The sequence below is a fragment of the Pelophylax lessonae genome, assembly GCF_965119305.1.
Source record: "Pelophylax lessonae genome assembly, chromosome: 1".
Taxonomy (NCBI): domain Eukaryota; kingdom Metazoa; phylum Chordata; class Amphibia; order Anura; family Ranidae; genus Pelophylax; species Pelophylax lessonae.
Window position 1 is genome coordinate 417,707,584 of NC_138768.1, and position 144,179 is coordinate 417,851,762.

A 144,179-nucleotide genomic window follows, 5' to 3' on the forward strand; every position below is an offset into this window, starting at 1 on the left:
GGAGCCAGTTCCATCGGCTACCGATCATTAGCAGGGACCAAGACCTGTCTTTCATAGCCCAGTCTCTGTGCTGCAAGTTTGCACTCAGCACAGAAACATCAGCCACCCAGAAATGCATATGTACAGCATGTGGGTGTGAAAGCCCACCCTTTTGCCACCACTCATAGGGAATCATAAATGGGTTAATAGTGTACAATCCCAGGACCTACATTGTTACTTTTTTTTGGTTTTCTACTAACATAATTTTTACAGCCCATTCAGACTGGCGCGACACGACTTTGTGGGGCGACCTGGGAAGTCGCGGTGCACAGCGTGCACCGTGACTTCGGCGCGACTTGCACGGGCTTCATATAATTGAAGTCAATGCAAGTCGCCTCCAGGTAGCCCCAAAGTAGTACAGGACCCTTTTTCTAAGTCGGAGCGACTTGTGTCGCTCCTATTAGAACAGGTCCTGTACTACTCAATGGCGACCGACCGACCGCGACTTGTCAGGCGACCAAGTCGCCTGACAAGTCGCGCTAGTCTGAATGGACTCTTATGGCCCACCACAAATATTAAAATATGTTTTTAAGATTTCTGAGAATGTCAGAAGTAATGCACTTATCTGAGAATGGTTCCACAAATACAGGCAATGCACTTACCTGGAAATGATGTTAGAGTATATGTTGCTAACATCCCTTAGGTTGAAGGTTTCTGGTGGGTCTGAGGAAAATCTAGCTGAGTCTCATGGTCATGGAGAATATGTCCTGCAAATCTGGATAGCTCTTGAAGGAATTTTTACACTGAGAAGATGGGCAAAGCAGAACATAAGTGAAATTCTTCAAGCTCAGGGCAGTAAACATGTTGGTGCGATAGATACTGTCTGCAGGACCCAATGGCCAAAGGTGTTTAGGAATATATGCAATCAATTTGCCAATAGATCCAGGACAATTGGTCATCAGGTGAAGCGAGGCTTTGCAGTACCTAAACTTACACTAAACTCTGGTTTAGAAAAAAAAGTCCCTTCTATTGCTCTCGGCTTCCTCCATATCTCCAAATTCATTTTTGTTTTTTTGCTGCTGTGATGCGATTTCCTGTTAGAAGGTGGCTGTGTTATCTCAAAGATCAAACTCCCTTCGGGGGAAATGGCCCATGCTTTGCCTCAAATTACTTCGGCTTTCAGAGACTTTTACATCAACCTCTATACTTTTCAGGGAGACCCTTGTACCCTTACCTCCTACAGGAAAAATCAAGCGTATTCTTACCTATCTTAAGCAAGCTAAACTCCTTTAAAAATCCCTCAGACAATTAGAAGCTGACTTCTCTGTTGAGGAATTTAAGTGTGCCTTAAAGTTTATGCCACTAGGCAAAGCCCCGGATGGCTACACAGTCTTATATTATAAGACGGTTGGTGAGATATTACTCCCTCGTTTGACGGCATATGCTAACTCCATTACTAACAACATGGGCTTACGCCCTGAGTCCCTTTCATATTTCCGTTATACCCAAACCAGACAAGGACCCTACCTGCTGTAGTAGCTATCGCCCTATGTCATTATTAAAGGTGGATGTTAAATTATTCTCCAAAGTTGTAGCCAATTGACTTCTACCCCTCCTCCCGAAATGTATCTCAGCAGACCAAACTGGTTTTGTCCCTGGCAGGGAAGCCAGAGATAACTCATTGCACTCCCTTTCGTTGATCCACTATGTTCGAAGCTACTCCCAGACCACCCTACTGTTATCCACAGATGCTGAAAAAGCATTTGATAGGGTGGACTGGGACTACCTTATGACTACCCTTCATCGCTTCGTTCTAGGCACAAAGATGTTTAATCGCCTTTCATTTCTCTATTCCAATCCCTCAGCGCAAATCTGCATCAACGGATTGCTGAGCGACCCCTTTACATTGCATAATGACACTAGACAGGGTTGCCTTTGTCCCCTCTGTTATTTGGCATTTCTCTTAAACCCTTCCTTGCTTCTATCAGAAATAACAATAACATACAAGGTATCACTATAGGTCCCAGAACACACAAATATGCAACCCATGCAGATGATATTTTGTTCTTTATCCAACAACCATGCGTCTCGCTTCCAAATTTAATTCACAATTTCCAATCACTTTCGAATTTTAAAATAAATCTCACAAAATCTGAAATCTTAAATATCAATGTCCCTATCTCCGAAGCTAAGCTACTAAAACCTCTTTTCCCTTTTCAATGGCAATCCGAAACATTAAAGTATCTAGGCATTTCTCTTACTCCCCACCTGCACTCTCTTTTCAAACATAACTATGTCCCCCTACTAAACAACATTAAATCTGACCTCCAGAAATGGTCCTCCAGTCCTTACCTCATTCATGGCTGGGAAAAATAAACATCATAAAAATTAATATTCTCCCACATATTCTTTTTGTTTTTCAAATGCTACCAATGGGTGTGCCTATAGGGTTCTTCTCATTACTGCAGACCATGATCTCTCCCTTTGTCTGGCAGGGCAGGCACCCCAGAATATCCAGATCAACCCTATACCACTCCAAGCGTTCTGGGGGGCTCGCACTCCCAGACATCAAAACTTATTTTCATGATATTTTTTTTATCTTGATTATCTGACTGGAAAAATGCTGATAATGCTTAATTGTGGGTCCAACTTGAAACCAATTTATGTGGCACAGTTCTTTCCATTGTTCCATGGATACCTCATTCAACAAGAGCTCTATCCCCATCCACCTCAAATCTAACTATCTCCTCACTAGATATTTGGGACACTCTGCACAAAAAAATTCCCCTGGACTTCCCCAATAATGCCTCTTCTAAACCATAACTTTTTCCTACATGGATCCATGGACACCAGTTTCAAAGCTTGGTCCCCGAAAGGTCCTCTATTGCTACACCACGTAACTTATTCCAACTCTCCTAAACCTCTACGATCCATGATGGGCTCCAAACTAATTTCATTCATGGACAAATGGAGATACAAACAACTAACTCAATTTCTTCACTCCTTACCTCATTCCCTGGGAGAACTACAGGACTTGAACCCTATCGAGGCCATGTTCAATCACAAGGATCCTCCACTTCACAGTTCTATAAAGCCCCCATCACTCTTCAAGGACCTCCCTATCTGAACTTCCTTAATAAAGGGGATTTTGAGCTTCAATCCCATCTCCCGGATAAGCAAAAGGACAAAATCCTGCTTCTCTTACAAACCTACTCAATTTTATTCAAGATGGCAGAGACTAACTACAATCTTTTAGCCAGATGGCACTACACCCCATTCAAGTTACATAATATGTTCCCTTCCAACTCCCCATTGTTCTTAAGGAGTTGTGGGTACATCGCCTCCCACGTCCATATCTGGTGTAACTGCCCGTTAACACGTCCCTCCTGGTCTCATGTACTCAAACCTATAAACCAAATAACTAAGCTCTCTCTTCCCTCTGACCCATGGATTATACTTTTACATGGCACCTCTGAACCAGTCGGCCCAAATAAATGGTCTCTCGCCCCTCATCTCTTGAAGATAGCAAAGGCCAACCAACCGTACCCACTTTCAAACAATGGATGCAAAAAAAGAGGGGAAGTTTGTCTACTAGAAAAACTTACCCATATAACCAAAGGCACTATCAATTGTCACACCAAAATATGGGCCCACTGGTTCAAATTCAAAACCACCTCCTGCTAAAAAGAAGTTATGCTAGAACGATCAGCCGGCCGTTCTGGCAATGAATTCTGTGCTTTCAGTCTCTAATATGTAACATGTTAGAGATTAGATAAATGTTTAGACTCCTGTAATCCTTCTTTCTATGATGTATAATCCACTTGCCACCAGCAGATCTTCTCTCTCCCTTTCCTTTTTCTCCCCCTCTACTTTCCTTCTCATCCCCGCCTCACCTCCATCTCTACTCTGTCCCTCAACTTTCTTCTATTCCTCTTCTTAAAACACTGATTGCTCAATACAAACCCCCTAATGCTATCCCGGACCCAGGCCTTTGTACTGTTTTATACCTCTCTTCCTTGAAAATGACTTCCCTGTTGGTTTACGGGTGATTTTCTTTGTATTCATTTGTATTCATTTCTGCTACAGATATTCTGTAATGTCATTACACGTTGTATGTTTGTAATCATTTTTCTTTAGGCTCCGTTCACATGTAGGTGTTTTGGGGCGTTTTTGGGGAGTTTTTCTGCTCTAGGATCAGCTCTCAAAATGCCCAACAAGACAAATCCTATTCATTTCAATGGCCCCTGTTCACATCTGAGCGTTTTGACGCTGTGAGCAAAACGCCCAACGCTCAAAAAAGTACATGAGCTTCTTTTTGGGCAGATTACAGGCGTTTTCCATTGGTCTCTATACAATCTAAAAATGCCTGCACAAAAAACGCCTGTAAATCGCGGTAAAAATCGCGGTAAAAAACGCGCGAAAACGCTACACTCAGGTGTGAATGTAGCCTTAATAAACAGATATTAAACAAAAAAAAGAAGGTGGCTGTGTTTGTTCCTATTGGTCCCACTGTATGTAGGAAGGTAGCCATCCTCGTTTGCACGTTCTCAAGTTGGACTATTGGCTATCGAATTTGTAGCGTACTTAGAGCAGTGCACATGACCGCAACTAACATGCACTGCTCGTTCCAAACAAATGGAAGAGAAGGGAAAAAGCTGAGGGACATTACAAAGCGAAAGAAAAACACAGTGAAGCTGCCTATACATTGGTAAAATGTATATTTTTTTTCAAAGAAGATTCACTCAACTTCCTAATCATTAGTGGGGTCAAAACAACTTTAATTTTCAACTGCAGAAAGAGAAACAATTTGAAGGTGCAGAATGAAAATTTTTTCTCAAATGAACAAACTTCTAGCAGTATATGTGGTTTTGTTTGGGAAAGTCCATTCATTCTAAATTCGAATTAAATTTTGAGTACTTCAAACAACTTTCGTCCAGTCATCTAGTGCAGCCTTTTTCAACCAGTGTGCCCAGGCACCCTAGGGTGCCTTGAGGTTTCTTCAGGGGTGCCTTGGAAAAATTCCTGAAAATGCATCAAAAATTATATACAAGCCAGCAGGTGGATCAGGCCTGCATTTTAGTTACACAAAGCCTTTCTAGATACTGGCATCCTAACAACCAATGACAACAGTAAATAAAGGAGGATGTCTGTTGCCTCTACAGCATCCTTGATTGTCCCTCCTGTGCCCCTCTCCCTCAGCACTGGGTGACATTAGCTGACAGATGGAGAGAAATTGAGGGAGAAGAGAAACATTGGAATACAAAATACAGAATTTTCTTACAAAAGTTTGTTCAAAAATCTAATCTAATCTAATCTAATGTGCCTGCAAAAATTGGGCACTGTCAAATGCATGTTTGCGCGCACACACTAGCTATCACGCACTCTCATAAGCACCGTTGCTTGCGTGCACCTGTGACAGATTCTGGCGTCAAATGGGCTATTTAAACATGGCCAGTGCTCAGGATCAGTGCTGCTTTGTCTTCAGCCTCCTGTGCAACCTATGACCCTGTGAATTTGTATCCTGCTTCCAGTTGCTGACCCAGCTTATCTTGACTATTTTCTGAACTCCAATTGCATCGGCCTTGGCTTGGCCCCTGACCTCCGCATCTATCTGCCCCAATGTTTCCTGCTTTACTTATCAGTTCCAGACCCAGCTTGTTTGCTGACCATGCTCCTGCCTGTGTCCTGTACCCATTCCATCCTGTCTGTGTATGACCCGGCCTGCCTGACTCTGCTACTCTGCTTTCTGTTGCCAGTACCAGCTGCCCACTTGCTCGTCTGCTTGCTGGAGTCATCTGATGACTTCTCCTGCCCAGCATGGATACTGACCCTGCTGTTAGCAAGACTTACAGACTTACAGGCACTCGTGTCACTCCTTACTCCTGTGCCTCCTGTCTACACTATCAGGGGCCCAGAGCCAAAGGTGTTTTTTCAGTCTCTGCTACCAGGTACACGTGATAGGCATATAGCAAGCTTTAGAAACTATTTCATGAAAAATATATTTCAGGACCATTAGATAATGAATGTACTATATATGGGTTATCTTTTAAAATTCAGGATATCTTATAGTGTTACTGAAGCTTTCCAGTGCAGTATTAACTATTTGGGAATGGTAGTGGTTGGCATCAGGGAAAGGGAGTTTGACTATGGGGAACCAGTCGAGGATTGGGACGCACATGAATTCTGAAATGTTTCGGGCAATATTATCTACTCATATTCAGCCAAATGCTTCAGAACTCATTGGACGGCGCTTCACATTGCAGATGGACAATGAGCCGAAGCATACAGAAAAAGCAACCAAAGAGTTTTTTAAGGGAAATAAGTGGAATGTTATGCAATGGCCAAGTTAATCACCTGACCTGAATCCGATTGAGCATGCATTTCACTTGCTGAAGACAAAACTGAAGGGAAAATGCCCCAAGAACAAGCAGGAACTGAAGACAGTTGCAGTAGAGGCCTGGCAGAGCATCACCAGGGATGAAACCCAGCGTCTAATGATGTCCATGCGTTCCAGACTTCAGGCTGTAATTGACTGCAAAGGATTTGCAACCAAGTATTAAAAAGTGAAAGTTTGATTTATGATTGTTAATCTGTCCCATTACTTTTGGTCCCTTAAAAAGTGGGAGGCACATATACAAACTGTTGTAATTCCTACACCGTTCACCTGATTTGGATGTAAATACAGTACCCTCAAATTAAAGCTGAACATCTGCAGTTAAAGCACATCTTGTTTGTTTCATTTAAAATCAATTGTGGTGGTGTATAGAGCCAAAAAGAAGTGTTGATGTCCCAATATTTATGGACCTGACTGCAGATGTGCCTGGTAGAGGATCACTGTGTTATGTAACGCACCGATTTTGATGGTCTATCACCCTGTGGATTTGTTGTGTGAACTGCATACCGATTTGGGACACCCAAGGGGCCCCCCATTTTCCTTTTACTAAACTGGACATTTATAGAATTTGACTTTTTACCCTTTATGGACTATATAGGATTGGAGTTCCATTATTGATTAGTTACTAACCAGCGCTGCACTTATTTCTTTTCCAGTTCAAAAACACAGATTTGTGCAAATTAACCAAATATATCGCTGAAATGTACTTCAGTAAACTCACAACCACACTATATCCTTTGCACTATACCACAAACATGTACACAATATTGGCTGGAAGAGAACTTTATTTTCTTGCTGATATGTACATGTACATTTTTTTTTAATTCTTAAGAGACTCTTCAATTCATGGTGCCAAATTTGCCAACGGTTGCTCCTAGGTATGCATTTTGGGCTCTGACCTGCTTCCCCACTAGCACACAGCTGTGCATCTGTGATGAGATTGGGGATGCTCGTTTGAACCCATGTGGGAAGCTGTCAACCCTAATTGGCTTTCCCTGCCCAACAGCTGCACATATACACTCCCATTGTATACATGCTGAGGGGCAGGGAAAGCCCCTGCTGCAGATGATTGGCCCATTGCAGGTCACAACTTTTGGCAGGCTTGGCCATGTGGGTTCAGAAAAGCATCCAAACATGCCAAAGCTCATCCCTAATGCACAGTGGAGGGCATGTAAGAGCTCAATTTTAAGCTAGCCATACAATGTGCAAATTTCAACAGGTTCCTAATAAACAGGTCAAAATTAAATCACTGGATGACACTGCGGTCTCTCTCTCTCTCTCTCTTGACATCCTCCTAAAAATGTAAGGAGCCAGGCAGTAAATTGGTGGCTAAACAAGGAGTCCAATCCTGTGCAATCCTGTGCAAACACTGTTTGCGCATTTTGACAACATTGGGAGCAGCTGTCAAAATACAGTAACTGCAGCAGAACATTGCTTAGTGTGGATGGAGGAACCGGTTACATTTTCCTTGTTATCACTATGCAGTCAGACATTGCTGGGCCCCATTAGTTCTATGGCTAACTTTATGTCCTTGATTGATACTTAGCTTCCAATGTGCAGAAGCTCCAGACATCCTTCTAAAAATACCATCCTCGGTCCTTTTTCTTTGTGATCTATCTGTTCTTTTGGGGGTCTGGCGGCAGGAGAGGCGCTGTTAGCTCTGATCTCAGAGCTTTGGTTCGGGTTTCCTGTTCTGGGTCTGAGGTGTTCTATATTATTTGGCAATTGGGGGGAGCCCACTGGTTTCCTCTTTTGAGGGAGGGAGGCTGGGGGGGGGGGCTTCGCCCTTTCGTGGACACAGTTTGTGCCCATTAGGGGTGTCTGGGACAGGGTGGGGCCCCCTGCTAGCCGGTCTGTTGATGGGCTTAGTGAGTCCTCTGGGCTCTTGATGTACCTTCTGCCGATGGGAATCAGTCTGGGGACTTGTTGTATTTGCTATTTACCTTTTAGTAATCGACTTCTTAGTCGCCAAGGATGTGTTAAGTCATGTTTTGATATGCACTGTTCTGATGCGTGGTACTTTTCTGTATGCCAACCCCCCCCCCTTTTTTTTTGCTATGTTTTCTACATTTTCTGTACCTTTTCTTTTATGTTTTGTACTTGTACTGCATTGTTTAAAAACTCAATAAAAAACTATTGAATACTAAAAATACCGTCCTCTTTTTGCCATGGTCAGTGCTTTAAAACTTTAAGAGGTAAATATGTTCATACAGTGTAGTGCCGTGTCTATACCTTAGTTGTAGAATATATTTATTGACCAGGGCTGGGACAAGGGGTGGGCAGAGGGGAAGGCTGCCCTGGGAGCAGCGTGTATTGTAGGGAAGAGGGTGGTGCAAGTTCCGTCTGCTACTGTAAGGCTGACAGGAGTAATGACAGCGGCATCACTTCTTCTGTCAGCCTAGCGCTGAAGAAAGCAAGTAGAGGAGAAGAGAGCCAGGAGGAGGTATGGGCTGTGCTTTCTCTCCCCCTTCTCCTCATAAGCTCACACATAATGAAGCTGGGGGGGGGGGGGGCAATTTGCCATCTTTGCCCAGGGCACTAGATTATCTTGTCCTGGCACTGTTATTGACATCTGTGTTCCCAATTCTGTAATATATACATTATACTTCATCACATATAACAAATTTTACAAAGTTATGTTAAATACATATTTTGTTTTATGACAGGTCCTACTCAAGTATTTAATGTCTTTCCCTGATTTCCACATTATTTACATCAACTGGCTTTTCTTGAGTACTTCTTATTTCAGCCTCCAGTACAGAAGCCTGGATAAGTCTGGATTGTATCACAGTATTGTCCATGTCTGTATCATGCATTTCCTTTAGTTTCCTTTGTATTATAAGTCTGGGATTTTTCAAAAGAGTGTAAAAGAGGAGCCATCTTGTTCTGGCTTTAACTGATGTGCGAGGTCCTATTGAGAAAGAAATGTTATATAAAGTGAATAGACGGAACAAATTATTCTATAGAGCATCGCATTAAAATGCACAAAAAAAGGACCTGCCCAATATTTCAAACTGCAGCACAACGCATCACAGAGATCTGAGCAGCCTTACAAAGACATTGCCAATTTGAATGGGCAAAGTGATAGTGTATTCTTAAGCTGAAATGAAAAAGGCCAACAATCTTTCCCTGCAAAAGAATATGGTAAATACCTCTTCTGCTGCCCATGTGGCTTAATGCTGCTTTGACTTCCCTTGAAGTCGTTTGATCTCCTGGTCCCCACTGCACTCTGCTTTCTATTTGATGAACACTACAAGACATAACGATGATGTAGTGGGCAGAAGGTGGAAATTCAAGGATGATTTCACTGCATCAGAACTCCATTTGGCAGTACGGACAGTGGGAGAGGTATTTACTTTCTTCTGTTGCAGGGAGCTGATTTTTGGTGACAGAGTCACATTAGGCAGAAATATAAAAATTAAGTCTTTAATTATTACACCTGTTCAGACTTAAAGCATTTGTTACCCTAACACTTCATATTCCTGATATGTGCCTGCTGTACCATGTACTTGTATGAGAAAGTACTGTATACTGTTCTCTTTGTATTGCTTCCTTTATGAGGAATCCCTGGTGTTCCTGCTAGTCCCCTTGCTTTCCTATTAAAAACTGACCACACTAAGCAGAAGAGCACACTGTCGTCAGTCCTCTAGCTATGCTCGGAACTCCGCCTGCTCTCCTCCAATGATCAGACTTGTCCTGACACGCCCCCGCCGCAAAGCCATTCACTGGGAAGCTCAGTGCTGCTTCACCTCTCCCAGCTCTTATGCAGCTGAGAACAGAGGGAATGTATTCACTTATAAAAAAGGCAAAAAGATATTTACAATGCATTGGTGTCAGTGGGACAAGTAGTGCCCCATTGTTGGTGTCAGTGGGAAGAATAGTGCCCTATTGTTGGTGTCAGTGGGAGGAATAGTGTCCAATCGTTGGTGTCAGTGGGAAGAATAGTATCCCATCATTAGTGTCAGGGGGAGGAAGAGTGTCCTATCGTTGGTATCAGTAGAAGGAATAGTATCCCATCTTTAGTGTCAGTGGGAGGAATAATGTCCCATTGTTGGTGTCAGTGGGAGGAATAGTATCCCATCATTAGTGTCAGTGGGAGGAAGAGTGTCCTATCATTGGTGTCAGTGGGAGGAATAGTGCCTCGTTGTTGGTATCAGTGGGAAGAATTGTGCCCCATCAGTGGTTTCAGTGGGAGGGATAGGGCCGCAGTGTTGATGTCAGAGGAAGGCATAGTGTTCCATATTTGGTATCAATGGGAGGAATAATGCCCAATGGTTGATGTCAGTGGGAAGAATAGTGCCCCGCTGTTGGTGTCAGTGGGAGGAATAATGTCCCATTGTTAATGTCAGTGCAAGGAAAAGTGCCCCAAGAGCTGGATAAAGGCAAGCAAAGGGCTGCATCTGGCCCCCGGGCCACAGTTTGGAGACCACTGCCTTAGAGGATGGCAGACAGTCTGTTAAATCAAGTTGTGATACAATTTAAGCATTTGTGTAACAGTAACAGCTGAAGCACTGTGCTGACTGTTAAGATAATTCAAAAATACATGCACTTAATGCTAAAAATTGTAGTTTATAGTAGTAAAGTAGTGTGATCATTATGGTAATTATGACCGCATTAGGCAATAATTGAGGTGTGCTAAGGTAGCTCTGACCTTTGAGTTCTTCATAGGAAGACGTTATGAATTAATGAATCATGAGTTTCAATTCATAATTTTTCAGACAATTTAACAGTTGTATGCTATATGAATAGCACCAGTTAATTGAATTGGTCATTGAAACCTTGATGGTACATGTACTTGAAGACAACCACATCCATTAACAATTAATTTTGGGTAGACTTAGTTTTAAATAAAATATAGAAAAGCATATGTGACATCATAAGTGAACTTATATAGAAAAACCTGTATGAAAGCACATGTTCTAGACCGGTTCACAAATCGCTATTTTCTGGAATAAGCCCAGGTTCACACTGGAACGCAGTGCTGGAAACCCGTGATCCATGTGCTTTCCTCACACTGTGTTTAAAAGGCATTGCCTTTGCGATCTGTAGTGGGTGTCAGTGCAAGGTTACCGACACCCCAAACACAGGTCACAAACGCAGTGCAAAAATTAATTGTGATCTGGTTGCAGTGTGATTCCAAAAGTAGTGCATGCAAAATGAATAGGCTCAAATTACACCACACTGAATCCCATGTGAATTGTGGATTCATAGGCAAATCATAGTGTGAATCTAGCCTAATTTGTTAAATGTGCTAGAAACCCACTTGGGCCCTCGTGCCCTGAAGACCCCTAAAGTTTGCCTCTTGGGCATTCTTAACAACTTTGTTCCTCACACCTTTAAACTCCGTTCACACTGGGGCGACCTGTCAGGCGACCTGGTCGCCTGACAGGTCGCCGTAGGTCGCCTCCCATAGAGTAGCTGAGGACCCGTTCTAATAGGAGCAACACAAGTAAAAGGGTCCGGAGCTTCTTTGGGGCGACCTGGAGCGACCTGCATTGACTTCAATGATATGAAGTCCGTGCCGGCCGCTCCAAAGTCGCCCCTGCAAGTAGCGTCGCCCCAGTGTGAACGGGGTCTTACTCACACTATGTTCAGACTCATTCTTTTTCTTCTAAACAAGAAAAATGTTGTTCCCTCAACTCCACACCTCCCAACTTTTTGAGATGGGATTGAGGGACACTTATTAGCAAATGTATGTAGGCATAGCACACACCCCCTACCATGCACCCTAAAGGAGATCTATAAAAAATATATATTATTAGCCACTTTAGCTCTGGAAGATTTTACCCCCTTCGTGACCAGGCCCTTTTTTATATATAAACGGAAAAAGACCAAAGATTATGAAAAAAAAAAAAGCTACATTTTTACTTTCTGCTACAAAATATATCCAATTAAAAAAAAAATCTAAATTTCTTCATAAATTTTGGCCAAAATGTATTTTGGTTGATTGAAAATGTATAATAATTGGTTTGCGTGAAGGGTATAGCATCCACAAACTATGGTATATATAGTGGAATGGGACTGAGATAGTGTGGCGGCCAATCTGACACGAATTGACGCTGGAGGGGGGGGGGACTCACTAACTGCCACTGACATCACTAGTGACACTAATATAGCGATCATTGCTAATAATATGCAATGTCACTGTACTAATGACACTAGGTGGGAAGGGGTTAAAATCTAGGGCTATCAAGGGGTTACATGTGTGCCTATCAATGTATACTGTGTGTTCTATGTGCTGTTTTTACTAAGCAATGTGCTGGTTTTTACTCACTACGTTGCTGCTGTCTGTAGAGAGCCCTGTGTTGTTTACCTTCACAGGGTTCTCTTCTGTCATTCACTCAGCCGATCGGTGGGTTCCGGACATAAATCATTGGCTGGGACCCACTGATCTGCTTGTGTTGTAGCAAATGACAGCACAGCTAAGGCGGCTCACACGTCACTTTTTACCACTACTATTTCTTTATACTGGCTTTTTTTAAGTCAATTCTACATTTGACTTAAAGTGACACTAAACTCATTTTTTATATCAATTGTTCTAATATATCAAGTATACCATTGCTCTGTTTTTTAAAGTGGAGTTCCACCCAAAAGTGGAACTTCCGCTCATTTGCTTCCTTCCTCCTCCGGTGCCACATTTTGGCACCTTTCAGTGTTTTATGACAGGTACCCTTTCCTACTTCCGGGAGACGGAGCTGTGGCGCTATCCCTTGAAAGTTTGGCCCACTCCTCCTTCCCCCGGCCGCCGAGCCAATCTGAATGCGCAGCCCACTTCGCGCATGCGCATTAGGGACAAGGCTTCACTGCCAGGTTCCCTCACCGGCAATGGCGGCGGCAGCACCCGACAGCCGATGGAAACATGCCATTAAAGTTCTTCTGGTGCAGGACGGGGTCCTGCTTTCTTTTTGTCTACTATAAAAAAATGTGAGTTCAGTGTCACTTCAGTTCACTTGAGCGATCAATCAACTTGGGTACAACCGGCCTGCTGGATCCCCTTGTGATTATAGCTAGCTGCCGCTATAGCCGCTAGCAATAATCACTGTCTTCTCCCGTCAGGGACGGCTTCCCCTGCCTGTCTCTGCCCCCTGACGGGAGCAGACAATTGCTCAGCAGGGGGGATTCCCCTGTCAGCACTGTCTGTGCTAATGGGAGAATCTTTCAAATTTCCTGTTGTTGCAGGAAAGAAATTTGCACTGCGTATGGCCTACCTAAGGCAACTTTTTTATCTATGTTATAATTCAAAGAGATGAATAGACTTTCAAGTCAAATGTGCAACAACTTTTAGGCCGGCCATACATGGATCAAAATTAAACCAGTTCAGCAGGAAACAATCAAATTTCAATACATGTATGGGCACCCTTGTAATACACAAGTCAATCTATTGATCAACTTGTGTATAACCAGTCTTTTGGGTTTTTCGTGAACTTTTACTAACCATCGTGTTTTGCTGGCTGGGAAGGGTCCCCAAGAGAGAACACAACAGCGGTCAGTCAGGAACAAAGTCAGTGTTGATGGGGGAATTGAGCAATTTTCTTTCCTTCCATCTGTGGAAGGAAACCACAGTTTTCCCTTGACAGTGGTGCCCTTCACACCGACCCCCCCCCCCCCCACAGCAATGTCCTCTGTCCCCATCCCCCCCCCCCCTCCACAGTGGTCTCCTTTACCCTCCTTCACATCTCAGCCCCCCCACAGCTCTGCCCCCATTCACATTTCAGTCCCTTTCAGCTCTGCTCCCTCCCATTCACATTGCAGCCCCTTAAGCTCTGTCCCCCCATTCACATTGCAGCCCCCCTCATTCACATTGCAGCCCCCTTCATCTCTACTCCCCTCGTTCACATTGCAGCCGCCTTCAGCTCTACTCCCCTCATTCACATTACAGCCTCCCTCAGCTCTGCTCCCCTCATTCACAGCGCAGCCCCTCTCAGCTTTACCTCCTATTCACATTACAGACCCCACAGCTCTGCCCCCCCCCCATTCACAATGTAGCCCCCTCAACTCTGCCTCTCTCCTACTCAGGTTTACAGAGCACGAGGCACGACAGCTCTTGACAGCAGGAGACACAGCAGCATTGGATATAAGGCGGGAGCGGGGGGTTTAGGACTGCCCTATATCCTAACAACCAATCACCTGCTTAGACACTTGAAAAGTTAACTCCAGCAGCTCCTGCCCTCCATCCAAAGCTACTTTGTCTCCCACTCTGTCTAGAGTTGTCTGGCGGCTGCCTCCCAATCTCTGTTCTGCTGTGATGATGACAGCGTCCGCAGCTTAGATGAAGAACCGGCTCCTAAATAGCGAAACCGCGGTGGTCCAGATGGGACAGTAACTCAGTCCACATCTGGACTGAGTTCCACCTTTTAGTGATTTCTGGTATAATCTGTGGCCTGCTTTAGTCTCTAATCACACCGATGCAGGTGTTACAGAGCGCCTGCATTTTTGCACGTTTTGGTGTGTCACATGTAGGACAGCTCACTCATTTCAATGAGTGACAATTGCTAAAAGAAGTGCAAACACTTTTTTTTTTAAATCGCATTGTACCGCAATACATTATCGTGCATTGTGGTGCAATTTAGCACACAGGCATTGGCTGGTGCGTTTGGGATGCCATTTAGAATGGCAGAATATAGCACATTTTCATACGATATCACACACACACACGTTCCAGGTCCCATTAGTGTGAATAGAGACTTAGGCTAGGTTCACATTGGTGCAATGCGGGAACCACAGCGATTCCTGTTCCTGCATTGCATCTTAATTGCAGGCAGTTCACACTGCTCGCTGCGGGTGTCAATAAAGTGTAAATGACACCCTCAAATTGGTTCGCAGAACGCAGTGCGAACTGTAAAATCGGATGGAATCAGGTCACATGGGTCTGAACATCCATGCAATCCGATTCCAGTGCTGACAAAAAAAAGGGTCCTGTACCATTTTCGTGCAAATGTGGTGCGATTTTAGCCATACAAACTGTATGGCTGAATTTGCAACACACAGACATCGCATGTGATGTGCACAGTAATGCGGTGCGAATCACATGCAATGTTTGGCAATTGCATAAGTGTGAACCCAGTCTAAATTAATAACTCTAAACTTTGAACACTTATGTAAATAGTTGAGCGCACACACCTTTTAAAACAAAAGTTTAAAAAGTTCTGAGGATGGATCAAAGGGAATGTAATACAGATAAGATGCTGTTAAAGTTTATAGTCGTTTATTGCCGTCTGATGCTAAACCTTAGATGACCTCAGGGGCTTTGTATGTGCATATTTTGAAGAGACCCTGTTTATTTCAACAAAAATCTTCCCATAAGATTGATTTTTTCTATGCTTTTAACTGTAATTTTTAGGATGGTGACTAGGTCTCATTAAAGGATTGTATAGTGTTTTTGTAAATATTTTATAGTACAACTGTAGCAGGTTTTCCAGGCCTGTGGCCTGATGTAGGTCTGCCATTGTTACCGGTTACCTCTTCAGCCCATGTGAGCTGTGATCCTGGGTGTGAGAACTGAGACCTGGACGACTCCGGCATCTTGGTTTTGTGTTTTTTATTGTAGAAAAGGGGATGGGAGAAGGGAATGAGTGGGATACTCCTTTAGGCTTAACTAAATACACTTGGGACTTAATCCTAGAAAAATGCCCGTTGGCGCTTCCTTCACGCCAGCCAGCGCTCACTAACACTGAGAACACACTGTAGCTTGATAGAAGTGCTGGATCCTCGACAATAAGCCCAGAAGACCCAAGACTTTAAATTGTTGAATTACTGACACTGCTGTACTGCAAAGTCACTGAACACTCCCCTCTTGCCTTGCACGGGCTTGAGGTAGTACTCTGTAGATTTCTGTAAAGCTGCAACTCTCAACTGTCACACTCTGTCCAATTCAGGGCCCATAAGCAGGTGCCCCTTTAACCTTGTACTCTTCCGGGTTCACTGACTATGCACCCCCCTCTGTAACTTCAGGGTCCTCTACCCAGGTACCCCCTTTCAGCTAGCTGGCACTGGATCACAGAACCTCTTCCGGAGTGGTCCCCTCTGACTCTGCCAGACCCCCAGGGGCAATCCACAGTACTCACGACCTGTGTAGGCTTTCCTGGGACTGGACCCCTCTCTCGCTGCACAGGCTCTCGGCACACCGGATCCCCTCAGCTCAGCTCAACACAATCCTCAGGCGACACCCCGCGACATCCACCTCCTCAGACAGGAGGAGAGACAGCCGTACTTTCCCTGCTGGGACTCTGCTCCCGCCAAAGACACCATGCCACGCACTTCCCCCCAAACTTATACCCACTCCCATAATCCTTGCAGCATAATCTGCCTTCTGGGGTAGTTACAAGCTGGGATGAGTCCCTTGATTGGGCTTCCCACACTGCCCTATGAGAAGCCTCTCACAGGAGCCAGTGGGGAGAATTCTCCCCTCAGCAGGCACATCTGGAAGCCCTGACACCCTGACTAGATAAATAATAGCCCTGCTGTTAGGCAGACAATGCCCATTATACATTTACCTAGCACCTACCTGTAGTGTGCTACCCAACAAAACAATTCTAAGGCTGGCCAAACATTAATCATTCGCTGGTTAAACGAAAAAAAAAAAGATCCAATTTCCCCATCCACACAATAGCTGTGTTATTGTGTTCTGACACCAGAAAGACTGGGATGTGCCAGTCATTTTCAGGAGCTTATAAACAACATTTTTTTTAAGCTTTCCTAGGTCATTTTGTTATGGTTTACCTCAATGAAATTTTATACTCTATGAGGAATACTCCTAGAACATTATGACCATGTTCAGGCTATTGTTTCTAGGCTCCACCAGCACTCTCTATATGCCAAGCTAACCAAGTCAGGAATCACAATGGATCCTGCCAAGGTTCAAACGATCATCCGTTGAGTTCAGCCCAGAGACCTGAAAGCCATTCAAGGGTTTCTTGGCTCCACATGTTTTATGGAAAAACGTATTAAGAACTTCTCTATTATCATGGCCCCTATTACTGTCCTCGCCATTACGGAGCTAACCCCTTGTCCTGTTCCAGGGAAGCCTTATCTGCTCTACAATAGTTCGAGAAGCAATTGTCCCAGCACCTGTCTTAACCCACCTGATTTTATCCCTACCATTTATTCTTGAGGTTCATATTTCCAATGTCAGGGTAGGTACCATGCACTGTCAACGCCCACCACTCCTTACTACTAGGTACAGACTTGTGTCTACTTCTCCAAATTCAAAGCAAATTATGACATCTGTAATTGCAGATTCTGGCACTAAAATTGCATTGGAAGTAAGCGACATTGACTAGAAGGGGCACACCACTCTTTTATGGTTTACAGCCACCAAAAAACTAGTAATATATAAATACAGCTAAATCTCATGGGTCTCTTTTCTTTATGTTTAAAATTTCACACTACAGCATTGCCCAGTTTTAAAGAATGTCAAAGCATTTGCTTGCAGTTTTGAGCCTGGATCCAAAAAGGTCACCAAAACATGCATTATTTTTCAGGCTCGCGCAAGTATTGACTACCATTTCTCCAGTTACTTCTTTGTCTAGCATGGATGTCCAGTCTGATTTACCAACAGATCTTCCTGGTGGAAAGGTGTTTGTTCCTGCTAACGTAGACTTAAAGTGCTGATAAACGCACACGATTCCAAAACTGCTGGACACCTACTGTAGGTATTTTAAAGATGCTTTCCTGGTTTCTTGCAACCTTTGGTGGCCATCCCTGCACAGAGACACTCAGGCTTATGTCAAAGTATGTGAAAACTGTGCCCAATCTAAGTAATCAAGGCCTCTGGGACTGGTAATTCCTCTACCCATACTGTGAACCACCTATTCCTAGTCTCTTTCTTCTTTCCCAAATCCCACAGTGCAACTCTCAGCTTCTAGCTGTGCTGGAATAACTGCACAAAACAATAGGTGCAGTCAAGCTTGCATCCTTTCCTCTCAGCTTGATTCACCTCCTCTTAACTCACATGATATTTGTATTGCCTCCTGACCTGATGTCTGTTTGTTACTGATCACTTGCTTGGATTGTCATCAGCTTGCCTTTCACGAGCCTGCTTTACTTCAGCCCATTAGCTTGCTTGTCATCAGTTGGCCTATCATTAGATTATTTATTATCTGACTGCACTGTTATTGTTGCTGGTGCTTGTAGTACCACAGCTGTCTGATACTCTTCCGTTGCCCCAAATTTACTCAGGCCACCCGGCTATTGGGCACTGCGCTCAAATTCATCTCAAAGGTAATCTATCAGTTTGAGGTCAGGACTCTGTGTAGGCCAGTCAAGTTCTTCCCCCTAAATCTCGCTCATCCATGTCTTTATGGACCTTGCTTTGTGCACTGGTGCGCAGTCATGTTGGAACAGGAAGAGTCAACCCCAAACTGTACCCACAAAGTTGGGAGCATGTAATTGTCCAAAATGTCTTGGTATGCTGACGTCTTAAGAGTTCCCTTCACTGCTGGAACTAAGGAGTCAAGCCCAATCCCTGAAAAACAACCCCGCACCGTACTCCCCCCTCCACCAAATGATTTGGACCAGTGCACAAAGCAAGGTCTATAAAGACATGGATGAGTAAGTTTGAGGGGGGGGGGGGACTTGAATGGCCTGCACAGAGTCCTGACTTCAACATGATAGAACACCTTTGGGATGAATTAGAGCGGAGACTGCAAGCCAGGACTTCTTGTCCAACATCAATGCCTGACCTCACAAATGTGCTTCTGGAAAAATGGTCAAGCATTCCCATAGACACACTCCTAAACCTTGTGGACTGCCTTCCCAGAAGAGTTAAAGCTGTTATAGCTGCAAAGGGTGGGCCAACTCAATATTGAACCCTAAGGACTAAGACTGGGATGCCATTAACGTCACTGCTGTATTTTGGCCTAGGCCGACTAGGCCTAGGCCTAGGGCGGCACTTTGTGGGGGGGCGGCAAAAAAGCCGCCGTCCCCGCATAAAAAAAAAAACAAAAAAAACGATCCGCTCTGTGAGGCTCGCCTGCAGTGCTCCTGTCACTTTGCGTGCCGAGTCCCGCCTCATTGTCTGCTCCCCTGGTCCTTGCCTGCCTGTCACCGCCTCCTCCCACACACACAGTCTCCACTCTCCAGCTTTTAGTGAAGGGGCGTCGCCAGAGGGTGGGCGGGAGGGAGGGCGCAGCGGAGGTGAAGTGCTGATAATGCGAGCACCACCTGCAAGCCTTTTGTATGCTTAGGGCTCGGGTTTAGTGTCAGCATCTTCTCTCTGCTTCTGTCCCCGATCGTCAGCCCGCCCACCACCATTGCTTTAGAATTCTTAGCTCTGTGTCCAGGTTGAGTCCCGAAGTTTTCTGCATCTTCTGTCCCCGCCCACCTCCTATCAGACCTGTAGTTTATGGTCTAGGGAAGTGCTATACGTGGTGGGCGGGCCAGTGGGCGGGGATAGAGGCCGGCAGAAGATGAAGAAAATGTCGGGACTCATGGCAGAGCTAAGGATACTAAAGCAATGCAGGTGGAGAGCAGGCTGACACTCAGATGGGGACAGAAGCAGATAGAAGATGCCCAGATTAAACCCAAGAACACTGAGAATTACAGGTACAATGCAGTGATATTCTGCTGTTTTCACCTGAGCACTGTGTATATTATTGATAATTAGGGAAGTACTCAGCAGAGGTATTTTATAAAGTGACTTTGTGCTAGTAAGTACAATATGTTGGAGTCACTTTGCTGTATGTATTTTCCTTTTAGGTGACTTTTATGTCATGTTCACACTAATGTGTTTGCTGTGACTCACATTTGCGCAGGCACAGCAGCCAATTCATTTAAATAGACTACTGTACCTACAGGAAACAGGTCCCTGCACCTTTAGGAAAACGCAGCCGCAGGGAAATCGCATGGTGCAAAAGCACCATGCAATTTCCCGCACCAAAAAAATGTGCTGCATTTTCAGATGTGTGGGGGTGCCAATAAGAGTAAATGGCAGCCTTGGGCATCTGTAAAAGAGCAGGGAATTTTTCCTGCAGGTGGTTGTGGGTGCGGGAATTGGTGCCGTTTACTCACTGTCCCGCACATGCAACCACCTGTAACAGTGTGAACCTAGCCATGGGCTCATTTATACTTGCGGTTGGCGGGCAATAAAACATGCTGCTGAGCCTCATAATACAGCTCCCTATCACTCCTGCCAGAGGCAGCAGCTAGAGGTTTACAGATGCCACTGCTGTAATATTTTGATTTGCAGCAGTGGCAGGAATTATACCGCCGTCACTTTCAGCATGCACTACCATCTGCTGAAGGCAACCTGTTCAAGTGAATGGGGCCACACTGCAAACTCCCCGGAACTGCGTGCAATGCCTCAGTCTCAACGCAGTGCCACTATAGAGTGAGGGCAGACTGTCTTATCATGTGACATATTACATGACTGGAGACAAGAGAAGCTGCCTTCACTCCCAGCGAGTGTCACACTAACACCGAGATGTGAACTGTGAATACACATGGGGGGGCGCAGTTTGCCCAGGGCGCTGGAATCTGGATGGCCTTTTCCCAGCACTGAGGGGCGTACATACTTGCCAGGCAGGGAGGGACTGTTGCCCCCATAGAGCGGCAGTGAGTGGCCAGACGGGATGCACTTCAATGAGTGGGTGGGGGCGGATACCACCTACCCACCCTCCGCGCGGCATGTAAGAGGGACTAACCTCTCCACAGGGCAGGGTCTATCTATGTCGAGGAGGAGGAGAGAGAGGAGGAAAAGGGAACCCCCAACCAGGTCAGGACATCTGACAGCAGGTAGGAATCACGATTTTAGGTTACCACCCACTGCTATTGCTACAATTATAAATTAATAATTCCATTACATTTTTGCAGTAAATATATTTTTAACAAATATGGAGCACTTTGCAGTACATGAACTTTCACTGCATGTGAACTGGTAAAAGAGTTTGCATTGGTTTCAGCATGTACAAAGTGCTCCATGCATGCTGAAATCAATGCAAATGCATTTAACAGTTCACAGGCAGTAAAAGTTCATGTACTGCAAAGTGCTCCAAGCTTTAACCACTTCTGGACTGGAAGATTTTCCCCCTTATTGACCAGGCCATTTTTTGCAATTCAGGACTGCATTACTTTAACGGACAATTGCGTGGTCGTGCGACGCTGTACCCTAAAAAAATTGATGTACTTTTTTCCCACAAATAGAGCTTTCTTTTGGTGGTATTTGATCACCTCTGCAATTTTTATTAATTTTGTTATTAAAATTAAAAAAATCAAATTTTTTTTATCCTTTTAGGCCAATTTGTTTTCTGCTACATATTTTTGTTAAAAAAAAGAAAATCCCAATAAGCGTATTTTGATTGGTTTGCGCAAAAGTTATCGCGTCTACAAACTAGGAGAAATGTCATTTTCATTTATTTCATTTTTTTTTTTACTAGTAATGGCGGCAATTGCGATTTTTAGCGGGACTGCAGCGGACAGATCGGACCTCTAACTGACATTTTTGACACTTTTGGGGGGACCAGTGACATTACTACAGTAATCAGTGCAAAAAATATGCACTGTTACTGTAATAATGACACTGGCAGGGAAGGGGTTAACCCAGGGGTGATCAAGGGGCTAAATGTGAGCCTAGGGGGTGTTTTCTAACTGTATGGGGGGGGGGACTTGTGAAATGACCACAGATACATGTGATCCTAAATAGGAGGATCACAGGCGCTCTGTGATCATTTCAGAGAGAACAACAGTCTGCCGCGTGTACAACAGCGGACCGCTCTTCTCTCTCAGTGTGGAGCGATCGCGGGGGCCCGGCGGCAATGGCATCCTCCTTTATTTCTCTCTTGATTGGCATCCTCGCTGCCTAGCGGGGGCCCCCAGGAACACTCCCCAAAATGACGTACCCATACAAAACCACAAAATATACAAGTAGGCACTTTGTACCCACTTTTAAGGTACAGAGAGGAAGAGATGGAGCTCTAAGAGGAAAAGGTGGAGCCTAATGAGGAAGGGGTGGGGTTTACAGATGACAGGGCGGGTCTGAAACATAAAAGGGTGTGGCCTTCACAGGAAGGGGTGGGTCGTAGTTAAATTAGGGGGTGCACGAGTTTAGTCCGGCCTAGGGCAGCACAAAACCTAAATACACCACTGATTAACGTTCATGTGCGTGAAAAGGCAGGCATTCCAACACTCTTGGTAATATAGTGTAACTGCCGATGGATTTACCCAGATGACATTCTTGATATATGTCTTTCTTGTACAGCTCCATTTTCTTCTTAGATATTATTTTGGTCTGGTCAGATTTACTTCCAGGAGTTGTAAATGCTGGATATAACCTTGAGATCCTTAGAGATTATTTTCCAGGCTGGCTTACACTCAACTCTACATCATGCCCTCAAGCTAAAATCCTTTCTGGGTTTACTTACTGGCCTCACATTGTGATTTCTCATTTATATGATCGAACTACTTTGACTGTAAAGATTGGGAGGTCTCCCCATTTGTTAAAACTATGGAAAACCTTTACAATATTCATATGCCAAACATTAAATGTAACACAAAACAGTTCACCAATTGTAAAACATCTGAGATTTAGAACATTTCTAAAGCAGGCCATACACGAGTTGCATGAAAGAAGTTTGCTTGATTCCCCCATATCAGCCACTAGCGATAATCATATGTAAACTCCAGCAGGCTGGTTATACCCAATTTGATCGATTGATCAATTTGGTACATGCAGCCTGCCCATACCTGGTTTGAATGTTCCTGCTGAACCGGCCGAGATTCAAACCATCTATGACTGGCCTTAATGTTGCAAAAAAGAATGGCATGGAAATGAAAGCTTTGAGTTGTGTAAGGGCTCCATATACAATACATGCTGCTAAAAGGCTGCCCCCTTTACTTTTCCTATTATAGCTGTTCAGAAGATAACTAAAGCTTAACATCATACAAATTTCTATAAAAAAATAAATAAATGAATTTTAAATTGTAACCAGTGTAAGTATATAATTTTAGAAGTTTCTATTTAACCCCTCGCAATGGTCACCACAAATGCACTAATGCACTAATCTTTTTGCCATGTAGCCATCCCAAAAAACTGCTACAATAGTTTTATGCTAAAAATTGAGTATTGATAGACTTTAATAGTATTTGTACCACTAGTTTTAGATTTAGAATGTCATGATGTTTAGAATATATTCATTTTTGGTGACTGAAATGATGGAATAAAGTATAAATGAATTAATAATCTTACTTACCTGATGAACAATTACAATATGTAGACAATGCTCTCAGTCTTTTTTCAGCTCTTGTTGTGAGAAGAATGTTGCAAAAACATACAAGAACTGGGTTTGTATGATAATGATCCACAAATATCATCCCAATCCATGTTTTGTAACCTTGAAAAAATTCAAAAAGATCAGTTAGTATTTTCAATAGTTAACTGTCTTATACTGTACAAATAAAAGGGAAACTATAATGTTTTTTTGGTTAATTCTTTTTCTAGGTGTGAGGCCTAGGGGGTGGAAAAAACATCCAGTTGAGCCACATTTTTCTGTTCCCCATCCTTTCCCCTGCAAAGGACAGGGGAATACACATGCAGTGATTGTGATGCTTTCCTACACAGCACAGCAAAAATGACCCCCCCCCCCTCATCCAATTGGCATCAGTATGAACCTGGTGTTCTATCAGAATACAAACCCATCAGATTAGCGAACAGAAGTGAGGTTCTGCCTACTGACTGACTGAAAAATCATACTGCCCATGCACTCTACCGCCGTGCATGCGTTCCACTGCTACCAGGTTTGCTAATCTGATTGAACACCTACAGTCAGAAGGCGGCAGCGGATATCTTACTACACCCAACTACATCTTGAATTTCAGAGTTATTTTGGCAATAGTGTGTGTTTTGAAATAAATATAGTGTATTGACATCTGTGATGCGGTTTGGATGTTTAATTTTGAAAGTCTAAAGGTTTAGCGCTGAGCAGTGAGGGGTGTGCCAACATGGCCTCTGCCTTTTTCCTACTGCTGGCGCCAAGCCTCTTTCAAAATGTAACATTTAAAACAGCATCACAGATGTCAATACACTATTATTTATATATATATATATAAATACATACTCACTTTATTGCTAAAATGACTCTGAAATTCAAGACGTAGCTGGGCCTAGTAAGATGTCCGCTGCCGCCTTCTGACTGCAGGTGTTCTGACAGATTAGCAAACCTGGTAGCGGTGGAACACATGCGCATCGGACAGAACGTCACTTCCGTTTACCCAATGTGATGGGTTCGTTATTATGACAGAACACTGGCCTTAATCAAAAATGAGTGGATGTAGCCAACTTAAGACAGGAAGTGTGTTACTGTGTAGATTACCAGGTAAACATAAAGAAAAGGAAAAAAACTTAAGCAGCTACCAAATCTAAGGATTAGTAAACTGCAATATCATAACTTGCTTTTTTTGTGGTTAGATACACTTTAAGCTCTTAAAGCAAAATTAAAATCTCCTTTTTAAAAATTGTGAGCAGGCTGGCCTTTTCTGGCAAAAGAGACACGCAGTCCACCTGCCTGATCCCAGTCTTCTTTAGTTTACCTTTAGGCACAGATTCAGAATGACTGAACTACAGTACATGGGTGACATCAGACCACTGAAGAAAAAGTAAGTACTGTGGACTTTAGTTCTGCTGCAATTAAAGGTACTTTTAAATGGTATTGGTACTATTATTAATGTTGTCACGATGCTATTTGTCAATTATAGTGATAGGCAGTGACATAGTGGCTAATTCCTCAAATAACCACCAAGAAACTATGACAGCTTTTTATTTCTGCTTCTAACATTTTTACAGTAGCTTGATTACATGAGAGGATGTGTTATTGTCAAAGCATTCAGATTACAAAAAGCGGTGGGGCTTATAGATGGAGAAGTGGAGTTGTTGTCATAGAAACATTTGTAAAGGGGAGGAGTTAGCAAGATGACCACGCCCATGTAGGGGTGCCAGAAATATTTCTGCACCCAGGTGTCTGTGACCCTAGGATTGGCCCTGTGGGGAGGGATTGACTGCTGTTTGTTCTGGGGTCTGTCTCAGGGTATAGAGGGTTTTGAGTATGTTCTTTTTTGGTTATATCCACCACACTGTGATTGGGTGAGTGGACAACCGGCAAGAATTTCCATACTGGTCCCCCCAATAAACTAGCCTCATTTTTTTTTTTTTTATACTTGAGTGATGAGGTTACTTAACCTCCCTGGCGGTATGATTCTTTCCGATTTTAGGTGCTGAAAGCGGTACAATTATTTTGCATGTAATTCTTAAGAATGAGTAGCCAAAACCAACTATTTACACATGATTTTTTTTTACTGTGCGTTCTTCTTTATAACATCTTGGGTATGATAAAATTTGAAACACAAAATCATTAATTAGAATATAATAAATAACTATAAATAAGTTAAAGTATGTATGTATATGTATATATATATATATATATATATATATATATATATATATATATACACACGTATATATATATATATATATATATATATATATATATATATATATATATATATATGTGTGTGTGTATACATATGTATAGATATAGGTGTATATCTATATATATCTATATAGATATATATATATATATATACAGTATATACATAAAAAGTGCAGTAAAACTGCAGGAAAGGGCACTGGGGGGCAAACTAATGTGAATTTATTTTATTTAGTAATGTATCAGTGTGTTTGGTGTGTTTTACTGTATGAATTTGCCACCGGTTCCACCCCCCTGCGAGCGTCACGTCGCAGGAGACGGAAGCCGGGGCACAGAGCATCGGGCGGAACATCCAAACCCCGCACACTGCCGGGATACATCGCTGGATCCCGGGGACAAGGTGAGTACCCTCTCTTACATTATCCAGCGATCTTCCAAGCGGTACCCTGAGTGTGGCTCGGGGTTACCGCTTTTGGCACTGAAATTTAACCCCGAGCCACACTCAGGAATACCGCTAGGGAGGTTAACCTCTCCTCACTGCCTGTCAAGCACCCTCTGAAGAAGAATCAGAGGAGAGGACTAATGCTAATGTAAAGAAGGTCACAAACACTTTTAAATTATCAGTAGAAGCAAGGTTTAGGCTAGATTTACACGTATGCGGTTCTCTTGCAGGCATGTTTGCATGGGCACAGCAGCCCATTCATCTAAATGGGCTGCTGTGCCCTTGGGAAACACAGTGAAAAGTTTTTGGTGTGGTAACATGTGCGATTTACAAACCCTCCCAAACTAACCTAGCCTTAGGCCTTCATAATACCTGGAATTTTTCCATTGAAATTTTAAAATCTGATTCACAAACTTTTTTTTACTGGGTCAAAAAGCCTATTTCAGATGCTGAAACTGTTGAACTTGACATAGACAATTATAAAAACTTCCTTATGTAACCAGCCAGGCTGCTTCCTGGCTCTCACCATCTTTGCTATCTAGACCCCTGCTAGAACCCAAAAGACATATTTGCCTGGAAAAAAATTGAATGCCACTTGAATTCTGTGTGAAAATAATCACCATAACCAATCAAATATCTTACCCATATCAGCTGACTCATATCCACGTTGCAGAATTGTCCTGTCAATCCTTCCAATCAGCCAAGTCCCCAAAATCACACTACAGAAGAGTCTAAATAGGCAAGCGCTCAAACCAAGGATTACATTGTAGAAGAAGAAGAAATAGTTGAAATTATGGAAGGCTTTCCTAAAAAGAAAAATAAATAGTGTAGTTAAAGAGGGAAATAACTGCCAATACTACTATTTTACATACCGTAGCTGTGCCACATCTTGCTGTGATGTTGAGAGACATTGTTATCCATTATGCAAGCATAGTAATTGATTGTTCTACAAAAATCAATTCCAGGATTGTTGGAAGAAGAGTAGCGATGGAGCACTGATCATAGGTGGTTATTTATGTAAGATTTTTATTGCAGAAGCATGCATAATTGATACTAGGATAAAGTCTAGGTGTAGGATTATGTTAATGATTATGGCACCCAGTATTACATTCTTTGTAAAAATGAAGAAAACCTACATAAAACATGTTCCTAAATGTGGTTCATACTGTATGTTCTCAAGTGGCTGAATAATTTCTAATCTGCTTAGGTCACTACAGGCTTTCAGAATGTATGACTAATTTTAAGGCCTGTTTAATGCAGGGTTTAGCTGGTATAAGAGCAGTGTAAATAGCATGTTTTAACAAAGCAATGGGAGAGCTTTCAACAGGCTTTGTTGAAGCTTTAAAATACCATTCAACTCCAGTTTGTTAATGTTGAACACATCCTAATGGGAGTGCTGATCGCCACTTTAAACAAGTTGCCAGCAGACTTCAGCACTTTTTGAAGCTTGTTGAAAGCCTGCTAGCAGCTTCCTTAAAGTGGCAATCAGCACTCCCATAAGGATCTGTGTTCACCGTTTACAAACCAGAGCTGAATGATACTTTAAAAGCTTCAACAAAGCTTGATGAAAGCTCTGCAAATGCTTTGTAAAAGCTTGCTGTTCACACCGTTCTTATACAAGCTGAAGCCCATGCGAAACAGGCCTTTGGCAGAGCATCTCTTCTTATAGCATCACATGCCATGATGCACTTGCTCTGGAACTAGCACCAGTTGTGCCCCACCATATAGTAGCCACCTTTAGCAATGAATGTTAGCTTTTGCTATCCTGGTATGACCCTTCCAAAGGCAGGCCATATAATATGCAATTTTATTTCCTTCAACTACAGGTTGAAGGAAAGAAAATAGCTTGATTCCCCTATCAACACAGTAAATGTTGATGGGGAATCCCTCCCATAGTGCTATTGTGTTCTGTCGGCAGAGAGCCCAGGGAGCCTTCCCAGCCGGCAGAATACAATGATAACTACTTACGGCTATAGTTGACGCCAGTGATCGGACAAAGAAAAAATGTCAGGCTGGTTGTTGAAGTTGATTGAAGTTGAAGATTGAAGGTGATTGATGGATTGACTTCAGTACAAATCAGCCTGCCCATAGATGGTTCAAAATTTGTCCGATTCTTGCTGAACCGGACAAAGTTTGATTTGTTTATGGCAGGCCTAAGAGGTTACCTGTAATTGAGAAATATGTATTCCCCAAGATTACATTTGTTATAGACTGCATTGACAAATTATAGAGAAGAAATAATACCTGTTATTTAGAGCTAGGGGCTTCTGCTTATCTTCTGGTGATATTTTATTTTGTAGAAAGAATTGCTGAGCTAACACAACTTGCAGAATCATCAGCAAAATAACGATAAAAATTGTAAGGCTTGAAAAAAAAAAAAAGTATAATTAATGGAACAATCGTAACTTAAACTTCACAGAATTGTATTTAAAAAATAAAATAAATTTGTCATCACTGAGTATTGTACACAAGCCTACCCAAGTTCTGTATGGGGATAAATAAAGCTGAATTTCAAGGAAACATTCCCTTGCAGTGCTCTTTTCTCCATCTCGCCCACAGGCTCCCTCTATACCAGCCTTTCTCAACCTTTTTAACATGAAGAAGCCTTTGAAATGACATCCTGGGCTTCCGGGGAAACTCTAATAGTAGTAAATCCATCTACAGGACATTGATCCTTACATTTGTGGTAATTATGAGGAATTCCCCCCTTACAGATAGCTAAAAAGATCATTGGTGGCAGAAGTTACTTGTCTGAGAGAGGCAGGATTGCTCATTGCTCAAGGAACCCCTCCCAACCTTTGGAGGAACCCTAGGGTTCCACAGAACCCTGGTTGAGAAAGGCTGCTCTATACTATAAGACCAGCTTCTCACAACCTCTTCTTTAAGGCAATCTGTCAGTCGCAGGTACTCGGACATAGTTACATACAGTAGTTTCATAGTTATTCTGGCTGAAACAAGACACAAGTCCATCTAGTTCAACTGATAAAAGGTAAAAAAAAAAAAATTATACAATCCTTTATACACAATCCTATGCCCACAGTTGGTACAGAGGAAGGCAAAAACCCCCAGCAAAGAATGACCCAATTTGCTCCAGGGGAAAATATTCCTTCCTGATCCCCCAAGAAGCAATCAGATATTCCGTGAATCAACTTTACCTATAAATGTTAATATCCAGTCATATTATATATATATATATATATATATATATATATAAGAGTACAAAAATTCAGCCCAGCGCTCACTCCGAATGGGAAGACTGGCGTGCTGCTCTCCTCAGGCAGGGAACTCCAATACGGGTACATAGAAAAGAAAGAAAGAAAGAGGAGGCGCAAACACCTAGTGCATTACCCGTGGTCAATTTGCAAATTGTTTAATAAAAAATGCCAAATGCATACTCACAGACGTAAAGATAAAAACATGTTGCCAGAATCCACCATGTGTGAACTGGGACACGTCCTTCAGTCAGGACCGCTGAAGGACCGCGGTCCTGACTGAAGGACGTGTCCCAGTTCACACATGGTGGATTCTTGCAACATGTTTTTATCTTTACGTCTGTGAGTATGCATTTGGCATTTTTTATTAAACAATTTGCAAATTGACCACGGGTAATGCACTAGGTGTTTGCGCCTCCTCTTTCTTTCTTTTCTATATATATATATATATTTATTTCAGGTAGTTATATAGTGCCACCAATTTATGCAGCGCTTTACATGTACATTGTACATTCACATCGGTCCTTGCCTTCAAGGAGCTTACAATCTGAGGTCCCTATCTTACATTCATGCATACATTTACTGGGGCCAATTTAGACAGGATTCAATTAACCTACCAGCATGTTTTTGGAGTGTGGGAGGAAACCGGAGTACCTGAATATGTACACCTAGGAAAGAATCCAGGCCTTTTTTAAAGCAATCTACTGAGCTGGACAGAACCAACTCTTGAGGAAGTCTATTCCAAATTTTCACAGCTCTTATTGTAAAGAAACCTTTCCGTATTTGGAGATTAAATTGCTTTTTCTCCAGATGTAAAGAGTGCCCTCTTGTCCTCTCTGGTGACCTTAAAGTGAATAACTCAACACCAAGTTTACTATATGGACAAATTATGTATTTGTACATGTTGGGCATATCCCCCCTTAATCTCAAAAGAGAATAAATTCAGTTCCTCTAATCTTTCCTCATAGCTGAGCTACTCCATGCCTCTTATCAGTTTGGTTGCCCTTCTTTGCACTTTCTCCAGTTCTCTGATATCCTTTTTGAGAACTGGCGCACAAAACTGAACTGCATTGTCCAGATGAGATCTTACCTCTCTTAATACAAGAAAAGATTTTGCTTGCTTTGTAAACTGCAGCTTGGCATTGCATGCTATTATTAAGCTTATGATCTACCAAAACCCCCAGATCCTTCTCCACCATTGATTCCCTCAGTTGTACTCTGCCTAGTATGTCTGAGGCATGCATATTCTTAGCCCCCAAGTGCATAACTTTACATTTATCAACATTAAACCTCATTTGCCACATAGTCGCCCAATTAAACAGAGCTTTGAGGTCGGCTTGTAAGTTGGGGACACCCTGTTAAGGAAGTTATTCCTCTGCAAAGCTTGGTGTCATCTGCAAAGACTGAAATGCTACTTTTAATCCCAGACCCTATATCATTTATAAAGATATTAAAAAGTAAGGGTTCCAACACTGAACCTTGGGGTACACCACTGATAACCTTAGACCATTTAGAGTAAGAATTATTAACCACTACTCTCAAAATTCAGTCTTTAAGCCAGTTTTCTATCCAATTACAGACTCATTTTTTCAAGCCTGTGTAGGGAACGGTTTCGCAATATCAAAGTATACTACATGTATAAGCTTTTACTTACCTCCTCTTAAAATGAAAAGAAAACGATTTGTCTGACAACTTTTGTCTTTCATAAATTGATGCTGACTGTTGCCTAAAATATTTTTTTACAGCAAGAAATCATGTATGTGGTCTTTTATTAACCACTTCAGCTCTGGAAGGTTTACCCCCCTTCATAAACAGGCCATTTTTTGCGATATGGCACTGCGTTACTTTAACTGAAAATTGCGCGTTCATGTGACACTGTACCCAAATAAAATGTATGTTCTTTTCCCCCCCCCCCCCCCAAATAGAGCTTTTTTGGTGGTATTTGATCACCTCTGCGGTTTTAATTTTTTGCGCTATAAACAAAAAAACCTGACAAGTTTTGGAAAAAAAAAAACCCCAATATTTTTTACTTTCTGCTATAAAACACGTCCAATAAAAGAAATGTAAAAAATCTAATTTCTTCATCAATTTAGACCAATATGTATTCTGCTACATCTTTTTGGTAAAAAAAAATCCCAATAAGAGTATATTGATTGGTTTGCGCAAAAGTTATAGCGTCTACAAACTATGGGATATTTTTACTGAATATTTATATATTCATTTTTTTTACTAGCAATGGCGGCGATCAGAGACTTATAGCGGAACAGACATTGCGGCAGACAAATTGGACACTCAGTGACACTTTTTGGGAAACCAGGGACACCAATGCAGTGATCAGTGCTACAAATATGCACTGTCACTGTACTGACACTGGCAGGGAAGAGGTTAACATTAGGGGCGATCAAGGGGTCAAATGTGTTCCTGGGGGGGTTAAAACTGTAGGGGATGTGCTTGTACTGTGAGAAGGCAGAGATCTGCATTCCTGCTTAGCGATCAGTGGGTCCCGGCGGACATCGAGTCCAATAACAGCGGGAGCGGGTCACTGGTAGCGAGCGTGCAAGCCCCAGATCCAGATGTGCAGAATTACGTACAGGTACGTAATTCTGAACAGGAGAGCCACCTTGCCATCGTATATATACAGTATTAAACTCTCCAGTATCTTCCTAACCTTTGAAGTTAAACAAGTCTATAGTTACTTGGTACATCAAGAGACAAAGGAGACCAGCGCCATCTAAGTGCAGTATAAAAGATGCCTTTAATAACAACAGACAAATACAAATTTAGAGAGAGGCATGATAAACCGGCATGTAAAGGGTTCATCCACTCCAGTGGGAGGACGAGCAGTGGGAATCCGTGGAATCTTCGCTGGTTCCAGCTGTGCTGGTGGTTCCCAGCACGTCCGGGTATGCGGTGTCCCTCAGAGAAAAGCCGCTAACTTCACCTCTGGGTAGAAGGTGGAGTGGGAGGTGCGCACGTTCGAAGCATGAGGAAGAAGCACGCAAAAATGGGGGTGGTTGGGTGTTTTGGAGCAGGGGGGGGGGCTCTGCACACCCCCCTCCACACCAAAGCACCTTGTCCCCATGTTGATGAGGACAAGGGCCTCTTCCTACAACCCTGAGTGGTGGTTGTGTGGGTCTGCAGGCAGGAGGTTTATCGGAATCTGGACGCCCCCTGTAACAAGGGGGCCCCCCAGATCTTGGACCCCCTCCCTATTTGAATGAGTATAGGGTGCATTGTACCCCTACCCATTCACCCCAAAAAAGGCAGTGTAGTGTAAATAATGACAGGAGACGGTTTTGAGAAGTCCTTCCTCCGATCTTCTCCCTCAGGTCTTGTCCCTCTGGTCTTCTTCCTTCGGTCCTCCTCCGACGATGTCTCCAGTGATTAGGCTGGCTCCGCTGTTTGCAGCTTCTTATATAGCCATGGGGGTGTGGCCTCCCAGTGTTGTCACCCGGACACCCCACCCCCCTTATGCCGTGATCTGACGATGCGTGACTACATAAGGGGGTGAGGTCTCCGGGTGGCGTCACCGGGAGGCCACGCCCCCATGACTATATAAGAAGCTGCAAACAGCGGAGCTGGCATAATCACTGGAGACATCGTCGGAGGAGGACCTGAGGGAGAAGACCGGAGAAAGAAGACCAGAGGGAAAAGAACAGAGGGAGGAGACCGGAGGTAGAAGATCTGCAAGTTTCGGGAATCGCACAGGCATACTGTGATTTGCAATGATTCAGGATCCGATAAGCTAGTATGTGAACAGAGGCTAAGGTCATAGGCTTAACACAGGCATGTTTGAATGGTTTATAAAAGAGCAGGAGAGAGCATTAGGAGCGGGGGAAACACCCTATCACATACCCAGCTACTGGGGGTACATATCCCTACCCATTTACCCCAAAAAAGGCAGTGCAGTGTAAATAATATTCCTATAGAAAACTTTCTGAGAAGGAAAGATTACATCACTTCCGTCAGATGATAGCACTCCATCACCACAAACGTATGCTGATGAACATACAAGATGGAATATAGGTAATATGACGTGTACCAATTATGGTAGCTCACATTTGTTAGTTTGCAAACATGCACATTTTTTAACTTGCAACTTCAAAGTGTTTGCATTAAAGGAGAAGTTTGGCCAAAGCTTTTTTGGCTATACTTCTCCAATGGATCACAGGAGGGCTAAAGTCGGCTGTCGGCTGACGTCACTCAGCCGGTCCAGGCTCTGTAAAGATCCTGATCATATGGCTCAGCCTCTCTGTGGTCTGATGAAAGCCTGAGCCAGCTCTCCCTGCCCTCTCCACAGTCCAGAGCTCCAGTGAGTGCTGGAGGGGAAAGGCAGAGACCCCCTGACAGTTATGGCTCCCTGCTCAGAGCAGAAGGGGGAGAACTGAGTGATCAGCAGTGTTTTATCGCTCAGTTCTCACTGCAAAGATGGCGGGTGACAGATTCAGCATTGGATCTATGCTGTATCTACCTAGGTGAGTAGAATTGTTTGTTTTTTTACAATCTTGAACTTCTCTTTTTAAAAAAAGATCCTTTAGTTCTGCTTTAATTGTCACTTACCTTTATATGTGCTTTATTCAGCCACTCAGCAGTGATTTTTATGTGCTCTGATGAGAATGGCCCACTATTTCCATTATGTTGTCCATCAGTGGTGAGAACAGTTCTCTGCTAAAAATGTTGATCACTATTGTACTACTGTTTTATGATTCAATAGATTTTTATTAGGGTTTTAGAAAGAAAAACATAGCGTACAAACCATGAAGAACTTACAGCAGAAATACAAAGAAATGCAATTAACAAATGCAAAAGGAAAGCAAGGAACCCCAATTGGGTGTCCCTGATCCAGTCCGAACAGTACAGTATAGTGACCAGACTAAAAGAGTTAGCCAAAAGGTTACATCCCAGGCAATTGCGATCACAATCCACAACTTCAGGACTATAGAAGGACGTCACCGACCCCGGGCACCCCTATAGGGATCAAACTGTGCCCATGGGTCAGAGGCCCCCTCCCCAAGTCCCTACATGTCCTGGAGAGCCCAGTGGAGTGAGCATTGTTGCAGTAGAAGAGCAACCATAAAAGATACAGTATATAAACTGTACTACTGTTTTAACCACTTAAGCCCCGGAGGATTTGGCTGCTAAAGGACCAGGGGTTTTTTTGCGATTTTTTACTGCGTGACTTTAACGGACAATTGCGCGGTCGTGCGACGCTGTACCTAAACGAATTTGACGTCCTTTTTTTCCCACAAACAGAGCTTTCTTTTGGTGGTATTTGATCACCTGTGCGATTTTTTGATCACGCGCTATAAACAAAAAAAGAGCGTAAATTTTGCAAAAATAACAATATTTTTCACATTTTTTTATATGAAATTCCCCAAAAAAAAAAGTAAAAATCAAAATTTTTTAACATTTTTCGGCCAATTTGTTTTATGCTACCTATGTTTGGTAAAAAAAATCGCAAAAAGCGTATTTTGATTGGTTTGCGCAAAAGTTATCGCGTTTACTAACAAAGAGAAAGATTTTTGTCATTTTTGGTGTTTTTTTTTTTAACGCGTAATGGCGGCGATCTGCGATTTTTTTTCGGTACTGCGACATTGCGGCGGACAGATCGGACCCTTGACTGACATTTTTGACACTTTTGGGGTTACCAGTGACATTACTGCAGTAATCAGTGCTATACATATGCACTGTTACTGCAAAAATGACACTGGCAGGGAAGGGGTTAACTTTATTGGACAGGGAGGGGTTAAGTGTGTCCTAGGGGCGTGCTTTCTACTGTGTAGGGACATTCCTATTGGTGTAAAAGCAAAGATCAACCGTTCTACATAGTAGAACGGTCAGATCTTTACTTTTACACAGGGAGAACTGACAGGCAGCTTGTTTACACAAGCTGCTCTGTCTTTCTCCCTTCACAGGAGCGATCGCAGTGTGACTGGCGGACATCGAGTCCGCCGGTCACACGCACTGACTTGCCTGTGAACGAGCCGCGGCGGGCGCGCGCCTCGGCGGGCGCGCGCCCGCCCGCGATAGGCTCGCAAGTCAGTGACAGGCGAGTGACGTACCGATACGTCACTCTGCCTGGCCGGGGCTGACCGCCGCAGTATATAGTCGTGCGGCGGTCGGCAACCGGTTAAACTGTATTGTAATTGTTCTGTCCCCCTTTATATTGTAAAGCACTGCGTAAACTGTTGGCACTATATAAATCCTGTATAATAATAATAATAATAGTAATAATAATAATAATATAATAATAATTGTACTACCCTGCAGTTTCATAAAGTTATGGAGAAACATTCAAAATGCACATTATACTTACATGGTGATTCCCAAACCTTTTAGAAATATCAGAGCTTGTCCGTGTTTTATTGGAACAACAAATGCATACACAAAAGCCATGCCAAACATGCTCTGAACTGTGTGTAGTATCAAGTAACCTGAAATATAAGATGAAAATGCAATCAATCTAAAGAACAGAACACCATGGGATTTTTTTCTAGTTAGCACAAAAAGCTTACCCCATAATATAAACGCTAACTGCCAGCCAGTGTATCTTGCTATAGCAGCCTGCAACATGACAAAATCAGGAACAGTCATTTTTATCATCACAACATATTTATTAATTTTGGTATATAGTTGGTTATAATGTATTTTGTATGTAATTGTATTGATAACCACAACCAATAAAGGTGCAATGGTTAAAAAGGAATTCCAGAAAGAGGAATTCCAGACAACAAACAAAACCAATAGGTGTGCTACTAATGGTAACTATCAAATAAATAAATAAAAAATATGCTAAATTTGGAAACTTCCCTCAATTTATATAAAGCATTATGTATAGCCATATACATTTAGATTTGGTTCATGTAGTACAACCTTTATGCGACTTCAAATTTGGTGTGCATATTCCATGATTGCACCAAAATTGCCCCAAAGTAGCACAGGAACATTTTTTAAAACAGCACAGTACCGAGTCTCGTTGATGTGAACCAGCGCCATTGAACATGTGATTTCCCTTGTGTCTCTCTGCGATTCAAGTCACATCAGAAACTGTACCAGTGTAAACCGAGCCTTAGGAGAGGACTAAAACTCCTGTCATTTTATTTTTTGCTGTCTTTGTACCATGGGGGAAATTTACACTTCCCGTCCCAGAGATACAACCGCATTTTAGAGGAAACTTAAACTGAGAGGAATTCCCCTCTTAGAGACATTTCCCTTGAACAGGTGCCCCCTGTTGTGGTGACAATTTTGACAATTTTTACATTTTGGATATTCCATTACTTTCTGCTCCACTGACAATGATCACTAACCTTTACCCACTCAATCCAAAATTAGATTTAGGAGAAACACATTAATTTCAGCTCTGTGTAATCCGCTTCTGTAAGAATTCTGAGAGTACCCCACAGGTTCACTAGGAGTGTACTTCCTGAAACCTGTGTGGTAAAAGTTCCCATCTCTCTGCTTCGTATATCACCAATTACATTCATACTATTGAGGCAGGTTTAAATCAGCCATAAATCTGTGTCTGTGAGAAACTGCTTTATACAAGCATTTCTCTTTAGGTGAGACAATAGGTGTTTCCAGGTTACTAGGCAAAAGGGACAGTGGTGGAATGGTGCATTAGAATAATGTAAAATGAAAAATGTAAGTATTGAGCAACTCAACTCCTCTCACTATATGCATCTCAATGTTTCCACTTTGACTGGAGTATATCTTTAAAGCAGTTGTATACCGCTGCTGGTAAAAAAAAAAAAAAAAAAATCCTGCAAATCAATGTCATAATGTGCATACTAACACATTATGTGAGATTTACCTTAGAATGAAGCACTCCAGCGCCTCTATGTCAGTGCTGAGACAGCTGACATCTTTCGCCGGTCTTCGCTCCGGGTTCGCGGCCTTCGGCTACATGAGTGGCCAGGGGCACGGTGACATCACTCCTGCACATGCGTGCAGAAGCAGACGTTTAGAGCACGGGCTCTGAAGGTCTGCCATTGTAACCTTCAGAGCGCATGCGCCGATGAGGTGATAGGCTGCATGCACTCTAAATATCTCCTAAACTGTGCAAGTTTAGGAGATATTCACAGTACCTATAGGTAAGCCTTTAACCAGTTCTGGATTGGAAGGATTTGCCCCCTTAATGACCAGGCCACTTTAACGGACAATTGCGCGGTCCTGCGATGCTGTACCTAAATAAAATAGATGTCCTTTTTTCCCACAAATAGAGCTTTTGTTTTGGTGGTATTTGATCACCTCTGCGATTTTTATTTTTTGCGCTATAAACAAATAAAAAAAGAGTGACAATTCTGAAAAAAAAAAAAAGCAATATTTTTCAATTCTGCTATATAACATCCCCCCCCCCCCAAAAAAAAAAAAACGTAAAACCCAAAATATTTTAATATTTTAGGCCAGTTTGTTTTCTGCTGAATATTTTTGGTAAAAAAAAATCGCAATAAGCGTATTTTGATTGGTTTGCGCAAAAGTTATCACGCCTACTAACTACGGAAAAGATTTATGTCATTTTTATTGTGTTTTTTTTTTTTTACTAGTAATGGCGGCGATATGCGATTTTTAGCGGGACTGCGACATTGCAGCGGACAGATTGGACCCCTAACTGACATTTTTGACACATTTGAGGGGGGACAAGTGACATTACTACAGTAATCAGTGCTATAAATATGCACTGTTACTGTAATAATGACACTGGCAGGAAAGAGGTTAACAAAGTGGTGATCAAGGGGTTAAATGTAAGCCTAGGGGAGTGATTCTAACTTTACGGGGGTTGGGCTTTTGAAATTACCACAGAAACCTGTGATCCTATATAGAAGGATCACAGGAGCTCTGTGATCATTCCAGAAAAAAAAACGGTCAGGAGTCCCTGCTGCCGAGTGGGGGTGGGAGCACGCTGCCAGTGACGCGCGCTCGCCCCCTAGCTGCAGGCGCGCGACCGATGTACAGCTACGTCAGTTCGCGCAGGAGGGGCTGCCTGCCACAGAAAATCTGCGCCGGGCGGTCCTTAAGTGGTTAATATAGGTTTGCCTGTAGGTACAAGTGGCGTAACAGAGTTTACAACCACTTTAAAGCAATATTAAATCCTCCGTTTTTAAAGCATTTTTTAGTGGCTGATTTAATCATATACTGAGTATGCAGCTTTTAATCATGTACTGAGTATTTAGCTTCTTTGTCTTTTAATCCTTGTCTACGTTCCTATTTAAGCTGGTGTCATGACTGCTGCCCCAGGTTTTCTGTTTCAGGGTGGCTCCTTTCTCTTACAGTGTCTTTTGGATTCACACTTGCACGTTGGAGTTGTGTCTCCGTACACTATGTGTATTAATAGAAACGCACAGCCCCATAGCCTAGGATGGCAAGGAACCCCACTGCTTCTCCCTCCTCCTCCTCCCTTCTCCAAGCTAACAGACTCAGTGGAGACTGCACTGTCTGTCATTAACACTTTCCTGTGAAGACCAGAAGTTCAGGGAAGCTGCATTGAGAGAGTAGGAGCCAGAAGCATTAAAAGTTTACACTGCAAGTTCTTCGGGTTAGAAGTTTAACTGGGGAATGTTTCTTTTATTGTGCTCAATGTGTTAAAGCTAAAAACCGCTGAGGTTTTAATAGTTCTTTAGGCTAGCAATGCACAGGGATGTCTATCAATCAGTCAATATATTACATTTTACTTGACACGAACATCTACTGTGCTGCGCATGTCAGGCTCTCTTTGAAAACTGACATAAGGGGTCATATTTGGTTATTTCAGCTCAGTCGGCAAAGAGCAAGTGGTATGGTCCCAAAACATTTTTTAGTCCGCATTCACACCTGAGCAGAGCATATTGCTGGGGGTTTTTAAAAGTTTTTTTTCTGGCAATTTTCAGGTATATTACAGGTGTTTTATTACGTGTATCAAACTTTAAAGTGTTTGTTTCCTGGGCTGTGCAAGAGGAAGCATGCAGTTCTGAAGTAGGAGAGGAGTTCTTCAGACACAAAAAATCATGTGTAAAGGTGCTTGTCACCTGCTCACTGGTGCTCCCATTGGAGTCTGCAATACAAAAAATGTCTGAATACGCTCAAAAAAGTTCATATACTTTTTTTAGTGTAGGGCATAGAGTGTGTGCCCAGTTTTGCTGTACCGGGCTGATAACCACTCTTTTTAGAATTAGTAAATTCTTTCTGACACAGCATATAAGTAAAAACCTTTACAATTGTAGGGACCCTGCCTTAAAGTGTATTTCAACTTTTGCAGTCAAATTTATGAAAACACCACTATATGTGTCCTACCTGTTTGCATTCCCACAGCATTCCTTAAAATAATTTAAAAATTATTTCCTACTTTCTGTATATGTTTCCTTAGATCAGACCTTGCAGACTGCAAGCTACTCTGAACAATTTCAAAAGATAGAGACTGAGTTTCCTTTAATAACATACAATGCAGAAGCCAGGCTTCTAGATCATTAATCCTTTGTTAGGACAGACAATGGACACATTTAGTTTACAACTGATTATGTGATCTGGCAGCTCACTACAGACAAGGTTAATTATGCAAACATTAACTCCCCAGCCCCCTCTACATAGCAGGGAAAAACTTCTGTTTTGAAGCAGCAATTATTTTAAGTTATGCTATGTGAATAAGAACTTACAGTATCTCACAAAAGTGAGTACACCCCTCACATTCTTGTAAATATTTTATTATATCTTTTCATGTGACAACACTGAAGAAATGACACTTTGCTACAATGTAAAGTAGTGAGTGTACAGTTTGTATAACAGTGTAATTTTGCTGTCCCCTCAAAATAACTCAACACACAGCCATTAACCACTTAACGACCAGCCACGTAGACCTACGCCGGCTGACTTTAAGGGGTTATACCGGGATGATGCCTCTAGCTAGAGGCATCATCCTGGTACCGTTGCTTAGAGCCGACGGTTGGCTTTCCGTCGGTAACGACCGATGCGGCTCGGGAGCCGCTCGATCGTTATCCGGGGGGGCGGGAGGGGACATCCCCCCCCGCCGCCTTCCGTGGCTCTGCTCGGGGCTTCCGTCCCACCGGCACGTCCGCCGGCTGGATGGAGTCTAGATGAATGCCGGAAACGGCATCGATCGGGTCTCCGATGACGTAACCCGGAGGCGGCGTCCATGACGTCACTTCCGGGTTACTGTGCTGCAAAAGGCGGCAGATTTGAAAAACGGCTGTATGCAAAAATGCCGTTTTCGGCGTTTTGCATACAGGGAAGTGTAGTGGAGGGGTCTAGGGTCTTTTAGACCCTCGATCCCTCCATAAAGTGTACCTGTCACTACATATTGGTGTCACAAGGGATGTTTACATTGCTTGTGACAGCAATAAAAGTGATCAGATTTTTTTTTTTTTTTAAAAAACCTGTAATAAAGTTAAAAAAAAAGAAAAGATAAATAGGAAAAAAAAAAAAAATTTAGCCGTCCCCGTCACCGTTAGCTCGCGCACAAAAAAAAACGTATACGCAAGTAGAGCCGCAAATGAAATCGCTGTTCAAACCACACATGTGAGGTATCGCCGCGATCGCCAGAGCGTGGGCAATAATTAAAAAAAAGAGCTACACTCTAATTCTAAACTGGTAACCGTTAAATAAATTTAAAGCGTCGCAGATTGAGATCTCTATTGACCGTAGTTTGTCGCCATCCCACGGGGGGGGAGTGCAATTTTAAACCGTAACATGTTGGGTATCTATTTACTCGGCGTGACATCATCTTTCACAATATACAAAAAAAATGGGCTAACTTTACTGTTTAGTATTTTCTAAATGCAGTGAAATGTGATTTTTCAAATTTTTTCCAAAAAAATGGCGTTTTAAAGACCGCTGCGCAAATACCGCGTGACAAAATTTTTTGCAATGACCGACATTTTATTCTCCAGAGTCTTTGCTAAAAAAATATATATAATGTTTGGGAGTTCTAAGTAGTTTTCTAGGAAAAAATACTGGTTTTAACTTGTAAACAAAAAGTGTCCGAAATAGGGCTGGGGGTAAAGTGGTTAATGTCTAAACCGTTGGCAAAAAAAGTGAGTACACCCCTAAGTAAAAATTTCCAAATTGGGCCCAATTAGCCATCTCCCCTCCCCGGTGTCATGTGACTCATTAGTGTTACAAAGTCTCAGGTGTGAATGGGGAGCAGGTGTGTTAAATTTGGTGTTATCATTCTCTCTATCTCTCATACTAGTCACTGGAAGTTCAACATGGCACCTCATGGCAAAGAACTCTCTGAGGATCTAAAAAAAATAAAAAATTGTTGCTCTACATAAAGATGGCCTAGGCTATAAGAAGGTTGCCAAGACCCTGAAACTGAGCTGCAGCACTGTGACAAAGACCGTACAGCAGTTTAACAGGACAGGTTCCACTCAGAACAGGCCTCGCTATGGTCAACCAAAGAAGTTGAGTGCACGTGCTCAGCGTCATATCCAGAGGTTGTCTTTGGGAAATAGACATGTGCGTGCTGCCAGCATTGCTGCAGAGGTTGAAGGAGAGGGGGGTCAGCCAGTCAGTGCTCAGACCATAAGCCGCACACTGCATCAAATTGGTCTGCAGAAGGAAGCCTCTTCTAAAGATGATGCACAAGAAAGGATTACTGGAACCATGTCCTGTGGTCTGATGAGACCAAGATAAACTTATTTGGTTCAGATGGTGTCAAGCGTGTGTGGCGGCAACCAGGTGAGGAAGACAAAGACAAGTGTGTCTTGCCTACAGTTAAGCATGTTGGTGGGAGTGTCATGGTCTGGGGTTGCATGAGTGCTGTCGGCACTGGGGAGCTACATGAGAGGAAGCAGGGTACAGGATCACATCAGGAAAAACAGGTAAAATACTGAAGCAAAGATGCAAATCACAGAGGGGTTATATACCTTCCCAGCAGTCAGCATTAAGTGGAACCTAATTACTGTAATCTGCTGGCTAGGAGACACCCACTGGTGGCCTCCAGAACTGCACCCTTCAGCTCTGGGAACCATACTGTTACCAGCAGGTGATCCAGTTCCTGACAACGTGTAACAAGTAGGTGTTATCCCAATTTGGCTGCAAAAGTGGAAATACACTTTCAGTTGAACAGCCCCTAGTGAGTTTTTCTGTGTTTGCTTATGTAGCTAGGCTAGGGAGGTCATTCTATACCACACTGCGAGGAGGAGTGCTACACACTGAAGGAAAACTTACAACTGAAGCAGAGGATGAAGGGTTGCGATATTTTAGAGGAAGAAACCCCTTTTCTCCAATCCATAGTCTCTTCATATGTTTTCTGTAAAAAAATAAATAAACTTGTTTTATTTTATGGTGCAAAACCAGATTTTTATTTGGATCTTTATTATTATCTGAGCAATATAAATGGCTGGGGAAAATAAAATATCTAAAGATACTGAATAGGTTTGCCTTGTCATTACTTTCATAATAGTTCTAACCAGCTGGTTGTTGTATAGTAGGCTAAAAGGAACAAAAAGCTGTCCACTAAACCATAGAAAGCATGGCTTCCATACATTGTACTGGTGATGGGTAATAAGTCTGAAACAACTTTATACATTTCGGAATAATTGGCTCTATAACATTGGGCTGTATATATTAACTAGGGATTCCAGATACCAAGTTGGCCTTAAGGGCAAAAAGGAACGCACTGCATGGCTTTACACTAATATTAGGAATAAATAAATTTTTTTTGCAATTGTGGTGGAATTGAGACATGCAGATACATTCATGTGTGAAATTTAAAAACAACTGAATTATGTGAAAAAGCCATGTTACTCATGAAAAATAATGACCATTTATTTATAAGAAATGACTTAAGTCATAATATTTTAGGCTTGAGTAAACCAATTAGAATTAAATTACACACGGAAGCATAACATATAGAAATAAGAATACATTTCTGAACATAAGGGTCTTACCTGTAGCAGACTAAAATGTGAAAGATATATGACACAGTGACTGCGCATGATAAGAAAGTAGTGAAAAACCAGACACCTGAGAAAGAATACAATACAAAGAGTTTAATTTGATGGATGTCAGTGCAATTTGTGTGTACTTTATCTACAGCGATTCTTTTCTTCATTCTATGTGCCAAAGTGTTTTCACATACACTATTACCAAAAGTATCAGGACGCCTGTCTTTACACGTACATGAACTTTAATGGCATCCCAGTCTTAGTCCGTAGAGTTCAATATTTAGTTGGCCCACCCTGCAGCTATAACAGCTTCAACTCTTCTGGGAAGGCTGTCCACAAGGTTTAGGAGTGTGTCTATGGGAATGTTTGACCATTCTTCCAGAAGCACATTTGTGAGATCAGGCACTGATGTGAACGAGAATGCCTGGCTCGCAATCTCCTCTCTAATTCATCCCAAAGGTATTCTTTCGGGTTGAGAATAGGTGCACAAACAAAGTCCATTAAGACATGGATGAGCGAGTTTGGGGTGGCAGAACTTGACTTGCCTGCAGTCCTGATCCCAACCCAATAGAACATGAAGACAAATTAGAGTGGAGACTGCGAGCCAGGCGTTCTCGTTCACATCGGTGCCTGACCTCCATAAATGAGCTTCTGGAAGAATGGTCAAACATTTCCATAGACACACTCCTAAACCTTGTGGACAGCCTTCCCAGAAGACAGCAAAGGGTGGGCCAACTCAATATTGACCCCCTATAGACTAAGATTGGGGTGCCATTAAAGTTCATGTGCGTGTAAAGGCAGGAATCCCAGTACTTTTGGTAATATGGATGTAAGTGGGAAGGGGGTACGCTGATCTGTGAAAAAGCTGCTGCTGAAAAAGTGAATAAATGAACGAAGTAATGTGTGAGTGCGCTAATTCTAAATAATTATATAACAAATTTCATATGCAATCTGTGATTGATGAGATATTCAAAAATATCAATAAATAGATACAAAGGTATTGGGACAAAACACAAATAATATGTGATTCAATCAGTCCAAAAAAAGTCTTTCTTCAAATGGTGATATTGTGATGCAAAATACAAATGTGAAGGAATCCAACCAAATAAACAGTGACTGTGATATCCCTCCACCTGGTGAATTTCCTCCTTACCCGGCGGAAAAAAGGTAAGAGCAATAAGTGAATCCAATTGTTCCAAAATATGCTTATTATGTGAAATCCACCTCCAATTTGTGATGGAAAAAAAAAAAAAGGAACCAAAAAAGGAACCATATACATTTGGAAAAAACTGGTATAGGAATGGCGCTGATCCCTTCTCCTCTGGATAGGGTAGACTGCTTTCCCAGTTAATCCAGCAAGGATATTAAGATCCTCCGCAGGAACATGTAAATAAATGGAGGCTGATAGTGCATTACCCTTAGGCAAATTTATTAATAAAAGAAAGTTGCACTTACATCAAATCAACAGTGCTCACTGAGCAGCAAATGAGATCACCTGTGATGTAATTTAGTTATCTTGCAAATCTGGCCTGTTAGTGGGTCCCGTGGACCAGAGTTGAGGACCACTATGGGACATGTTCATATTTTTCAGTTGCATTTTTGGAAAAGGTCAGGGACTTTTTTCCCCGCAGCAGTTTGCGTTTTGCCTGTAATAGACTTTATTGCACATGCACCAAAAAGGCAAGTGTTGCGTTTTTGATGCATTTTGCTCTTTATTCTAATAGGAAAGGCTCCTTAACAAACTGTGAATAGCCGGGTATTATGGAGCATGTGGCGGCCACGTCCTTAAAACCAAACTAAAGAATGCTGGCATTAGGAAACTTTTAAAAACACATGCCAAACCTAAAAAATAAAAATGGCGTGCGGTCCATCTGAAAATCCATACCAGACCCTTATCCGAGAATGAAGCCTGGCAGGCCAGGAAAGCGGGGAGGACGGACGAGCGAGCACCTCCTCCCTCCCAGAACCATACCAGGCAACATATCCTCCACATGGGGGGGTACTTTGGGGCATCAGATTCTGAAAAGTCACCCCCGACTTCCCGTCAACCACCGGGCCAGGGTTGTGGGGAAGAGGTCCTAGTTCCCATCAACATAAGGGCCAAGGTGCTTTGGGCGGGCAGAGCCCCCCTCCCCCAAAGCACTCCCCATGGCATGTGGCCTAGTATCGTTCAAGAGGGGGGGGGAGGGCACTCACTTATTCCCCCTCTTTCTGGCCTGCCAGGCTGCATGTCCAGATAAGAGTCTAATATGGAAAAAAATTGTCATGGGGTTTCCGTTAAAATCCATACTAGACCTATAGTAGGGCTAGGTATGGATTGGGGGGACCCCCAACACATTTTTAAAAAAAGTTTTTTAATGCCGGCATCCCCCTGACAGCTGATGAGTCATCGACTGTTAAGGATGTGGCTGGCGCCCACTCTTTACCAACCGGCTATTCACAGTTTGCTAAGGAGTCTTTCCAATTAGAAAAAAAACGCAAAACACATGAAAATTGCATGAACATTTTGTGCTAAAAAATGCAAAATGCAATCGCAAACGCAAACAGTAGATGTGAACCTAGCCTTAGAATACGATATCATAACGAGGATGATTTCCCTATCCACCTCGAATGTGTGGATGGGGCAATCAATTCAGCATTTTTCAATCAGTCTGCTTAAAAAAAAACCTAAAAAATGTATGACCAGCATCAGCCTTCCTGGTACCTTGATTTATCAATTAATTTAGAAGTATTGTTTAATTAAAAAGCAAAAAAAAGTCTACACTTTTAATGGCAGAGCTATTTAACTACAGAAATAGAAAACACGCAGCTTTTTTTTCAAATGACTGGATGTTTGAAGTGAACACAATGAATGATCAGGCTCAATTCTTGTTTTAAACTGCAGTGTCATCACAAGCCACCAGAACTGTGGCAGGGTGCCAAACGTACAGCTTCCACTGCATTTTTTTGGGACAGCTAAACACATGGCTTAAAGAAGTTTTTATCCAAGCAAACAGTTAGTGCATAAAGGGCATACAGTAGATACAACATTTTAAAGGCCGTGAATACATACCAGGTGCATCAAAACAATTTGTGCAAATACAGCCAAAACAAAAATCACCAAGGAACATAATTTACAGTCAGTAGGACGCATCCCTTGTGGTGATGCCCCTTCTGTTAGTTAGTAGAAATCCTCCTCCTCTAAATCATCCTAAAGCTGTTCTATCTGGTTGAGGTCAGCCCAGTCAAGTTTCTCCACCCCAAACTCCCTCAGCCATGTGTGCACTGGTCCAGATCATTTGGTGGAGGGGGATTATGGTGTGGGGTTGTTTTTCAGGGGTTGGGCTTGGCCTCTAAGTTCCAGTAAAGAGAACTCTAAAGGCGTCAGCATAGCAAGACACTTTGGACAATTTTATACTCCCAACTTTGTGGGAACAGTTTGGGGGTGGCCCCTTCCTGTGCCAACATGACTGCGCACCAGTGCACAAAGAAAAGTCTGTAAAGACACGAATGAGCGAGTTTGGGGTGGGGGAACTTGACTGGCCTGCACAGAGTCCTGATCTCAACCTGATAGAACACCTATGGGATAAAATAGAGCAGGGCCTGCGAGCCAGACCTTCTTGTCCAACATCAGTGCCAGACCTCACAAATGCGCTTCTGGAAGAATGGTCAAACATTCCCATAGACACTCTCCTAAACCTTGAGGACAGCCTTCCCAGAAGAGTTGAAGCTGTTATAGCTGCAAAGGGTGGCCCAACTCAATACTGAACCCTACTGACTAAGACTGGGATGCCATTAAAGTTCATGCACGTACAGGCAGGTGTCCCAATACTTTTGGTAATATAGTGTATGTGAATGCTTAAATTGTAATACGGATTACTGCAGCTATAACCTGTGTAAAATTATACTCAAATCAATTATCCCTACTGGACACCGAAATTTGTATAAGTAGCGCCGATAGCTCACATATCAGTCATAAATAATAATCAAAAAGCAAAAGTCCTTTGAACGTTCATATATAAAAAATGTAGAAAAAATCCTTCACATATAAACGTCCTTCTTTGGATATAAAGAGTTAAAGATCTTGCAACAGTCCACTCCACCAAGTAGGTATCACCACTGGGTCACCAGATAGATGAAACTCCACCGTTGTGATATAAAGAGGGGGGTGGCAACTCACCAGACCATATGGCCCTCCTATTCTCATAGAATAGGCACATAAGCGTGTGTAAATTTCCCTCTTGGGACCGGCTACAGCTAAACAAGCAAAAAATTGGGGGAGCAAGCCCTGAACATGTATATCTAAAGCCGGTGCAGCTATGGACCAAGCAACATGTATATTAAAAAAGAATAGCGCAACCATGCAAAAGAAATGACTATTAAATATGGAGACAATCCATAAATAAAAACCCCCATTTTTATTTATGGACTCTCTTCGGATTTGGTAGTAATTTCTTTTGCATTTGCGCGCTATTCTTTTTTAATATACCGGCTACAGCTGCAGACTTTGGACAACGTCTCCACGCTGGTGTCTCGAACCTCAAAAGCCTCCGCTCGTGTCACCCGGGTACTTCCGGTCGCCGTAATGTTAATGCTTGACGCGTTTCATCATTTCCGACTTCTTCGTATGGCGTCTTGACTGGTTTGTCAATTTTGCCTACCAGTGTACCCGCGTCACTCGGACTACACATGATATTTAAGGCTTGTGATTCCTTGCGTTTGTAAGTGCATTTTGTTTTTTTTTGTTTTTTTGGAATAAAGTTTGAAGTGGTTTATGCAGTATTATGCTAGTGCGGTTCCTTTTGTTTCCCTTATACTTGCTGGATTGGTGATCTATCCTGAGGAAAAGGGATGCATGTTACTGCTTGAGAGACCATCAGGGACGTTTGTCCAAAGTCTGCAGCTGTAGCCGGTCCCAAGAGGGAGATTTACACGCTTATGTGCCTATCCTATGAGAATAGGAGGGCCACATGGTCTGGTGAGTTGCCACCCCCCTCTTTCTCATTTCTATTATAAAACATATCCAATTTAAAAAAAAATTGAATTTCCTCATGAATTGAGGCCAAATGTATTCTGCTACATGTTTTAGTTCATTAATTGTTTTTTGTGAAAGTTATAGCATCTACAAACTATGGTATATACAGTATACTGGAATTTATGTAGCTATAGACATTATACTAAAATGGCGTGGACCAGCAAATTATAGTGGGTTTGTGATGGGGTGGCGGGCAATCTGGCGCTAACACTAACACTGACATTGATGTCCTTAGTGGCACTAATACAGTGATCAGTGAAAATACTGTATACTGACACTGTACTAATGACAGTGGCTAAAAAGGGGTTGACATCTTGGGGCAAACAAGGGGTTAACTGTGTGTCTAACAATGTGTAACGTCTGTAATGTGTGCTGCTTTTACTTTACTATCTGGCTGTTATCTTTCTCTTTTTTCTCCAGCTTTGAAGATCAGCTAGATCACTGTTTATGTATTTGTAAACACAGAACTTTGTGTGTGATTGGACACACACAAAATCATTGGCTGAAATCAGCTGCCAAACTCATGCTCTGTCCAATCACAGCACAGGGCGGTGTGCGCCGTCGAACCCCAGAGAAAGGCTCGACGTATAGGTACATGATTGTGCCAGTACCTGCCGGGTGCTAGCAGTATATTAACTGTGAGCGGTCTGCAGGTGGTTAATCACCACCCCCAAAGGCAGCATAGCTGTTCAAGGTAGTCTGGTGGGCTTATAAGATTAATCAATTGATCGCAGAGTCCACTTTACTAGATGTATTGCCTACTCATGGGCAGGATTCAGAGGTCCAGAACTGTTCTGCAGAACAGCGACCAGGTCCATGTATGGTGCATTTTTAGCCTATTGCAAATCATTTCTAACCCATTACAAAGTCGATCAAGCAATATTGGCAATGGGGGAGGTTTGCTTCAGTTCTAAACTCATCTAATGATATGTTGATTAGAATATTTCAGCATTACCCTCCCTTGTTTTATGTCTGTTACATCCCATGCGTGTATGCGGTCATGCTTGTATCAGGAAAATAGAAAACTGTATACTTACCTGATGGTAATTTTCCTTTCCTGACACATAAACATGACAGCTAGACATGGGCCGAACACCCCCCTCTTCGGTTCGCAGTAGAACTCTCCAACAGGGAAAATGTTCTAACCCGAATGGCGAACCCTATTGAAGTCTATGGGAGCCGGAGAGAAAAAAATCAAAAGTGCCCTTTTTGAAGGCTTATATGCAAGTAATTGGCCATATAAGGGGTATGGGGGTCCGGATACTGCCCTGGGGGACATGTATCAATACATTTTTTATTTTTTTAAACAATAATTTTTTTCAGGAGCAGTCATTTTATTTATGCTTAAAGTGCAAAAATAAAAATGAAAAATTCCTTTAAATAAAGTGCCTGGGGGTCCCCCCTTAATGTGGCTGTAAAGTGGTGCATCCATACCATGCATAAAACATGCTACAGCAAAAATGAAATTTCTAAAGAGAAAAAAAAATAAGTCAAATCCCATTTAAAACGACTCGCAGTTACAATTTTCGGCACCAGGCTATTGAAAAAATAAAGGAAAAAAAAACAGAGTGGGGTTCCCCACCCCCCAGTCCATACCAGGCCCTATAGGTCTGATATGGATTAAAAAAAAAAACAGGCATGGAGTCCCCCCAAAAATCCATACCAAACTCTTATGCAGGCATGCAGCCTCACAGGTCAGGAAATGGGGGGGGGGGGGGAACGGACAAACCAATGCCCCTCCTTTCTGAACCATACCACAGGCCCTCAACATGGGGGGTGGGTGCTTTGGGGCAGAGGAGGGGCTCTGCAGCCCCACCCCAAAGTACCTTGTCCCCATGTTGATGGGGGCCTAATCCCCACAACTGTGGCCGATGGGGGGCTTTAACAAGGGGGTCCGCAGATCCCGCCCCCCCCTCCATGTGAATGAGTATCCAATACATCGTATCCCGACCCATTCACCAAAAAAAGTGTCAAAAAGTAATAAAGACAAGAGAAAAGTTTTTGACAATTCCTTTATTAAAAAAATGAAAAATAAAAAATAGCGTCCCTGAATGTAAATCTATCGTCAATCACACCGCCCGCCGACCCACAAAAAAAAAATGCTCTGCCTCCTGGGACAGCCTCCCGCCAAATGCCTGCTCTGCACTTTGACATTTCTTATTTAGGTAAGGGGTGGGGCCAGCTGGCTACGTCACCCAGTGGCACCACCCCCTTCTGACGTCACAGACTGGTGCATGCTGGGCCTGTGACATCAGAAGGGGCGGTGCCACCGGGTGACCTAGCCAGGTCGCCCGCTCCCTTACCTACCTAAGAAATGTCAAAGCGAAGAGCAGGCATTCGGTGGGAGGCCCTCCCAGGAGGCGGAGAATTTTTTTTTTTTTCGGGTTAGCAGGCGGCGTCATTGACGATGGATTTTCATCGAGGGACACTTTTTTAAAATTTTTAATAAAGGATTTGTCAAAAACTTGTCTCTTGTCTTTTTGATTTTTTGACACTTTTTGGTGAATGGGTAAGGGTATGATGTACCCAATACTCATTCACATGTAGCAGGGACCGAACTACCATTATGTGAAAGTGCAGACTCACCTTCAGTTTCTTCAGATTGTCTTTGTATCCCTCTAGTGTTGGTTTCAGGATTAAATCATCATATTGCAGAGACTGGGAGAAGAGCATTGTGGGAACTGTAGTCTTCTGTAAAGCTATGACTATGTGGCTGGATTGTTTAAGGGCTATCTTTCCCAGCAAGCTTTGGATTACAGAGGAGCATCTTGGGAGTGGCTACAAACAGGCTTGGGGCCTCTTGCTTCCTGGAACCGATCGTGTGCACATCAGTCTGTTGTACAGAGAGAAAGATTGCAGACTGCAGCCTACTGCACACCGCCTCATCTGCCTGCAGACTCAGCCCTGGCGGAATGGATGTTCATCGCACCATTGCAGACATCCTTGCAGCATCGCTGATCAGGTGGAGTCTGCGGGACACCTTGAGACAGCAGAGCGAAGCCATCTCGAGGCCACAGAGTGTGGACGATTCTCATTGCCTGTTTCCCCAGGACCCTCATTGATGGACATCAGGATTTGGTGAGAGGGCACCTGCTCAGAGTTCAGACCAAAATTATTACAGTTCTGAGTTAAACTGAACACAGACACTCTGCAATTGAATCAGCCACCAGATCACTTAGGTTTATAATCAACTATTCTGCATTGCTTGCTATACACTGAGTTGTATTGGAAATGTTTCATTTCATGAGCTTCAACTGCCGATGAAGACTTTAGCAAGGCCTTGTAAGTAGGACATTATTATACTATTGCTTCTTAAAGGGGACATGTTACTGGTATCTAGATTACCCTATCTCTCATTAGGATACAGGTGGTATAGGCCAGCCCATTGTTTCCCTTTAGCCTAAGTGCTTCATATTGATAATATATAGCTAGATCTAGGTGCATATTCCCAGAGATTGTGTTAATTAATGTCATTTGGTTATTACAACCTGTTTTCTCGCTGTCTTTTTGATGTCAGTTCAACTGAATCCTGGAGGTTTATCCGGGGTCTAGTTGACTAATACAATTTTACAAGCTCATTTTTAAGTAAAGTTAAAGCTCATTCATACTGTGTCCATGTGTTATTTAAAGGTATATATACAAGATGTCTGAACCTAGAGTGTCAGGAGGGCTGGACAGTTTACAGGGTCAAAGCAGTGCAGAAGAACATACACTTATCAGCAACCCCCAAGGGGGTGGTGCTACACACATAAGATGGGGGAGGTGTGATCTGGGGGCCCCCTTCTTAAAGGGGGCTTCTATATTCTGATGAGCCCCCCCCCACCCACAAACCCTAATTGACAGCTGATGACTTATCAGTTGTTAAGGACAACCGGCAAACACCCTGCAAATTCGGGTGTTTGGCAAACTGACGAACTGGCAAATGTTTGGCTGAACTGTTCACCTATCCCTAATGACAGCATACAAATCCCTCCCGGGGCTTCGCATTGAGATTAGTTACGAGAATGTTGCCTTTGGGGGAGGTGATTAATTTATAGCATAGCCGGTTCTGGGATTGGGCAAGGAACAGAGCCATACCCATGCATGTATGCTTTTATGCTTATGCATCAGAAAAAGAAAATTACTGTTAGGTAAGTATGCAATTTTCCATTATATTAAAGTGAATGTGGAGCACAAAAGACCAGCACCAAAGGACTTTGATATGTTCTGTATATAGTCTACTGTTGAATTTGCACATGGTGGCACTATAGAGAATACTACATTGTTTGGGTTAGTTGTTTAGCACATTGATTATCTTTATTATTTGTATGTGTACAATTTGAGATATGTTGTAACTTTGGTATAATTTGAATATTTGCTGTGCAGCAATCAGGTATTTCATACAATGTCGGTGGTGTGTGGGAACACACACAGTATATTGCAAGATGGGGAGTATGATTGGAGGGGCTTTTAAACTAGGAGACGGGGGGGAGGGCTCAGAAGTAGAATCAGTCAGGAGGGAGCAGAGGACTGAAGGCAGTTGTAGGGTCAGCAGCGACATTAGGTCAACAACATCAATTGGCGGGTCTGTGCGGGAAAACAGCAGACCAAACAAAAATAAACATAACCGCCAATCACGTTTAACTTCCGTAAAACTAAGAGGGGTATATGCTAATGCCAGGAGCCTAGCTAATAAGATGGATGAGTTGGACATGTTAGTACATGAGGAGGACATAGACCTTGTGGGAATAACAGAAACTTGGTTCGACCCCTCACATGACTGGCTGGCAAATATCCAAGGGTATTCTGTGTACCGGAAGGACAGGGTAGGAAAAATAGGGGGAGGGGTATGTCTCTATGTCAAGAACAATATAAAGGTGCTAGAAAGGAGTGACATTACGGATGGGATGAGCATGGATTTAGAATCTGTGTGGGTTGAACTCGATAGGGAAGAAGATAAGGGAAAAGTAGTTGTGGGGGTTTGCTATAGGCCACCTAACCAAGGGGAGGAGGTAGAGCTGGAATTTTTAGCACTAATAGGTAAAGCGGCAAAACTGGGATCAGTCATCATATTGGGGGACTTCAATTATCCCGACATTGACTGGGAAGAGGGGACTGCACACTCGCATAAGGCCCGTCTATTCACGGAAACCTTACAGGATAACTACATGTCACAGTTGGTGGATTCCCCTACTAGAGAGAATGCAATCCTGGATCTATTGATCACTAATGACCCAGACCTAATCTCGGAGGTAGGAGTCCAGGACAACCTGGGCTCTAGCGATCACAGGATGATCACATTTAGTATAAATAACAATATAAAAAGGCAAGTGGGGAACATAAGAACCCTAAACTTCAGAAGGGCAGACTTTCCAAAATTGTACTCAATGATGGAAAGGGTAAACTGGGACCAAACCCTGGGATCCCTGACCACTGAGGAAAAATGGGAATGCTTTAGGAACATATTAAGCAAAGGCATCTTGCAGTGCATTCCTATGGGGAATAAATTTAGAAGAGACAAAGCCAAACCTGGCTGGCTAAACCGTAGCGTTAAAAAACTTATTAGGGGAAAAAAATTGGCCTTCAAGAAATATAAATCAGAGGGCACAGTATCGGCCTTCCAGCAATACAAGGAGGAAAATAAGAAGTGTAAACACGAAATCAAGATGGCTAAAATCAACTTTGAGAGACAAATAGCGGAGGATAGTAAAAAAAACCCAAAGAAATTCTTTAAATATATCAACAGCAAAAAAACTAGGGCAGAGCATATTGCACACATAATTAGCGATGATGGGAGGATGGTTACAGAGGACACTGAAAAAGCAACCGTGCTGAATGCTTTTTTCTCGTCAGTCTTTACGCAGGAAAAGGAGGGGTACACTGACCATGACTGTATGGTTAGTAGTAATACACAGGACTTGCCACTATGGCTAACAGAGGGGGAAATCAGGGAAAGACTGGATAAACTTAACACAAACAAATCACCAGGCCCGGATGGCGTACATCCGAGAGTGCTCAAGGAACTCAGTATGGTTATATCTAGACCACTGTTCCTAATCTTTGCTGACAGTATTAGGACAGGAGATGTACCAGGGGATTGGAGGAAGGCTAACGTGATTCCGATATTCAAAAAGGGCCAGAGACATATCCCGGGAAATTATAGGCCTGTCAGTTTGACATCAATAGTATGTAAACTTCTGGAGGGGATGATAAGGGACTATATCGTAGAGTATGCTAAAGACAACAACATCATCAGTAGTAACCAACACGGGTTTACAAATGGGCGTTCTTGTCAAACCAATCTCTTAGCATTCTACGAGGAAGTGAGCTGTGAGCTAGATAGGGGCAGACCAGTGGATGTGGTGTACTTGGATTTCGCTAAGGCGTTTGATACAGTTTCCCACAAGCGCTTAATTTATAAAATAAGGTCTGCAGGTATCGACAGCAGGGTTTGCTCTTGGATACGGAACTGGCTAAAAGGCCGTGTCCAAAGGGTGGTAATAAACAGCGCATACTCAGACTGGGCTGAGGTAGTAAGCGGGGTGCCCCAGGGCTCAGTCCTGGGACCAACCTTGTTCAATTTATTCATAAACAGCATTGAGGACGGGATCAGTAGTTCGTTATCAATTTTTGCAGATGACACAAAATTGGCCAGGGCAATAACTGCACAGCATGAAGCAGATATCCTACAGAATGACCTGGACAAAATTACGGAGTGGGCAACGACATGGCAAATGAGGTTTAATGTGGAGAAGTGTAAGGTTTTGCACTTGGGGACCAAAAACATAAAAACACAATACATGTTAGGAGGGGAACCCTTGGGGGACTCAAAAATGGAGAAAGATCTGGGAGTCTTGGTTGATGATAGATTAGGCAACAGCATGCAATGCCAAGCGGCAGCTTCCAAAGCCAACAGAATATTAGCATGCATAAAGAAAGGGATGTATTCCAGAGATAAGACTATAATCCTTCCACTTTATAAAACTCTGGTCCGACCGCATCTGGAGTATTCTGTCCAGTTCTGGTCGCCAGTCCTCAGGAGGGATGTGTTGGAGCTGGAGAGAGTCCAGAGAAGGGCAACTAAACTAATTAGGGGATTGGAGGACCTTACCTATGAAGAGCGGCTGCAATCGCTCGATTTATTTTCCCTGGAGAAGAGACGTCTGAGAGGGGACATGATAGCAATTTATAAATATCTTAATGGGGATCTCAGCTTAGAAAAAAAGCTGTTCATTCGAAGGAATTGCATGAGGACTCGAGGACATACAATGCGATTAGAGGAGAAGCGTTTTAAACTCAGGCAACGTGGGGGGTTCTTTACTGTTAGGGCTACAAGATTGTGGAATTGTCTACCACAAGAGGTGGTTTCTGCGGGTAGTATGGTGACTTTCAAAAGACTCTTAGACTTACATCTCAAGGATCAGGAGATAAAGGGCTATGTTAGATGATTACAGTCACACACACCTACACAGGTTGAACTGGATGGACTATTGTCTTTATTCAACCTCACCTACTATGTAACTATATGTAACTATGTAATGATTTACTAAAGGCAAATATACTGTGTACTGCAAGTGCAAGTGCTCTGAGGGGAAGCTCTGAAATAAGGGAAAGCTTTGCCGGTTTTAATTATCCAATAATTTTCCTAGCAAATGATTGAGTATTCTTTTCAAAGTGAAGCTTTACCTCATTTACTAAGCTCTAGAGCAAGTGCACTTGCAGTGCACAGTATATTTGCCTGTAATACATCATCTACACAGTGTATAAAAGATTGTCCCCCGAGATTTTTTACTTTATTAGGTGTCACCAGTAGCAGTGCAATACCAACAAAGGAAACGAAGGCCCCTTTCACATGGGCCAGACCTGTTTTTGCTCAGCGGACAGATCTCTCTGCTGAGCTGAGAGGAGCGGGTGGATGATAGATCCGTGCCTGCTCCACTTAGGCAAAGCAGACACAGCTCGCTCTCCTCTATGGGCAGCCAGATTTAACCAAACTGGCTGTCTGTTTACACCCAACTGCCCTCCAATCCGGCCAGCCAGGGGGGAACAGATCCCCTTTGTTTTTTTGCCAGATCAGTCCCGGGGTAGCTGGGTAAAAACAGACTTAAGTCCGCTTACATCTGGCACGCCATAGAGCAGAATAGAGGGTCCGAACGGTTCCGTCTTAAAAACGGACAGCCAGACCCAATCTGATTTCTCGTGTGAAAGGGGCCTAAAGGGTGTGGTGCTGGATGGATTTGTCATAAACCATAAAAACCTGACAGGTGTTCTAATTCCTCCCCATTTTATCTAAAACTAAAAAAAAGTTTGCCTTCAGTTATACTTTAATGACACTCATTACCTGACAATCCTTTCTGAGGTCACAGAGGGCAAAATGACCATGCAAAGGTTGTATCTTTCCCCACACTGTTCAAAACACACAAAACAAAGTTTTGGCTGGAATTTGAGTTTAAATAGATGTGTCCACTCTGCATCTCATATAAAAAGAGATGCTAAAATAATGTCTTTGGGATAGATTTACAAAAACATGAAGCACGCAGAATCCGGTGCAGCTGTTCATGGTAGCCAATCAGCTTCAAAATTCAGTTTGTTCAATAAGGCCCCTTTCCCATCAGGCCCACCTGTCAGTTTTTTAGGTGGACCTGGTCGGACGCTGCATGCACCCCTATGGAGCGGTGGATGTCAGCGGTGACATGTCCTCTGACACCCGCTGCTATCCGATTCGATCCTGTCCATGAAACCCTTTTTTCCATCCATCTGGAGGATCAGATCAGATGAAAACAGACAGGCGGTCTATTTTCATCCGATCTCCCTATAGAGGAGATCAGGGCTCTGACAGGTCTGTCTCTGCACAGGGATCAGCGGATCGATCTCCGCTGGGCAAAACAGAATCCCCGGGCGGAAAGCCCGCGTGAAAGGACCCTTAAGCTTTGGCAAAAAAAACCTTGAAGCTGATCAGTTTCAATGCAGAAGTAAGCCTGATTTTGCACTCTTCAGTTACAGTAAATAAACCCCTTTATCTTCTCTTGCCACTATCCGGGCCTTGGTATGAGCCTACATTTTTTATTTAACCACTTTACGACCGGCGCACGACGATCTACGTCGGCACTCAACCCTGGCCAGGCAAACTGACGTAGGCCTACGTCAGCACAATTTGCCGGCCCTGTGCGCGCTCCCGCGAGTCCCCGCCGCCGACGATGACTCGATTGGGTTCAGAACCGATCCGTCATCAGGTCCAGGCCAATCATTTTTGGTCTGGACCTGTTGATCGGTCCTGCCCAATCAGATCATCCTCTAAGCCTGTGAAATGTAAACACAGGCTTAGAGGAGATGTGCCCTCCCCCCACAACGGTCTTTTTGGATCCAGCGTGAGAGGAGAGCACATCTTACTGTGAGTATTGCACCAAGCACACCCACACACAGTTAGATAGGCACATTTCACCCCCGATCGCCCCCCCAATTAACCCCTACAGCACCTGACACAACACACACTATATACAGCATATAGCATATACCTATATACCTGTATAAGTGTGATTTGTGAACAGGTGTAGCCCTTGCGACCCCCCCTTTTCCACTCAAATTACCCCCCACCCCCCCCTAATAAAGATTTAACCCACTGATCTCCCCTGACCCCCCCCCTGATCACCGCCGTTAACCCCTACACCCTCTGTCACATCAGCACTAATACAAACGCAATATACAGTGTTATTGTATTTTTGTATTAGTGTCATTGTGATCAGAATTAGCGCAGGCGACTAAGTTTCTGTCCCAAGAAGGTTTAGGGTCCCCGCCACCCGCCCAATAAAGATTTAAGCCCCTGACCCCCCCCTGATCACCCCTACACCCCTGCCATAACACACACCGTATACAGTATATAGCATTTTGCTATATACCCGTATAAGTGTGATTTGTGGTCAGGTCTAGCGCTTGCGACCCCCCTTTTTCCACTTGAATTACCCGCCACCCCCCCCTAATAAAGATTTAAGCCCCTGATCCCACCTGATCCCCCCCTGATCACCGCTAGTTAACCCCTACACCCTCTGTCACATCAGCACTAATACAAACGTAATATACTGTGTTTTTGTATATTTGTATTAGTGTCATTGTGATCAGAATTAGCGCAGGCGACTAAGTTTGTGTCCCAAGGGGGTTTAGGGTCCCCGCCACCCGCCCAATAAAGATTTAATCCCCTGATCCCCTCCTGATCACCCCTACGCCCCCTGCCACAACGCACACTGTATACAGTATATAGCATTTTCTATATACCCGTATAAGTGTGACTTGTGACCAGGTTTAGCGCTTGCCACCGTTCCTTTTATCCTTAGGATACCCGCCAGTCCCTTCCAATAAAGATTTAAACCCCTGATCCCCCCCTGATCACATCCCGTTAACCCCTACACCCTCTGTCACATTAGCACTAATACACACATAATATACTGTTTTTACTGTATTTAGTATTGGTGTCATTGTGACTTGAGGTTGCGCTAGCTAGCTAGTTTCTTTCCCAAAGGAGGTTTAGGGTCCCCGCCACCCCCCCCAGATCCCCGGCGCATAGTTTAGAAGTAACCCCTTGATTGCCACACACGCACGCACGCACGCACCTACACTTCCATTTCTAGTATAGTGTTTGAACAGATCAATATCTGATCTGATCAGAACTATACTAGCGCCCCCATAGTTTAGGGTTCCCAAAACGCGGTGTTTGCACGATCAGTAATGATTCCGGCCAGCACCTGCGTTTAACCCTTTCACCCAGGCAAGTGTAGTAATCAATAGATTACTGTCACTTGCAAAAAAACACAAGACACAAAACCGCTGTGTTAGCAGAGTCAGGCCTGATCCCTGCTAGCATTAGCAGTTTTTTTTGTAGCGCTTGAAATAATCTTCGACAACCAGGTGCTTTTATTACCTGTGAGTCGCATCACTGTACGGGTAAATTTAGTTACCAAAATGACCAAACGTTCGTACAGGGATGAAGAGCTTATCAGTTATATGCTGACCGAGTCATCTGATAGCGAAGGGGAAGCTACAATGACCGAATTAGTGTCAGTATATGAACCTGATGACGGCAGCGGCTCCCTGACAGATAGCTCCGACGACAGATGGGTCCCTGTTAGACCCAGGCGTACCCGACCCCATTCTGAAGTTGTTGTGATGCAGGAATCGCAGGGTGCTCGTATGGAGCAGAGTGTGGGTACTAGTGCCGCTCATCCTTCTGGCGACCTGGCAAGCGCCAGCGGCCTAGTACAACCTGGACCTAGTACAACCAGCACTGCAGTAAGACCTGGTGACGTGGCGAGTCCCCTAAGTGCAGTTGAAGCTGGTGCGGTGGCTAGCACAAGTAGTGGCCCGCAGCCACTGCGTATTCGAAGACAGGCCCGTAGAGCCCATAGTGCCCTCCCTGATGCGCTGGCATTTCCTAATTGGCAACCCACTGATACTACAGCGCCAGTACTTCCCCCATTCACCGCCCAACCTGGAATCCACGTGGAGACAGCTGGTTTTACGCCCCTGAACTTTTTTGAGCTGTTCTTCACGGAAGATCTTTACAGATCTATTGTGGATCAATCAAATTTATATGCACAACAGTTCATCGCCGCCAACCCAAATTCACACCTTGCCAGACAATTCGGCTGGAAACCTATAACGGTTTCCGAATTTAAGATCTTTCTGGGCCTTTCCCTCCACATGGGCATAACTAAACAGAGTGAATTGCGGCTATATTGGTCCACTAGCCCAGTTCACCATATGCGCATGTACTCTGCCTCTATGTCCAGGACGAGATACGAGCAAATTCTGCGATTTATGCATTTCAGCGACAATGAACTCTGTCGTCCTCGGGGAGACCCTGCATACGATCGGCTCCACAAAATTCGGCCCCTCATAGACCACTTCAATCAGCGGTTTGCAGCCTTGTTTACCCCCGAACAAGTTGTCTGCGTTGACGAGTCCCTGATTAAATTTACTGGCCGCCTTGCTATGAAACAGTACCTCCCCAGCAAGCGTGCCAAGTACGGGGTCAAACTGTATAAATTGTGTGACAGGGCCACAGGCTATACAGTCAGTTTCCGGGTCTATGAGGGAAAAGATAGCTGTGTGGAGCCCCCCAACTGCCCAGACTACATAGGGAGCAGCGGTAAGATCGTTTGGGACTTGGTGTCACCCTTATCCGGAAAGGGGTACCATTTGTACGTGGACAACTTTTACACAAGCGTGCCACTATTTAGTCACCTTCTCGATTTACAAATTGGCGCATGTGGCACCGTGCGACCTAATCGCCGGGGCTTCCCCCAATGGCTTGTAGATTCCCGTCTTAGTCGGGGGGCGAGAGCCTGCTTGAAAACGGACAAATTGCTTGCGGTGAAGTGGAAGGATACACGGGATGTTTATGTTCTGTCCTCCCTTCACCCAGACACGACGATCCAAATTCCTACGGCAACTGGCGTTATGGAGAAACCCCTCTGTGTCCACGAATATAACCTTAATATGGGAGGGGTGGACCTTAACGACCAGCTTTTGGCGCCGTATTTAGTTGCCCGTAAAGCCAGACGCTGGTACAAAAAAGTGTCTGTTTACCTATACCAATTGGCTATGCTGAACGCCTTTGTCCTATACAGGGCGTCAGGACGAACTGGATCTTTCCGGGAATTCCAGGAAGAGATCATCCTTGCCTACCTGTACCCAGGAGGCATGCCTGCCCAACTTCCCCTTCCAGATGTAGTGAGCCGGCTGCATGAGAGGCATTTTTCACATGTCCTCCCGAGTACCCCTACCCAAAGATGGCCCCAAAGAAGATGTCGTGTCTGTAGCAAGCGCGGATTTAGGCGTGACACCCGTTATTATTGTCCCAAATGTCCTGACCAACCTGGTCTCTGCATCGGGGAATGTTTCGAGCGCTACCATACACTAGTGGATTATTACCGTAGGGTACAGCACGACACAGTGTAGGGCACATAAACACAGGGTCTCGAAGGATGTTGGATGTCCATCGACATTTTGAGAGACCCAAGCTGGAAGAGAAGATCGCAGAAGATCGCAGTCCCTCCCAAATCATGAAATAAAGGAACAGTTAGAAAGAAAAATAAAAGGATCCAAAAACTGTTGTGGTGTCAGTAATTTTATATGTCCTTCTACTCCTTCCTACTATACTTTTTTCAATGTCCTTTGTTTGTTTTTTCATTCTTTTGTGACCTGTTTCTCTTGCAGGTACTTGTCGGCTACCACGCATTGATTTTATATATTCTGACACAAACAGTGTTTGCGCTCAGCATATATGGATACCTTTGCTGATAGCAGCTGTGGTGATTTTCTGATTTCAGCGCTGCAGTTAAAATCCTATTTTGGTATACGTGGATAGCGCCGTGTATACCCATCATTAAATTCAGTGGGTGGTTGTTTGGGCGGTTAATGATGAAGATCCAAAAACTGTTGTTGTCAGTCATTTTATATGTCCTTTTACTCCTTCCTACTATACTTTTTTCAATGTCCTTTGTTTGTTTTTTCATTCTTTTGTGACCTGTTTCTCTTGCAGGTACTCGTCGGCTACCACGCATTGATTTTATATATTCTGACACAAACAGCGTTTGCGCTCAGCATATATGGATACCTTTGCTGATAGCAGCTGTGGTGATTTTCTGATTTCAGCACTGCAGTTAAAATACTATTTTGGTATACGTGGATAGTGTCGATATACCCATCATTAAATTCAGTGGGTGGTTGTTTGGGCGGTTAATGATGAGTAATACTACGCATTATTCCTGTGCTGATTTCTGATAGGTTCTCTTTTTTTCCGTTCAGCCCACAGGCTGCATGAAAAAAAAAAAAACCTATATGCCAAACAAGGACCAACAATGTACTGGTACGTTGCTGGACTTTGAGTGGTTATACCAGGATGATGCCTGCAGATTTAGGCATCATCTTGGTATCATTTTTTACAGCCAGCGGTCGGCTTACATGTAAAAGCAATTCTAGCAGGTAATTGGCCGCTAAACTGCTTTTACATGCAGTGGGAGGGGCCTCCCCCCCCCCCACCGCCGCCTTCCGCAGCCTTCCATGGTTTTTCTCTGGCTCTCCTGTCCCACCGGTTAACCCGAGAGTGCAGCCGGTGGTTCAATTATCTAACCATAGAGCTAATTGGAGATGAGAATGGCTCCAATAATCTCTATGGCCTAAGATGCCGGAGGCTACGAGCATTTTATGACTTCTGTTTCGCCAGAAATAAACAGGGCCATTGGGAAATTGGGAAAGTATTTTATCACACCAATTTTGGTGTGGTCAGATGCGTTAAGGTCAGAGGAGAGATCTAGAGTCTAAAAGACCCCAATTTTTTTTAAAAAGAGTACCTGTCACCACAGATTGCTATCATAGGGGATATTTAAATTCACTATGATAACAATAAAAATGATTTAAAAAAAAAAAAATTAAAGGAAAGGTGTCAAAATAACATAAAAAAGCAAAAGAAAAAGGAAAAAAAAAAAGAAAATTGAGCCCCCCCCCTTACCCCCGGTGCTTGCGCGCAATGGCGCACGCAAGCGGTGGTCTAGTGATATATGTAAACCACAATTGCAGCATGCATGTGAGGTATCGCCGCGATCGCCAGATCGAGTGCAGTAATTCTTGCAGTAGACCTCCTCTGTAAGTCTAAAGTGGTAACCTGTAGAGACTTAAAGGTTTTCAAAAATGTACATACGTTTTTGTCACTGCGCAGGCATGCGCAATTTTTAAAGCATGTCATGTTAGGTGTCTATGAACTCGGCATAAGATCATCTTTTAAATTTTACCAAAAAAATTGGAATTATATAGTGTATTTGTGCAATAAATTAAAAAAAAATGTATTTTTTTCGCAAAAATTGCGTTTGGAAAATCTGTGCGCAAATACCGTGTGACAAAAAAATTTGCAACATCCACCATTTTATTCTATAGGGCCTCTGCTTTAAAAAAATATATAATGTTTGGGGGTTCAAAGTAATTTTCTAGTAAAAAAAAAAATATTTTTTCATGTAAACAAAAAGGCACAGAAAAGGCTTGGTTTTCAAGTGGTTAGAAGAGTGGGTGATGTGTGGATAAGATTGAGCATAAAATGCCGGGACTGTTCAAACACCCCCCTAATGACCCCTTTTTGAAAAGTAGACACCCAAAGCTTTTTTCTGAGAGGCATGGTGAGTCCATGGAGTATTTTATATTTTGCCACAAGTTTCGGGAAAATTATTATTTTTTTTTTTTTGTTGTTTTTTTACAGAAAGTTGTCACTAAATGATATATTGCTCATGCATGCCATGGGAATATGTGAAATGACACCCCAAAATACATTCTTTTGCTTCTCCTGAGTACAGGGATACCACATGTGTGAGACTTTTTGGGAGCCTAGCTGTGTACGCGCCCCCGAAAACCAATCCACATCTTCAGGTTTTCTAATGGCGTAAATTGCTGATTTTACCCCTGACTACCTGTCACAGTTTCAGAGGCCCTGAAATTTCAAGATGGCACAAAACCCCCCCCAAATGACCCCATTTTGCAAAGTAAACACTCCAAGCTACTGGCTGAGAAGTATGGTGAGTCCATGGAATAGTTTATATTTTGCCACAAGTTTCGAGGAAAAAAAATTTTTTTATTTTTTTTTATTTTTTTACACAAAGTTGTCAGTAAATGATATATTGCTCACACAGGCCATGGGTATATGTGAAATGACACCCCAAAATACATTCTGCTGCTTCTCCTGAGTACAATGATACCCCATGTGTGAGACTTTTTGCCAGTCTAGCCGCGTACAGGACCCGGAAAACCAATGCGCACCTTTAGGCTTTCTAAGGGCGTAAATTGTTGATCTCACTCCTTACTACCTATCACACTTTTGAAGTCCATAAAAAGCCAAGATCGCACAAACCCCCCCCAAATGACCCCATTTTGCAAAGTAGACACTCCAATCTATTTGCTGAGAGGCATGGTGAGTATTTTGCAGCTCTATTTTTTTTTGGAAAATGAAGAAAAAACAGGAAAATGCATTTTTTTTCCTCTTTTTTCAATTTCCAAAACTTTGTGACAAAAAGTGAGATCTGCAAAACACTCAACATGCCTCTCTGCAAATAGCTCAGGGTGTCTACTTTCCGAAAATGGGTCATTTGGGGGGGGGGGGGGGTTGTGCTATCTTGGAATTTTAGGGCCTCCGAAACTGTGATAGGTAGTCAGGAGTGAAATCAACAATTTACGCCCTTGGAAAGCCTGAAAGCGGGGACTGGTTTTCGGGGACCTGTACTCGGCTAGACTGCAAAAAAGTCTCACACATGGGGTATCCCTGTACTCAGGAGAAGCAGCAGAATGTATTTTGGGGTGTCATTTCACATATACCCATGGCATGTGTGAGCAATATTTCATTTACTGACAACTTTGTGAAAAAAAAAAAAAATATATATATATATATATATATATATTTCCCGGAACTTGTGGCAAAATATAAAATATTCCATGGACTCACCATGCCTCTCAGCAAATAGCTTGGGGTATCTACTTTCCAAAATGGGGTCATTTGGGGGGGTTTTGTGCTATCTTGGAATTTTAGGGCCTCCGAAACTGTGATAGGTAGTCAGGAGTGAAATCAACAATTTACGCCCTTGGAAAGCCTGAAAGCGGGGACTGGTTTTCGGGGACCTGTACTCGGCTAGACTGCAAAAAAGTCTCACACATGGGGTATCCCTGTACTCAGGAGAAGCAGCAGAATGTATTTTGGGGTGTCATTTCACATATACCCATGGCATGTGTGAGCAATATTTCATTTACTGACAACTTTGTGAAAAAAAAAAAAATATATATATATATATATGTATTTCCCGGAACTTGTGGCAGAATATAAAATATTCCATGGACTCACCATGCCTCTCAGCAAATAGCTTGGGGTGTCTACTTTCCAAAATGGGGTCATTTGGGGGGGGGTTTGTGCTATCTTGGAATTTTAGGGCCTCCGAAACTGTGACAGGTAGTGCAGAGGTGACATGCACAATTTACGCCATTAGAAAACCTGGGAGTGTTGATTGGTTTTCGCGGTCCTGTACACAGCTAGGCTCCCAAAAAGTCTCACACATGGGGCATCCCCATACTCAGGAGAAGTGGCAGAATGTATTTTGGGGTGTAATTCCACATATACCCATGTCATGTGTGAGAATTTTATCTTTTAGTGACAACGTTGTGTAAAAAAAAAAAATAAAAAAAAAAAATAGTAATATTCCCAAAACTTGTGGTAAAATATAAAATATTCCATGGACTCACCATGCCTCTTAGCAAACAGCTTGGGGTGTCTACTTTCCAAAATGGGGTCATTTGGGGGGGTTTTGTGGTATCTTGACATTTCAGGGCCTCCTAAACCGTTAGAGGTAGTGAGAAAATGCAATGAAAAATGTACGCCCTTTGAAATTCTGATGGTGGGGATTTGTTTTTGTGGTCCCGTACACAGCTAGGCTCCCAAAAAGTCCCACATATGTGGTATCCCTGTACTCAGGAGAAGCAGCAGAATATATTTTGGGGTGTAATTACACATATACCCATGGCATGTGTGAGCAATATATCATTTCAATGACAACTTTGTGTAAAAAAAAAAAAAATTTTTAGTCATTTTTCAAACACCTGTGACAAAAAAATGAAATATTCAATGAGCTCAACATGCCTCTCAGAACATTCCTTAGGATGTCTACTTTCCAAAAAGTGGTAGTTTGGGGGGGTTTTGTACTGCCCTGCCATTTTAGCACTTCATGAAATGAGATAGGCAGTCAAAAATTAAAGCTGCGTAAATTTCTGTATTTACACCATAGTTTGTAGACGCTATAACTTTTGCGCAAACCAATAAAAATACGCTCATTGAATTTTTTTTTGTCAAAGACATGTAGCTAAATATATTTTGGCCAAAAAAAAATACATAAATTGAGTATATTGGATATTTTTTAAAAGACAAAGTTGAAAATGTCATTTTTTTGCAAAATTTTCGCTCTTTTTTTATTAATATCGCAAAAAATAAAAAGCGCAGAGGTGATCAAATACCACCAAAAGAAAGCTCTGTTTGTGGGAAAAAAAGGACGTAAATTTCGTTTGGGTACCACATTGCATGACCGCACAATTGTCAGTTAAAGTCACGCAGTGCCGAGTCGTAAAATACCCCCTGGTCGGAATGGGGGTAAAATCTTCCGGGGCTTAAGTGGTTAAGTCAGTGGGCTACAAAGTGGAAATATGCAATTTATTCTCATTTCGTTGCTTTCTCATCCCAAGGAAAGCTGGTAAGAGCAGTCTATTTAGATTCAAATTGCTTTTGTATTTATAAGAGCCCATTCACATTAGCGCGACTTGTCAGCCTGACAAGTCGCGCTCCCTCGCGGTCCATTGACCGCTACAGGACCCGTTCTAATAGGAGCGACACAAGTCGCTCCGACTTAGAAAAAGGGTCCTGTACTACTTCGGGGCGACCTCGGAGCGACTTGCATAGACTTCCATTATGTGAAATCCCTGCAAGTCGCTCCAAAGTCGTGGTGCAATGTAATGCACAAGTCGCCCCCGAAGTAGTAAGGAGTTGTGTCGTGCTAATGTGAACCGGCTCTTAATGTTGGAGGCATACTGTATGATATGACGTGCCCCAGAGCAGGAGATTCTGTAAAAAGTCCATTGTTTACAGACAGTAAAGCACTGGATCAATAAGTTTTGAGCCTAAAAAATGAATATTATATTTGATATGCTGCTTACCCACTAAGTTGCTCTTAAACTCCTTGAAGGAGGCAAGGGTATTATTGTATGCATCCCAAGATACATCAGGTGCCACCTTTTCCATCTGTGCCTCCCAACTCTGGAACAGTTCTACAATGATGCTAAATGCACTGTACTCTATAGTGACAAACTGATTAAGGGAAATACAAAAAAAAAATGAATAAAACAAGTGTATGAAAATATAATAAGTTAACATTAAAACAGCTGAAACAATCACATATCATAACATGGCGTTATACATTTCTTCATTTTGTAACAAGAACAATATTTACTTTTAGGCCCCATGTACACTGCTGCTGATAAATGGGACGTTTAGGAGCAGTTGGGTGTTTTTTTTGTTTTTTTTTTATAAATTCAAAGTTTATTAGAAGAGGAAAAGGCACACAATACAGGCAGGATCAGCAGTACAAGTCCATATACATCAAATATAGAGACAAACAGCTCAGAGTCTCAAGCATAAACTAACAGCAAAAGCCGCCCCTAAACCAGAGGGCAGTGATATCAGACGTCGTATCTGACCGCCACAGGGGAATAGGTCCCCGGAGAGGCCTCCCCCTCCACCGTCATCTGTCACATGGCCGGACTACGGAGGCGGAGAAAAAACAACCCCGGTTGCCCATCTCCCCACAGCCAGCTATGCGAAACCCCTGCATGTATGCCCGTGAGGGAAGGAGCGAGGAACAAAAAAAAAAGAAAGCAGGGTGATTAACATTTCCCTTCCTCTCCTTTTCATCTTTTAATATTATCCCAAGGAGGGTGGGGAGATCCCACCTAACGAGAGAGAAAGACAGGAGGGTGAAAACAGTAGGGGGGAGAGGGGGGGAGATGAAGGAGGAGACAGGGGATAGAAAAAAGGGGGGGGGAGGGAGATGGCCACCCGGCCCGCCATAAACGAGCTAGATCACCAGGTCTTTGTATTCCTCAGAGAAACTGAACTCATGCCAGTAGTACCATCTTTTGAGGAACTTCTCCCTCGTGCCCCGTTCAGCAGCCACAAGGTCCTCCATTTCATTAATGCTAGCTACTTTCCGCAACCACATAGCTACTGTAGGTGGCTGGGTCTGCTTCCAGAGAAGAGGGATACAGCTCTTGGCAGCCGTGAAGAGCAGCGGCAGAATGGATTTTTTGTAGGATGCTCGCGGGAAACTGTTGTGGTGAAGGAGAAAGAGAGCAGGATCCAAAGTGAGGGCATGGTCTGTGAATTTTTGTGCGATGCGTAAAACCTCAGCCCAAAAGGGTTGCAGGCGGCTACAGGACCAAAAAATGTGGAGAAGGGACCCCACCTCCTCCCCACATCTCCAGCAAAGGTCCGAACAAGAAGGGAACATTCTGCGTAATCCGACCGGAGTGTAGTACCACCTGGTGAGCAGCTTGTATCCCATTTCCTGATATTTGGTACAAGTGGAAGTTTTGTACGTGAAAAACATAATGCGATCAATCTGGTGATCCGTGAAAGAGAGGCCTAGGTCGCGTTCCCACCTGTCAAGATACAGGGGGCGAGAGGAAGGGTCATCCGACGGCCCCGTTAACAGGCGGTATATCAAAGAAATGGTATGTCGTAATGGAGAGGTCGACGCACACAGTTCTTCAAAGGGCTTTAGGCGTCTATTAAATGAGGTTGCAGGTGGAAGGGACTGTAGAAAATGTGCTAGCTGCACCTTCTGCCAGAAGGACAGAGCAGCAAAGGAGTTACTGGAAAAGAGAGCCTGACGCGAGACCCATTTCCCTTGAGCAATGAAGTGCCTAGCCTGGTGGAAGCCGTCGGACTTCAAGACGTGGAAGCCCTTATCCGTCCTACCTGGGGAGAAGTGCTGATTTTCGAGCACCGGGAACAGAGGCGAAGGAAGAGAGGCAATCAGGCCTGCCTCGCATATCCTACGCCCCAGCTTAAGGGTAGCCCCCACAGTCGGATGCTCCATCACATGCTTAGGCAAGTCAGAAGCACCCCACAGGAGGGAGTCCGGAGGGGGATCCCCCGGACTTCGCTCAATCCTGATCCACTGTTTGAGGTGACTATGAACCTGCCAGTCCACAATCCTGGTAAGGTGACATGCTTCGTAGTACATCGTCGCGTCTGGGAAGGCCATGCCTCCACAAAGCTTGGGCATTCGGAGAACCTTGAGGGCAAGGCGGGGGGGGCCCCTCACCCACAGAAATTTACGGAAGGTTTCATTGATTTTGCGCAGGAAGGCTGAAGGGACCGCGATTGGAAGGGCTTGCAATACATATAGCAAACGAGGCATGACATTCATTTTGATAATATTGCAACGCCCAAACCAAGAGAACAATCCCTTCTGCCACTCCTCCAGATCCTTCCGAATACGAGAGAGGAGAGGAGGGAAGTTAAGTTCGAATACACGGCCGGGGCAGTTGGGGAGGGAGATACCCAAGTATTTGATATGGGAAGAGCTCCACTTAAATGGGAAGTCTTGCCGGAGGAGGGCCAGCAAAGCCGGAGGCATCGCCACAGGCAAGGCCTCCGACTTCTGATGGTTAATCTTGTAAGACGAAAGAGCTTCGTAAACACGGAACTCCTTCATAAGATTAGGCAAGGATATAAGAGGTTTCGAGAGGAAAAACAGGGGTGTTTTTTTTTTAATAGCCCCTGAACTCTCCTCTATGTTATCTTATCTGTCCTTGTACACTGAGTCCTTTATAGTTGTTTAGAGGCAGTTGAGTTTAGTGGCATTTTTTTTAAAGCAAAAAATTGCATTCAGGGCAGAAGTTTATTGTCATTTGAAACTCCAAATATTTGTAACAGCGTGCAAACACGTCTAAACGCAGTAACTCACGTTTATAAGCTTTACGTTTATAAGTAATTTCAATGGGGATACATTTCTGACCATTTTACAATGTAAAACTCTTCGAAACGTAAATGCCGCTAAACGCGCATAAATGTGGCATGTAAACCTGGCATGTAAACACGGCAAAACTGAAGTTTTTAACCGTCGGTTACTAGCTGTCAAGTTCCAGTGTTCAGGAGAGGTTTTCAAACGTCCTGTGTACATGAAGCCTTACAGCCTTGTCCGGTATATGGCATCCATTGCCATTTATGTGTCTCAATACAAATCATACACTCAATCATATAGCACTGTCTTTTTTTTTTTACTTGTTAAAATGAAAACCTTATTTTAATGTGATTAGTGTAGCACCATCCATGGTAGGTTCTAGGTAAAATCATCTTATGCTCCTTCTGCTTATCAGGGGAGCCTGATCTATTAGGTTGCCTGTTGCATGTTTCCAGGTGTGATTCACTGGGTCTTAGGGAGTGTCCCTACTGTATCCAATAAGGGAGCTTGTTGGACAGTGGAGGAAATCCAGCCAGTGACACATTGGCTTTTGTGGGAGTCTCAATGGGTGAGCACTCTTGCAGTGCATCCTGGAATTGCTCGTAAAAGCAAGGGGGGCATGTGACAGGGCGTCTTTGGCAGGAAGCAGAGTCCCAGGAGGAGGATGGTGGCTGGTCTTTCCTCCTGCTGTATGAGGAAAGTGGTCTTAGGCAGTCCACCTAGTGAACCAGGTGTAGAGCTGAGTTGCAGAGGATCCAGTAGAGCTGACAGTGGAGCTGCTGGCAGAGTCTTCCAGGAAAAACAGTGTCCGTGAGTACCACGGGACTTGCCAAAGGGTCTGCCCAGGAAGGGGGACCACTCCAGTGAAGTTAGAGGATCAAGGGGCCAGCTCACACAGAGTGTCAGAGTAAAAGGCGGTGCAGTTTATAACCCTACAGAGTAGGGACAAAGGGGGTGCCGAGTAGGACCCTGAAGAGTGATTCACAGTGCAGTACAGTTCAGGTAATTCTTCTTCGCTAAAGTGGCAAGGTGAAGCAGTGACCTTGCTGCACTCAGCATTACATAGAAGTCCCAGCAATTGTGCATAGTTTGTTCAGTTGGAGTATCCCATTCATCCCTTCTCCTATCCCAACTCTCAAAAAAAACAACAAAAACCAAAACCCCTGGACTGTTTTCCGACTGAGCGGAACACTTAGAATATACTATTTTTTCAAGTTGTTGCTATAGGTAACCCAGGGGAATCCGTAACCAGCAGCTCCCAAGTTGATAATAATCACTTAGCACTTGTTACTTTGGGCAAGCCATACATGATTCGAATTTCGGCCGGTTAGAAACGTTAATGGTCAGGTTGAGTGTACCAAGTTGATCGATCGATCAACTTGGTTTTAATTAGCATACCGAATTCTCTTGCGATTATCGCTAGCAGCTGCTATAGCCACTACCAATAATCGCTGTCTTCACCTGGCAGGGGCAATGTCTCGGCAGGAGGGATTCCCCTGTCAGTACTGTGTGTGTTAATGGGGGGATCGTGCAAATGTCTTTTCTGCAACCCATGGTTGCAGGAAAAAAATTTGCACCGTGTATAACCGGCCTAATAGTGCCTGGTGATTTGGCTTCATCCTGGAGTTGAGAAGCAAAAGCCAGTTATATGGTAGCTCTCTGATTTTCGTTCTCTTGTTATTCTTTATCTATCCTATCTAGCTAGCCATACAAGGCTCAAATTTTGGCCAATTTCTCTCTATTTGATCAAAATTCAAGCCGTGGGTGGGCTTTCATCAGCGTGCAAAGAAAAACAAAATTTATGCTAAGGTAGGCCATAGACGGTGCGAATGTCTTTTCTGCAGCCCGTGGTTGCAGGAAAGAAATTAGCATGATTCCCCCATCAACACTGACGGTGCTGACAGGGGAATCCTTTCTGCCGAGCAATTGCCTGCTCCTGCTGCCGCTAGTAATAATCGCAAGTGAATCCAACAGGCTGGTTGTCCCCAAGTTGATCGATCAGTTAACTGGGTACATTCAGCCTGCCCACACACGGTTCAAATCCTATGGCCGGTCTTACTTTACTTGCTGCTCATATTTTATTGAGTAATTCATCTCAGTATTCCCTTCAGCCTAGGAATATGGAAAGCATTTAACAGCCACCGGGCATGTACCAGACTCTACTTTTTTTTTTTTTATGAGTACAGGAGCTCATATTAGTGATTTCTTTGCGGGCAGAGCAAATAGCATTTGAAAAAAAAAAAATCATAGCTTTGTGTTCTTACATTAACAGTGTATATATAAACCCTAACAATGAATTTATAGCATTTGTTCATTTTTGTTAAATAAAACATTGACACCCCATTCACACTACCGCGACGCTACTTCCAGGGGCGACCTCCGAGATCGCGGTGCGACCGTCACGGACTTAACATAACATTGAAGTCTATGGCGGTCGCCTCCTGGTCGCCCCAAAGAAGCTCCGGACCCTTTTTCTAAGTCGGAGCGACTTGCGTCGCTCCTATTAGAACGGGTCCGCAGCTTCCCTATGGGAGGTGACCTGCGGCGACCTGTGAGGCGACCAGGTCGCCTCACAGGTCGCCTTAGTGTGAACGGGGGTTGAAAGGATTTTGTTGTATTTGTGACTCACAATGTAAAGACAAAACAGCGACAGGACAGTAGTACCAATCATTCTACTCGGAAATTTAAAACATGGATCCCATGTGTATATTTTCTTTTCAAACCAGGTTTTCTGCACTCTGCAAAAAAAGGCAAACATAATATATTAGAAGCATGTAAAATAAAAATAAAAACATCTCAAGGTAAATAGATCTAATGATGTAAAATATATTAAAATAATTAATGTGTATTAAATTACAAACTTTCTTTAATAAGGGCTCTTTCACACGGCCTCTCCGATTTTCTATTCCGCTGCGGCACTTTTTTTTTTTTTTTTTCACGGACACGGATGACACTTGTGTCATCCGCTCCGTATGTCCGCATATCATCCCATCTGTTTGCGAATGATATGCGGACATAATGTATGTCTATGGGGATTGCGGATGTCAGCGGATGACACCGATGACATACGATTTTGCTTCCTTTCCGTTTTTTAAACGGAAGAAAAATAGGGTTCTGTTCCGTTCCAAAAAACGGAACAGAACTGAAAGGACGAAAATCGGATGTCAGCGGATGGTCATCCGCTGACATCCGCAATCCCATTGACATGCAATATGTCCATATTTCATCTGCAAAAAAATGGGATGAAATACGGACATACGGATTGCCCGTGTGAAAGAGCCCTAAAGTAGGAAAGGGGTTAAAACTCAGTTTTATGTTTTGCTGTCTATATCCCATTGGAAAGATTTCCCTTTGTTTCCTCTCCTGAAGACACAACAGGAAGGGAGGAACTCTCTCCTCTCATAGACAGTTGTCACTGTAGGTGTCCCCACTGGAAGATATTTTGCCCCTATTTGCGTTCTATAGACAACTAAAAATTTTGGATTTTTCATCACTTTTAGTTCCGGTGGTGACTACGGTAGGACACAACCTGAATCCCCTGCAGGAACATAGACAGAGATTCTAACCCTTCCCTATTCTATCCAAAAATAAAATAAAATGCCTTTAGATACACTTTAAGTATTAAAATTGATGTTTTTGCTTCAAGTGGTTGACAGAGGGTTATAAATCAACTGGCTTTTAATACTCTTCGGGACTCCATTGGAGAAATATACCTAAAAGGGTTTTTTAAAACAGATCTTTTAAAGAAACACAAAGGAATCCCACTTTTCCTGCTGCATTCTTAGTAACATAAAACAAATGTAGAATACCATGGCGAGAGTCCCTAAGTATGTAAGAGTTGAAAGAGAACTGTAACTCAGGTGCAGGTTTGAAATAAATGTAAACTGTAACTCAGTTGCAGGATAAAAATAAGTTGCAGGGTAGGAAACTGGAACAGGTTCTGGGATGAAGTTCCCCATTCTTGCAATAGACCTCAGCTAACACACATGAAAGATTGCAGAGCATAGGAAAAGCAACCTGCAAGTCCCAAGGAAAGATGGGCACCCAATGTAGAATTTGAAATGTGCCTAACTAGTGAATATCAGTGATTTAGAGATATTAGAAGATCTCTACACAAAAGTCTGTAGAGATATTGTATAACTGAACATGTATGGTAAGAGAGGCAGGCAAGTGCTGGGGGACCTACAGTCTGCATGTAGAGAAGGAAACAAATCAAATGGGAAGTACTGAGAACAGGGGTAATGCAGACTTTTCCAGTACTAAGCTTGTGAATGGAGTCGATCGGTACCAAAGTCAAGTGTTTGAATAGGTGAAAGCAGGGTGGTTTCTCACCCCCTAAAGCTGGCAATCTGCAACCCTAGGAGGGAAGGGGCTATCAGAGCTCAGGGCAGAATCTGGGGGTTTTAAGGGCTGGAGACATTGTTATGGCAATAAGGAATAAAATAAGGCTCTAGGTAGTGGAGGGTTGGTGGAAACTCCTAACGAGTCTGAGTGGAGAAACTCGAGCATGGGCTGTCTCACCAGCATAACCTGGAAACATTCTCATGGAGGGGTAACTGAAGCATGCCAGTAAAAGCATGATCCTGAACATGGGACCAGACATAGATGGAAATGTCATTCTGAAGGAGAATGCCAGAATGAGACCAAGGTACCCTGGACCGTGCAAGGCTGTGGGAGGAGCCAAAAAAGGTACAGGATCAATCAAAAGGGAGACGTGTAAGCATCAGCATTTGGGCATACAGTTTATAGAGTTAAGCCCCGTACACACGCGTCGATAATTGTCCATGAATTTTCGGCCAACGTCCGATCAGCCGATTTTTGGCTTGTTAGTATGATGCTTCCGACAACCGACTCCGACTTTTCGGCCGAAAAAAATCTGGTGTGCAGGCTATGAAATTTTTGTTGGCCGTCAACACAACGGGTGATTTTCCGTCAGTCAGCACAGATTTCGGCAGACAAAAATCTGATGAGCAAGACTGGGCATCACGGAAAGTAAACCAGCACATGACATCACTTCTGAAGTAGAATTTTGTTGGGTGAGAAAATTCGTGTGCAGTCTAGGCACATTCCAACCAACAAAACACCACTCTGGACAAAAGTCGGACGATCGGTCAGCCAATAATCGTTGCGTGTGTACGAGGCATTAGGCTTACGGTCCTTGTAGTAAAAGATTTCCAAGGAAGCCTGGGATGAAGTTGTTCAAGGTGTAAGTAAGGGTCTAATAAAACAGAATGTGATGATGTGAATGTGGTGATTGTTTCAGCAGTATAAGGACTACGTCTATGTGTGAATGGATAGGAAGTATAGCACATCACTCAGTGTTTTCTATTAGAGGTTGAAATATCTCTCATGAGTGATATAGTGGCAGGTAGACCTTTCCGCAGCCTACTGCAGCAATTAAGAGAGATATTTTAGGGAATCATAGAACATGCATGCCTAAACAAACAAAAAAGGGTTTTTGAGTAGGATTTAGTAAGTCCTTGTAATATTTTCTGAACGGTAAGGATATAGGCAAAAACTGTTTAGTTACTGGTACTTTTAAGGTGCTAATTGAACCACACAGAACATTCTCTAAAATGTCAAACAGTTTATTTATTTATTTTTAGTTCTTTCTAGAACATCATTAAAAATGGATATACAGTACATACATGCTTAGCCTCCTCAATGCTATTTTGGTACTTCATGTAATTACAAAGCCACTGACATCATCATTAACTGCTTTCGGACCGCCCGCCGCAGAAATACTCGGGGCAGTCGGCTCCGATTTCCGCCTGCCACCCGCGATCGCTCCCCTCTGAGAGAGAAGGACAGTCAGCTGTTATAAACACAGCTGACCGTTCTCCCTGGAATGATCACAGAGCTCCTGTGATCCTTCTATATATATCTCTGTGATCATTTCACAAGCCCAACCCCCATACAGTTAGAAAACACTCCCCTAAGCTCACAATGAACCCTTTGATCGCCCCTGGTGTTAACCCTTCCCTGTTAATGTCATTATTACAGTAACGGTGCATATTTTTAGCACTGATTACCGTAGTAATGTCACTGGTCCCCCCCAAAAGTGTCAAAAATGTCAGTTAGTGGTCTGATCTGTCCACCACAATGTTGCAGTTCCGCTAAAACTCGCTGATCGCCGCCATTACTAGTAAAAAAATAAATAAATAAAAATTACATAAATCTTTCCCCTAGTTTGTAGACGCGATAACTTTTGCGCAAACCAATCAAAATACGCTTATTGAGATTTTTTTTTTACCAAAAACATGTAGCAGAATACAAATTGGCCTAAAAGGATGAAAAAATTTGATTTTTAAATTTTTTTTTTTGAGGAATGTTATACTGTATAGCAGAAAGTGAAAAATAATGTTTTTTTTTCCCCAGAATTGTCGCTCTTTTTTTGTTTATAGTGCAATTAATTGAAAATCGCACAGGTGATCAAATACCACCAAAAGAAAGCTCTATTTAAGGGATTTTTTTTTTTACATAGGTGCAGCGCCGTACATCCGCGCAATTGTCCATTAAATTAACACAGTGCCGTATCACAAAAATTGGCCTGGTCATTAAGGGGGCAAATCCTTCCGGTCCAGAAGTGGTTAAATGCAATATTTGTTCTGTCCCTTCCCCATAAAGTCCCTCAGTGGAGCATTATGTACAGGATAATTCAGCACCATTTAGCTGGCATTTCTGCTGGCAATGTGGCACTGGTACCTAATCTATTGTGGTGATGTATGTGCAGGGTTGAGATCTTTTCTGCAGGTAAAGCAGTATTAGTTTTTGTATGGACACCCAGAGAAGTAAATTAGGCCACACACAGTTTGAATTTATGTGCAATGTAGTCTCTCATATAAACAACATTTTTAATCAGTATAAAAAAGCATATTAAGTCAGTCCAATACAATTATATCAGACAGGTAGATCACTGTAAGTAAATGCTGTTGATCTTACATTTCAAATTTGAGACAAATTTGATTGTATAGGACCAGCATAAGACTGATGGCAATTGTATTGGCACAGTTTAAGTCTTCTCATCTTGGAGCCATTGGCCACCCCCAGTTGAGCCCTTATGTAGCGTGTCCTGTATATATTATACATATTATATTATTATTATTATTATTATATTATATATATTTTATTATATTATTATATTATATAGCGTGTCCTGTATATATGTATGTATATAGTAGCGTGTCCTGTATAGTAAACTTCTTTCACATTTTCTGCATTTCCAAATATGAAACACAGTAAACTACAGTACAGCATTGTATGTGATAATATTGTTCGCAACTATGTTCTTTCACTGCCATCTTGTGGTGATGCTTGGTATTATATTATTTTTGACTGCAGCTTTGAATTTCTTTAGTGTTACAACATAGATACATGATGACCAAAGTTGCATTGAAAGAAAAAAAAAAAAAGAATATTACCAAACATTTCCGCTATTTTTTCAATCTTATACAAATTTAGTTTTCCCTTTAAAGCCAAAATTAACTTTTATAATTTATTATCGTAATGCAGCCAATTTTAATTTGGAAAAATAAACGTTGAAAAAATGTGTTAACCTGTTAAAATATGCCACAAAATACCAACATTTCCAGATGTTTTCTGGCAACATTTCATTTGGATGATCTTTCTTAAATAAACACATCACACACACACTGGCAATCTTTTATGTAATAATAAAAAATAATCATCAAATGATACATTTCTATTTTACATTTCTTTGTACCATTGTTCTCCAGCTGGGCATTAACTAAAGCTGAGCATAGACATAAGAGGAAGATTAGACCCTGAGCCCATGTTCACACCGTTGCGACTTGTCATGCGATTTGAAAGTTCCAAAATCGCATAACAAGACATGCTGCTAGGTTAATTGGATCCTGTATAAAAAAAAAAATTGGCCCTACTGTGTATGTATGTGAGTTAGGGACCTTACATTGTAAGCTCCTTGAGGGCAGGGACTGATATGAATGTACAATGTATATGTATAGCGCTGCGTAAATTGACAGCGCTATATAAGTACCTGAAATAATAATAAATAATAACAAGTTGCAACCAATTGCCGGCAATGGAAGCGTTCATATCACCCCAACTCATGTCGCAGTGATTAGGAAAAAGGTTCCTGCTCTAATTTTACTGATTTCATTGTGCCTTGCATAGACTTCTGTTAAATGAAGTCACAAGCCGCAATGATATTGGCAGTGCAAATTGCACAGATGTGCAGCTTTAAAATCACACTGAAGTAGCACAATTTAAATCCGCACCATTGTAAAAGGGGGCTAAAGGCTACCGCGTGCTGCTCAAATTATGTTAAATCAGCCAAAATTCGAGTTGTGAGTGACCTTGTCGGCACTAACTAGCTTATCAAAAGTTGATTTAGCAAAGAGCAAGGAGTCGGGTAGAAAATAGTTGGTCGAACGGCACCTGCATCCAATCAAAGGCACTATATGGCTTTTATGACAGCTGCATATCAGAATCAGAATATGTCAGAATACAATAGCTGGCAGGGGAGATTTTTTCATCCTCCCACATCCTGTTTAGCATGAATGGAGAAATCTGTTGAGCTAGGTTCACACCTGTTCGTGTGCTTTTTAAACTTTTTTGATGCATTTTCGCAGTACATTTTTTGCATGTTTGCATGGAAAAAGAAAGCGGAGAGGAGGTGGTACAGTTGTTGTTGACACTGGAGGTAGGAAAGAGGAGAACCAGCAAGGATCAGAGTCTCGGAGACTCTGGTGGAGGAGTTTTTTGAAAAAGAGAAGTTGTCAACTTTATCGAAGGCAGCAGAAAGGTCTAGGAGTATGGAGTATGGAGTAGTCACCATTGGTTTTAGCAGATAGTAAATGATTAGTAAGTTTTAGCAGCACAGTTTCTGTAAGTGTTGGGGGTGAAAGCCAGTCTGACGGGGATCAAAAAGATTGTGGACTAGACATTCTTGAAGTTTGCAGTAAACAAGAGTAGCAGATGGACTTCTCCATATCATAGGACTGAGGTGTTCTGTAGTTCACAGAAGTAAACTGAGCAGGGCTGATAACAGTGCCTATGATTTCAGTGCAGCACATGCACGGTGCACAGGAAGATATGAGTGCACTGGATTTTGGGCAACTGCAAGAGGTCTTTTTTGCAAACAATCGTAACAAAATGCTTTCAATGGTATTTTAACAGAGCAAAAATTAGCAAACAGGCAAACAAGGAGCAAATAACAGAAGTACATTGGGTTTACACACACTTTAACACTTTGCAGACACTTGTTATTTCCTGGTAATTTATGTTTTCCCTTTTAAAGCATTTATTGCACTACAGTTCCAACTATTTTGCATATCCTTACTAAACAGTCCATGGAAGGAGAGTGAGGAAAATGAGATGACAGATCTGAAATTTGTGATTTGGGAATGATCAGTGGACATTACTATTACTATTACATCACTATTTTGCAATACATTACTACTGCACTACTGTTATAATTTCTTTTTTTTTTAAATCTTTTTATTAAGTTTTAAAACAAACAAAAAATACAACAACAACAAACAAGGTGCAGTGGTTCACAGCGTAACCGCCCAAATGCTCAAAGAATAAGGCACATCACCCGCACAGGGGTCCAGATGAGAAACAAGAACATAAGGAAAATGAAACAGCAGACATGGCATTCACATTCTATTCATACATACGGCAACCCGTTTAGGGCCGCCAGTGAAGCGCTCATGCTCCGAAATCCCATGGAAGGCCACGTAAAGGCTGAGTTGCACCCCGCCTGGTGCACGGGGGGCAAGAGGCAGGCCCTCATCAGTCACCCGCAGCCGTGGAGGGATCAGAGAGCCACCTGGCCCAAACTCTGTCGTATTTTTTTGGGCAGCCTCTGTGTGCATACGTATCTTTGTATAGAGGAAGAACTGAGTTCTCCAATTTCTTCCACTGAAGTGCCATGGGTGGGGTCCGCCGCCGCCGCCGCCAGTGGAGCGGTATGGTTTTCCTGGCATAAAAAAAGCAAAAGACCCAACAGCGTCCGGGCTGCCACCCTCGGCACCAAATCGTCCAGCAGTCCCAGTATACAAATCCTCGGGGAGAGGTCCAGCTTGATCGATTAAACCTTTTCAATCAACTGGAGCACCAAAGACCAGAAGGCAGAGAGGTGAGGGCAGGACCAGAAAATGTGAATGAAGTCGCCCGGTTCCTGGCCACAGCGCCAGCACTCCTGGGATTGAGAGGCATGTATTTTGTGTAAAAGGTATGGGGTGAGGTAAGCCCTATGTGCTATTTCGAATTGGATGAGTCTATCTCTAAGGGAGACCAGCATTTTGAAGGGGAGCTCCCACACATTGATCCAATCCTCTGGGTCCAAGTCCGGAACATCCCGAGCCCAGCAAGCATGAAGGCCAGAGAGCTCCGAAGAGTGGACCCGGAGGAGGTGCACGTAAAGGACCGACACCGCTTGATCCGAACAGTCGTGCCACAGAACCCGCTCCAGATCCGGCTGGACCATCTGCGAGCTTCTGGGTGGGAACTGAGATCTGAAGGCATGGGAGAACTGGAGGTACCGAAATACATGGGAGGATGGAACATTGAAGGCGTCGGTGAAGTGTGCCAAGGGGGGACAAAGAGATATCGGAGGACACATCTGAGACCCTCTTAACATTATATTTGGTCCATATCACTGGGTCGGGGAGAGAATAAAGGTGCGGTAGGGTGGGGCTGTGCCACAACGGCACGTTGGGGGAGACAGCAGTACCCGGGTACCCCTCGAGCTGCAGGCCAACTTTCCACGCACGGAGCACCGTGATCATGGAGGTAGTGAGCCCATGAGGGGCCCTAGGTCCCCGAAAGAGCTGGTGTGAAAGGGCTTCCACCGAGCCAAGCACCGCCGCCTCCGCCACGGCCGAGTTAAAAGGGTCTGGATTTAGCCACCAAACAGCGGAAACCAATTGGGATGCAATGAAGTATTTGTGACAATCGGGGAAGGCCAGCCCCCCTTGGGAGAGGGAACGCATAAGGGTAGAGAATTTATACCTGGGGGGACGTGGCCCCCACAAAAAGGAGGAAAACAGTGTATTAAGGGAAATAAAGAATGATTTTGGTATCCATGGGGGGGGGGGGATGCCGAAAGAGATACGTAAATTTAGGTAACACCTTCATCTTAACAAGGTTAATGCGACCCAAGATGGAAAGGGGTAGGTTCTTCCATGCCTTCAAACGTGCCCTAACCACCGAGACCACCGGATCCAAGATAAGTGTCATAAAATCTGAGGCCACTCTGAAGACCCGCACCCCCAGATAAACCATATCATCCACCCATTGTAGCAGAACATCCTGTGGTGCTGAGCTCCTGGCCTCCCAATCGATCGCCAACAGTTGCGACTTGGACCAGTTGACCCTCAGACCAGTCTTCCGCGAGAATGCTTCTAGGATTTGCAATGCACCCCTGAGCGAGGAGTCCGCGTTGTTCAAAAATAATAAGAGGTCGTCTGCATACAGGGCCACCCTCTCCTCCAGCCTGTCAATCCGCAGGTCCCGAATAAGCGGGGAAACATGGAAGGCCTCCGCCACCGGCTCTATGGCGATGGCGAATAAGGCCGGGGAGAGAGGGCAACCATGGCGCGTGCCCCTGGTCAATGTGAACCAGGACGACAGCCTCCCCCCCAGGCGAATAGCAGCTTTTGGCGATTGGTAGAGGATTTGCAGCCACCTGATGAAGAGCAGGGGGAACCCCATTCTCCGGAGAGTCTCCCATAGGAAGGGCCACTCCAACGAGTCAAATGCCTTCTCGATATCGAGAGAGGCGACCACTCTAGTGCCCACATTATGGTGTTGTGCCTGTATGTTGGTATACAGCCTGTGGAGATTAACGTCTGTGGATCTGTGAGCCATGAATCCAGTTTGGTCCTGGTCCACTACCGAGGGAAGCAGGGGTTGAAGTCAGGTTGCTAATAGTTTGGTCAGGAGGCGCAGAGCTTGGGGTCTTTCGGGGGCTGGTAAATAAGGATGACATGAGCCTCCACCATCGAGGAGGGAAGCGTCCCCTCCTCAAGGCACCTGGTGATCATCGAGGCCAACAGTAGGGCCAGGAGTCCCAAGTGAGTCTTGTAAAATTCTATGAGCAGACTGTCTGGGCCCAGCGCCTTACCCCCAGGTATGGCCCTAATCACCGTCAAATCACCTCGTCAGTCGTTACTGGTCTAACCAGCAATTCTCTCTCCCGGTCTGAGAGCCAACCCAGGGTCACCGGGTCCAGGAGGGAGTGCAAGTCATCTGAGCAGAAGTTTGGGGGAAGAGGTGTAGAGGGTACTGTAATAGGACCGGAAGGCTTCCAGTATATCCTCGGGGGAAGTGAGGGCTCCCCCTGTGGGAGAGGAGAGCTCTGGTATCAACGTCAGGGGAGTATCGTGTTGGGAAAGCAATGCCAGAAACCTACCATTCCTGTCACCCTGTTCAAAGAAAGACTGTCTGGAGTTGTACAGAGACATCCTCGTAATCCCTGACATGTGCAAGTGCAAATCCCGCTTAGTTGCCTGCAGCGCCTCAAAGTTGGGGACAGAGGGGTCCACGCCATACGTGTCAGAGGCCCCTTCTACCCCCCTGCTCCAGTTGGGTCAGTGTTGCATAGTGTCGCAATTTAACCGGTTTAATGGTAGACATATATTGTCCCCTAGTGTAAGCCTTAAAGGCATCCCACACCATTCCAGGTGTGGACGTCTCAGCATTAGTCTGCCAATACTCCTGCAATATCGGTGGAATCCGAGAGGAGACATCTGGGTGTTCAACCCAGTGGGCGCCCAAGCGCCACATAGAGCCACAGCGAGTCATGCCCGTGCGCAGGGTGATCTCTAGGGGGCTGTGGTCAGACAGACCCGCCGGCACCGTCTCCACATCAGACAACACCGTCGCGTTGGCAAATGCCAGATCAATCCTGGAGGAGGTTTTGTGGGAGGTGGAGAAGCACTACTGTTATAATTTACTATCATTATTTAGCTTCTATTTATATACACTTTTTTAGAAACAATATTTCAGAATGCCAGAATGAATGGAAAACAGTTCTTTATATTACAAGTACAGAACTGGGAAGCTAAACATATCTGTGGTCATAATGTAGGTGGTGCACAATTAAACCTAAATGCTACGAATAGTGTTTAACTGAAAACGAATCATAAACTAAAATGTTATTAAGTGCTTTGAGTAAACTTACTCAACAGGTTTTCTGAAGAGTCTTTTCACATGTTCAGCTTGATGGATTGGTAGAAAACACGTTTCTTCCTTGGAAAATGTAAAAAAAAAAAAAATTTGAAAAAAAAATTAGAACAGAAACAAGCATCTCAAGTGCCTAAACAAATGTTTTTAACATGATGATCATGTAAAACTGATACAACATTTAATGTAAATAGTTGACAGGTCTTGATGGGGCACACAACACAGCATTAAAGGGAAACTCCAGTCAAAAATTTAATTTTTCCTATTAACCACTTAAGCCCCGGAGGATTTGGCTGCTAAACGACCAGAGGGTATTTTGCGATTCGGCACTGCGTGACTTTAACGGACAATTGCGCGGTCGTGCGATGCTGTACCTAAACTAATTTGGCGTCCTTTTTTTCCCACAAACAGAGCTTTCTTTTGGTGGTATTTGATCACCTGTGCGATTTTTTGATCACGCGCTATAAACAAAAAAAGAGCGTAAATTTTGCAAAAATAGCAATATTTTTCCCTTTTTTTTTATATGAAATTCCCCCAAAAAAAAATGTAAAAATCAAAATTTTTTAATATTTTCGGCCAATTTGTTTTATGCTACCTATGTTTGGTAAAAAAAATCGCAAAAAGCGTATTTTGATTGGTTTGCGCAAAAGTTATTGCGTTTACTAACAAAGGGAAAGATTTTTGTCATTTTTGTTGTTTTTTTTTTTAACGCGTAATGGCGGCGATCTGCGATTTTTTTTGCGGTACTGCGACATTGCGGCGGACAGATCGGACCCTTGACTGACATTTTTGACACTTTTGGGGTTACCAGTGACATTTCTACAGTAATCAGTGCTATATATATGCACTGTTACTGTAAAAATACACTGGTAGTGAAGGGGTTAACTTTATTTGAGAGGGAGGGGCTGTGTGTGTCCCTAGGGGCGTGATTCTAACTGTGATTGGCTGTGGCTTCAACTGTATGCAGAGTGATCAATGGATCTACATAGTAGATCCATGTGATCAGCTCTCATACAGAGAGGAGAATGACAGGCAGCTTGTTTACACAAGCTGCCTGACTTTCTCCCTCTCCCCCGCCGATCGCAGAGTGGCCGGCGGCGATCGGGTCCGCCGGTCACACGCGCGGGGGGGTCCGTGACCACGCGGGAGCGGGAGCGCGCCTCCGGCGGCGCGCGCTCGCTCCCTAAACCCTCACAGGCGAGCGACGTAGACCTACGTCACTTTGCCTGTGAGGGGCTGACCGCCGCCGTAGATAGTCGTGCGGCGGTCGGCAAGTGGTTAATAGTATGTTAAATATCTTTATTTTTGATATTATTTATTTTCTGGCTAGCTGCTTGTGTAGCTTAGAAAGTCTTATCTAAACTAGACAAACAGCTTCTTCCTGTCCTTTACCGACAACGCTATCTCCCTTTATCTGAATCTTCTAAGCTGTCTTGCACTTCCTGAAAAGAATGTCGGTCTTTCTTAGACAGACATGCCTAGAGCTGCCCAGACCCACCCCCATCCTTCACAGAACATGATCTCCTCCTGTCTTCATAGCCTTGTTTAGGCTAGCAGCTTCTCTTGAGAGAGAGGGAGAGATAGGGAGGGAGAGGGGGAGATGGAAAGAGATAGAGAGAGAGGGGGGGGGGAGAGGGGGGGAAGAGAGGGGGGCACGTGACCGGTGCAATATATGAAAGAAATAAAGTATAATGTACATAAATTACATGTGAGTAATCAGTTTTAGGCTCCAGTTCCACAAGTACGACTTGTCTTTCAACTTTGAAAAGGTGCCTGCACTACTTTGATGTGACTTTGATACAGAGAGTGTAAAGTTGGATCAAAGTTGCACTCAAAGTCGCACAAATTAAGAGCCGCACTAGTTTAACCTCCCCGGCTGTATGATTATTTCAGATTTTAGGTGCTGATAGTGGTACCATTATTTTGCATGTAATTCTTAAAGACGAGTAGCCCAAACCAACTATTTACATATTGTTTTTTTTTTTACTGTGCATTCTTCTTTATCATATCATGCCCTATTTTTAGCAGATAATGCTGACAAAAAAAATATTAAACGTAGTAAAACAAATTTTGCATTCATACTTACATCTCTTATGTCAGCTCCAAACAGTATCCTAATGGACTTTATAAATATGTGAACAAACCGTCCCATTAAGAAGATCAAGCACAAGAGAGCTGGCCAATAAAAAATAACCTTTTCATACTGACCTACGATCTAAAAACACAATAAAAATGTATCACATTTATACTGTATATATACTGTATAAAGAGAAAGGGACATTCATAAATCGTCCACTGTGTATTGAATCGCAAGTATATAACTGAAAACATTTAAATATTTCTACAGCAAAAATACCATAAAGTTTAAAATTTTGAGAATAACTGTGACTAATAAGAATCCATAATACTTACCTCTCCATGAGGGCATGTTACAATGGCAATCATTGTGACTATAAACCTAAAAATATTTCTCAAATTAGTACAAAATGAAAGATATATATCAAATATATTCATTAACTCATCAGACTCTATTGATGATGACTTGTATACATTAAAATAAGTTGAAAAAGGTGCCCTGCTGTATTCCCTGGTCATTTTGATGTAATCTCTGTTCGGCATCACGTGCTGCTTTTAGAGGTTGATGTATTTTTTATGGAATGCTTCTGCAGTGTGCACAGTAACTTAGAACCAGCTCCAGAAGAAGAAAGTTGATAGGACTTCTATCCAGATAGGATCTCTGTAGTCTCCTTGAATGTAATTTCTACCAGCACTGCCATATATCCAAACCCATATCCACAATCCCATAACCATAGAGCCCTAACATGGTATTCCCAGCCAACAGCTACTAACGTTTTTAGACTGCCTTACCCATGCAAGTTTTGTTCAGGGAGTCTTGTGACTAATGCCTCGTACACACGCAACGATTATCGGCCGACCAATCGTCTGACTTTTGTCCAAGTTGTGTTTTGTTGGTTGGAATGTGCCTAGACTGCACACAAATTTTCTCGGCCAACAAAAATCTACTTCAGAAGTGATGTCATGTGCTGGTTTACTTTCCGTGTGTTTTTTCTTCTCTGAGCATGTCCAGTCTTGCTCATCAGATTTTTGTCTGCCGAAATCTGTACTGACTGACGGAAAATCGGCCATTGTGTTGACGGCCAACAAAAATTTTATAGCCTGCACACCAGATTTTTTTCGGCCGAAAAGTCGGTTGTCGGAAGCATCATACTAACAAGGCGAAAATCGGCCGATCAGACGTTGGCCAAACATTCCCGGCCAATAATCGATGCTTGTGTACGAGGCTTAACACACTCCTGCCAGCTAGGTAGGTAACACAAATGCTGGAGCTTTGCAGCCTCCTTCGTCACCTCTTTGACACCAGCCTGGTCAATGGACAATCCATCATCACTATCACCTCTCTCAAACCAGCAGCTCGGTAACCCAGAAAGCCAGAATTAGGAAACAGCAGAGCAGAGGCTATGGCAATGCAAAGTGGTGGTGTTGTGAAAATGTAAAGAGTGACTAACAACAGTGTGCATTTACCTGTTTGCCTGGAGTTCCACTAACATTATACAAGTAAAATGATTTAATTACCATAATAAGCATTACATTAACCTATGCTGTTTATACCATACCATAATCGAGACTGTTTGACCAAACTATGGTACAGCCAGCCCTTTATTATTACTAGCCAATTTCCACAAGTACCTTAGTTCAATGTAAGAACCCTTTTTTTATTTATTTTTTTAAGTATTGTCCTATTATTACATACTCTGTTATAAATGTAAACAAACACTTGAAAAACAAGCATACATAACATAACCAATAAACAGGTTGCATTGTCAGCTTTATAAGAATTAGGAAAATATTAAAAAGTACAGAATCAATACACACCAGGTAAGAGTATAAAGAAAGCCTGTAAGGGATCCTAATATTTTATTATTTGTAGTGAGACATGCAAAAATTGGGTAAAACGACAGTCCAACTTCAATAGCTCCCACTAAAAGGCCAAGTGCTAGAAAAAAATAGAAACAGGATAAATATCAGGGCAAATATGCAAATACATTCTACACTACAATCAAGAGCAATGACAATGACATCAATAAAATATTACTGTAAAATATTATTTAGTTGTAAGTTTCTAATATTTTATATTGTATTCTTTTTCCTAATATTATGAATAAAATCTTGTTACAAGAGGGCTGACTTTTTGTATATGTTACCTTACTCTTCAATAGGGATGGACTCAGGTGTTTTCGAATCCTAGTCCCAACCCATCTGAGCAATCACACCAGGAAACCATCACTGCACACCACCAATCATGAGCAGCCTAGTCAGGGTATGTGTATGTGCAGCTGCAGGCCAGGAAATGCCTCACTGCCTATGACTGGCAGTATGCAGTGATGGCTTCCTGGTGGGATTGCTCAGGTGGGTTGGGACTAGGATAAGAACACGCCTGAGCCAATCCCCACCTCTTCAACATCACATGCTAGAATCCACTAAGCCTAAAGCAGTTTATGGGCAGGACTTAACCATTGTGCCTGTGAACTTCGAGGAGTCAAAAGGCGCTAAAGCTTGAATGGTACTTTATATTGCAGGTATTGAATGATCACAGGAATAAGGTCGTTTTACAGAAATGAAACCACATATGTTGTAGGTTATACACTTATTTAAGCAGAAAGGTATAATTCATCACCAAGGCACTTTTTAGCAGCAATATAATACGGTCTTACAGACCACAGAGTGCCTGAGAACACTTCCCTTGGAGGAGGTATCCAGAGTACTGGGTCATCCTGAGATCCCCAAAGTCTTTGCAATTTGGCCAGCTAATGGTAAGAGACAGTTCCAAGATGCTGGTAGAAGGTATACCCTGAAAAGGGAGCCTTTTTTTTTACTCCTTGTCAGGTAGGTGGCAGGTTATGTGACAGGATGGTCCTCATATCCTCCATGTTTCCGTCCTCGTTGGGTGCCAAGATATGTAGGATAGGTGGCAGGTCATGTGACAGTGTAGTTGTCACATCCTCCATGTTTCCCTCTATGTTGGGCACCAAGCAAGGGTCACATGAGATGCCTAACCCAGGGTGGGTTCTTCTGGGCTACGTTAGCTACTTTGTACAGGGTCACTACCATACACATGGGGTACCTTTACTTTATTTCACAAAGAAATTACTTTATACTCCCACCCATTCCTGTTCCCCAGAATCTATCAATGTTCCTTCACATTTACACATGTCCTTCGTCTGCATTGCCATTTAGATAAAGTAATGTACATTGTACCTGCAGCATGTTGTGTCTGCTGCCAATTTAGTAATTTTCCTTGCCACTTCTTACCATTGGCCCACTTGCTTAAGTTGTGACTCTTGGTTGGCATTACTTTTGCTGATAATACTAGACAATTATTGGTTAAAGTCTTGGCTGTTATTATTAGGGATGATCGAACGGTTCGGGTCGACCATCGGTTCGACCCAAACATTGACTGTTCGAGGTTTGGCCGAATTTAGAACTTTTTGCTGAAAAAGTTTGGAATTCGGCAACCAGAACCGACCAAAATGCAATGGGACAGGAAATGGGCTTTAAAAGCCCATGATTGGACCAGAACCATTAGTAAAAGCCAATTGAGTGGGCAGGAGAATGCTAGGAATGTGATTGGAGTGACTAGGGGGTCCAGAGGCCAATCATTAGTGAATACGCCCCCCAGTATATATAAGATAGCCCCGCCAAATTCCTAGCATTTTAATACAGGGACATGGAAGAGAGTGGAAGCAGTTCTGTTACTTCTGCTTCAAAAGTGTCATTTAGCAATTATTAGTGTGAGGAAAGGGATATCTAGTGTAGTTAGGGTGCTATTTTCCACTATAGTTAGCTTCAAAAATCTAGTTTCTGTAGGGAAAGTGTTAAGTGCCAGGGTGACTGTAGTGTAGGGTGAACTGACACAGACTGCTATGGCAGGGTGACCAAACCCTTCCATTTCAGGGTGACCGCTATAGAGAGAAAATCGTTTCTCTTAGGTGACTTATAGAACAGGGATATGGCTTCTCGCCGGTCAGCCTGATTTTTGCTGCAGGCGTTTATTGGGCTTTTTTGAGGACATGTTTGGAGTCAGGCATGACATCTGAACTTGTGTATAGGGGTATATATACACACACATGTATGTATATATACACCTACACATATATAGGTGTGAAAAGAGCAGAACACTATGCTTGCGCTAATGAAATAATTAACAGGCATATGGCTCCGCTCCTATCACACCTATATGTGTGTATGTGTATAATACATATAAGTGTGTGTTTATATATACCCCTATACAGAAGTTCAGATGTTTTGCCTGCCTCCAAAGACCCCAAAAAAATGCCCAAAAAAACGCCAGCGCCAAAAAAAAACCGCCCAGGTGTGTTATTGCAAGCGCTTTTTTTTGGGCATTTTTTTGGGGTCTTTGGAGTCAGGCATGACATCTGAACTTGTGTATAGGGGTATATATACACACACATGTATGTATATATACACATACACATATATAGGTGTGATAGGAGCGGAGCCATATGCCTGTTAATTATTTCATTAGCGCAAGCATAGTGTTCTGCTATTTTCACACCTATATATGTGTAGGTGTATATATGCATACATGTGTGTGTATATATACCCCTATACACAAGTTCAGATGTCATGCCTGACTCCAAAGACCCCAAAAAAATGGCCAAAGAAAATGCCTGCAATAACACACCTGGGCGTTTTTTCTTATTGGCGCAGCCGTTTTTTTGGGCATTTTTTGGGGTCTTTGGAGGCAGGCAAAACATCTGAACTTCTGTATAGGGGTATATATACACACACACTTATATGTATTATACACATACACATATATAGGTGTGATAGGAGCGGAGCCATATGCCTGTTAATTATTTCATTAGCGCAAGCATAGTGTTCTGCTCTTTTCACACCTATATATGTGTAGGTGTATATATACATACATGTGTGTATATATACCCCTATACACAAGTTCAGATGTCATGCCTGACTCCAAAGACCCCAAAAAAATGGCCAAAGAAAATGCCTGCAATAACACACCTGGGCGTTTTTTCTTATTGGCGCAGCCGTTTTTTTGGGCATTTTTTGGGGTCTTTGGAGGCAGGCAAAACATCTGAACTTCTGTATAGGGGTATATATACACACACACTTATATGTATTATACACATACACATATATAGGTGTGATAGGAGCGGAGCCATATGCCTGTTAATTATTTCATTAGCGCAAGCATAGTGTTCTGCTCTTTTCACACCTATATATGTGTAGGTGTATATATACATACATGTGTGTGTATATATACCCCTATACACAAGTTCAGATGTCATGCCTGACTCCAAAGACCCCAAAAAAATGCCCAAAAAAATGCCTGCAATAACACACCTGGGCGTTTTTTTTTTGGAGCAGGCGTTTTTTTGGGCATTTTTTTGGGGTCTTTGGAGGCAGGCAAAACATCTGAACTTCTGTATAGGGGTATATATACACACACATGTATGTATACATACACCTACACATATATAGGTGTGAAAATAGCAGAACACTATGCTTGCGCTAATGAAATAATTAACAGGCATATGGCTCCGCTCCTATCACACCTATATATGTGTATGTGTATAAATACATATAAGTGTGTGTGTGTATATATACCCCTATACAGAAGTTCAGATGTTTTGCCTGCCTCCAAAGACCCACAAAAAATGCCCAAAAAAATGCCCAGGTGTGTTATTGCAGGAGTTTTTTTTGGGCATTTTTTGTGGGTCTTTGGAGGCAGGCAAAACATCTGAACTTCTGTATAGGGGTATATATACACACACACACACTTATATGTATATATACACATACACATACACATATATAGGTGTGAAAGGAGAGAAGCCATATGGGTGTTAATTATTTCATTAGCGCAAGCATAGTGTCCTGCTACTTTCACACCTATATATGTGTATATATACATATAAGTGTATGTGTATATATACCTCTACACAGAAGTTCTGATGTTATGCCTGCCTCCAATAACCCCCAAAAAATGCCCAAAAAACCGCTTGCTACAAAACCGGCAAGGTGTGAAAATAGCGGAGCCATATCCCTGTTCTATAAGTGACCTAATAGAAACAATCTTTTTTTTTCCTGGTTCTGGACATGCTACAGAGCTGAAACTTCACAGGTACACTTTTCAGACAACCCCAGACACTAAATCCAAAGAAATCTCATTTTTTTTTTCAATAATTTTTTCAATAATTGGCTCTCTATCAAAAATGACAATTTTTAAGAACTTTTTTTGTGTGATTAATAGTCTCTGGGGCATGACCCAGAACCCTAGGCACTTTTAGGGGCATTTATTGGGTTTTAGGGCTTCAAAATGGGTTTTTTTGATTACCGAAGTTCGGGTCCCATTGATTTCAATGGGGTTCTGAAATCCGAGCCGAACTTTCTGGAAGTTCTGGTGTTCTGCTCGAACCGAACTTTTGAAAAGTTAGATCATCCCTAGTTATTATAGTGTGGATCAGTGTGGCCTGTTCAAACTGAGTATGATAACTAACAAAGTAAATCAAAATGACTGCATTCAGTAAAACTCCTACCTTTTGCCCATGGTGGCACGCCTGGTGGCAGGTATTCCTCAGAAAACAGTGACATTACTTTGTTTGCGATTGCCCCAAAGGCAAAGCCAAATGTCCATCTATTTTTAAAGGTCCCTATAAGATCTAGAGGACTAACCACACAGAAGCAGTAGATTAGAGGAGCATTAGCACTATACGAATACTTGCAAAGTAAAAGGCTACATGACGGCTTCTGCTGATATTACACTATTAGGGACTATGTTGACAGGCTTTGGGCTTCTGTCATTGGCAATGACGGGTACATTTAGCGTGCAACTGACCTCTTTCTGACATACTTCAAGTAGGTTTTGCATTGCCACAAACTTGTATGGAGATGCAATATTCATCTGAGCAAAAGCCCATCCACACAGGCCCTTATGCCCCGTACACACGTACCGATCGTCGGCGAACGATCGGCCGTCTTTTGTCCAGAGCTGTCGGTGTCTGTTGAAAAGTGCAAAAGACTGCACAAGAATTTTGTCCGCCGACTACAGCCGACTGCAGAAGTGATGTCATGTAATGGTTAACTTTCCCTGTGTTTTTCCTTTTCTGAGCATGCCCAGTCTTGCAAATCTGCGGTCTGTCGGACGAAATCTGTACAGACTGGCGAACAATCGGCCGCTCTGGTGTCGGCATACAAAAATTTTAATGCTTGCATGACAGATTCTTTTCGGCCGAATGTGCGCTGTCGGAGGCATCATACTAACAAGCCTACAATCGGCAGATCGGTCGTCGGCCGAAGCTTTTCGGCCGACGATCGGTACGTGTGTACGGGGCTTTATTGTGTTTTATTAAGTTGCTACAGAAAATCAGGAATATACAGGGTACCATAATTGTCTATGAAAGTAATAGAAAGCAAAACATAAGTAAAAATTCATACTATCAGTTTGACTGGTGTTGAAATAGTTTTAAAACGTAATGCTATGTATGAGCTGCTGTTTTGAGTAGAAGGTTCCCTGATATCAGCAAGGAATTTATGCATGTCAGCCTCTGCTACCATGGACTCAGCTAATGTGTCTTTCCAATGTTGTCACATTAAAAAGGAAAGAAAGTAACCATATCTATCATTGTAAGGGAGTAAAAAATGGTTCCCGATTGTGTGCCCTCTTGTATCACAATTTAAAGCTGGACTGCAGATTGATATAAATAACTGTTTAAAGTGGAAATAAATTCCCAAAGTGGAGTTAGTTCCGCTTTAACACTCAACCCCATCTATTTTGACATTTAAAAAAAAATGTAAGCCCCACCCCCACCGCCATTCTGGCCTAGACCAGAATGTCATGAACCCGGTCCTGCAGCCTCCTGGGATACTTACATCGCATCTCCTGGGAGGCTGCAGGATTGGCACACAGAGGGGCCGGGGGAGGTCCAGGGCAGTCCAGAGGGTGGGGCTGGTGTGTCATCAGAGCTGGCTGCCTATACCCGGAAGAGACAGCCAGCTGAAAAGGACAAAGGTGGTGGCTCAGGACCTGCTGTGTGGCACATGAATAGTGGGAAAATGCTGGATTCACTGTGCAGGTGAGCTAGGACTTGAAGAGCACTAAAGCACTATAGGTAAGTGGGAAAAAAACATGCGGGGTGGGGGAGTTGAGTACATTTATTTAATAACTAAATATATTTTTACATACAGCTAGCACAAGCACCTAACTCTTGTTATCAGCCTCTTATCTCCCCTCCAGAACAGAGCTTGAACCCGAATTAAACTCTCTCAATCAACAAAGTGTTTGTTTAGGCTCAAGGCTTTTTACCTTCATGAATTCTATACATGAAGGTAAAAAACCTTTGGTGTGTAGCAGTCCCCCCAACTTCCATTGGCTCCTGCTACTGTCAATCACAGCCAGTGAGCCAATAAGGAGATAGTGGGTGTGGGGCAGCTCCCCCATAGCAAGCTGCTTGATATGGAGGCCATCAGCAGGAGGGAAGGGCCAGGAGTGTCAGCAGGGGACCCGAGAAGAAGAGGATTGGGGCTGTCTGGTGCAAAACCACTGCACAAAGCAGGTAGGTATGACATGTTTGTTATTATTTACTTTTTTTTTTAATCTGCCTTTAATATCACTTCACCTATTTCTAATGCTTATGCTGCTAGAATTAGAAAATAGATAGGAGTGTATATTATATTTTTTTGTTTTAACTTTTTTTTTTTTACATTTCTTCAGTTGCTTCCTCATTTCTGACCTAGGCCAAAATTATGTTATACATCCCAGGAGTCTTCATGGCATATGTTTTTCTTTTTTCTTTCATCTGGAGGAGAGGAGAAGGGCTTTCTCAGTTAAGCACACCCTCCTGCCTGCATGCCTGAGTTAAAGGCAGATAGATTCCAGGCAGTAAACGGTACATGAATCATCTGCACTTATTTAAAGCGTAGCTCCACTTTTGTTGAGAAAAAAAACTTTCCTCTCTGGGTGATCTCTGTACATTGCAAGAATTATAACAACCTTTGTTGCAGATTCTGAAGAAATCCCTGTTTGTTTCTCTGTACCTCTGTGCTGAGTGGATCTAATGGGAATGGTTTCATAATTATCAGTCAGCTGTGCAGCTGCAGAGCACTAATGAGGATATCTGCTGGGCCTGCATCCTTTTAGACATGTCCCTATTGGGAGTTTTTTACCAAAAGTGACATATTTGTTGCAGGGGAAGCCTGAAATCTGACTTGTATCTTAGGCAGACTTCTGGGAACTGTGGTGAGCCAATCACACAAGCAGGAAATAATGTTTCTGGGCACATTCTGTGTACAGAACAACTCCAGGTAGCCATATTGCATTACATTTTCAGAAAATTACAGAGCTGCAGATTTAAAAGCAAAGGTCATTTTTATTAACATTGAAAACAATATGACTTGTGTTGTAAATTATATACGCTATATTATTTTTTCTTTATTTGCTACTTTTTTCCCCACGAAAGTGGTTACCCTTTAGGATGGCTATGGCTAGAAATGCTAGGGGGTGTTTTTCAAAGTGATTTCTGAATAAAATAAAACTTGCAGACATACTGTAGATAGATGAGTGAGCTTGCTGTGAATATTAAAAATGAATTAAACAGAGTTTTCAGTTTGTAGTGGTCAAATACAGTTTAGCTCTGATTTTAAACTGGGAGAGGGAAGAGATTGCTAAAAAATCTGGCTGTAATGCTCCATGGAACATGGAACACAGTGACAGGAGGAGAGAGCAGTATGAGCACAGATGAGGACTTATTAGTGCATTGCTGCCTCCTTATTGTCCAGTCAGCAGCATAAAGGTGGGAAGATGTGACTATAATATTGCTTATCTCTAACAAATAAAGTGCTGTCCCCTCCTGACTATGCTATATAGCGGGAGTATATGAAAAAAAAGTGGCTGGACATATTTGCATATTCTGTTTTATATGTATTACCTTAACGTGTGTTTAGATGTTTGCCTGGAGTTTAGCCCTAAATCAAGAGTGAATTCTTTAACAAACAGATAGCAACAGAGCACTGTACTTTACAATCTCTCCCATTCTTCCTACTGTGGATCTTTGGGTTCACTTCCTCTTACAATATTTTATCAAATAGATCATGAATTAAAAATGAGTGCTGGAAATAGAGAAATTAGATTAAAACATGTAGCACTGTCCCCACTGGGCCTGCTGAATAATGACTTGATGGGCTCCCCGGATTACCAGCACACAGTTAACTTGAGATATAGTTAATGGATCCATTTCTTCTATCAGAATACCGCTACCTTTCAGATTGTGCCACCGGAAGTCACGTACGGACAGAACAACTTACTGCGCATGCACCATGTGTTTCAACATGGCTGCTATGCGTTCAATTAGGTTTCCTAATGTGACAGAACACGAAGCAGAGGCGGACATCTTCTTACACCCACGCAAGTCTTGAATTTTACATTTATTTTAGCAGTAAGCTCACCTTATATACTGAATGACAGTATTACATTTGTATTATTATTGTATTCTAGTAGGTATAGCGAGAAGCCTGCAGGTAGAAGGTGGCCATCTTGGTACACCCTGCACTGCTTAGCTACAAACTGATAATATAGTAAAATAGACTATTTCACTCGGTTGTGGTGAAATTGTCTATTTCTGTATATAAGGTGAGCTTACTGCTAAAATGCTGCTGAGGATGTCTATGACGAAACGCGTACGGCGCCGTCACATCATTTCCGGTTCCGGTTCCAGAAAGAACGCATTGCGTTCCAACCACTTCGCGATTTATGTTTGTTTACCATGTGAGTACCTGTTTAATTGCTATAATAAATCTTTTACAAAACGGTATCACACGATTGTTGCCCCTCTTTCATCTCCCATGAGTGTACCACTCAGCCCAATGCTCTAAAGACCCCAAGGAGAACCCAGAGTAGGACCCCTAAGAGGACCTTTACACTCAGGATTGGGAGACCGTTCAGGATACCCTTATCCCCTCACATGGGAATCTAGTGAGGCCGCAAGGATACCCATTCGGGATTGCCAGGCCGAGACCCCCAAAGGGACCCACGACCCACCGGAGGAATATACCTATTTATACCTGCCCTATACCCCTGTGTGGGGTGGGTATTTCCAGTGAGTGTGCTACTTACCCCAGGGATCACGAGCACCCCACCATTATACCCACCACAGGACTACCACTGTCACCATCACTTCAGGATTTACTAATTGTGCTGCATGATATATATGGACTGTTGCTACTATTTATATGTAGTCACCATATTGTTTTTGCACACTATCTGGATGCACTGCAACTTTATCTATATATATTGAAGATCAATCAGTGATCACTTGATTTTATTTATTACATAAGTTGTGTATTTACGATTCCATCCTGCACCCGTCTGTTAGACCTATCTAGTGTTCACCATCACTGATTCCCACCAGGTTAGTCTACACTCCTTAAATACCGGCCACTCACCTTTGGCTAGTTGTTTTGAATACTATATGCTTTTTTTGCACCAATATCAGTTGAACTTTACCTTTTATTATCCATTTTATGTGTTTTTGCTTTTTCTATACAACACCAATTTAATTTACCATTTTTACTGGAGTTTTACCAACAGTGCCATATTTATTATTCATTGGTACCTTTCAGCTGTCTCTTGACATTTTTTACACATTTATTATATCCATTCACCAACCACCTTGGCAGCGCCACACCCCTTGTCCTTTCCGGATATTCGCTATTATCACACTAATTTTCCTCCCAGCCAATCAGGAAGCGGGTCGTGAGATCCCATTTCTGATTGGTTGAAAAGAGAAGCGATTTTATTGGCCATTGGCCAGGAAGAGGGAGGAGTCGTACGGCCAGAGGAGACTCACAGCCGCTCGGGGAAGGAGCAGGTAAGGATGCTTGCTGTCCGGCTGGGCAGCCAGCCGTCCATTCTGGGAGGGGATGGTAGATTTGATTGCCGGCTGGCCAGCCGTCCTGCCGGGGGGGGGGGGGGTGTGTTGGTTTTGCTGCCCCCCTTTCCAAATTTTCATTCACCAGCCGCCACTGATGGCCGATTTTTCAATTGCAATGAAGAAAAGAATTTAGGCAGAAATATAGTGACACATTTGTCAAGACCATTGCAGGTTAGGTCACTGGTCATATTTGTAGTAGACTTGAAAGCTCTTGTATGAGAAATACATTGTAAGTACTTACATTACGAATCCAAACCTTCTATCAAGTAATTGTATTTTATCATCGAATAGTGACCTATTGATGCGTCTCTCCAGAAAGGAAAGTGCCAGGATTATTAGAACCTTTAAAAGGAAAGGAAAATATAATTTGGCTTTCACATTGTATATTTAGAAGCAACCAATATTTTTTTTACGCTGTGAGTATATTTTCTGATCTACGTCAGACATACATAGCTTGGTATATTGATTTCTGTACAACCACAGTGCCCATACATGGATCAAAATTTGGCGTGTCGCTGCGGAACTGACTGAATTTTGATCTGTGTATGGGCACTGTGGTTGTACAGAAGTCGATATACCAATTGTCTTCTGTACAATTGCCCTGTCTTGATCGATTAGCGCTGCAGGCTATAGACTGGTTGAATAAAAAAAAAAACAAAAAAAAAACGCACTCATCTGCAGGCTGCTTTTGTTTGCATTTCTGTATTCTAATAGGCTGGGTATCCTTCTCAGGTCCCCAAATAAACTGTAAATTATTTTGCTCTTTTCAACAAGAGATGGTTTTCCTGCAGTCGTCTTTTTCTTTTTTTTTACTAAACATAAAGTGCTCTGTTCTTCTATCTAAACGGATGATTGCTGAGACCACCTAATTATCTATATATATAGTAACCACTAAATTATTGTATGCAAAATTACTTTACCCTGTTAATGTGGTATAATAATTCTTAACTGTACAACCTCAAATACTCACTGATGGAATTATAGAATAATGCAAAAATAAATCCATATCGATTTGAGGCTTACAGGTGCCATTTTCCAGGATATTTCTGTAAAAACAGTTGTAATATTATTGATCAGTCATCTTTTTATAACATATATAATACAGTAATAGCAGACACTTATTCAAGTGATACACAGTATGCTATTGAAATTATTATATTTTTCAACTAGACTGGTCTCGTGGAGAATATGGCAGACATGGATGATACTGCATCACAGCACCTTCTAATCTCCTGGGATACAGGGTCTTAAAGATCTGCATTGAAAGGTGGGGGAAAAAAATAACACTTTCAGAGAGTGTCAGTTCAGTGGGTGAAATCACTTTGCTTTTCCAAGGACTCTCATTAACATAGTCAGACACGTTTAACCTGATGGGAAGATTACAAATGCCCAAATATTCACTCATTCCAGAAATGGAGCTTTGAAGGGGATCCCTTTAGCACACAACACACTGGGTTGATTTAGTAAAGGCAAATAGACTGTGCACTTTGCAAAGTGCAGTTGCCCTCTGCAAGAGCAGTTGTTCCAGAGCTTAGTAAATGAGGTAAAGTTTCACTTTCCAAAAGAATACCCAAACACATGCAAGGAAAATAAAAAACAGCATTTTTGCTTGCACATGATTGGATGATGGAAGTCTTTAGAGCTTCTGCTCATTTACTTAGCTCTGGAGCAACTGAACTTTGCAAAGTGCACAATCTATTTGCCTTTAGTAAATAAACCCCACTGAATCTTCAGGAGGAAGGACTACAGCAATAGAAGATCACACCAGGTTCCACACTTGTTAGCTAATTCAGTGGGCACGAGATCTTCAAAAGAGGACAACTGAACACTACAAATGTTGTCTGGTCTGACAATATACAACCAACAAATAAAAAGAATAAAACGCTGCGCTAGAGTGAAAGAGAAAGCTGCCAGCACTAAGTGCCAGTTCACACTTGTGCGGCTGCGGAGATCGCATGTAATTCGGAGCGCACTGCTCCTTCATTACATGCGATCTCCTGTGCGGTGCGAATTTCAGCCATACACTTTGTATGGCTGAATTTGCACTGCATCCGCACCAAAGACGCACAGGAGGCATTTTTTTGAGCCACATCAAAATCGGATCGCACAGTTGTTCACACTTGTGCGATCCGATTCTGTGTGTACTGCGATATGCAATCAAACTGGGGGTGTCATTAACTTTTAATTGACACCCCCTGCGTATCGCATATGGCAGTGTGAACTGCCAGATGTTCGGATGCGATGTGGAAACACGCTGCATATTCGCAGCGTTCCCGCATCGCACAGGTGTGAACCGAGCCTCAGAGTCAAGATACGCACTCCAAACAGATAACAGAAAAACAGTGCAGCTCTAAAATAATTCCAACATATGATAAATAAACAAAAGTATTGCATTTAAAAGGTATATAAACAAATAATTGTTAAACAAAAGATGATATACAATTATAAAATCGTAAATGTTGAAAAGGATATAGGCTAAAAGAAAGATGTCCAAAGGATCAGATGCACAGAGAAAAGTCCTCCTTCTAACTCCATGTCAGAAAACACCACAAGAGTGCATGATGATGAACATTTGGCAGAGATTTGTGGTGTTCCTTCGGGCTTCCCCCTGAGATTTTGAGATTAAAATCAGCATAAAAACACAATCCAAACATTTGGCAGAGATTTGTGGTGTTCCTACAGGCTTCTCTCTGGGCTCACTTGAACATCAACCAATCAGAATAGGATCACCTGATGACATCCCCGTCGTAGGCCCCGCCCTATGAGTTTCAACACAAAGAACATCATCTGGGGATAGGCCAAGGTGACCTTATCCGCAGATGACGTTTTGTGACGAAACACGTAGGGTGGGTGCTATGACGGTGACGTCCTCACGTCATCCTGATTGGTTGATGTTCGAGTGAGCCCCGAGGGAAGCCCAAAGGAACACCTCAAATCTCTACCAAATGTTTGGATTGTGTTTGATGCTGACTTTAATCTCTGAATCTTGTAAGTGCAAATTTTTATTCCTACCAATAACTTGGTTATTTATACTACACTATGGAAGAGCTTTCTTGCTTTTGTTTTTTGCTTTTGTTATAATTTAGTGGTCATTCACCTCTGGTAATTTTTGGGTCATCTCTCTGGTTCATCATCATACACTCCCCCTTCACCTGTTGTGTTTTCTTACATGGAGTTATGAGGAGGACTGTTTTCTGTGCCTCTGCTTCTATAGACATGTTTATTTTAGCCTATATGTTTAACAATTATGATTTTATGATTGTATATCATCTTTTTTTTAACAATTAATTGTTTATATGCATTTACATTTCATACTTTTGTTTATTTATCAAATGTTGGAATTATTTTAGCGCTGCACTGTTTTTCTATGGTTTGAAAATATGCTGCAACATAGAGATGATAGGATCAGAACATGACATACACTGCATGAATCCTTAGATCCAATCTGTCTATGAGCTGTTTCATCTGATGCTGTAACATACAGGCAGTAGGATCAAAATGTGACATATGTGTCATAAAATAAACTACGTTGTAACTGCAGATAACAAAGCTGAACTTTTAGAACTTTATCTGACTTCTTGTACAAATATTGTTAGGTAGTAAATGTCAGTTATGATTATTCATGTTCTCTATTGTTTATCTATGTTAAGTAAACATTTATTTTTCCGGTACATACAATTTCATGGACACACTAAGCAGCCATTCTCAACCTGGGTTACTCCAGGGGTTTCTATTAGGGTTACACTGATACCGATACTATCAGTGCCCACACTATGTACAGTATCTCACAAAAGTGAGTACACCCCTCACATTTTTGTAAATGAACACTGAAGAAATTACACTTTGCAACAATGTAAAGTAGTAGTAATGAGTGTACAGCTTGTATAACAGTGTATATTTGCTGTCCCCTCAAAATAACTCAACACACAGTCCTTAATGTCTTAACCACTGGCAACAAAAGTGAGTACACCCCTAAGTGCAAATGTCCAAATTGGGTCCAAAGTGTCAATATTTTGTGTGACCACCATTATTTTCCAGCACTCCCTTAACCCTCTTGGGCATGGAGTTCTCCAGAGCTTCACAGGTTGCCACTGGAGTCCTCTTCCACTCCTCAATGACAACATCACGGAGCTGGTGGATGTTGGAGACCTTGCGCTCCATTACCTTCCGTTTGAGGATGCCCCACAGATGCTCAATAGGGTTTAGGTCTGGAGACATGCTTGGCCAGTCCATCACCTTTACCCTCAGCTTCTTTAGCAGGACAGTGGTCATCTTGGAGGTGTGTTTGGGGTCGTTATCATTTTTGAATACTGCCCTGCAGCCCAGTCTCCGAAGGGAGGAGATCATGCTCTGCTTCAGTATGTCACAGTACATGTTGGCATTCATGGTTCTCTCAATGAACTGTAGCTCCCCAGTGCCAGCAGCACTCATGCAGCCCCAGACCACGACGCTCCCACCACCATGCTTGACTGTAGGCAAGACACACTTGTCTTTGTACTCCTCACCTGGTTGCTGCCACATACACTTGACACCATCTGAACCAAATAAGTTTATCTTGGTCTCATCAGACCACAGGACATGGTTTCAGTAATCCATGCCCTTAGTCTGCTTGTCCTCAGAATACATGTGCTCCCACTGTACTGTGTGTAGAGTTAGGGTCTGCAGATATCAGGGTGCCTTGCCGGGGCACGCAGCTTATGCATGTATTTGCAAATGTGTGCAACTAAACCCCTGTTTTTAACGCATACTGTTAGACAGGTTAATTCAGTTGGTCGCAGGCTGGTTGGTAAGTTGTGACTGGAAATTCCTTGGCTTTTTTGACATGCGTTTGCCCTTACAGTGCTTCTTGCAGTTTAGACGAGTTAAAAGTGGGGGAAGTGACCACTTTTTGTATAAAATTTTTATCGTACGTGAACACAATGTCCGATTTTCATTTAGTTAGTGCAGTTTTCGTCTAAAAAAAATCGTAAGAGCAAGACTAGGCATGCTTGGAAATGAAAAAAAAACATAAAAAACAATTCAATGACGTCACTTCTGAAGTTCAATTCTGCCGTACAAGCATTTTCGTATGTTGAGTAACTTCACTTTCCATATGAGACTAGCATGCAACATAAAACGGACGAAAAATCATCTAATAATCTGATGTGTGTGTACGAGGCTTATTGTTGATTGGTTACCATGCACAGCTGCACCAGATTTTGCACTCTCCAGTTTTAGCAAATCAACCCCTAATTCTTACTGATCATGCTAATGTATCTATAGCGGTTGATATAATCATTTTTAGCAGGGGTTCCCTGATACCTGAAACATTTTCAAGGGTTCCTTTGTTGTAGAAACGTTATAATAGGCTGGACTAAAGGTACAGATATTAGGAATAAACATGTAAGACATGTCAAGGGCTTGACAGATAAGTGAACATTTTACCTTGCTCACTATGATAACTTTTGTTTTTAGTTTAAGTATATATTCAATACATACAGTATATGCATCATCTAACATCATTTATGTAAGCCTGGATGATGAGACTATGGAAGCCTATTGACTTTAGTGGTTTTCCAAGCTGTACATTTAGTATTTACATTTGTTGATTTGAAGCGAAACCACCAGACATATAAAAGATAGACATTAATGCTAAACTCCAGGATAAGCAATTATCGTATAAATACAAGAGATGTGTATTCTTACATTAATCTTTATAAATTTCTTCTAGGTCTGTGTGCTAATCCAGTATGAAACTTGCAGAACTTACCTGTAATAAAGACCAGTCACTGCTGCTTTTTTCTTTCTGCAGAGTGACTGGTCTTGTCTCCACCCCCTGTAATTTTCTACTGGCATCTTGTAGTTGGTGAGAATGCCCAGAGCTCTGCAAAGTTTGCATGCAGATGATGTCTCCACTACTTTTACAAGGTAGTAACCAAGGCCAAGGGCCATTGGTGCACACTGCCATTAAAAAAATATATTTATAACATAGAGAGAGGCACGCGTCAGGGGTGCCCTCTCTCCCCTCTCTTATTTGCCCTTCTCATAGAACCTCTAGCACACAGTATTATAAGTAATCCCTCAATTTCTGGTATAGAACTAGGTGGTCACCATCATAAGTTGTGTTTATTTGCAGATTACATTCTTCTTTTTCTATCATCTCCCCATATATCAGTCCCTAATCTCATTGCTACCCTTAACAAATTCGCTGCTATTTCAGGACTAAATATAAATTTTCAAAAATCCACGGCCCTTAATATCTCATTGAGTGAATCTGAGTTAAATTTAGCGCAGAATGCGTTACCATTTTCATGGTCTTTGAAGCACATTCCATTTTTGGGTATAAAATTTACTCCCAACCATTCTGATCTTTATGCAGCCAACTTTACTCCATTATTGAAAAAAGTTACTGAACTACTGATGAAATGGGCATCACTTCCATTGTCGTGGTTTGTGAAGATAAATGCAATCAAAATGGTTATTCTACCCAAATTTTTATATTTATTTAGGGTCCTGCCAATTCATATACCTGCACATTTTCTTCGAATCTTACAACGTAAAATAATTAAATTCACCTGGGGTTCAATCAAACCTAGATTGCCCGAATCCACATTGATTCTCCCCAAAACAAGGGGTGGACCGGGTCTCCCCAATTTTGACACATATTACAAAGCTGCGCAATATGCACAATTAACTAAGTAAGTATCATGCCACTACTGAAATTCCCTTATGGGTTATGATAGTATCTATCGAATGTGACCCCATTTCAGTTTCCAATCTCTTATGGTTACAACCATCAGATCGAAAACATATTACTAATCCAATTACCAAGCATTCTCTCTCTTTATGGGATAGACTAAAGACTAATTATAATTTACAGTCTACACACAATCCACTACAAACTATTCTGAGAAATCCAGCCTTTTATCCGGCTTGGGAATTCCCGAATTCATTTCAGGCATGGTCTAGGTCAGGCCTGTCAAGGCTATTTAATCTGGTCTCTAGCTCTTCTATCTTAAGTTTTCCTGAACTTTGTGAATCACATAATTTACCACATTCAGAACTTTTTCGATATCTCCAAATAAAAAATTTCTATACCCAATTTATGACAAATGGTACCAGCTCTCTCAATTTGAGCGTATCTGTATCAACAACCCACACTCCAGAGGTCTAATTTCTAGCCTATATTCTCAATTGCTTAACCTTCCTAGCGGAATTCCCGAGCGTGACTCGGGGTTAGATTTTAGAGCCAAAAGCGGTAACCCCGAGCCACACTCGGGGTACCGCTAGGAAGATCGCTGGATCCTGGAAGAGGTTTTACTTACCTTTTCTCCGGGATCCAGCGAAGAATGCGGGCGGTATGCGGCGGCGGAGCTTCCTCCCGATCGTCTGCGAGCCCCGGCTTCCGTCTCCGGCGACGTGACGTCTGCCGGGGGGTGGAACCGGCGGCAAATTCAAATGTAAAACACACCAAACACACTGATACCATTCAAAATAAAATAAAATCACATTACATTGCCCCCCAGTGCCCTTTCCTGCAGTTTTACTGTACTTTTAATGTAAATATATGTATATATCTATATATACATATATATATATATATATATATATATATATATATACATACACAGTATATATATATATATATATATATATGTATATATATATATATATATATATATATATATATATATATATATATATATATATATACGTAATTCTTGTGAATGAGCAGCCCAAACCAACTGTATACATTATATATATATATATATATATATATATATATATATAATAAATGTATACAGTTGGTTTGGGCTGCTCATTCACAAGAATTACATGCAAAATAATGGTACCGCTTTCAGCACCTAAAATCCAAAAGAATCATACCGCCATAACAATCCAGACGTAGATACACCAAACTATGTCGGGAAATGGGAAACAGACCTTGGCCGTACACTTAACCAATCAGAATGGTCTGAAATCTGGTCTGTAACGAAATCTTCTTCTTCAAATATTATCGCAATTGAATCATCATACAAGGTTCTTTCATAATGGTACTTGGTACCAGCTAGAATCGCCAAGTCCACACCAAACTATTCGGCCTTTTGTTTTAGAGGTTGTACGGAAATAGGTACACATGTTCATATATGGTGGAATTGCTCAATTGCTACAGTTTTTTGGAAAGAAATATTCTCTCTAGCATCTAAAATGTTTGAAATAGATATTACTCCAGATTCGGTGATAGCCATTTTAAATTTAAAACCTGCATGCCTGACATGAAAACAATTCAAATTATGCCTTCAGCTTCTTAATGCCGCTAAACAAACCATAGCCAAAGCTTGGAAGACTACAACTTTGAATCTTGTAGAAGTTAAACATAGGATGAATAATGCATTATTACATGCAAAAATGGAAGCCATGGATTGCGATAAATTTAGTACTTTTATAAGCATTTGGGACCCTTGGATTAAACATGGCCTATCACCGGGTTTTGAGGAACAGGTTCTGAATGCTTGGTAGTTAAGACTTATATTTTATTTACTTTGTATTAACTTTTGTGGTACAAGTTTTATTCTCGATGCCCTCTTCTTTACCCACTTTACCCTACCCACACCCTGCTGATTTCTTCCTTTTCCTTTTTTTTTTCCCCCACAGCCATGTTCTGAATACCTTCTCAAAATCTTAATATCTCAGAATATCATATTAATAATTCTACCTTTTTCTTTTGTTCCTTCCTTTTGTGCAAACTTCACTATACAGTATAACATTAAGTCCCCGTTCACATTAGGGCGACCTGTGAGGCGACCTGGTCGCCTCACAGGTTGCCGTAGGTCGATAGGGAAGCTGCGGACCCGTTCTAATAGGAGCGACACAAGTCGCTCCGACTTAGAAAAAGGGTCCGGAGCTTCTTTGGGGCGACCAGGAGGCGACCGCCATAGACTTCAATGATATGAAGTCCGTGGCGGCCGCTCCGAGGTCGCGGCGCGCTGCTCGCACCGCGATCTCGGAGGTCGCCCCGGGAAGTAGCGTCGCTCGTATGTGAACGGGCACTTATAATACTTCTGTAACAATAACAGTATTTCTACTTCTGTTTTTGTTTTGTAACTTGCTGTATGGCTGTTTTATAAAACTCAATAAAAGTATTGAACTAGAAAAAAATATATTTAAATGAAAGTTTATGTGCCTGGAGATCAAATTGAATGCATCTCTACATTTATTATTTTTACCTTTTCAATAATTTTTATTGAAGTTTTCAAAAGAACAGGTAAGTTCAAAAACAGTACAATAATTTTCTTTGGCCCATCGCAGTGTATAGTACCAGTTACAAAAGATATGATATTATCAATCAGTAGCATAAAACCCATAAGTAACCCATTATGAATTTAGATAGCTAAGCCATAATTTACATGGATCTGTGACAGGGTGTGAACTACCTGAACATGTTCCTCAAGGAACAAGGCCTCTGAATAAAAGATCCCCAACCCGCAATAAGAACAAAACCCATTTTTTTTTCTATCTATATCTTAACATGAGATAAACATCAACCTATTTTACTCAGTAGGCCTCCTCAAAACCCCTCACCATTTATCTAGTGATGAGGTTGCACCGGACCAACAATTATTTAGAAGTACTAACAATGTCTAAAAAGAAGAGACGAAAAGAGGGATTGTGGGGGACTTCCAGGATTGTGCAATAGAAATCCTAGCTGCTGTAAATATAAACGTGATCAAATGTCTCACGTGTCTCGGTATGCCCTCATTCATTTTTTCACACTTTAAGGGAAGTAATGTAGGTAACAAGCAAAAAGCAAACCGATAGATGGAAAGAGCAGGGTGACAGAGAAAAAAGCTCACCTGTGCTGCTTCTCCATTCACAGTCAAGTCCCAGGCTGGGGGGAAAGGGTCTGTATGTACCTACCTGCAGGTAGACAACTTTTATATACATAATCCTATACCCACAGCCAATAAAAAGGAAGGCAAAAAAAAAAAAAAAAAAAACCCTTATGAAGCATGCTCCAATACGGTCCTGGTCCACTAAGGCAATCAGATATTCCCTGGATTACCAAATTCCGATGTCATTTTTTTTTATAAATGTTAATATTCAGTTACATAATGTACATTTAGGAATGCATCCAGCTTGTTTTTATTTATCAACTGAGCCGGCTTTACTAAAAAAGTAGATAGTAATTGGTTCATATCATAAGCGTCTGTTCCAATGAAAACTGAACATTAAAGTACAACTAAAGAAAAAACCTTTTTTCCTTTTTGGACAGAATTATGGAGGTTTATAACCCCTGTTACTTTTTTTGTCATCTCTGTCCCATTGGGGAAATTTCTATTCATCTCCTGTCCCATAGCCACAACAGGAAGTTAGAGGAAATCACTCTAAATTGAAGAAAATCCCTGGTATGAGCCAGAACTTATGTACCCATTGAAAGATTTCTCCCTTCCCGTTCCGATAACAACTCAAAACTTGGAATTTGCTTTTAGTTTTATACTGATAATGGTCAAATAAAGAAGGTGATTCTCCCTAACAGATTCACAGACAGCAATAAAACCTGATAGGTGTCCTAGTACCTGCAGTGTCTGGGAAGCTCTAAGGAGTCTAAGCCCTTGTTCACATTTGGGGCGGGTTTGAAATCGTGTGAGTTCAGCTGAACTCGCACGATTTCAAACCCACATTTTATTGCGAGTTCAGGGGGGGATTTGAAAGACATCTGTGCGAGTTCATGCACAGATGTCTATTGAAATTGCCCCCGAAGTCGTCAAAAGTAGTGCAGGTACTACTTTTGTAAAATGGTGCGGCGCCGCAAAGTCGGTGTTGCCCCAATTCGGAAGGTGCCTTTTCTGGCAATTGCCTGAAATTTGGCATGCGATTGGACATGTCAAAACACCCTGATATGAAAGGGGTCTAAAAAAGACATGGGTCATCGGAAAGGAAATTTTAAAGGAGTTGTAAAGTCAGAAGGTTTTTAACCTTAATGCATTCTATGCATTTAGATAAAAAGCCTTCTGTGTTAAGCAGCCTTCTCAGCACCTCCTAATATTTACCTGAGCCCCCTCTCTGTTCAGCGAGTCCCTCGGCCATCCGGGATTCTCCCTCCTGATTGGCTGAGGCACAGCTATGGTGCTATTAGCTCCCGCGGCTGTCAATCAAAGTCAGTTAGCCAATCAGGAGAGAGGGGGCAGGCCGAACGGAAGCTCCATGTGTGAATGAACACATGGAGCTGCAGCTCAGGTCGGGTGCCCCCATAGAAAGCTGCTTGCTGTGGGGGCACTCGACAGGAGGGAGGGGGCCAGGAGCAGGGAAGAGGGAACCGAGAAAAGGAGGATCCAGGCTGCTCTATGCAAAACCAACTGCACAAAGGAGGTAAGTATAACATGTATGTGATTTTTTTTTCAAAAGCACTCTACTCTTTAACAGGGCTGGTGTTTTGTTTTTGTTTTTTTCCTGGGAGTTTCTGGTCTCTAATTGACAGCCCCATAAATACTCCAATGAAATGTACGACAAAGAAAAAAGATTTAAGTGGACTTTTTAGGTACCTAAACTTACAAACATACCCTGTGGTGACAAGGCTACTTGAAAATTCAGAAAAAGAGAAAATATAAATGTTAATTTATATTGCATATATTATTTTAAACTAAATATAAACATTGTATTGGCTCTTACCATGTGAACTTTCATGAAATGTGCAGAGAGCTTGAACTTTATACAACTGGTGACCCTAAGTGCTCTACATATCATGACTAATAATGTTATAGGCTGTTGTTTCAATGGACTAGCTGCATCACTTATAGAGTAACCATTCACAAGATAAGGTGATACCCACGCTGTGTGGAAGGTAAAAAACAAAAAAAAAAAAGGTGGATGTGTGTTTGAATTTCGATTTATTATACTACTTGATTGGAATACCAGTTATCAGTGCAATATATTGTTTTTCCATTCACCTATAGTTAGTCTAATGGGCCATACATACCATACAATTGTCTTTAGATTTTTTCCTTTAGATTTACCAAACCATATAATATGAGGTCAAATCTAAACACTTTCAATTTGTATGCAATCAGGCAGGCCCTTGTACTACATAGTTGAAGGTAAGGCCTCGTACACACGCACCGATTGTCGGCCGTCTTTTGTCCAGTGTTGTTGTGTTGGTTGAAATGTGCTCTAGACTGCACACAAATTTTGTCGGCCAACAACAACCAACTGCAGAAGTGATGTCATGTTCTGGTCTACTTTTCGTGTGTTTTTTCTTCTCTGAGCATGCCCAGTCTTGCTCATCCGGCTTTTGTCGGCCGAAATCTGTACTGACTGACAAACAATCGGCCGTTCTGGTGATGGCCAACAAAAATTTTATAGCATGCACGCCAGATTTTTTCGGCCGAAAAGTCGCAGTTGGTTGTCGGAAGCATCATACTAACAAGCCGACAATCGGCCGATCGGACGTTGGCCGAAAATTTACGGCCAACAATCGGTGCTTGTGTACGGGGCTTAAATCTAAAGGAAATCTAACAACAAAAGTTGTATAGTGTATACGTATCCAGCTTAAGAGAGGCAGAATTCCACCCATAGGAAAATAAAGCTGGATACACATTATACAACTTTTGTTGTTAGATTTCCTTTAGCTTACCTTCAGCTATGTAGTGCAGGGCCTGCCTGATTGCATACAAATTGAATGTGTTTCGATTTGACCTCATATTATGTGGTTTTGGTAAATCTAAAGGAAAAAATCTAAAGACAATTGTATAGTGTGTATGGCCCATTAGGATTTCCTTTTGGATGGACTTTGTATTTACACCAGCAAATGTTTTATCAGGTGTGTCCTCTTACTATGCTGATTAATGGGATCAGCTCATGATGCCTTATCAGAAATATAGCACTTTGAAAAGTGATCCACACCTGCGACATCAGAATCTAACTTTTTGAAGTGTGATATACTTATTACAGTTGTTCTCAACTCACGTTTCAAGTTGACTTCAAGCCATCCAATTCATGGCAACTACTATATTGCTATTGTGGTTTTTACAGCATAGTGGGAGTTCTGATATTTGTTTATTTCACAGCTGTGAGTGACATATCCCTTGCATTTATTCACCTGCACTGTCATCGGGATGCTCTTTTAATTATGTTTATCCCATGTCTTGTGACTGTGTTCGCAGATACGTGTGACTGTGTGTTATTAATCTTCAATTTTTGAATAAAGTTTTTCTTTTTTACCTTCCACACCATGTGAGTATCGCCTTATCTTCTGAATGGCTACTTCCATTCCATTTGGTTTCTTATGGTTCTACCCCCATAGGTTCCACACACCCCCTCTGGGGTGAGTCAGTGAAGGATTACCCCCACTAACCAGTTTTGTGACTGGGTCCTTTTTGCATCACTTAAAGAGCAATAGAGGTGAAATCTGGGAAAGAGGGTTCTATATTGGGAAAAGCGTCCATTTTGCTGCTTGTTTGAGCTCTCAAATTTAAAGTTAATGCCCCTTCAAAGTAAGTGTATTGACAATAAATGACATAGCATCGAACAATATCATATTAGCAGGAATCTCAATGAACATGAAATGATTTGATATCTACCAAAGGCAAATAGTGAATTAACTTGGTGTAATTTACTACTGCAAATTCATATAGCTATCATTACTGCTTATTATCCTTATTAATGCATAAAATACAATGAAAACATATAATAAGAAAAAAACCTAAACCTAAATGGTTATACATGTATACAGTATAGTATACTGGAGTGTTATTTATGGCTGAAAAGAATTTACCTTTCATTACTGAAGTCCATAATATCGTTTTGTGTAACATATGCAGAGCTGTAGTGGAGGGCAGTTCTATTAATGAGGAAAGGCCGAAGATGTTCACTTCCCTTTGCTGAAAATGAAGAAAATAATCATTCTGAGGTCATTTTCATTGTAAGTCTGTGGCACAATGGAGCAAGGTATCTGTGTCTCTGAAAGTTAATAATAACAAGGTTTAACTTTTTTTTTCTTGTTGACACGTAATGTGAAAGTAAACATGCTGTAAAATATTTACCAGACTATGAGATCAGCATTGCACCGCTCTTTTCCTCTTTGTCGGTGCAGTCGATAATTGCTTTAGAAGAACATGGTGTGGAATGTGTAACAACTGCATCAATGTAAATTCCCCCTTTTTTTTTAAATTATTTTTATTTCAGGTTTTATAAGATCGTACAAAACAGCCTATCGGGCATTCCCAGGTTTAAGAAAAACAACAGTAACAAAAACAAGAAGAGAAAAAAAAAAGAAAAGTGAAAAAATTAAACCCCTTTCTATGTGTCGGTACTTTTAGAATTGTATTGAGGTCAGTACATTGTATAATGCATAGAATTGTATGCTTTCACGGTAAATACAACTAAACCTAAGGGACTAGACATAAATTCAGAATCCTAATATCTAGGTGGTTTGTTATCATCCAGAGCATATCCATGAGATCTCAATAGTCATCGTTGAATAAGGGATTATATTCTAGTTATTCATCTATTGAGTCTGCGTTAGTAGAGGAGGCTTCAAACTCCTCCTATGGAATTTTTTTGATACAACCTCGAGAAAGGTAGATCATTTTGTAAAGTGGGAGTGCCTCGTTTACCAATTGTTTCCAGTAATTTAGTGATGGTGCATTCGAGGATTTCCAACGCAAAACAATAGACTTGCGTGTATAATATAGTAGCAGGCCCAGAAGTGTTTTAACTGTACCACCAAAAGCCAAGGGTTCCACAAGTCCCTGCAGACACACTTTCATTGTAAGTAGCACATGAACTGTGGTGACTGATAATATGAATGCTGTGACTCAGTGGAATCTGAAGAGCATTAAAGGGCCCCGGGCAATGCAGTGCACTGGGGCCCTGCCCACACCTATCACCCACGAGAATAAAAATGCAAATTATCAATAAGGCTTTATTTATTGGTACAGCAGTGCAAGGCTAATGACAGCTTCCAAGTTCGGCAGCTGGGTCCGGTGAACACACACACGGATGTGAGTCAGACTCGACTGTCTTGTGTGTGCCTGTACCCGTGGAGGCGGACAAACATTCCTGCAGTTGTGAGCTCCCCCCCATGGCCCAAGTGACTTGACAGCAATGCAGGGCCCACAGGCACATGCCATCTGCTAAGTTTGGTGGCAGGATGCACACGGGAATCGAGACTAATGCTTGGCTGGGGCTGGGTCACTGAGCAGGTGGGGCCCCCTGGGAAAGTGGGGCCCCGGGCAACTGTCCAGCGTCCCCATTCAGTAAGATGGCCCTGCTGTGACTGCAGACCAGTACTGTCCAATGTGCGGACAGGACCAAAAGATATGTATAAAATCTGTCGGCTGGGAAGAACATCTTCAGCAGGAGTCAGGTAGTGAAGGAAATATTTTATGTAGTCGTGAGGGTATGAAGTCGACCCTGTGCAGGTTTTTAAATTGAATTAATTTGTCTCTAGAGGAGACCAAGCAGGAGAAGGGGTATTCCCAAATATCCTCCCAATCCTCCCCCTCAAGTGTTGGGTAGTCCTCCGTCCACCTGGTCCTGAGAGTTTCCAACCCCACTTGTAGATTGGGCAGTAAATTTTTATAAATATTTGATAAGGGCTTGGTCAGAGATTCTCCCCCCTGAGTAGGTCCTCAAGAGAAGATGTGTAAAAGGCCACCCAAGAGTTTTCAAACTGGGAGTCAAAGGCATGCCTGAGTTGTAAATATTGAAAGAAGTGCTGGTTAGGAACATTATAAAACTCCTTTAGTTCGTCAAACGTCCGTAACCAGCCCCCGGTGCATATCTGCTCCAAGAGTTTAATGCCCTTGGATGCCCAAACACCAGGGTCAGGTATTGACATGAATGACATTAAGATTTGGATTAAACCAAAGAGGATTGTGTGGGTAAACATGACCTGGAGGGGGGGGCGGGGGGTAGGATGCAATGAACTAGCTACAGACCATGCCCTCAAAACGTCCCTTATGGCCTCCGTTAGAGGGAATGGGGCACCCGAGCCTCATAGGAGTTAAGGGAAGCTGCCTCTAGCACCACTGCTGCATTGGACTCATCTGAAACCAGCCAATTATGTGCATGAGACAATAAAGCTGCCAAATAATATTTGTATAAGTCAGGGCAGGCGAGGCCACCCTCCCCCCTTTGTAGTACTGTCAATTTAAATCTAGGTTGACCCGAGCCCCAAAGAAATGTAAGTAAAATGGTATTAATCAAACGAAAGATCTTTTTGGGTATTCAGATTGGGGAATGTCTGAGAACATAAAGGAATGCTGGGAGTTTTTCATTTTAAATAAATTAATTCGCCCAATGAGGGAAAGGGGTAGGTGCGTTCACGCCTTTAACCTGGTCTTCATTGTTTGTATCGGGGCTCCAAATTCAGGTTGTAATAGTCAGAAGTGGACGGAGATATATGTATTTGTTGGTCCACTGTAGGGGGAGGTCTGGATCCATAACGGTTTTTGCTGCATTATCTATTGGTAAAATTTGGGACGTATCCCAGTTTACTTTAACCACTTAAGCCCCGGAAGATTTTACCCCTTTCCTGACCAGGGGTTTCTTTGCAATTCGGCACTGCGAGATTTTAACGGACAATGGCGCGGTCGTGCGATGCTGTACCTAAACGAATTTGACGTCCTTTTTTTCCCACAAACAGAGCTTTCTTTTGGTGGTATTTGATCACCTGTGCGATTTTTTGATAATGCGCTATAATCAAAAAAAGAGCGACAATTTTGCAAAAATAACAATATTTTTCACATTTTTTTATATGAAATTCCCAAAAAAAAATGTAAAAAATCAAAATTTTTTAACATTTTTGGCCAATTTGTTTTCTGCTGCATATGCTTGGTAAAAAAAATCACAATAAGCGTATTTTGATTGGTTTGCGCAAAAGTTATTGCGTTTACTAACTAAGGGAAAGATTTTTGTCATTTTTTGTTGTTTTTTTTTAACGAGTAATGGCGGCGATCTGCGTTTTTTTTTGCGGGACTGCGACGTTGCTGCGGACAGATCGGACCCTTGACTGACAGTTTTGACACTTTTGGGGGTACCAGTGAAATTACTACAGTAATCAGTGCTATAAATATGCACTGTTACTGTAAAAATTACATTGGCAGGGAAGGGGTTAACTTTATTAGGGAAGGAGGGGTTTAGTATGTCCCTAGGGGCGTGTTTCTAACTGTGATTGGACATGACTACTGGTGTAAGAACAGAGATCAACGGTCCTACATAGTAGAACCGTGTGCTCTCCATTTTTACACAGGGGAGAGTGACAGGCGGCTTTGTTTACATTAGCCGCCTGCCTTTCTCCCTTCACGGCGAACGATCGCGAGTGACCGGCGGAGATCGGGTCCGCTGGTCACACGCACTGACTTGTTAGGGAACGAGCCAGGGTGGGCGCGCGCCTCCGCGGGCGCGAGCTCGCCCGCTATTGGCTCACAAGCAAGTGACAGGCTAGTGATGTACCCATACGTCACTTTGCCTGCCCGGGGCTGACAGCCGCAGTATATGTACTTGCGGCGGTTGGCAACCGGTTAAGTCCTGAGCATGCGGTGAACCCAGAAAGAATGGCAAGAGTCTCCCTAATGGAGGGTCCTGGGTCTTTTAGGAAAAGTATAAGGTCGTCTGTGTATAGTGCCAGTTTTTCATCAATGGATCCCACTCTAATACCCTTAATTCCATCTGCTCTCCTAAGGGCCATGGCAAGCGGTTCCATTACCAAGGCAAATAGAGCCGGTGATAGCGGGCAGCCCTGTCTTGTACCCCTCTTAATAGAGAAGGGCGGCGACGGCACCACCTAATTTAATCTGGGCAGTTAGGCATTTATATAGAGTGTATATCCAACTACGGAATTGGGCACCAAATCCCATGACTTCAAGGACCGAGGACATGTAGGGCCAGGCCACCGAATCAAATGCCTTTTCAATGTCCAATGCCAACAACACCCTAGTGGATGTTTCAGCAGCAGGCATTATATGTGTGAAAACCCTATGAAGGTTTATATCCGTCAATTTCCCCGGCATAAAATCGGCTGAATCAATATTGATCAGTGATGAGAGGATCGATCGTAGCCTGGTTGCCAGTATTTTTGTCAGTATCTTGAAGTCATAGTTCAAAAGAGAAATTGGGCTATATGAGGCACACTGAGATTCATCTTTGCCTGGCTTCGGAATAAGCACGATGTGCACCTGCTGCATGGAGGTGGGCAGAGACTTCCGCTCTTTACAATCGTTATAAACTTGCAGGAGCTTAGGTGCGATCAGGGCTGCATGAATCCTGTACCACTCACCGGGCAGACCGTCTGGTCCCGGTGTTTTACTGCCAGGGAATGAGCGGATTGCCGCTTCAATCTCCTCAACAGTAAAGTCTTTGTCTAACAACTCAGCCTCCTCTGCAGTGAGTGTGGGTAGTTGTAAGTCCCTCAGATAGTTTCCAAGCCCCACAGGCGACCAGTCAGGGCTTGCCCCATACAGCTGTTCATAAAAGGTGCTGAATTCGCTGAGTATAAGGTCAGGGTCTGTAATTACTAGGAGTTTGCTGTTCTTGTCTCCAAACTCAAAGATCCTTCCGGCCACTGCTTTGAGATCTAAATGTGTAGCTGTGGCGAGATGTAAGGATAAAGCTCTTCTCACCTCAGCTAAATGACCAAAATGATCTGGAGTAGGAGAAGCAGAAAAGTTCTCCGCCGCTTTATGTTCTGAATCCTCTAATTGCTGGACCTGGTGTGAAACCTCGGCACACACTGCCTTAATAGCAGAGATATATTCTCCTCTCTCATCGGCCTTAAAGGCTTCCCAGACCATACGGGTTGCGGCTGTACCTTCATTGAGTTCCCAGAATTGCCTCAATTTAGGAGAGACAATGTCATCAACCTTAGGGTCCTGCAACCACTTGGTAGCCAAGCGCCAGCAAGTATGTTCACTTTTACTTGATAATCTCAGTTTGATGGCCAGTGGGGCCCTGCGGGTAATTAGGAGACCTCCTGTACTGCTGACAATGGAGGGGTATTCCTGTAACGTTCATGCGTTTTTGTTAGTGGATGGATTTACAGCTGCAGAATTATTACACTTAGTAGCCTTGTAGAGAATCTGTTGAACAACATATCCAACTCTCAGGACTTCATCACCGTGTACAGCCTGTTATATACTATATATATATTAACCACTTTACCACCGGAGGATTTTGCTGTCTTCTGTCCAGGCCACTTTTTGCGATTCGGTACTGTGCGACTTCAACTGACAATTGCGCGGTCGTGCGACGCCGTACCCAAACGAAATTTACGTCCTTTTTTTCCCACAAACAGAGCTTTCTTTTGGTGGTATTTGATCACCTGTGCGATTTTTACTTTTTGCGCTATAAACAAAAAAAGAGCGTTTATTTTGAAAAAATAACAATATTTTTAACATTTTTTTATATGAAATTCCCCCCAAAAAAGATGTAAAAACCAATTTTTTTAAAAATTTTTGGCCAATTTGTTTTATGCTACATATGTTTGGTAAAAAAAATCGCAATAAGCGTATTTTGATTGGTTTACGCAAAAGTTATTGCGTTTACTAACAAAGGGAAAGATTTCTGTCATTTTTGGTGTTTTTTTTTTAACGCGTAATGGCGGCGATCTGCGATTTTTTTTGCGGGACTGCGACATTGCGGCGGACAGATCGGACCCTTGACTGACATTTTTGACATTTTTGGGGGTACCAGTGACATTACTGCAGTAATCAGTGCTATAAATATGCACTGTTACTGTAAAAATGACACTGGCAGGGAAGGGGTTAATTTTATTGGAGAGGGAGGGGTTAATGTATGCCTGGTGCTTACTGACGTGTAGGGGGGGAGGTGACTGAGTGATTCATGGACAGATCGGATGTCCAGCTATGCTGAACAGTCCGATCTGTCACTCCCTGTCACTATGGAGATCCGCCCGCTGTGTTTACACACAGCGGGCGGATCTCCAGACTCGATCCCCGACGATCGGGTAAGAGCAGCGGCGATCGCCGCTGCTCCTCCCCTGGCCCGACTCCCGCTGTGAATGAAAACAGTGGGAGCGAGCCTCCGGCGGCGCGCAAGCGCCGCCCAGAAGGGGGAGTGTCCAGTCACGTTAATACTACGTGGCTGGACGATAACGAACCACTCTGCCGCAGTAGTATTACTGTGAGCGGTTGCAGAGTGGTTAATAGATGTTTAATGGAGGGATAGAGTATATGAGGATATATAGATGAGAGACAGGCTATTGTATGGTGAGCACTAGAAGTAGTATTAGGAGAGTTGCAGGTGATGGTAAAGCAGATAGGTTCTGATGTCAAGTATAGTGCAGATGGTAAGAGGACACAGATGGAGTATACTTAGACAGAGTAACCTAGTGCAAGGATAGTTGAAGGTAGTCCCAAGAGCTAACAGTCTATGCAGATGATAGTGAATGGATAGATACAGATAGTCTTGGTAATTGCAGTAGATGACAGTAGTAGATTGGTTAGCAAGAATCCCCTGCGGGGTACTTATCACTTAGATAGGTTTAGGAATAACAGTGTGATCCCGAGAGGGGTGATCCCGTAGCGAGATACGGATCACCAGCGAGGTTTCCGGCTTCAGTTCAGCAAGGGAGGTATGTCAGCAGCTCCGACTTCTCAGGAGTAGGTGCGATGAACATGTGGGTTTGAACGAGCGATGAGTGAGAGCAAACCGGCGATTGAAATAGCCGCTCATAGCGACGCTCAGCAATGATGTCATCCGGTCTTAAAGGTATATGTGTCCCTTGTTACACAAGATGGGACGCAATTAGGAGAGGAGAAATATGGAGACAAGGGTACCAGAGGTACCGGAACATTACAGTACCCCCCCTTAAGGCCGGCTCCGGAAGGCCTCTAGAACTGGTTTTTCCGGATATTTCGAGTGGAAATTGCGAATCAGTCTAGGGGTATGTATATCGGAGGTATCCAGCCAGGTGTCATCTTGGGGCCCATAATTCTTCCATCGTACAAGATACTGGAGTCTTCTTCTATTGAAACGGGAATCCAAAATTTCTTTTATCTAAAATTCTTCTCCACCTTCCACTTGTACAGGAGGTGGAGGTGAGATAGTAGGCCTTATCCCTTGGTTAGGAACATGGGGCTTCAGTAGAGACACATGGAAGACAGGGTGTATCTTGAGGTCTACTGGCAATGTGAGTTGTACTGCAGCTTTTCCAATAAGCTTCTCTATTGGAAAAGGTCCCAGAAATAGAGGTCCAAGTTTTTTTACTAGGGATTTTTAGTCTCAGATTTTTTGTAGAAAGCCAAACAAGATCCCCAATGGCATATTGGGGAGAGGGTTTCCTACAGAGGTCGTAGTACTTTTTTTGTTGGCTATGAGCAGGAGATATGGTATTGTTGAGTAATCCCAGAGAATCCTTTATCTGGGCAAGATAATCAGATGCCACTGGATTACTTGATGGCAAGATACGTGGAGGAAGGAGTGTGGGATGAAACCCATAATTCAGGTAAAACGGACTTTGCTTAGTAGTGCTATGAGTAGCGTTGTTATAGGCGAATTCCGCCAGTGGGAGGAGATCTGCCCAATCGTCCTGTAGATACGAAGTATAGCAACGCAGGTACTGTTTAATGCACTGGTTAACTCTCTCTGTCTGTCCGTTGGTCTGAGGGTGGTAGGGAGAGGTAAGGTTACGCTCTATTCGCAGTATCTGACAGAGCTAGCCAAAACTTTGAGATGAATTGTGAACCACGGTCAGACAGCAGTGTTTTTGGAATACCATGTAACTTAAAGACATGTTTCACAAGTAATTCCGCTGTTTGTTTGGATGAAGGTAGTTTTCGGATAGGAGTGAAATGTGCCATCTTGGTCAGATGGTCCACTGACACCAAGATGGTGTTGAATCCTTTGGAAGGTGGTAGTTCCACTATGAAGTCTAAGGATACCACTTCCCACGGAACCTGGGGTATCGGTAAACTACAAAGTAACCCTGATGGTTTCGTGTTGTCAATTTTAGACCTTGCACAGATATCACAAGATGAAACGAACTTTTTTACGGTTGTCTTCATGTCTGGCCACCAAAATTGCCTAGTGAGTAGATTGAGAGTTTTAGTCATACCCATATGTCCTGCCATAGGTACATCATGCGACAATTCTAAGATCTTGGTTCGCATAGTAGGGGGTATGTATAATTTATCGTTGTAGTAGAGGAAGCCTTCTGCGTCAGTAGTTAGTTGTGGTGGAGGTGAATCCAACCCTATGCTGTGCAAAATCTCCTCCTTCAGGGAGCGAACGACTCCGATAATACGCTCAAGTGGTATTATAGGAACTGAGGGAACCTCAGTGCAATCTTTCTCGGCTAGTCGTGAGAGTGCATCCGCTTTTTTATTTTTGTCTGCGGGGGTGTAAGTTACTAAAAAATTTAATCTCAGAAAGAATAACGACCACCGTACCTGCCGTTGGGAAAGAGTTCTATTAGTCTGAAGGTATTGAAGGTTTTTGTGATCAGTATATATCAGAATTGGCAATTGAGTGCCCTCAAGTAGATGTCGCCAATTCTCTAATGCCAGTTTTATGGCTAATAACTCCTTCTCACCTACTGGGTAGTTCACCTCGGGGCTACTTAATGACTTTGAAAAGAAAGCAACTGGGTGAAGAGGTGAGGTGTTTGTTGGTCGTTGTGAGAGAACTGCTCCTACTGCCATATTAGACGCATCTATCTCCAAGATGTATTGAAGGGATGGGTCTGGATGGCATAGTATGGGGGCAGTAGTAAAACTTGATTTCAGCAGAGAGAATGCTCCATTTGCTTCTTTTGTCCAATTAAATGGTCTCTTCGTGCTTGTAAGTTGTGTGAGAGGTTTCACAATCGCAGAGAAGTTTTTAATGAATTTCCTGTAGTAATTAGAGAATCCTAGGAACCTTTATAATGCTTTGCGAGTGGTTGGCACAGGCCAATCCAGAATGCAGGATATTTTGCTCATGTCCATTTTGATTCCACTTTTAGATATAATATATCCTAGGAATAGTACTTCCTCTTTATGAAACAAACATTTCTTTGATTTAACATATAAGTTATGTGCAAGTAGTCTTGACAACACAAGTCTCACATGTTTTATGTGCTCAGGTAAGGAATGAGAATAGATAAGTATATCGTCCAAATATACTACCACACAAACATCAAGCAAGTCTCGGAATATCTCATTTATAAACCGTTGGAAGGCTGCGGGAGCATTACATAGCCCAAATGGCATTACAAGGTACTCAAACAGTCCGTATCTGGTTCTGAATGCCATCTTCCATTCATCCCCTTTACGGATTTGAATTAAATTGTATGCCCCTTTTAGGTCCAATTTTGAAAAGAAAGAAGCCCCACGCACCTGTTCGATAAGTTCAGGAATAAGAGGTAAAGGATAACGATCCTTTATTGTGATGGCATTTAATTGTCTGAAATCAATGATAGGCCTAAGGCTAGAGTCCTTATTGCGGACGAAGAAGAGCCCAGCAGCAGTGGAGGAAGTAGAAGGTCGGATGAATCCTTTTGCCAAGTTCTCATCCAGATACTCCTTAAGGTGAGAGAGTTCATCCTGTGAGAGAGGATATACATGTCCGTAAGGCAACTTGCTATTAGGGAGCAGATCGATACAACAATCATAATCCCTATGGGGAGGTAGCATTTGAGCGTTTTTCTCAAGGAAAACCTCTGATAAATCTTGATAACACTTAGGAATAATGTCATCCGGCAGTACAGACAGGATCCTATCATGTGTGGGGAGGTTACACGTCATCTCACAATAGTGAGAAGAGAAGGCTAACGTTCTTGTTTTCCAATCGATGATTGGTTGATGTATGTGTAACCAGGGAAGTCCCAAAATGATTGGAAAATGTGGTGAAGTTAATACATCAAAGGTGGTGGTCTCCACATGAGACTCGTCAGCAGTTACAAGAAGTGCCTGTGTCTGACTGGTGATAGGACCAGAGGATAAAGGGGTACCGTTAATAAAACTAACGGAGACAGGTTTGGGTTTTGAAACAATAGGTATTTTATTAAGGGAGACAAAACAAATGTCAATGTAGTTTCCACAAGATCCTGTGTCAATCATAGCCTTGGTGGTGATCCTAGTTTGGTCCCACTGCAATGTTAATTGAACAAAAAGATAAGGATTAGAAAAGGAAGTTGTGAGTCCCCCTAGCAAGACATTTGAACACTCACCCTCTTTTCTGCAGACAAGAGGACAGTCGTTTACCAAATGATTCGGGGATGCGCAGTACATGCAAAGATGTTCGGTTTTCCTCCTGGCACGTTCAGAAAGGGTCAGAGGTGGACGTATCATTCCTACTTCCATAGGAGTAGGGTCAGCAGGCAACATCTGAAAAGGACTGGAAAATGGTGAGTCCATCTTCTCAGCCTTTCTTTCTCGTAGTCGTCTGTCAATATTGATACTGGTCTGGATCAGTCCCTCTAGAGTGCCAGGTAAATCCGCTCGGGAGAGCTCATCTTTAACGGCCTCAGATAGGCCGAGTCTAAACTGCGTTCGCAAAGATGTGTCGTTCCACCCTGAATCAGGGGACCATCTTTTAAAATTCGCCACGAAATCTTCAACAGGTCTCCTTCCTTGTTTTAAGGCCCGTAATTGGGTGTCAGCGGTACTCTGCTTGTTGGGGTCTTCATATAAAGTAGCAAGTTGTGCTAGAAATAAGGGATAAGAATTAAGGAGTGGATCATCCTTTTCAAAGAGAGCATCTGCCCAGGCCCGGGGTTCACCCGTTAAGTAGGAGATGATGGTACAAACCTTAATTTGGTCAGTGGTGTAGGTTAGAGGTTTTAACAAAAAAAAATCGACATGCGTTTTTAAATTCACGGAATTTGCTCCGATCACCAGAAAACACTATAGGAGGGTTTATCTTAGGCTCACGGGGCTGAGCAGCAGGAGGCTGTGTGAGACGGCCAAGCTGCTGTCTCAAGGTTTGATTGTCATTTTTTACCTCTGTAAGCGCAAGGATCAATGCATCTACTTGCTGTTTTAATTGTAGTACATGAGTGGATAATTCTGCTGAATCCATATTTTTTTTAAAGGCTCGTTCAATCTGTAACGTTCATGCGTTTTTGTTAGTGGATGGATTTACAGCTGCAGAATTATTACACTCAGTAGCCTTGTAGAGAATCTGTTGAACAACATATCCAACTCTCAGGACTTCATCACCGTGTACAGCCTGTTATATACTATATATATATATTAATAGATGTTTAATAGAGGGATAGAGTATATGAGGATATATAGATGAGAGACAGGCTATTGTATGGTGAGCACTAGAAGTAGTATTAGGAGAGTTGCAGGTGATGGTAAAGCAGATAGGTTCTGATGTCAAGTATAGTGCAGATGGTAAGAGGACACAGATGGAGTATACTTAGACAGAGTAACCTAGTGCAAGGATAGTTGAAGGTAGTCCCAAGAGCTAACAGTCTATGCAGATGATAGTGAATGGATAGATACAGATAGTCTTGGTAATTGCAGTAGATGACAGTAGTAGATTGGTTAGCAAGAATCCCCTGCGGGGTACTTATCACTTAGATAGGTTTAGGAATAACAGTGTCCATTGGAGAGGGGTGATCCCGTAGCGAGATACGGATCACCAGCGAGGTTTCCGGCTTCAGTTCAGCAAGGGAGGTATGTCAGCAGCTCCGACTTCTCAGGCGTAGGTGCGATGAACATGTGGGTTTGAACGAGAGATGAGTGAGAGCAAACCGGCGATTGAAATAGCCGCTCATAGCGGCGCTCGGCAATGATGTCATCCGGTCTTAAAGGTATATGCGTCCCTTGTTACACAAGATGGGACGCAATTAGGAGAGGAGAAATATGGAGACAAGGGTACCAGAGGTACCGGAACATTACAATTCCCAAACACCAAGTCTATCCTAGAACCCGATTTATGAGTGGAAGAATGAAAGAAATAAGCCTTAGTGGTGTGGTGCTTCCATCTCCAAATTTCAGTATATTCAAACTAGGGTCAGACCGATTATCGGCAAGGCCGATATATCGGGGGGCTGATATGCACTTTCCCCGATATATCGGTATCAGCCCCGAAACTGGCTGATATTGCCGATATTTTTGTGACATCATTCTGCCTTCTTAGGCCACCTCCCTCACCTTGGACAGCCTCGTCTGGAGTCGGGACTAGTCTCGCAGGAGTGTATCACAGCCATACACCCACCCACAGCAGCCCGGTGCCAGCCAGCCAACCACATCCAAAGGCCCTGTACCAGCCAGCCAGCCACAGGCACTCTACCAGCGAACCAGCCAGCCACCCACAGGCCCTGTTCCAGCCAGCCAGCCAGCCAGCCACCCACAGGCCCTGTACCTGCCAGCCACAGGCACTGTACCAGCCAGCCACCCACAGGCCCTGTACCAACCAGCCACCCACAGCCCCTGTGCCAGCCACACACCCACCCACCACAGGGTGCTAGACAGCCAGCCACCCCCACAGGGTGCCAGACAGCCAGCCACCCACAGACAGGGTGCCAGCCAGCCAGCCACCCACCGGCCCTATACCAGCCACCCACCGGCCCATTACGAGCCACCCAAAGGCCCTGTACAAGCCACCCACAGGCCCTGTACCAGCCAACCACAGGCACTGTACCAGCCAGCCGCCCAGAGCTCCTGTGCCAGCCACCCACCTACCACAGGATGCCAGCCAGTCACCCAGCCACCCACCACAGGGTGCCAGCCAGCCAGCCACCACAGGGTGCCAGCCAGCCAGCCACCACAGGGTGCCAGCAAGCCATCCACCCACCATAGGGTGCTAGACAGCCAGCCATCCACCACAGGGTGCCAGACAGCCAGCCACCCACCACAGGGTGCCAGCAAGCCAGCCATTAAGCATTAAACAAAAATTAACATGTTCATTACCAGATTTGTGTCAAAAATTGTCTTTATTTTTCAAAATTTTAAATGTACAAAATATCGGCCCATATCGGCCGATACCGATACGTTGTGACCAAAATATCGGTATCGGCCCTGAAAAAAACATATCGATCTATCCCTAATTCAAACGTTTGCGCCCATTGAGTCAACTTTGGGGAATACAGTCTATTTGGATTGGACGAATCCAATTGATGGTCCAGGATAGAGTTGAAGTCCCCCGCTATATATAATTTGTTGTAATTTAACCCTGCCAATTTTTCATATATAGTATACAAGACCCACTGGTTGAATGGAGGAGGAACATAGACGTTAACCAGGGCATAAACAACAGTTTTAATTTCTACTAACAATATAATGTACCATCCCTCAGGATCTGTGAGCAAGTGAATAAACTTATATGCTAGAGATTTATGCAACAGGATAGCCACTCCCCTAGCATAACTGGAGTATGTAGCATGGAATGCCTGTTGTAACCAGGGCCTGCGGAGAGCCAGTATCTTGTTCCCCAGGAGATGCGTCTCCTGTAGACAAAGCATATGAGGTTTATGTTGTGTTAAGTATTTAAACATCAAGGCTCTCTTGATTTTATCATTCAGGCCCCGGACATTCCATGATATAATAGTGATCTCCATATTTACTATGTACCCCTAAACCAAGGATTATCTAGGAGATAGACAAGGGGAGATATCCCTTTTCGTTTGAGAGAACACTTGTGCAGTTGAATAACTCCAAACACATTAGTTACTGACCAATTACGTTCAATCTGTAAGTCACCGAAGAATTCCAAAGTGTACCGATCACATAATAAAAAAAAAGGAATCAAAGAAAAAAACTGTAACACCCTACTGACCAAACAACCGGAACCAAAACTCTGGTAAGCTTTATACTCATAACGTGTGAACTACTCTTCCTCGGTAGCGAGTTCAGGTAATGTTAACCTTCTTCCCCCGACTGGGGAATTTTGCCTCCAAGGGTGGGAGGGAGGTGGTACTCCTTGTAAGCACAGTGCAGTGTCACTGTGGTGTAACTATTGTAACTATTGATTGACAAGGTAAGCTGGAGCCAAAAAAGTATATATAAAGGAAGAACAAACCATACAACAGGCATGACTAACAAGATAAACTCTTAAAGGATCCGTTCAATATATGCAAGACTGCAGGGATGCAAACAGCCATGTATGTAATCAGTGGCCCACAACAACCAGGAACCAACCTGTGTAGGTGATGGGCATATCATCGGGCTCTCCCAAGTCCAGTGAGCCAAGCTTCAGCTACGTCTGGGGTTTCTAAAAAACGTGGTAATTCCATCATGCTGAACTCTCAGGCGACTTGGGTAGAGCATGCTGTACTTCAGGTTGAGGTCCCGGAGGCGTCTACGAACCTCATTAAAAGTCTTGCGTTTTCTCTGGAGCTCTTGTGAAAAGTTGGGAAACAGCATAACTGTTGCATTGCCATGTTGCAGGTTCGCCTGTTTCCTGGCTTCAGCTAATATGTGATCACGGTAGTTCAGAAATCAAACTAAAAAAGGGCAATGAGGTGCCCCAGGAATATAACGGCCTACCGGCACCCCAATGTAGGTGACTGGGGTGTCAGAGAGATGTAGCAGATCTTTAAAGAAGGTCTCCGCAAATTCTGCTGGATGGCCACCTTCAGCCCCCTCCGGGAGACCCAGAACTCGCACATTGTTGCGACGCATGCAATTTTCAGCATCGTCAGCTTTATTTTGTAAATCTTTCACCGTTTGCTGTAACTCTGTAATCATAACTGCGTGTTGTTCAGTGCGATCCTCCTCTGATACACATGTTTCATACTTCTTCAGGCGGCCCCTTATCTTGTCCAGATCATTCCTAATGAGGTTGCATTCCTCAGCTAAGTGGTCTATACGGACAAGCAGTGATGTTTTGCTCTGCTCTATGGCTGCAAGTATTAGAGAAGTGTTGTTTGACTGGCCAGCGGTAAGCTATTTGTGCTTGGAGTAGGGCTGGAAGGGCTCTTTGCGGTAACCAGTATACTCAATCTATTGGACTGCCTTTCCTCCCCATATGGATTACATGTCCCCCTTGATCTCATAAAATCACTGTTCATGGTTATAGCTCGATTCTGAGCTTTTGTATGCAAATAGGGGTGTTCCCCTGATTTGATTACATACACAGTTTTTCTTTGGGGAGGCCTGTTATTGTATGGGTGGGGCTGTTTTCTGCTTGGGTGCGGGGTGGGGCAAATTGGAGGTTCATTGTGTGTGTTTTTAAAGAGCTGGGACGTGGTCTATTCTGGGATTAAGTTCACAGGTTTCTGAACATACCTTATGTTTTTTATTCGTTTGGTATTACTGTACATGTATTACAACTCCAATAAAGTGTACATTTTTATATTTTTCCTACAAACCTGTGTTTGAGCCATTTTTTGCACTCTTTTTTGCTTCCTTATTTCATTACATTGTTTAGTTGCTTGGCTCACCGGACATATGTCCGATATGTATGGAAATATAGGTGCCATACTCCCGCCATAATCTTTTTAAGCGGGTTGTGTTTTCCAGGGATGGAAAACCCCTTCTTCTGGTTGATGATAGGGCTGGATGTACCTTCCCCCTCCATCTCTGAAAACAAAGCCTGCAGCTTACCAAGCAAGATGGCTTCTGTGCACGAGGGAAGAGCTGGAGCCGTCGGATGTCCACAGGCAGGCTGAGCAGAGGAGGGTGCCATAAAACACACTGGTCCATGAAGGAGTCCCTCACCAGGTAGCAGGGTCAGGGGGGAGAGATATATATCTCAGGAATCATCAGGAGAATGTCAGGATGGCAGGAGCTCACCACAGGCACGTCTGCTCAGGTCTCCATCTGGCCACGCACCCCCGTAAATTCCCTTTTTTTTTAGGATATGGGGGACATTTACACTGCTTCTTTAAAAATGACCCGCATTGAATCACTTTTCAGAGGCATATGACAGGTGGCACGGAGGTGATATTTTGCCTACCAGACATCTTTTTGTAAACCTTGAAAGCCCACAGCACTGTGCTGCCTTTTTGTGCATTTCTCATGGTTCAAGGGTAGTTGAGGCTGGACCCATTCACATAGATAGGTCATGTTGGGCAGTGGTACAGCCCACCAAACGAGACCTGCAATATAATTTCTGCTGCACCGGTTCATTGTGGTCTAACATGGCTGGTGGCCATGTTAATTGAAGCTGGGTGGTTCGATATGGTAAAACCACAGCTGAACAACCTATTTTTACCCAGCTGTCTATGTATATAAGGTCACACTAGTACAATTTAAGTGACTTGTCTTCTATGCTGCCTTTGAGATTTTTAACTCTACCTAGCAGAAAATGCTGGGTATAAAAAAAAAAAAAAATCAAATATGTAGCAATTGGATACATTTCTCCTGATACTTGCATTTTTTTGACACACCATTTAACACCCTAATAGACATTAAGGTTGGGTTCACACATGCTGCAGCCGTGGCTCACAGCAGGGGTCCAGTGCATCTCTGTTCACCGACTCAGGTGCCAATCGGGTCCGAATTTCTTCCTGAATTTTCACCTGATTTGGAACCAAAGACACACAGGACCCTTTCCAAATGCGGACCGAGGTGTGTAAACCGGCTCCTTTGAGAGCTGATCACAGTCTCCTGTCATGGCAAATTGGATGTGGGGAAACCTGCATCCATTTCACATAAGTGTGAACCCATGTCAAAAAAGCCAAGGAATTTCCAGTCACAACTTACCAACCAGCCTGCGACCAACCAAATTAACCTGTCTAACAGTATGCGTAAAAACAGGGGTTTAGTTGCACACATTTGCAAATACATGCGTAAGCTGCAGGCCGCGACAAGGCACCCTTATATCTGCAGACCCTAACTCTACATGTAAAGAGTCTCCACAGTGGGAGCACATGTATAATGATGGCTAGATGGTGGACAGGTTACTGGAGGGAGCCCATCCCTCCTTAAAGGTGCAGGAACGCACTGAACACCCAGCACATTGCACAATAGCTGCCAAGGTGTCAGTGCGTTGCCTGACTCTTTAAAAGGTAGAGTTAGTGACTGAGGATATCAGGGTGCCGGGGCCTGCAGCTTACGCATGTATTTGCAAATGTGTGCAACTAAACCCCTGTTTTTAATGCATACTGTTAGACAGGGTAATTCGGTTGGTCGCAGGCTGGTTGGTAAGTTGTGACTGGAAATTCCTTGGCCTTTTTGACATGCATTTGCCCTTCCAGTGCTCCTTGCTCTTAAGACCAGTTATAGGTGGGGGAAGTAATCACTTTTTGTATTATAAATGTGAACCCAGCCTAGCCTTTGGTTCAGACCTGTGCATTTTGCAGAAAGGCACTACAGTCCATCTAACATGGCTTCCTATGAATCATAAGTTCACATCTGGGCGTTTTTTTGGAAAGGGTCAGGGACTTTTTTTTCCTGCAGCAGATTGTGTTTTGTATGTAATAGACTTCAATGGACTTGCACCAAAAACACAAGTGTTGCATTTTTTATGTATTTTACTTTTTTTTGGCTAATAGGAAAGTATGACCGTTCTGTTGATGGAGTGTGACTTTGATGGAAATGTTATGTGACTTTGATGCAACTTTACACTCTCTGACACTTAGGTTGCATCAAAGTCGCATCAGAGTTGTGCCAGAACCCTTATGTGCATTAAAGTTGCATGTTCAGGGCTAGGGTAAATGTTAGGGTTTAGAGTTAGGGTTAAGGTTAGCGGTAATCATTAGTGTTAGCGGTAATTGTTAGAGTTAGTGGTAATTGTTAGGGTTAGCCTTAATGATTAGGGTTAGCCTGTAAAGGCTTTAATCTGGAAACTTTTATGCAGGATCATAAATGTAGTAATAATGCAATATAAGGACTATTAGGAGGGGGGCTCTGGAACAAAAGATTAGACACAGCTTAGCCATTATCGCTTTTATTAAATTATTGTTTACGCTGATACACATAAAAAGAAAAGGGGAAAAATAACCTGTTTTTGCTAAGTATTTGATTACTGGCATTTTGAAGGTAATTGAAGGTAACAAACTACTGGGTTTCTATGTTTAAGTGCACTTTGCAATGCAATTGTTTTATTCACATAATTGATTATTAGTAAATGAGTAACACTGAGATCATATTTTCCTGTACACAGAATGGTTTTGGAACATCATGTAGTTTATCTAGTTAAATTATAACATACGTTTTATGAAATTATGTTACACACAAAAATAACATCACATTACTCCTAATAAAGGTGACTGTGAGACGATAATACTGTCATAATACCTATAATAGTACCACATTATGGACTCTGACATATGGCTGCCATTCCAGTAACTAATGTAACATCACAATTTCTACCATGACATTGGAACAGGGTTGCCAACCCTTCACAACTTTTTTTACAGACAAAACATGTAAAATTTACTAACTGCCATTTGTTCTTGACAACCTGAATTATGACAGAAACTCCTATTAGAAACAATTGATAGTTAAAGAATGTAAACAATATGTAAAAATTAACAATACCCATAACAAGTCATTTGCCTGACTTTACAATTAAAAATCCAAAACACCACATCAATTCTAAGCATAACTAGGATTATGAAAGACCTGGGGAACCCTGAAATGGAGCAGAAACATGCTTTGCAGTGTGTGTTAGGCAAATTATGGTCATGGTCAGATTGTGCCTAAGGGCCCTTTCACACAGGCGTTCCGATCAGATCCGCCTGTCAGTGTTTTAGGCAGATCTGATCGGATGCCCCATTCAGCCCTATGGAGCAGCGGATGTCAGCGGTGACATGTCCGCTGACACCCGCTGCCATCCGCATCCGATCCTGTCCGTGAAATCCGGATTAATGGAAACCCTATTTTTCATCCGTCCTGGGGATCAGATGGGTTTGGATGAGAGCGGACAGGCGGTGTGTGTGTGAAAGAGCCCTAACAGTGGAAGTGGCTTGAAGAGGGATGATTAATCAAAACCTGAGCCTAGTCGCTGTATACACTACACGCTAATGCCACAATCCTTATACTAATAACATACTCCTAATTACTGTGTCACAAATGACAGTCTCCCAGACACACATATACCTCAGGACAAAGAATCAAAAAATAACATCTTTTAATTTCACATACTTTTCTGCACACAAAAAGAAGCCTCTTTGTCTGGCTGGGCCTACTTTAAAGAAGGTCCATTATTGTGATTTTTATTTTACAGTTCTGTCACTCATGGGACAAAGTACATATAATATCTTGTCACGTTTCTAAATGCTTTCTATTCCTGGACTCTGTTGATGTCACTTCATGATGAAATGCATAAGGCAGGACCCTACGCATCATGCAAGTACACCGGATACCGCGGCCTTTAGGATTGTATATACAAAGCGCTTAGCTTATTGTTTGACCTTCACGGAAGTGTGCATTTTAATAAAAGTTACTATTTTTAATAAAAGTTAATATTTTAGAACATATTGCACTATGGTACTTTTTAGATTTTTGTGAGGTGAACCACATTAGCATTGGAAGGGGATGTATGGTTGGTTGCTGGCGACTGGAGGTCTACATGGTGGTCCTTAGGGTACTGGCTCTCTAATCCCTGCTGGAGTTTTCCAGTTGAAAATGGTTACAGTTCCTTTGGATTGATGGTTCCACCTGATGCCTACCTAGCGGGTTTGACCTCTCTATAATTTGAGAATCCACTCATTCCGGTAAAGGGAATTGCCAGATCACAGTGGTGTTGTGTGGTTCCCTCAGTCACACTGAGGCTGGTGCTGGGATATTCCTTCTTCTGGCTGATTCTCCATAGGGTCTTTTATATATCCTGTTACACATCCTTACTTATATCAAGTGCTGCATATTATTATTATATAGGGACTGACCTGCCACCCCACCTTCTATGCCACAGCCTATTCAACAACAACTTTAAAGGACATATCTACTTCAAAGCTGTTGTTGAGTCAGCTGCAGCAGGAGTTGGGGGAGAGATTGGTAGAGTTAGAAAGCACTTGGAAACATGGAACAAAGTACTAAACATACTACATGTACTTATCTCATAGGGGAAAGAACTGTAAAGTACAAATTTTGATGATAGATCCTAAATAAAACCAGCAACTGTTAAGACAATGAACACTTTGCTCTGGACTATGTAACATACAGTCAGGGCCGGATTAACGTAGGGGCTATTAGAGCAGCAGAGAGGAAGCATTGGCTCTGCACCATGCTTCATGAATACTACCCACAGCAGTACCAGACAGTAATACCCACAGCAGTAATAGCCAGCCGTACCAGCCAGCATTTCCCACCAGCAGTACCAGCCAGCAGTACCCACAGCAGTACCAGACAGCAGTACCTGCCAGCAGTAACCACAGCAGTACTCGCCAGCATTTCCCATCAGCAGTACCAGCCAGCATTTCCCACCAGCAGTACCAGCCAGCAGTACCCACCAGCAGTAGCAGCCAGCTGTACCCACCAGCAGTAGCAGCCAGCTGTACCCACCAGGAGTACCAGCCAGAAGTACCCACCAGCAGTAGCAGCCAGCAGTACCCACAGCAGTAGCAGCCAGGAGTACCCACAGCAGTACCAGCCAGCAGTACCCACCAGCATTACCAGCCAGCAGTACCCCCCAGCAGTACCAGCCAGCAATACCAGCCAGCAGTACCAGCCAGCAATACCAGCCAGCAGTACCAGCCAGCATTTCCCACCAGCAGTAGCAGCCAGCAGTACCCACCAGCAGTAGCAGCCAGCTGTACCCACCAGGAGTACCAGCCAGAAGTACCCACCAGCAGTAGCAGCCAGCAGTACCCTCAGCAGTAGCAGCCAGGAGTACCCACAGCAGTACCAGCCAGCAGTACCCACCAGCATTACCAGCAAGCAGTACCCCCCCAGCAGTACCAGCCAGCAATACCAGCCAGCAGTACCCGCCAGCAGTACCCACCAGCAGTACCAGCCAGCATTTTCCACCAGCAGTACCAGCCAGGCAGTGCCCACAGCAGTACCAGCCAGCAGTACCCACAGCAGTGGCAGCCAGCAGTACCAGCCAGTAGTACCCACCAGCATTACCAGCCACCTGTACCCACAGCAGTACCAGCCAGCAGTACCCATAGCAGTACCAGCCAGCAGTACCCACAGCAGTACCACCTAGCATTTCCTGCCAGCAGTACCCACCAGCAGTATTCGCCAGCAGTACCCACCAGCAGTGCATGCCAGCATTTGCCACCAGCAGTACCAGCCAGCAGTAACCACCACCAGCCAACAACCAGCTAACATCACACACCTCACCAAAGAGACGCAGTTCCAACCATCACATTAGGGGTGAGTTAAATAAATGTTTGACCAAATATAATAGGCTAATTTTTAAGTTGATAATTTTGTACGGTCCCCAAATTATGTTATATATCCAAATGGCCCTTGGCAGAAAAAAGGTTCCCCACCCCTGATCTACCTAAATGACAGGAGTTATGCTGCTGTCACTCCTTTCATTCAGGCAGCTGGAGAACAGAGCACAGAGTGGGAACTGCAACAGCTGCTGGAGGGAGGATTCTACTCTCACCTCCCCAGAGCAGCAGCTTTACGTGTATAGGAGAAAGTAGGCAGGACAAGCGCCCAATGAGATAAACACCTTATTACTGGAAAAGAGGGGGAGGTGAAAGTGGGCGGGGCCCATTGGTGACATCATCCGTGATCTCTGTGCTGCCAATCCTGAAGCTGGTGTGACTAGGGAAGGACAAGATTTAGGGAGAAGGGGATTGTGGCCACTTCCAGTTTTTACTCAGTGTATCGGGACTGTCAGTGCACAAGTTTTGGCTTACAGCGGCAAACAACTCTTTTTCTGGCAGTGCAAAATTCATTCTCCTTTGGTTGGCTTTGGTTTAGGTACAGAATTCACACCATGGCTTCTAAGCAGCACCAGTGGTTTTCGGAGTGTCATCTTCCTTGTAAGTGGATTGTTTATACTGAATCTGTTCATTAACCACTTGCCGACAGCTGCACGACTATTTACTGCGGCAGTCAGTCCCTCCTATGCAAAGCGACATAGATCTACGTCGCTTGAACAGGAGCCTGTTGGGGACGATCGCGCGCCGCCAGATGCGCGCTCCTGCCCCCGCTCGTTCACTGAGATCCCCGTGCGTTTGACCGGCGGCTCCGATGCCTGCCGGCCACTCTCGATCTCCCGCAGGAGAGGGAGAAGGATGGACGGCTAATGTAAACACAGCTGTCTGTCATTCTCCCTGGTGTAAGTACAGAGGCTATGCAATCCTGCTATGTAGGATCGTATGTCTCTGTGGTTACATCACAAGCCACGCCCCCCACAGTTAGAATCACGCCCCTAGGGACACACTTAACTCCTTGATCACCAATAAAGTTAACCCCTTCCCTGCCAGTGTCATTTTTACAGTAACAGTGCATGTTTATAGCACTGATTACTGTAGTAATGTCACTGGTACTCCCAAAAGTGTCAAAAATGTCAGTCAGGGGTCCGATATGTCTGCCGCAATGTCGTAGTCCCGCAAAAAAAATCGCAGATCGCCGTCATTACTAGTTAAAAAAAAAAAACAATAAAAATGACATAAATCTTTCCCGTAGTTAGTAAACGTAATAACTTTTGCGCAAACCAAAATACGCTTATTGCGATATTTTTTTACTAAAAATATGTAGCAGAAAACAAATTGGCCTAAAATGTTAAAATATTTGGATTTTTATATTTTTTTTTGAGAATTTCATATAAAAAAATGTGAAAAATATTGTTATTTTTTCAAAATTGTCGCTCTTTTTTTGTTTATAGCGCAAAAAGTAGAAATCACACAGATGATCAAATACCACCAAAAGAAAGCTCTTTTTGTGGGAAAAAAATGTCAATTTAATTTGGGTACATCGTCGCGCGACCGCGCAATTGTCCGTTAAAGTCATGCAGTGCCGAATCGCAAAATAGGGCCTGGTCTTTGAGCAGCCAAATCCTCCGGGGCTTAAGTGGTTAATATTGTTTAATGTGGGGCAAACTGGTAGTGTTAATAAAGAAAAAAGTCTGTCATGTCCATTAAAATTGAAGAAGAACCAAAGATTCTGAGCAGGTGCTGCACCAAAAACCCCTTTACAGACAGACATGGATAGGTAAAAATGTATTTATTAGTGACTAAAATATATAGAAAAGCATACAAAAAAAATACAAAAATTGCAATCCTTGAACAATGAGTACAAGTTAAACATGAATACCATTTACATCATAAAGATATGGCATTGACGTGACGTGGTCATCCGTGGTGGACCATCCGGCTAACTGCCATAGATTATGCAAAACACACTCTACTTTCCTACTCTTTATATGACATGTAGCCCCCCCCCCCCCCACACTTCCCCTTCTGATCAATTACACAACATGCATTCTCTTTACCCCCTACATGACATGCATCTTCCTGACCATCTACATGATATGCATTCTGCTTTCCTTGCTTTACCTGCCCTTATAATTTACAAGACATGCAACTCCTCTTTCTTCTCTACCAGCTTTAATTGTAATTAAAATATTTAATTTGTTTTAACAAAAGATTGTTTACAATTTCATTTTATTTATTTCCATTAAAAGGCCCATCAAAATCCTCAGCATTGGGCCCATGATGCTGTTAATCCGGCCCTGCATACAGCAGTCAGAAGTAAGTAACATACAACACAGTGTATATGCAGCAGTCAGGATGGGGAGGAGAGAAGGAGAGAGAGATAGGGAGGGAGGGAAAAAATGGATGGCACAGAGAAGAAGGAGAGGAGAAGGGTGTAGAGACAATGAGGGGGAGGAAGAAAGGAGGAAAAAGATGGGGGGGGGGGAGAGAGTGGAGAGAAGATGGAGAGGGAATGAAGATAAGGAGGTAGGGAGGGGAAAAGAAGAGGAGAAAGAGGGGAGGGAGAGAAAAAGGTGGAAGAGAGGGAAGAAACGACAGGGAGAGAGAATGAAAAAAAAGAGAGGGAGGAGAGGAGGGGGTGGGGGGAGAGGGAGGAAGAGGGAAGATGGAAAGAGAGAGGGGGAGAATAGAGGGAGAGGATAGGAGGGAAAGAGAAGGGAGGGTGATGAGTAGAGGACAAGCAGCCAGGATCTAGCTGTGCATTGTTCCAAATTTTCACTTTTGCTTTCGGTGTTCTTTACCAACACCTGGTCCAGGTTTTGGACTTGGTCCTCGAAGGTTTCAGAGAAAATGATGATATCGTTCAGATAAACTAACACAGTCTCAAAGTTGAAATCTCACAGGCATCTCCCAATCAAGCACTGGAGCATACTGGGGGTATTACTCAACCTGAGGGGCATGCAAATAAATTCGGACAGTCCCAGGGGTATGATAAAGGCAGTCTTCTCACGGTCTTGGTCCCTCACTGGAACTTGCCAGTAGGCACATGCCAGGTCAAGGGTAGAGAAATACTTGGCTTGGCCTAGTGCCATGAGGGATTCCTCCACCCTGGGTAAAGGGTAGGCATCTCGGTGGGTAAAGGCATTTAGCTTGCAGTAGTCTACACAGAATCGCAGACTCCTGTCCTGCTCCAGGATAATAGGGACAGCCCACGGCTTTCCTGAATTACTCCACTTAGTAGCATGTTGCGGATCAAGTCTTTGACCTTCTGGCACAGGGCTGGGGGAATATGGCGGCACTGCTTCCGAATGGGTGGAACGTCCTCCGTATAAATCGGTTGGGGGATGGCCTCTGCTGTAGTCCTCAGGGCTGGTGTTTTTCTCAGAAGTTGATGAAGTAAAGGATAGTCCCAAAAAGAAATGACCAGCTGTTCCAGCTGTAGTTTACATTGCAATTCATTCCATGAGGTCATGGCTGCCTGTAGTGGGGTGTAGACAGCTTCCACCCCTGGCTGGGCTCTGAGATACGTTGACAGGGCACCACATAGAGGTTCAATATGGTGGTATGGTTAGGGAATGGGATTGATGTAGTCCCCATATTGATAAGCTGCACCAGCACCTTCCCTTTGTATTCCCTGAATAATGTGCAGACGACCAGCCACTCCCCTGGTGTCACTAGGTCTTTGCGGGGTTCCTTGGGAGCCCTGATGAGCAGAGGCCAGACTACCTCTTGGAGGGTACAGACCACAAGCTCACAGACCAGACTCAGACTCAAAACTTGTGGGGCATTTGGGGGTTTCTAAGACTGAAGGACTTTTGTTAGGTTCCTTTTGGTGCTCTGGCTATAAGAAAGATGTCAAAAACTATGTGGCCTTGTGCCTGACATGTGCACGCAATAAGACTCCAAGTTCCATCAAAACCATAGGGGTTAATTTATATGGACTTTGTGGTAAATTTACCTCCCTCAAAAGAATTGACCACCATCTTGGTCAATGTCGACTGTCTCACTTAGATGACTCATTTTATACCTGTTAAGGGGGGACCTTCTGCTGAACAAACTGCATAGTTATTGGTTCGAGAAGTATTTAAACTACATGGAATTCCTGATGATGTGGTGTCTGACAGAGGAGTACAGTTTACTTCAACATTTTGGAAAAGCTTTTGGTTAGCTTTAGGTGTAACACCTAATGGTTTTGTGCTTTTCATCCTCAGTCTAATGGTCAGACAGAGAGGATCAATCAAACCTTGGAGCAGTACCTTCGATGTTTTGTAAGTTATTTTCAGGATGACTGGGTGGTTTATCTTTCTACAGCAGAGTTTGCTTATAACAATTCTAAACATACAGTAGCTCCACTTCTCAAAGTCCTTTTCACCTAAACACCAGGTATCATCCAGTTTTTATTACTGATCGACCTATCTCAACTCCAATTCCTTCTGTTATCAATAGATTAACTACATTGCAGGAAATTCAGAATAAATTGATCGAAACTTTAAGGAAGGGTCAGGAATGTTACAAGAAGGCTGCTGATAGACATCACAGATCACTTCCTACCTTTCATGTGGGTGACAAAGTTTGGTTATCAACCAAAAATCTGAAGGTCCATGTTCCATCTGTAAATTTGGGTCAAAAGTTTGTGGGGCCTTTCCAGATTTCTGCTCAAATCAACCCAGTTACCTTTTCGCTTAAAACTTCCCGACAGTGTCAAGAGTCACCCTGTTTTTCATGAAAATTATTTTTCTGGTAGAATTCTTTCACCTCCTCCACCTGTTGGAGTACAGGGGGGAGAAGAATTTGTGGTGGAGAAAAGTTTTGATTCCAGAATCTTTAGGAACTAATTCCAATATCTGGTTCAATGGGAAGGATATGGGCCTTGAGAAAAATGTTGGGAGCCTAAGAAAGGATATGGGCCATAAGGCAGATTCATGCCCCTAGATTAACAAGAGAATTCCACTAGAGGTTTCCTCACAAACCCGACCCTAGGATGTCCTGGTAGGAGGGGAGCACTGTCAGGGCCTGGACTAGAACCTGGGACCTCTGCTGTGTCTGGCAATGACTCTTCCCGCTGAGCTACCTGAGATGCTGGACAGCGCTCTATCTGATCCATTAGACAACGCTGCCTTGTGCCTCAAATTTTGCTGAACCTTGAACTCTTTGCTCCTCCATTGAACTTCCTGATTTAAGCCATGTTTCTGCACTTCCTGTTTGCTAGAGTATTGTGCTCTCTTCAGCGAGTATCACACTCTTGCCTTCTCTGCTGCCGTCCATATTTTGCTACCATTCGTTATCGACCTTTGGCTTGTTCCTCGACTATGCTTCTGCCTGATCCCAACCTTCAACCACTCATTACTGACCTTTGGCTTGTTTACTAACTATGCTTCTGTTTGATTCTTACCTGCTTATGTGCTACTGGACCCCGGCTTGGTCACCTCCTGGTGAGGTGATCCTGAGGACCAAGACATAGTACTAACATGCAGCAAAATTCATCTCCACTATCAGAAGCTCTGGTGAACTCCGGTTAGTACTTCTCACCTCAGGTGAGTCCGCGTTATCGGCCAGAGTGACTGCCTGTGTACCTATCCTGCTGGTTAGTGGTAGTCCCACTACTACTATAACAACTGGTCTTCAAGCTTGACCCCTGATCGTGACACATTAGTTTAACGGTGGCCTGTGGGTACTCTTGGATTCAGGCTGACCACAGTTCCTGGCTACATGACAAAAGCAGCCACACTGCAAGCACTTTCGGTCCTCCCCTGGGTCCCTCTGCAACAGACTCTCGCCCTTAGAGGGGTGGGCTGAATCCTGTTTGAATGTGGACATTTCTTGTTTAAGGAAGAAGAGAAGACATGCGCCAGCTAATTGTAGCATTTAAAAAACGTTAATACTGCTAAAAGTAATGCATTTACAAATTAAGGTATAACTCAAGCATGTAACGGTAGGATACCCTCCCCAACACAAATCCTAGTCCCGGTCCGCCAGAAGGTAAGAGACTGTGGTGCAGTTGGTCAGTAGTGGCAAAAGCTCGGGCTTCCTGTTTCCTTTGGAATGCAGAGTCGGGTGGATGTGACATCACAATCGGACATGATGGGGGAACACGGCGACTCCTTTGCAGAGCATGCACACCTTCTTCAGGCCATGTTAAGTGTGGTTTATGTGGGCAGTGAGAGCAGAAGCCGGCAGACAACACCCATTAACCTCTCTTACTGCCCATATAAACCACACTTAACATTCCACCTACACGGCCTAAGGAAGAAGCACATGCTCCGCAAACGCATGGCCACAATCCCTTATCACATCTGATTGTAACGCCACATCCGCTCAACTCTGCGTTTCAAAGTAAACATGTAGTTCTGGGAGCCTCTTCTGACCAGCTTACCTTCTGGCGGACCAGGACTTGTGTTGGCGAGGATATCCTATACAGCGTTACATGCTTGAGTTATACCTTTGTTTGTGAGTGCATTACTTTTATCAGTATTAAAGTTTTTTTTAATGCTTCACTTAGCTGGCGCTTGTCTTTTCTTCTCTTTTATGCTTTTTTCCAGAGTTGCTTCTTATTCCAATGACCTAGCTGCTGCAGAAGTGAGAGTCTTTCTATATGGACTTTTTTTCATTTTATTGGACTATGAACTATGAACTAACCCATTATTTAGCTTTTAACCCCATTATCGTCCCCCAGTTGCACCAATTTATTTTCCTTTTGGTTTTGTTTTAAGGAAGCCGTGTCCAGGGCAAGCTCCCTTAAAGTCATCTGAATGACTGACAGGGGCAATAGAGCCAAGGTCTCTTCTTTCAGGTGTAAGAGTTTATGCTTTTTTGTCACCACCACAGTTGCTTCCGCATCCTCCTGTTCCCGTGCAACTGTGTCCACTACAGTATTGCTGAATCAGATGGTGAGTTGCACTTTTATCGGCTGGTGTAGGGCTCACCTGACAGGCCCGGCCTTCATGCCCACTACAAACTGATCCCTCAGTAGATGATCGGAGGTGGTTATATTGGCACAGCTGCATACATCCTTTTTCTCTTTGTGCTTCTTTAGGTTCTCAAGTGCTACCGCAAAGTGGGTGAGGCTTTCGTCCTCTTGCTGCCTATACACAAAGAACCTCCGCCTTAACGCCAGAATTGTCATGTTCTCTCAGAACTCCACAATTTGTTTCAAATTAGCCCAGTTCTCTTCCAGTAGCACCATCACCACTCGGCGGGTGTCATCCTCCAGGAAGCTGATATCCAGCTCTGCGATAAGCCAGGCTGGAACCTGATACAGGCACAAAGCACTCTCCAGTCTCTCCTCCCACTCAGCCATGGAGATATTGGACCTGTTAGACACTAGGGCTAAGGCTGCTCCTAATAGTGCCATGATGGTTTTCGCTTCTCCTTCTGTACTCACTGCAAAAGTGGACATATCATGCTAACTTTCGCCAAGTGTACATATCCTGCCAAGTTGACATATCCTGCCAAATATCGCTAAGTGCAGGAAGGTGTGGCGAGCAGAAAACACTCAGAGTCCAGGTGCAAAATCAGGAATACATTGTAACAGAAGTCCAGCAATATACAACAAACCTGGCAACCTGACCAGCAACACTTATAGGATGTAACAGTGAAGTGTCAGTAGATAGAAGTCTCAGGGAAGCTGACAACATATGTCTTGAGAAACGAAATGTAGCCTGTGTGGTCCATACCCAAATGGGGAAGTTTCCAGGAAGGATGGTGTGTCCCTGCACCTTTCCTACTCCTCTGGAACCTTTCCCTGAAGCTAAGCACTGTCCCTCAAAGACAGGTATCCTATCCCTACACTGCCATTAGCAAAATGCACACCAAGCCAGGGACCCAGGGTCTTAAATAGACTCTGTCTGACCCAAGATGGCCACCAACATCATATGGGGTGACACCATCCAATCAGACATCTGCCCTCTTGTGACCCAGGAAACTATAGAGCAGGGGTCTTCAAACTACGGCCCTCCAGTTGTTCAGGAACTACAATTCCCATCATGCCTAGTCATGTCTGTGAATGTCAGAGTTTTACAATGCCTCATGCGATTCGTAGTTCCGCAACATCTGTAGGGCCGTAGTTTGGAGATCCCTGCCATAGAGGAACCAAGTTTTCCTCAAGTTCCTCTCCACTCTGCCATATGGCTAAACGCCACCTGTGGAGAAAATAGTGAGGAGCTTTGTTTGCCATGTTTGAATCCACTTACTGTTGACTTGCTCATTACCTCTATGAAAGTCTGCAGCTATTCATTGGGTAGAATAATACTTTCTACATTCTTTCTACATTCACATATGCAATTTTACTGAATTATATTAGATTTAGTCCTGTATATGCCCAATATTATTAATACAGTATATCCTTTTCTTGTATATCATATGTTTTTGTTTTTTGTAAAATGCTTTGAAAAGGTACCTTTAAAGGCACCATATAAAATAAGTATTAGGTTTATTAATATTATTAATAGTAACAAATACCACTACTACTACTCATAAAGCACATGTGGAAACAGCCTGCTCATCTGGTGGCTAATCCAGCACAGACACAAATGTGACTTGCAATCAGACATACAGTGCCTTGCGAAAGTATTCGGCCCCCTTGAACTTTGTGACCTTTTGCCACATTTCAGGCTTCAAACATAAAGATATAAAACTGTAATTTTTTGTGAAGAATCAACAACAAGTGGGACACAATCATGAAGTGGAATGAAATTTATTGGATATTTCAAACTTTGTTAACAAATAAAAAACTGAAAAATTGGGCGTGCAAAATTATTCAGCCCCTTTACTTTCAGTGCAGCAAACTCTCTCCAGAAGTTCAGTGAGGATCTCTAAATGATCCAATGTTGACCTAAATGACTAATGATGATAAATAGAATCCACCTGTGTGTAATCAAGTCTCCGTATAAATGCACCTGCACTGTGATACTCTCAGAGGTCCGCAGAGAGCATCATGAAGAACAAGGAACACACCAGGCAGGTCTGAGATACTGTTGTGGAGAAGTTTAAAGCCGGATTTGGATATGAAAAATTTAAAGTGAATTTGTAACATACTGTGATATATAATTTAAAGGGACAGCACATCTACTGTATATGGTTTTGCATTAAATTAGCAATTCGCAAATATAGTGCTCATTGCATCAACTTTTGGGGGAAAAAAACAACAAAAAATGTCAACAAAAAAATCCATGTGCAGAGTTGATCTTGCTGCACTGACCTATTTTAGCAGATTAAATACTTTTATTTTATAATACTTATTATAAAAGGTACTTTCTCTTCAATTTCACATTTTTCACAGTACCATATTTATTTAAACAGTTTAACATATTTAATTATAATTACCCTTTTTAATGATGTAAAATGATTTCAATGTTAAAAAAAATGCTACTATTTTGCTCTGAATATAAACTAGTAGTGTGCTATCTGAAATGCTGTATGACCACTTGATGGCAGTAGCTACTTACATGTAAGACTTGCATAACCTACATATTCTGCTTTCATGACTATACATTGTACTATGCATTAACGCTAAAGCCTCAGATTTATTCTGCCAGAAAGAGAGATAATATAACTTGCCCCAAATGGGATATGTCAAGGAACTCAATAGGTTAAAACAAGCTCATGACTGTACAGCAATCCAATAATTTCAACCAACTAATCAGGTGGTTTCCTTTTTTTATACATATAAGATATATGAAAATCATTTTTGATTATGATCATTTAAATTTGGCTGCTACTATTAATTCTAAAGATTCCTATTACCTCTGTTTTTTAACTTTCCTAATATTTTTAGTTGTCCTCTAACACCTACCTGAAGCCTAACAAGTAAGTTTTATCTAGTTTTGGCCAATATGATGAAAAGTACAAATTGTATCAGGTTTTTACAACACATTTCTACGTGTGACCCCAGTAAGAGGTATTTTCACTCAATTGTTGTTCCTATGACACTTGTATAGGAAAGGAGGGGTGTGGATATCTCCAGCAATTTAAGGCACAGATAGAAATATACATATTTTTAGTTTTAACCCTTCTTTATTCTATTAAATTGTGTTTTTGGTCTTTGACTGTGTCTGCATTTAAGAGATTTCCCATTACTTCATCCATGACTTCCTCTCCAGACAGAAAGTGAGGGGAAATCTACCTCATAAGTAAATACGTAGACAAGCAATAACAATGATAGGGGGTAGTAGTGGTGCAGCGCTAAAATAAATTATCTAAAACTGATTGAACGTCCATAACAATAAAAGTCCATATGAAAGGTCCAGAGAAGGCATTGATACAGTAGTGCACGTATGCATCAAAGAAGTGACACACGATCACACTGTCTCTTACCCTCCAACATGGACCCTCACAACAATAGTCAAATGCATCATGGATAGCCATCTAGTGTTATCCCCAGCAGTAATAATCCACCTCTAGGGCTCTCTCAGGTGTCTCCACCACAACTTCATAGGTCTCATATAAAAATAAAGGAGACACTTCTCATGTTGTAGAAATCCCAAACATATTTATTATAGATTCAAAAGAGTAACACTCACGTTAAGTAGGTTAAAACGTTTGCATCTCTTGGACAAACTGTCTGGCATTTTCTAACCCACAGGATGGTCACTGTGTCCTAACATGTAGTCGCATCACACGTCTCCAACTCCTCCCTACGCGTTTTGTGATCAACTGACTTCGTCAGGGGACAAAAATGATAGGCTGAGGCTCACTCCTTCACTTGCTATCCAAAATAAAATAAAAACATTTTTCTGGAGTTGGGATGTAAAAGGTTTGCAATTATACTCTTCATACTTTTTCCACTTAGTGGTTTTTTTTATATGTCTATATTGGTCCAGATGCTGGCATATGTTTCATCAACACAAATCCCTTTGTAAAGGAAGCCTGTACTATGAGAAATACCAAGGTAGATGGCCTTCTTCCAAAAATGCTAGTTTCCCAAAAGCCATACACATATGGATTCCTCCATTCATGCTACACAGTATGGATGTATGAATCTCCTGCTGCAGCTATTGTATTTTGACAGCCCTCCCTGCAGGCTGTCAGAATGCCTAAACAGCGCCTGTATCTGATTGAATGCAGATGCTGTTTCACCGACAATTTTCCACCTTGCTCATTTTGGTTTTTCAAGGGATATTGGGCAGGAGGCAGTTGGTAGGACTACTCACTGAGCAAACTTTGGCAGGTTCATCAGGAACCAGCCAAAAATCTCTTTGTCTATAACCACCCTAAATGTCTCTCACATCAAAACTTTGTGATTGATAGTCATTGTCAATTAAGTCATTGATAGAGGAAAACCATCATTGAGGTACGAATGTGTTCTAGCACAATGTAGCTGTATTAAATAAAAGTAATCACTCAGTTTACCTTGTTCTTATAGTTATATGTGATTCACTGCTTCCATGGCAGACACAGACCACCTCAGAGTCTGTAGGAGAGCAGTTTAAGTGTACTTTTGAAGTATGTGGTTAGTAACATCTTTTCTTTCAGTTTCCCGCATAATCAGTCACATTTAGACTTCAAAGGCAGAATGACTGCCTAGTGAATGTCAGAAAAATCTTATTATGTATGTAGCACCTTTCTAGATAGGTGCTAGGATTAGATAGTAAGATAGATTTCGTGTTGGCTCACTGTATTTTGTGGAGCTTTGTTTGGATAGGTAAATTTAGTTGCCTCACTGTACCCGGTCTGGCTGTAATTGTTTGTTAGGTAAATTTAGTTTGCTCACTGTAATAAGCGTAGCAGCAGTCTACTAATTATGTCTGCTCAGTATGCTCAGCTGCTGCCAGCCTGATAGCTTTCTCTCTCTCCAGAGAGCTTGACAAGTTTCTGGATATAAGTGTGGAGCTATGCAGATGGCAGCATGAATATTAATACAGAACTAGCCAATCCCAGAGAGGCAGTCTCTGAAGGCATGTTGGGGGACTGTATATATTCTGTGAGCACACACAGGGCTCTGGGACTTTTCCTGGAGAGGATTGGTCCAGCCTAAAGGGCAGGCTCCCTTTCCAGACAATGCTGCTGTATGTCTACTGTGGTGGG

The 144,179-nt window shown here is 42.9% G+C and overlaps 1 protein-coding gene across 2 annotated transcripts; it reads right to left on the reverse strand.

Moving 5' to 3' along the window:
- Nucleotides 1-8,904: 8,904 nt before the first annotated feature.
- Nucleotides 8,905-110,927, reverse strand: LOC309544890 (stimulated by retinoic acid gene 6 protein-like). 2 transcript variants are annotated; one of them, XM_082243894.1, is made up of 18 exons: nt 110,754-110,927; nt 97,974-98,049; nt 97,245-97,345; nt 91,616-91,746; nt 86,907-87,027; nt 85,425-85,470; nt 85,099-85,227; nt 83,011-83,078; nt 72,469-72,577; nt 67,030-67,180; nt 43,320-43,395; nt 42,598-42,679; nt 35,955-36,003; nt 35,756-35,873; nt 28,472-28,591; nt 26,870-27,033; nt 23,557-23,697; nt 8,905-9,284 (listed from the first exon to the last, which is right to left on the reverse strand). In XM_082243894.1, the coding sequence occupies exons 1-18, from the start codon at nt 110,771-110,773 to the stop codon at nt 9,055-9,057; spliced, it is 1,932 nt and encodes a 643-aa protein (XP_082100020.1). In that variant the 5' UTR covers nt 110,774-110,927; the 3' UTR covers nt 8,905-9,054. The 2 variants fall into 2 exon arrangements, with proteins under 2 accessions (XP_082100020.1, XP_082100021.1); XM_082243895.1 differs by lacking the exon at nt 97,974-98,049.
- Nucleotides 110,928-144,179: the final 33,252 nt, after the last annotated feature.

Coding starts and splice junctions, on each gene's coding strand:
- LOC309544890 (XM_082243894.1), bottom strand. CDS start 110,773: ATGGACTTCAGTAATGAAAG. Junction 91,747..97,244: donor AGAAGGTTTGGATTCGTAAT/GTAAGTACTTAC, acceptor CTGTGTGGTTAG/TCCTCTAGATCTTATAGGGA. Junction 35,874..35,954: donor GTTAGCGTTTATATTATGGG/GTAAGCTTTTTG, acceptor CTTATATTTCAG/GTTACTTGATACTACACACA.